Source organism: Episyrphus balteatus, chromosome 2 (genome assembly GCF_945859705.1).
Source record: "Episyrphus balteatus chromosome 2, idEpiBalt1.1, whole genome shotgun sequence".
NCBI classification, from domain to species: Eukaryota; Metazoa; Arthropoda; class Insecta; order Diptera; family Syrphidae; genus Episyrphus; species Episyrphus balteatus.
In genome coordinates, this window is record NC_079135.1 from 111,393,682 (window position 1) to 111,537,860 (window position 144,179).

The 144,179-nt window shown below is 33.2% G+C and overlaps 6 protein-coding genes across 41 annotated transcripts; 3 read left to right on the forward strand and 3 right to left on the reverse strand.

Moving 5' to 3' along the window:
• The first annotated feature begins 207 nt into the window (after nucleotides 1–207).
• On the forward strand, nucleotides 208–79,639 carry LOC129911921 (uncharacterized). Of its 11 annotated transcripts, XM_055989935.1 has the most exons (10): nucleotides 212–327; nucleotides 1,108–1,365; nucleotides 53,937–54,391; nucleotides 69,247–70,459; nucleotides 71,856–72,033; nucleotides 72,099–72,276; nucleotides 74,604–74,728; nucleotides 74,831–76,184; nucleotides 76,251–76,411; nucleotides 78,515–79,639. In XM_055989935.1, exons 3-10 carry the CDS (start codon nucleotides 53,950–53,952, stop codon nucleotides 78,743–78,745), a joined length of 3,882 nt encoding a protein of 1,293 aa, XP_055845910.1. In that variant the 5' UTR covers nucleotides 212–327; nucleotides 1,108–1,365; nucleotides 53,937–53,949; the 3' UTR covers nucleotides 78,746–79,639. The 11 variants fall into 11 exon arrangements, with proteins under 11 accessions (XP_055845908.1, XP_055845916.1, XP_055845910.1 ...); XM_055989933.1 differs by having other exon boundaries at nucleotides 208–1,365; XM_055989941.1 differs by having other exon boundaries at nucleotides 211–1,365; nucleotides 69,970–70,459.
• A 13,822-nt stretch (nucleotides 79,640–93,461) lies between these two features.
• Nucleotides 93,462–98,145, forward strand: LOC129910499 (synaptonemal complex protein 1). Its single transcript, XM_055987902.1, has 3 exons — nucleotides 93,462–93,649; nucleotides 93,711–94,509; nucleotides 97,092–98,145. Exons 1-3 carry the CDS (start codon nucleotides 93,588–93,590, stop codon nucleotides 98,085–98,087), a joined length of 1,857 nt encoding a protein of 618 aa, XP_055843877.1. The 5' UTR covers nucleotides 93,462–93,587; the 3' UTR covers nucleotides 98,088–98,145.
• A 232-nt stretch (nucleotides 98,146–98,377) lies between these two features.
• On the reverse strand, nucleotides 98,378–102,828 carry LOC129910500 (mannose-1-phosphate guanyltransferase beta). The gene is made up of 3 exons (XM_055987903.1): nucleotides 102,499–102,828; nucleotides 101,903–102,440; nucleotides 98,378–98,952 (listed from the first exon to the last, which is right to left on the reverse strand). Exons 1-3 carry the CDS (start codon nucleotides 102,667–102,669, stop codon nucleotides 98,552–98,554), a joined length of 1,110 nt encoding a protein of 369 aa, XP_055843878.1. The 5' UTR covers nucleotides 102,670–102,828; the 3' UTR covers nucleotides 98,378–98,551.
• A 1,582-nt stretch (nucleotides 102,829–104,410) lies between these two features.
• Nucleotides 104,411–126,455, reverse strand: LOC129908492 (cytoplasmic dynein 1 intermediate chain). 26 transcript variants are annotated; one of them, XM_055984988.1, is made up of 15 exons: nucleotides 126,327–126,455; nucleotides 122,647–122,886; nucleotides 122,428–122,574; nucleotides 122,237–122,364; nucleotides 119,436–119,498; nucleotides 118,993–119,013; nucleotides 115,206–115,277; nucleotides 109,993–110,169; nucleotides 109,631–109,926; nucleotides 109,108–109,573; nucleotides 108,889–109,049; nucleotides 107,552–108,827; nucleotides 106,782–107,492; nucleotides 105,271–105,361; nucleotides 104,411–105,211 (listed from the first exon to the last, which is right to left on the reverse strand). In XM_055984988.1, the coding sequence occupies exons 2-12, from the start codon at nucleotides 122,799–122,801 to the stop codon at nucleotides 108,480–108,482; spliced, it is 2,034 nt and encodes a 677-aa protein (XP_055840963.1). In that variant the 5' UTR covers nucleotides 122,802–122,886; nucleotides 126,327–126,455; the 3' UTR covers nucleotides 104,411–105,211; nucleotides 105,271–105,361; nucleotides 106,782–107,492; nucleotides 107,552–108,479. The 26 variants fall into 26 exon arrangements, with proteins under 26 accessions (XP_055840963.1, XP_055840964.1, XP_055840977.1 ...); XM_055984989.1 differs by having other exon boundaries at nucleotides 106,782–107,103; nucleotides 107,350–108,827; XM_055985002.1 differs by having other exon boundaries at nucleotides 106,782–108,827; nucleotides 109,993–110,145; nucleotides 115,206–115,253; nucleotides 119,436–119,468.
• A 170-nt stretch (nucleotides 126,456–126,625) lies between these two features.
• Nucleotides 126,626–141,472, forward strand: LOC129908491 (dynein axonemal intermediate chain 3). Its single transcript, XM_055984986.1, has 9 exons — nucleotides 126,626–126,760; nucleotides 135,545–135,691; nucleotides 135,964–136,643; nucleotides 136,761–136,941; nucleotides 138,000–138,190; nucleotides 138,249–139,370; nucleotides 139,432–139,607; nucleotides 139,667–139,863; nucleotides 140,750–141,472. Exons 1-9 carry the CDS (start codon nucleotides 126,720–126,722, stop codon nucleotides 141,405–141,407), a joined length of 3,393 nt encoding a protein of 1,130 aa, XP_055840961.1. The 5' UTR covers nucleotides 126,626–126,719; the 3' UTR covers nucleotides 141,408–141,472.
• An 876-nt stretch (nucleotides 141,473–142,348) lies between these two features.
• On the reverse strand, nucleotides 142,349–143,225 carry LOC129908790 (uncharacterized). The gene is made up of 5 exons (XM_055985550.1): nucleotides 143,060–143,225; nucleotides 142,879–143,001; nucleotides 142,703–142,810; nucleotides 142,554–142,633; nucleotides 142,349–142,478 (listed from the first exon to the last, which is right to left on the reverse strand). Exons 1-5 carry the CDS (start codon nucleotides 143,117–143,119, stop codon nucleotides 142,460–142,462), a joined length of 390 nt encoding a protein of 129 aa, XP_055841525.1. The 5' UTR covers nucleotides 143,120–143,225; the 3' UTR covers nucleotides 142,349–142,459.
• Between the last annotated feature and the right edge of the window lie 954 nt (nucleotides 143,226–144,179).

Consider the following 144,179-nt stretch of genomic DNA (forward strand, 5'->3'; position numbering starts at 1 on the left):
CTCTTTCTATAAAAAAGCTTCCAATTTCTCTTAAGTCTTTTCTTTGTTTATAAATTTTAATAATGTATTGAAAATACACTTCAGCAACACCTTTTGTATATGAATATGGAATCCATATACTGCTACAAGTGCAATACAATCACAAAATATAAAACAATCGAAATATCCGCAGTGTTGGTTTTGGTTGGGATTGAGTGTTCGTTCTCCAAGTCAAGTTGTAAATAATTGTAAAATAAATTGCATAAAGCGCTTGGCGTTGTTGGCAGTCTGTGAGGTTGCAAGTTGTTTTCGCACGATTCACGAAGATTTTTAAAATTAAAATTTGCGGTATAGTTTTTATCATCCATTGCATAGGGATTTTCAATAAATATTGTTCATAGTGAGTCTCAGTGCCAAATGAGTAGACTTCTTGCAACACAACTACAACCCAAAAAGTGTGACCAATTTTGTTTAAGCTTTTCCGATTTTGTTTTTAACCAAAATTAAAGTGTTTGGGTGGTCGTTTGTGTGTAAAAAAAAGTATCATTGTGTGATATAAAATTTTGAACAAATAAATTTACTAGCCAAACAGTCATCATTTTCATTGAAGAGAAAAAACAAAAAAAAAAAAAATAAAAGATTTTTTTTCTTGCATTCTTTTTCCCTTATTTTGTTGTGATTTCTCTTGTACTCTCTATATCGGTGTTTAAGATTTAACACATACACAAATATCCCGTCCCGGGTTTTTATTATATCACGTGCTTTTCCTTTATTACATTTTCCTCCAATTCTCATTTTATTGCACTGGCACTCTTGGATTTCGAGTGTTTTTATCGTTCGGTTCGTTGCCCCCTTCGTCCCGCAAACCGAACCAACAACAACAAAGCATTTGAGAATTGAGAAAGTCTGCCTCAATTTACACTGCAAAAAATTTGAATTTTTAGTTCCCGATTCCCCTGAACTGTGAGTGAGAAAATCGCTGGTCGTGGTCGATGTTGGTTCACGAAGTGAGGAAATTACGTGCGAGATTGTTATTTATTTATTTTATTTAATTTTTTTCGAATTTTATTTGAAATTTATTTTGCTGCTACCCGAGAAATATTTGTATGTGAATAATTTTATTTTTAGAAAATACTGTCATACATTGGTTAAATTTTATTGAAAAATAAAATACCTAATTAAAGAGAAAAAAAAAGTTGTTTTGCAAAGAAAGTTTTTTTTTTGTGTAAACGTGCAAAAAATAAGTATTCTCCTTTGGGAACATTTTTTTCGTGTGTTGGAAAAAATACAAGAAGTGACTTTTATCAACTGCCCTCTATCCGGTTGCTGCAATACATAGTTTTCATTTGATAATAATTTTCTCTTCACTTATCAACTACTGAAAAGGTAAGTTTGATTTTCTATGTGACATGATCTTATACATTTTAATAATAAGTTGTGAACATGACTTTTTTTCTCTCTTATTTTTAATGACCTTTTTTTATTTGTCGAAGCTCTAAGGTTCTTGTTTTTTTTTTTCTCTTTTTTAAAAGTCAAGTATTAGATAATTCGCGGTTTATCACCTTATTTGTCAATTCTAATTTAATTTACTAATTAATCAAGTTTGTGGCTACTACTAAATACGACGACATATAGAATATAATTGATATTCTTTGTCTCTATTTTAAGACATACATATGTAATTCCACTGAATGCAATAATTCACTCAATATAAATTGCAATCTGAGTTTATTCGTTTTTGAAATTAGTAAAAAAAAAAAAATATAAAGAAATTAATATGAACAAGCATTTAAGAAAAGAAAAAAAAAAAAAAAAAACAACTAGCACATTGCTCATATTTCTTGTTTCGTCATTTTTGGTATCCTCTTCGTGCTCGTTTGGTGCGTTCAGTTGGGGATTTAATTTATTAAGGGCCCATTGACCGATAATTTAGGGGCGCTCACTTTGTTGTTCTATTGTTGTATTGATAAATTTAACACTAATTAAATTTAAGTTTTGAAAAGTTTTTTTTTTCATCGAACTTATTACAGCTTCGTGAAGCCAGTACTCACTGTGACTTCCAAATTTTTTACCCAAACTTGTCTAATTGACTTTTCACACCAAATCCAAAATGCTTCTACACATCTCCAAAGTATTACCAAAAATAATTAAAAACATAGGTATTTAAATGATATTAAATTGTTTCTTATTTAACAAATACAAAAACAATCAGTAACGCGTGAACAATAAAGAAAATCTTGTGAAATACATAAATTTTTGTGTCTTTTAATATCACGGCCTTTTCTTCCATACGTCATAGTTCTTCCTCTCCGTCTGAAAATATATTCTTGTTTCTTTCTCTTCTTGCAGAAAGAGAAGGAATGACAGATGAATTTTAGTACACCAAAAATGATTTTAGGAAGACCGAAATAAGGAGCTGAAAATGCTTCACTTTTCACTTTTGTTTTACGAAAACCTGTAGCTTAACAAAAATTATGGGAAAACTTGTGTTTTGGATGTGGTTTTGAACTTTTTTTTTTAGCGAAAACCCGGTACGGTGCAAAAGGCTATAATTCGTCTATAATTGTCCACCCTTCAAAAAAAATTTAGAGCAAATTTTTTTTTATGAAGTCTGAAAAATGCAAAATTGTCTTAAACGCTCAAAAAACAAAAAAACGCGTTCAAAACCAATTGCAATCGTTTGTCCATCTCGTGTTCTATATGCATAACAAATATTATCGCTTTTCCAATTTTGTACTGAAAAATTGAAAATTCGCTAAAATCCCCAAAAATTATTTTTTTTTTCATTCAAAAATTCAAATTGCTGTCGTTTATCCACAAAATTTGTGGATCGTTTTTTACAAATATCAAAACTCGTGCGTCGTTTGTCCACCCTACGTTTAGAAGAAATTCAAAAAAACAAATTTTATACTGAAAAATTTTAAGTCCCCTAAAATCCCTAAAAAACTACTTTTTTTCGAAATACCTATTTATTGAAAATGTTGTTCACTTTTTTAAAACATTTCTATAAAAAAAATATTTAAATTTATGAATTTTTTTTTGTTAAAGATTTATGAGTTATGAATTATGATCATTTTAAGTCATTTAGTTTTTTTGCAAAAAAATCGATCAAATAAAACAAAAAACGGTTCGATGGATTGAATCGAAACTTTGTAGGGTTTTTTCTGCGCATATTTAACGGTAAAAAGCACCGTTAACATGACTGTTTTTCTCAATATTTCCAACTTAGCGCCTGATTATCCCAAAAGCACATTTTTCTTTGATTTTTCAAACTAATGCAAAAAATATTTTTTACCAAAAACCATTGCCTGATCCTTCTTCTGTTCAAAGTTCGATATCTCTCTTCATAAGAACTCAAAACAAGGGAGTTTGAGCTTTAAAATCCTCTTCTTAAAATTGCAATTCGACCATTTTTAAGGGGAATAAATTTACTTCTTTTGCCGCTAGTTTAGTAATGGCAGTGCTAAATTTTTTGAATAAGATTTAGTACTAAAATTTTCGGAAAAAATTTGTTTGGGGATTTTATGGGGCTTTGAATTTTTAAGTTTTTTTTTGTTATATCTCCTAAACTTGGGTGGTATACCTATGTAAAGAACTTGAGGTGGACAAACCACAGAAGTTTGAATTTTTGATAAAAAAGTAATTTTAGGGGATTTTAGAGTACTTTGAATGTTTTAAGTACACTGTGGTGTATGCGTAACTTTTGTTGGGAACTTTCAATAGGTACAAAATTTGTTTTTTTTTTTAATATCTCCAAAGCGTAGGGTAAACAAACGACTATTTTTGGTATATGTATGTATGTAAAGAACTCGAGGTGAAAGTGGACAGCATTTTGAATTTTTAGAATAACAAAAATGGATTTTTGGGGATTTTCAATTTTTCAGTACAGTGGGTGAACAAACATACACACGAATTGGACAAGTTTAGTTAAAAAATAACGAGGTTGCAGTTCTAGCTTCACGGAGCTTAATTTTCTCACTAACAAAAACAAATTGAGTTGACAAAAATCAACCAAATTGGTTTTCGAATTTATAACAACCGAGCCTTAAAGCACGTGTTGTTTTATATTTCTATCAATTCACCACTGTATTTTGTTGTTTTTCAATTCAAATTGGGATTATTACTACACTAATATAACAACATACCTATAACGATAACGACATACATTCATATATCTAACTGTGTTTCTCCATAATCAAATCAGCTAGGGTCGCTATCGCTTTATGCATGCACAGGCACATACAGTAAATATCTATAGAAAAAAATTCAAAAAATAAAATTTATTTTTGTATTACTTGATGCATGCACATGGCATACATGTGCGAAAACAAGTGTGTTGTGTTGTATATCCATAGAGCCAGAGCACACAAATTGCAATTGGAAGGAAAGCTGTCTATCTCTTTTACGCTCAAAACAAAATCCTCACTCCATTGCTGTGTGTATTTTTGTGCTTTGTTCGTAAAAACCGAACCGAACTGACGAACAACAACAACGAAAACGACTGCGCGGTGTCGGTGATCTCAAATGATGTCAAAGCTTTGATAAAGAGAACAAATAAAGATTGGCGTATGGCATGTAGAAAACAACCCAACTTCCACATGTTGGCGGCACGGCGGGTGACGGCCTAGCGGGCCCAAAGCAGCTACCAGGCGGCGCGGCGGCGGCATTGGCAATCGCATAGATGAAACAAAACAAAGAAAGAAAATAAAAAACAAAGAACTATTATATTATTTTTTGTTGTTGTTGCTTTGACTTAGGGTAGGCGAAGGCGTACGCGGCTTCACTCTCGCATGCTTGTGAATGCATAACATGCAGTCAGTCAGTAAATTGATTACAAAAATAATAAACATGAGTGTTGCCATGTGGCAGAACTTTTAATAGGTTTACTTTAAAAGCTCAAGTACTATTTTTAAAGAAAATACATAGATATAATAAAAATAATTTAGGTACCACATTGTACTGGAATTTTCATCCGAATTGCCGCGTAGATAAGTTTCAAAATTAAGATCTATCAAAGTCGACTTCTGTGAATAGGGAAATCTCCGAAACGTCAATAGTCAAATAAATGGTTTGTTTAGGTAAATACTGAAATTTGTGAATCTTCTTTCTTTTATTCGACGCTGTTATGATCTCAATGTCGAGGCATAATAAGCCATAACGAGGGATGATATTACTATCTACTAGGGAGGGTCTTTATGAAAAATTATTATTTGTTTTCTCATGCTGTGTAGGTCAGAACGGATATTCTAGCACTGGCGCCATACTTCCAAACTCTAAACTAAAGGATAGGAGGCGCTAGTTTCTTCCACCATTTTTTGGAATAAGTAGTACAGGAAACGGGGTTTGAAGAAAAAGTATTAGGAATTTTTGAAAGTAGTATGAGTTACACAAACACAAATGCATTGAAACAGGGTCGGAGTAAAAATGGATGGTAACTTGCGAGGGAACCAGAAAAAGGTTAATAAATTGCAATTAAGATGTAGTACGCTTTCACAAAAGATTCTCTTTTTGAAACGACTGACTTATTTAAATGCAAAGTGAATATCTAAGAATATTATGCATTGTAATAACGCATTCAAAACTCTGACAGCTTTAAATCGCAGCTTTATATGGTTTTCGTGGGGTTAAACAACGTGAGTTTTCCAATTAATGTGAGTAAGTTGATTTTTTTTATAGCAAATCTCATACAAAATATCATTTTTCCTAAAATCCCCCAAAATTTTTTTTTTTTTTTTTTCAAAAATTCAAACGGCCATCGTTTGTCCACCTCGAGAAATGGATACAAACCAAAAATCATCGTTTGTCCACCCTACGTTTAGGAGATACATATTCAAAAAACAAATTTTCAAAATTCCCAAAAAAAAGTTACGCATACACCACAGTGTACCTACTGAAAATTTCAAAAAATAATTTTTTTTTTTTCAAAAATTCAAACGACAAATGAATACAAACCAATAATCATCGTTTGTCCACCCTATATATAGTTTTGTATTGAAAAATTCAAAGTCCCCAAAAATTAATTATTTTCAAAGATTAAAATTTACTGTCGTTTGTACACCTTGAGGGGTTAACGTTTACGTATAAATATTCCTTTGTCCATCCTACGCTTAGAAGATATTCAAAGAACAAATTTTGTACTGAAAAATTGCAACAAAAGTTACGCATACACCACAGTGTCTCTACTGATAATTTCAAAATCCCCAAAAAATTATTTTTTTTTTTTTCAAAAATTACATTTGACAATTTTGTATTTTGAATAACACCCATATTTAAAAAAAAGGATTGTTTCCAAACCAGTCAGTGATAAGTTAACCAAATTGATAACTCTCATTTGATTTTTGTGTAAAATGACAAGATTCAAGATCAAAGGCATAAGTATATGTGGTACGTGTGATGAACTCGCAAACTCTGGTCAAAACTAGTAAAGCACAGGCAGACTGAATTTTGATTCAGAAAAAAATCTCTAACATAATCTGAATCCAAAATAAATCTCCAAAACAAAATTTAGCTCTGTCAATCCTGAATCATCACCTTCCTAACAAAATGGCAGGATGTATACACGCAGGATTAATTTCCATAGTGCGCATTTACACTACAAAGTGTTAAAACAACAGATAAACATATGGTATTATAATTCTCAAGTAGAAAAGACTCAAAGGCAACATGATACACAATAAGAGCGAGATACAAATAATTATTTTAGTATTTTAACAAAAGAAAATGAAGGAAGAAGAAAAAGCCAATGAAACAATAGACCAGCCGGAGCACAACAGAGTACCTAGTAGCAAGCAGCAACAGCGCCTCTGCTTGGTAGTATGGCATGATGTTAACGTAAAGTCTAACTCTGCACAGAGTCAAGGAAAGTGCAAAAACAAAGAGAGATTATAAAAGCTTTTGCTGCATTTACCTCGTCGGCGTCATCATCATTGTCGTTGTTGTTTTCATCATTCAAACCTGTACCCCTGTGTTGTACGTTAGTTAAAGTATCTTTGTATATATAAGTATAAACTTCCCAGGAGGAGAGAAAGCATGTTAAACGGGACCGCATATTGTGGTTCTGTTTTAACCAGTTCATCCCAGATTTGAATTTAACGCACAAGTGAAACACAACAAAGACCAAATGCTGCTGCTCTGCTTGATGCTTTAACATAGACAAAAACACAAATCCCTGTTTTCTTGTGTTTTTGCACATTCTGTATATTCCCTGGGATTCCCTGCTTCTTTCCAGACATATACACAAAACACAACACTCATATTAGGAAGAGATACTTATCTCTCTGGCCTGGGTATTATTTTTCTATCTCAGGTGGGCTTTTTGCACCGTTGTATTGCAAAGTGTGAAGTGTTTTAGATTAGATTAGAAACATGAAGAGCGAAACAGAAAGAGACAGAGAAAGAGAAGCTAGGTGTGTAGTATTAGTATAGCGTGTTCCATGGTTCCATCCGGGCTAACTTGTTTTTTTCTGTTTTTTTTTTTCGGTTGAATGTACGCGCAAATATCATCGTAACTTCGACGCAAGTTTACTTGTTTTTTTTTTAGTTCCATCCAACTCAACCATCCGTGGCCACACTTTGGGTTTTTTTCTCTCTTGTTTAGATATACCTACATAAATGAACTAAATGATAAGAGTTTGGTTGGTAATCTGCGAATTAGCGTTGTTGTTTTGAGTTTATGTCTTTCCATTAATCGATGGTTATTACTTGAATAGATCTAGACTACTTAAAATGCGTAACTCCAATGCTTGAATTTTAGAGTTGTAAAAGTGTTTCCATACTTCAACCTATTTTAAAATGTCAACACTGTCAAAATTATTTTTATTTCCTGCATAGTCATACAACTTTCATACTTTTGAATTCTCCGAATAACTGTCAATTAGAACAATGTGCTCATAGCCTTAAACGTTGAAGTCCGCTAGACATTGTTTACATTGGACTCAATCCTCCGACTCATTTTGACGTCTCTGTGTTGCTTTCTCACTCGCACCTACAGGTGCAAAAGAGATGGCTCACTTATCTTATGTCGTTTTCGATTGGTTTCACTCAAGGATTCACTCATTCTAAAATCGAATGGAACAGGTCAAATCGCTTCCACTCAATTCTGTTTTTTTTCTGTGTTTGTGTGTTTTTCTTTTAAATTTCAAATGTCAAATATTTATATTAATTTATTTTTTTTTCAAATTAATGTCGTTTTCGATTGGCAGTCCGGAAGCGTCCGGAATCATTCAGAAGCCTTCTGAAAGCGTTTTATTCACACAAAACTGACACACAGAACGCTTCTCAGAAGAGAAATTCTCTTCCTGATTTAAATTCAGAAGCACTAATACATAAACACTTAAATGTCAACAAAAAAATACTCAATCATTCTTTTTTTGTTGTCATTCAAAATTTTTTTGTTTTTGATATTAAAATTAATTAGATAATTAAAATTGGTACCTTAATGCAATGGAATGATTTGTTTACCATTTTCTTCTTCATCGCGGTCTTCAAATTTATAATTTTTATAATTTTTTTGTTTGGAAGAAAAAAACTAAAATCAATATTTGACATTTGAAAAATTTCACAAACACAAAAAAAACAGAATTGAGTGGAAGCGACTTGACCTGTTTCATTGGATTTCAGAATGAGTGGATTCTTGAGTGAAACCAATCGAAAACGACATAAATGTTTTAAATTTTTTTAAAATTGGTAATGTTCAAGAAATTAATAGGGAAGCTGGTTTCCAAAATATTTTAAGTAAGTTTGAAAATGAATTAAAACTATTTTTCGGAAAAAAATTAATTTATTTAAAAAAATAAAAAAAAAATTGATTGAGTGATTAATTTGACTTTTAAATATTCGTGTATTAGTGCTTCTCGAGTGAATTCCGATTTTAAATCGAGAAGAGAATTTCTCTTCTGAAAAGCGTTCTGCCTGTCATATTCGTGAGAATAAAACGCTTTCAGAAGGCTTCTGAATGATTCCGGACGATTTCGGAGAGCCAATCGAAAACGACATTAGTGAAAATTTTAATTTAATTTTAAACACAGAGACGTCAAAATGAGGCGGATGGCTGAATTTAACGAAGGTGTTCACATTTTGACACTTCTGTGTTGCTTTATCACTTTCCCTTTGTTGGTGAGAAAGAGATAGCCAAAAGAGACAGGAAATTTAATACTCATTTGAAATCTTTTGCTGTCAAAATGAGTCGGCAGAGTGCGGCCATTTTGGAGTATGGTTAAAAAAAAAAAACATAAAGGTTTAAACACATGTTAAATCGTTCGGGATGAACTGCCAGGTCTATGAAATGACATAAATGTATGTATGTTATGTACTTTAGGTGACATGATAAAGAAACTTAAATTAAACTATCGATACAATTACTAAACAATGAGACAACATTAGGTTAGGTTAGGTAGCAGTGGTTGTCATGACAACAACATGAGACAACATTACTTGCCATACTATTAGGATATGTCATGTTGTTTATTAGAAAAAAAAATATATTTTTATTTTTTTAACGGTGCTGATTATGTTATTGCTCTTTATTCATGAAATAAGTTGAATTAAGAAATTGGTCTGAAAAATGAGTGATAGGTATTCTACCCTTACGTTTCACCGCCTACTACCTTACGTTGGTATTAGTTTCATTTTAAACTCACCATATCAATCTAAACTTAAAATGTATGCACTGTAAAAACACACATGTATAAACTACGTAGAATGAGATATAGGTTTCCAATTTTCCAAGTGCTTGTTTGACCTTGAACAAAAAAAAAAAAAACGAAACATTTTGAATAAACAACAAATTTAATGGATATTTTTGGCAACAAAACGATCTTGACATGGTTATGATGAGAGTGCGAGAGAGAATTCAACAACTCTCTAGGTTATGGTCAAGGATATTTTTATTTGATTCATCATTTTGAAGTTGTTTGTTTTTTTATTTTTTTTCTTGAAGTCTTTTTGTTGTTGTTGGTTATTGTTTTATTTTTGTTTTGTTGTATTTTTTTTTGTTTTGTTTGATTTGAATTTTATTTTTTTTTAATAAATGAGCTGGAAAGAACAGTTTCTAAGTCAGGTGATTTGAAGTTTCAAGTTCAAATAGATACAACCTGTTCTGTTGCTGCTGTTATGACTTATTTTTAATCTCAAGTGCATTGAAGGTTGAATATTGTTTCTTATACAAATTATGCAAATAGAGACTTTTTGAGTTTTTTTATTTTTGGTTGAAGTTGTTGAAATACAATTATTCTTTTTTTTTCATAATTTTTAACTTTCTTTGTATAAGATATTGTTGCAAAAGTGTTTTTCAACATAAAGACATTTGGTAATTAACGTATCGCCATTATTGAATGCATTAACACACATTTACATTTCTAACCAAGGATTAAGAGGCGCTAAAAACACTATTTGACGTTTAGTTTTGATTTTGACAGCTATTGACGATATTCGCATTGAATTTACTCAGCCGTTGTTTTTTGACAGGAGCCTTCCCACCGTGTTCAGTGTGAATACAACGAATTTTCATAATTAAAAAATAGCAAATGTCAAAAAAGTCCAAGGGCTTTCAAATTTGTATAAAAATACTGCCTCACTTCGCTATTTCTTTCTCAAAATAAATCGGCGGAGTGGGCACATTCAGGAAACGTCAGGGACTAAATATTTAGTCACGTCATTTTCTGAACGGAAATTTAGGTAGACGAGTAAATCGAGTTTAGAGAGATTTTTCTTCATCAATCAGAGACGCGGAGCTTGACTTAATATTTGGTAGAACTAGGTGTGAACACACACTCTTTTAAGAGGTTCTTCTTATTACAGTTCTTAGGTTAGAATATTATGTGTGTTCCTATTTATAAGTACTTCACAAGCGATTCTCACTTTAACACAAAAACAAAGCATATCAGAGGAATGCTGATTCGATCGGCAAGTGTTATTTATTATTTACTAGGTTCTTAATTTAAATGATATTCAATGTTAATGTACAAAAAAGTAAGCTCAAAAAAACAAAAACCGAAGAAAAACAACCAACACATATCAACAAATAAATAAATTATCGTATTTGAATGATAAAATTATTTTGGCAGCTTAGTACTAAAAAAAACCAAAGCCAAACAAAAACCCCAAACGACTACTTACTTATTTTTGGAAATTTTTATCACAAATAAATGCATTTGATATGTTAATAATATTATTCTTATTGTGTATTCATTTTATTTTGTTTGCATATGATTTTTGTTTTTTGATTTAATAAAAGTACAAAACATCAGACAATTGAATATTTTTATGCGCATGAAGAATTCGGGTTTTATTATTATTTTTTTTTTTAATCTTGTTTATTTTTATTTCTGTCCACTTTGTAAAAGATTACTTGTTTTCATTTTATATCAGTTTGCATTTCGAAATTATGATATTGTTTGTTTTTTTTTCGTTCTTTCTTTTTCTCTTCAAAGAATATTATTTATTTTAGTCAATAAAGATATTTGACAGTATATTTTGCCAGACAAAAATAAATTAATTTGATAAACCAATCAGTCATAACTTCATACATATATTACGAGTATGTTGATAGACCTAAGTATGCTTTTATTTTATGTAACCCTGAATTGATAAATCTAAATATTTTGCAGCTCTACAAAATACAACCTTTTACAACCTATTCACGAAACCGTGTAAACTCGGTAAACAAAGTAAAATGCTTTACGAAAAATGAACGAACTCTAGTAAAAAGTTGTTAGCTTTTCCGCATATTTTTGTGTGATAAAGTTCACTGTGGTGTATACGTAACTTTTTTTTATATAATAAACTACTAATCTTTAATTTTAAACTCGACGTGGACAAACGTTTTCAATTGCTTTTATACGTCTATCTCGTAATATTTGAGTGTTTTAGACAAAGTTTTCATTCAGACCTCCTTATAAAAAAATGTAATGTCAAAGTTCTGGATTCACGGAGCTCAATTTTTGGGATTTTAATTTAAATTTTCCACAAGCACAAAATTACTGCATTTTAATAACTCTCCTATAACCTATGTATAACACTCCTATAACCGCATAAATGGCCCAAATTTCGATTAAGTGTGTTTTTGAAACAGTTCAGTATACAAATCAACTTGGAAGTATACCTGTTTTATATACCATTTATTTTTTTTTTTCGTAATCATTTAACTCTTAAAAGAATGTTGGATATAGTTCTCAATGTTCTAATGTACCTATCCCGAAATCCAAAAAAAAGTAAAACACTTGTACTTTTTGTTGTGTCTTTATCTACCTAACGATTGGAGAAGTGTTTTCAATTTAAAAGTTCATTTAAAAAAAATATATACAATGTATCCATGTATCTACACTCCTCGATAAGTGAAAAAAAAATTAAAAAAAAAAAACAAAGTGCATTTCAAACTAAAAATAGAGAGGGTGGCGTATGCGCAACCTTTTTTTATTTTTCTCCAAACATTCCACTCTGTTTGTTACCTGATTAAATTTAAAAAAAAAATGAAAAAAAAACAGAAATCGCTTAAAAAATATTTGTCAACAGATGACACATTTCTCTATAATATCCATCGACAAATTTAAAATGTAAAAAAAAATATACATACATACATATGTAACAAAACCGCGTAAACAAAAAAGCTCTTTCTCTCTACAATGTGCTTCTGCTAATGGATGAGGTTTTGGGAGGTGTATCAGTGCAAATATATGTACATCGAACATAATCTGATTCAGACACACAATTGTTGTGTTCAAAATTCACAATCAATTATATTGTCCATATGCAGATATGTACGTGTATATGAAAGCATGGATATTGGTTTTGCTTGAGTAGTAGTAGTAATCTCACATGCCATGTGTATGCCCTCTGTAAATAAAGAGAAGAAGAAAAAAAAGCACATGTTCGATGCTATTGTTTATACTCTTGCAACGGGCAAACCAGGAGCGGTGTAGGGTATTTTTGCGCCCTAAGTTCCTGTTTTAATGATTGTGTGCGCCTTTGAAATAATTTACATTTTTTTCTTACATACAAAAAGCAAAATGACTAGTTGCGTTGGAATTAGGGAACGAATCAAAATGGAGTAAAAAAAACGCATGTGTGCACCTGGCCTTAAGATCGATTTCAGTTAAATGAACTCGTCTTTTTTATGCGATCCAATAATAGGTCTGTTTGGGTACTGCCTAAACAGAGTACGAGTGCGAGTGAGAAATCAACACAGACACGTCAAAATGAGTCGTAGAACTGAGTTCAATGTGAATACTGTCATTAAATCGAGTTAGTTCTGTTTGTTTCACCACTTTTTTTCATCCAATCCATCCCTGGAAAAGACAATTTAAATGTGAATGTAGTAGATAAATGAAATGGACAATTTAACGTAAGTGAATGCAGCTTTTGACGTAAAGCTCACATCATTGGTGTCGTACAATGGCAATAGGGATGTTTTGGAGTGAGGGGTATATTTAAATTGCACATTACAGTTTTATGACAACAAACAAGTTATTTAACCACATTAAATGAAAAAAAAGAAAAAAAAAATTATCAAAATGGTGTTATTTACTTCTTGATCTCATTTCAATAATTGCGACTTAGCTTTCTGGGTTCGTTCAAAAATTTCTTAAACTTGGAAGAGATTTTTTTTCTGAGTTTATATTTTTTTTTAATTTTTGAAAAGCGCATACTCAAAAAATTATTAAGAAATGTCATATCTATATGTCAGAAGATGAATGCGAATGTTTATATGTAGAAGGTATGTACATTGTGTTTTGTGGGTGGGTAGGTATAATTATTGTTGTCTTGCTTTTATTTTTTTTGTCATGATGTGAAATAAAGAAAGAACAAAGACTTTTGTATCTATGTGTAGTTTGGTTGCTCCCGGGGATGGCAACGAGGACGAGTAAAATGACCTATGTGTCAGTTAAATGTCATCTAAAACTGTGACATTGTTACCAACACTGTTCGAAATTAAAAAGAAAAAAATGTATATTTTTCTGTATGATTGTGTATTGGGATGTGACCATTTTTAAATAAATAAAATGACTCGTAGACACGAAGAAGAATAAGAACAGAAAAAGAAGAATAAGGAGTGCAAAGAAAAAACTATTTTATTTGCTAAAAACAAATTGAATAATTGTTAGATGGCATGTCAAACTCTCCACGATGTACACCACTACTTGACCACTGCTGTCATCGCACGCTGCCCGATAGATGATAACGACAATTTAATGTTGCTTGTATTTAGATGTAACTAACGTTTTGCTTTGTTGGTTTGAGAGCTATATTCTCTCACTCTCTCGCCATGTCCATAGTTACATCGATTATGGCGTTCATGTATGTACGTGGTTTCTTCAAAGAGACGACGACAGATAATGCCGGTTCTGCTCCTGATTTAGTAGATTTTGTGAGATTTAAGAAAAACTTCTAAAAGCAAAATATAGCATGGGAGAGAAGGTATAGGTATATAAAGAGTGTGGAGCATGCTTACAACAAGTCAAAAAAGAACAGAGAAAAAAACGTGTAGGTATATGTAATTATTCTTATGATTTACAAAAGCTATGTTGACGTGGAGTCCTAAGGTTTATTTTGATTATCTTCATAGCTTTTGTGTATTTTTTTTTAATTCTCGTTTGGGAAAGTGCCGGTAGAAAAAATCATACCTACAAACGTACGGATACAAAATAGGTATACAGATATTTAAATTCAACTGTTGGGCTAATGCCCGCATACAAAAGGCCTATACATTCTATACCAGGTATAGAAAAATGAATAAATAGTTGCTAGGTGTTTTTATTTTGGAGAGTTGAAAAGTTACTGACCTTTTTTAATGATTTGTGTGAAATGTTCGAAGGTGTATACGAAAAAAAGATGGTTTTGCCAATTTTGAAGACTTTGTATTGAAAATCACCTTTTTAGTTGAGTGAACGTGTGTATGAAGCGTGTTTGCAAAAAAAAAGAAGAAGAATAAAAACAGTTAAATTAAACCTATACCTAAGTTAAAAATGGACATTCCCGGTTTATTTAAATAACTTGTCATATTTTTGTTCACGTTTGGAGAAGACTTTTTTTAGTGAGGATTTATGAACTCTTAAAATGTAGAAGTCTGACGTTTTTCAAATGTAAAATCAATATGAAAAGTAGTTCCATTTGAAATTCGACTTATAATCTATTACAAAAAATCATTTTCTGAACTGTTGTAGAAAGCCACATTTTACAGTAATGACAACAGTTTAGAAGAGAAACATATTGTCGGTTTATTTTCCAAACACTTGTGTTCGAAAAAAGTAACTGAACAGAACTGCTGTTAATTTAGGTGTCACTGTCAAAGATATTAATAAATACATGTGTTCGTTGCCTGGACTTTGAATCCAAAAAGCAATGTTTTTCTCTCTCAAACGTCAAAGATTTATAAATCTGAAATCTTTGACTCTTTGGAATAAGGACGGGAACTTTGTGAACTATCGGGAAGTTGATTGTCGGGTTGTTAATAAAGTCGTTAGAAAATTTGAATGATTGATAATTTTGTCGCTGTCAATTTCAACAAAATTCTGTTTGTCATATTTGACTTTGACGGATTCGGAAATTTTCATATTTGAACGGATAAATCGTTTGAACTTGGTTCAAACTGAAGTTAATATTTATTTTTAATTATTGAATACTATTTCTTTTGAGTTTCGAGTGTGCTTTGAATATTAATTTGTAATAATATCCAAAGCGCAGTTGGCTGGGTTTGTATTTCAATTCGATTTAAAAATCGTAAAATAAAGTAAAAACCTCCTTTGGAAGTAAGCCAAAATGAGAACACTGGTATATTAGTTGTCAGTTTTCGTTTGTCACTCAGATTTGAAAATGAAAATCAAAATTAGTATTGGACGTGTTTCACAAAACGAGATTATTGAAGTTGAACCGAAAACGTCAACTCTGAGCTTCGTTTTTCAGGCGATTTTAGAGACGGTGATTTCTGACACAAAACGTAGGCAAAGTAAGCAGTCACTTGCACATTCACCTGTCATTTTGACACTAGCTCATGTAAGCTCATGCCTATTATAGTTAGCGCTTTAAGAAGTCTTTTAGGAAAATTAAAGAAGTTTATCCTTTTCAAACATTCATAGAACTTTTATGATGACGTGATACTTGGTTAAGCTAAGATAGCTTTTTTTCATATGAACCTATTAAATATTTGTGTTCCCGCTTTATTATTCCGATCACGAAGACGGTCAACTATGATAAAAATACATACTTAATATCTCACTTATTCAACTTCAAACTATCAAAACATAAGCTATTAACGGTTGAGTGCTTGCATATAGATACTGACGGCATGTTATGTTTATTACACTTAACAATTTGCCAACAAATTCATTATAATAGCTTTTAATAAAAAAAATATATTGGTCGCTAGGTAGTTGTTGCTATACGAGTAGGCATAATATAAAAAGATTTCAATTTCATAAACAATGTTTCCAACGCCATTGTCAGTTTTGCACAGAAAGGTGACTTTCTCTCAGCAGCCAGCGTCGTCGTCGGTTGTTGGATTGGATCGACAACGACGCAGCATTTGCCAAAAACAAAACGCAAAACAAAACACCACCGCGCACCGCATTCAACTTTATATACCATCAACCTACATAATATAAATCGTAAATTGACCTCTATAACCATTTTCATTTCCATCATGCCATACTTTTGTAAAGCTTGTTGTTGTAGCTGTGCCTATTTAAGTGAAGGCACACCATTTGTTTTACTTCTCATTGCTTTGTTTTCTGTCATTCAAGATCCACAACCCACGCAAATTGCTCTGTTCAGATTTTATATCGTCAAAACAATACTTATTTCTCAATTTATTACTCAAATTAAAGTGTGCAGCTTTAATATAGATATACCTAGTATGTATTTATCTATTTACTACTACTATAAAATTCGTCTATGAATGACTAGGTATATGCTTTTATTTCCTCGCCAAAAGATGATGTGGTGGAAGTGGAGTAAATTACGTCCGAAAAAAAGATTTGAAGAAAAACAAAAAAACACAAAAAAGAACTCCGGACATTCACTTTGTCTTCATTTGCTTATTTCTGTACGAAAGAAAAATACCAAATAAAAAAGGAATAACAAATGTGCTATTTGGAAATAAACAACAGGGAAAGGGTTCGGATTAGGAATAAAGATCATAAAATTGATTCATTATCATTGTTAAATTAACATTCTTGAACAATTAACTGGGTCTATTTTTAAATATCCCTTTCAAAATACTGGTAACAAATTACTTCTTTAAAAGCTCTTAAAAAAGTAAAAGACAATATAAAGTATTGAAACTTAACCAACAAAGTTGACAGCACTGACATTTGGGTATACCTATTTGATATCCTGAAAAGCTATACTTTTTAAAAGCCATATCTGTCAAAAAAATTTTATCAAATCTGGCTGAAACTCTCGAAATCAAATTCAGAGCATTTTTCTTAATTCTAATGAAATACGAATAAATCTCAATAACCATTTATTGTTGAAGCAAAGATTTAAACCGTGGTTCAAAGTGTAAAGAAAAATCGTAAATCAAACTAACCCAAGCGTTTTTTTTTTACATTTAAGTCAGCTAATTTTCTTTTGATAATCATTCTGTGAGGCGCGTACTATTACACGATGCCTCTTGAGTCCAGGACTCAAATTTGACATTTCTCTTTTGATTTAAAATTTGTTGTTGTTGTATTGCACCAAGAAGCAAAAAGAAATGAGAGGGAATGTTGAAAAAAGAAAAAGTAGAAAAAGAAACGTCAAAAAAGAGTCTCGGACTCACGACCCACGACTCGGTCGGATAATTTTTTCTTTCATCTTTTTTCTCTTTTGCACTCATTATGTTTAAAAAGAGTCGCCTCTTGAGGCTTCATGTAATAGCTGACTAACTGATCAAAAGTTTTGTTTGTATTGAATTTCGATTTATGAATCATCGGATCTGTTCGTTTTCGATTTTTCGAAAAGAAACTACAAAAATATGACTTCCAAAGTTTAAGTTTGACTTTTTACAATTACAAAATCCGAACCCTATTTGAAGACCTTTATTATTATTTTATTTTACCTTTGCTCGTTTAGCTACTTTTTATTTTTTGTAAAAAATAGAATCGCGCATGAATTAAAATAAAAAATCCCGCGTGCTAGTAGAAATAAATAAATAAATAAAAAAAAAAAAAAAAAACAGATAAAGACAAAAACAAAATAACAGTTTGTGTAACATTTTTGTCTTTGTTTCCTTTATTTTTTTTTTTCATTTCGACTATATGTATTGGAACGTTGCTGTGGTGAATGCTAAAATGTTTTGTATGCACCGTTACACATGAGTAAATTTTTTGGGCAAACCTATAATGGAAGTTGGGTTTTTTTGTTCTGTTGTTTTTGTAGTTAAAAACGAGCAAACGAAAGAATAGATTAAAGTTTAAATTCAACGTTATATTGACAGTAACAACGTTGGCAGTAAAATATTTTAAGTGTTTGAAATTGTAACAGATTTCAGTTTATTTTATTCGAAAAAAATAAAAACACTTAAATCACACCCATAACATGTCCTCTTTTTTTTTATTTCAAAGTTTAAAAATATCGTTAAATTCATTATAAAGTTCAACTGTCAGACATAAAATAAACCAACAAAAAAGGATACAAAAAAATGCAAAAGTGCAAGAGTAATTGAAAAATGATGTACTTAATCCCTTAATGGAAAAATGAACAAAACTGTGTGTGTAGTGAAAGATGATTTTGCTATTTAAAATACTGTATACTCTGACAGCTGACGATGATTTCTCAACCGGGATTGTCTAATTAGCAGAAGCGCCCTCTAGAGGGCGTACAAATTTTGTTATAAGAAAACACCGCAACCTCCCAAAGTTGAGGAAATTCCTCTTGCCTCTTTGCCTCTTAAAATTCTCAAATGTCAAATATCAATGGCAAAATAACAACGTGAATCTTTAATTTCTACATCTATCTACCTACTATTACTTTTTCATCGAGATTATTTAGCGGTTAATATTCGCCTTCCTTTGGAGGTGGTAGACTACTCATCTTCTGCTCGAGTAGATAGATTGTGTGGTTGGTAGTACTAGATTTCTGCTCATGAATAGGCTATCACTTTCAAAGAAACGCACCTAACAGTGAATTTTTGCTTGCTACATCCACCTACCTTCTATAATTACTTTTCCATCTAGACTATTTAGCAAGAAATATTAGCCGCGTTTCTAGATCTGGTACTTCATTTAGCACATTTTTGCTCGAGTTATGATGTGTTATTGGTAGTACTAGATTTTTACTCATGAATATTCTACAACCTTCAAAAGAACACAATCTTTGGCAACTTAAATGTCCCTTATCCGTCTATGAATCTGGCGCTTAACATTTTCAAAGGAATATTTTAAACCATTTTGCGAGACTAATTGGCTGCGTTCAAATACATGAACCAAAATTCATTTTTGACATGTAAAATTTTAAAAGATCCAACTTCTACTTGGAAGTAATGTGTGAATTACATAACGTAGTGGTTTTCAATAACTTTGGGAGGTTTCAAATTTCTACCAGTAGATTACTACCGGTTTTAAATGATATACACTTTCAAAAAATCAATGCAATTCCCATCAAATTTGGCAGAAGAGCATAGTTCTTGCAGTAAATGTACTAGATCATCTACTCATGAGTAAACACTAGCACCTCCAAATTATATTAAAAACAAAAACCAAAAGTCGGGATTGTGTGGAAAAATTTGGACGTCGGGAAGGTATTTTAACTTTATTCTTCCCGAGTTTGACAAGGCAGTCCCAACACTCGAAACCTTCATCTTCATAATAATGTGGTTTTTATAACTTCTGAAGTTCTTACTGTCACTTTGACAGTTCTGTTTCATTTAACATGACATCAAATAATTCATCCCAGAGACAAAATCAGGAATTGATTCAAAGCCTTAAAGTTTCATATTTTCAAAGAATTAATGAAAAACACGCGCATCTGTGCAAAAATACCAAAAAAAAAAAAAGAAAAGTTAACAGCTTTGGATGACATTCCAAAACAGACAAAGCAATACACATTCTGACAACACAAAATTCCGAGTTCAAATTTTATTCTTGATCTACATAAATCAAAAGGATTTTTGAAACTTTTTTTTTATTGTTGTTTTCAAAAAGAATTTTATCATACATTTGTTGTTGGTGGTAGTAGAGTAGCAGTCATATGTTGTTATTTACGTTCTTTCCCCAATGTAGCAAACATATCTCCGCGTTCGTATGAAAGAAGAATACAATGTCATATAGTAGATATGTCTACATGTGTATGTTGTTTATATGTATCAACTCATTGTGCACACAGTGAACGCATTCCATTGCTTTTTTTGTTTTTTTTTTTTGAATTTATTTGCAAAATCGTTGCAGCGGATACAAAAATAGATCCAAGCAATTGGTAAATATTGATGTTTTTTTTTTGTTCAGTTGTTATTGTTTTGTGCGAAAACTGAATTCCTGTTTTGTAGAGGTATCTCTCTCTGTCGTTGGTCGTCGTCATGGCACTGGACATGTTGTTCGATGACTTTGGCTTCTTGCTTGGCTTGTTTTGTTGCGTTCGCTTACAACTAAACTATATACAAAGTCGAATCGAAAAGTCGTTATACAACTTTTTTTTTATTTTTTTATTATTTCTTATTCACCTTCGCAATCAACAGAAATTAATGTTTTTCCAGACCATGCTGCTTCGCGATACAAATACAACTTTAAGGCATACAAGTGGGTGTTGTAGTATATGACAAGGAGGGAAAAATAACCAAAGAAAAGATATACACACAGTTGGTATATGTGAATGCAACGAGAATAGGCGAAACTGTATGAGAGTGAAAAAAAAGAAATCGACCTCCAAATGAACTCTCAACTTTGTTGGTTGCACAGCATTACCATTATATAAATTTTTTTTGTCAGATAGCTAAGATTTATTAGAAAAGAATCGAGACACCCTTATTGCGATTTGCAACTATCAATCAATAATAATAAATTGATAAAAAATAAATTTCGATATCGTTTTACTTAATTCACAAAAGTTTTGAAAGCAGAGTGTGCTTTCCGTTTGCTTGTAAATTTCATTAAAAAGTTGACCAGTTTTCTCACAAATAAGGTTTTAAAACACCAAATTTCAAAATTTATTTTCTTTGAATTGATAGTTGACAATCGCAATACGGGTGATAAAAAAAAAAAAAAAAACAAAGCTAAATATAATAGGAAATATAAGTAAAAAAGGATCCCACAAACTATTCCTTCGAATTCCTATTCAAAAAGTTCGTTGAACATGGGTTTTCCTAGCGAGTTAATACCAAAATTCTCTCCAGGTTGCATGCTGGGGACATAAAGTATTTCCCATATCAGGAATACCAAAAACTACTCCATCGAGTTCAAGCGACTCTATGGACCCAGGATCTCTTAGCGAGTTCTGACCATACTTCTTTATTCATTGGCATGCCGAGGACATAAGGTATTTTCCATATTAGGAATCCCACAGGCTATTCCTTAGAGTTCCTCTTCAACTGACTTTTTAGACAAAGGTTCTCACAAATTTTTGACAGCTGAAAATTTATCTTTTCATCTCAACAGTGTCAAAAAAATATTTAACCCAATTCACACATGGCCTTTATTTATGAGCTTCTAAAGAATACCGATTTTAACTAAATCTAGACTTAAACGTCAAGTCCTAAACTCGTACAGAGAAAATAAAAGCAAATTTTTCAACACAAAGCGATCTATTTTTTGACACTTCAGTGTTACAACAACTTCACGGATTCTCAGGATTTTAACTCTCTTTCCGGGTCGAATTTGTTTTAAAGTTTTGACAGCGAAATGGCAGTTGAATTTCAAAATTCAAAATCTACAATGACACGTTCAAACTTGGTCAACATTCAAAGTGTGGTCAACAACTCCGTGAATTCAAAACTGTGACCTCAAAATTTTTGAGCTAAACTTGTCTAATTCGTTTGTGCACCGTTTGTCCACCAAAAATTTTCGTTTGTCTATCCTTCAAACAAAATTTTAGAGTGTTGTTTGTCCACCTCAAGTTTTTTATATATACCAATAATCATCGTTTGTCCACCTTCCGTTTAGTAGATATTAAAAAAAAAAAACAATTTTTTATACAAAATATATTTTTTTCTAGTAATGATTTTGTATTTTTCAAAAATTCAAACGGCCATCGTTTGTCCACCTCGAAAAATGGATTCAAACCAAAAATCAACGTTTGTCCACCTTGAGTTTAGGAGATATTAAAAAAACAAATTTTAAAAATTCCCATAAAATATTACGCATACACCACAGTGTACCTACTGAAAATTTCACAATCCCCAAAAATAACTCTTTTTCAAAAATTCAAACTGTAATCGTTTGTCCACTTCAACAAAACGATACGAACAAAAAATCGACGTTTGTCCACCCTACGTTTAGGAGATATTTAACAAACAAAATTTGTACTGAAAATTCAAAGTCCCCTAAAATCCCCAAAAAATACCCCGTAACATTGGAGGTGGTAATTTACTCATGAGTAGATCTAGTACTACAATAATAATTATACATGATCTCCTACTCGAGGACATGGAACGGGGCTATACAAAAAAACAGTGTTGATCAACATAATGTGAACGCAGCTTAATGGTTCAAAACTCGTAAGGTGCTAGCAAGTTGGCCTGCAAGTGGCCTGTCACCTGAGTCACATCAAATTTATAAATATAAATTTGAATGATAATACATCTGTATAGACTACTTACATGCCAAGGCCCCTATTCCGGTTCTATGATAATACAAAATGATAACTTTATCATCAGTTAATTTAAATGTGAAAAGTTTTTTATCTAACATATCACAGAACTAGAAAAGCCCGCTAGAACTTGCACGTGCTACCGAAGGCTTGAGTAATCCTTTAAGAATTTGCTAACTAACCTATATCATAAGAAATGTGAAAAACCAGCGACCTGCTTTCAAATTTCACTTGAACCCACCTAGGTTCTTAGTTGTTTTTCTGTCGAAATTGAATGCAATTTCACTGACGACGTGCAATTTGTCAAGTGGGTAGGTAATTGATAAATAATTGGGTGATACAATAGCATTTTTATTTAGATATCTAAACAATTAAGAACCTGTTTACACGTCAGCAAAATAGAAATAGGTAAGTCTACCTAGGTACCTTTTTTGCTAGACAAGTTGTTATTTCTCGCAAAAAAACATTGTTATCTATCGTTAAACATTCTTGTTTGCTTATTTCTGAACTAAAAAAAATTATTCATGAAGCGCATTATTTTGTATTCGTCATAGGTTTTTTTTTTTATTTAACAAACGCTTGGTCACCCTTCACCCACCATCATCGTCATCAAAGCCCATTCCGACCATTTAAAACTTAACCTAACCTCTTATGTTTTTTTCGTTCTTTATTTATGTTTCGTATAGTTTTTCTTTTGGCTTCGTATAACTTGAGTTTCACAACTCTCGCGCAATATTTGGAATGAACATGAGCAATTAGTCATTCTTCTTTTTCTTTTTCTTTGTTTTTGTTTTTTTATTTTCTTGTTAAACCGTTTTGTCGATTTTTCATATCCATACACTCATGACACAAAACGGATGACGTGTATTATTTTTTGTATGGTGATTCCTGCTTCCATCTCAAATTACTTCTTATAGAAAAGTCACCTTATACCACCATCTAACTCTAACACTCATCGAATGAATTCTTCTACTACCTACCTTTATTTCTTTTGATGATTCAAAGACAGAGCTTAGCAACACCGCTATTAGTTAGTAGTTTTTTTTTCTTTTATTTTTTCATTTACTTTTTGCGAAAGTAGAAACTTACCTCTATCTATCTTAAGCTTTACGAATACTACTTACCAATGCACACTGCAAAACAACATACTTGTACATTATTTTTTTTTTGTTTTTCATTTAAAGCAACGTGGTGCACTCTTTATTTTTGTGTGTTGCTGTTGTTGCCATTGCCATTTTGTCTATTCCTTGTTGTTCCACTTCTGTTGCCATTGAACACACAAAGTCAATGCACGATGGCAATAAGGGTGCAATGCAACACAACAACACATCAAAAAAAAAGAACAAGAAAAAGTGAAGAGGGGGGGGGGGGCTTGGATAAAAATACGATCCAGTAAAAAATAATATTATGCGATGAGTAAACAACAAAGATTGGAAGAAAGAGAAAATGAAATAAACAAGTATTGCCCACATTTGTGTTTAACACTGAAAAGAGATGTATAAAAGCTTATACAAGTTATTCAAGTTTTAGATACAAATCTGTCAAAATAACTGTCAGTGTCATTTTTCGGAATAATCTTGGTTTAATTCGTTTCAGAACTAACTTCATAGAAATCTGTGCAACAACTACACATTCCTAGATAATGTGTTAATTCTTGTACTAGATCTACTCATGAGTAAACTACCACTGGAACGGGGCTTTTATGGAACTATATTGGTTACAAGACTTAGGAGGTCCAGTGCTTTCAAAAATTTAAGCAAAACGACCATTCAATCCCCCCAAAAATCAAGAGCATGTGGCATAATTCAACAAGTGTTTAGTAGATCTAGTACAACAATCAGCAATAGATCTTCTTGTCGATGTGGCTGTACTAGATTTCTAGTCATGAGTAGTTTACACTTCCAAGGGAATGCAGCTATCAGCACCGTTCCTTTGGAGGTATGTAGTAGTTAACTCATAAGTAGATGATCTAGTACATTTACTACTAGAACTTCTTATGTTCTTCTGCCCTGGTAGATGGAAATTGCATTGATTCCTTTAAAAGTGGAAAACCACTAGGAAGCTACTAATAGTACTTTTTCACCTCTCAAAGGAACAGGGCTATTAATAACTCTTATATTCAGAAATATTCGTTATAGTTGACTCTTCAAAATCGTAAAAGTTTAAAATTTCTTCCCTTATTCCTAATCTGAAATCCCCTGTCAATTTGACATTTCCCACAATTCATTTACGAACAAAAATGCAACTACTTGGCAACTCTATTCCATTGCATACTGATACTTTATCCATTAACTCTGCACCCTCACACTTGCATGACATACCCATTGCCACTATCTTGAAAACACTTTATCGCATTCACATATCGCATGCAATGTTTGCAATCCCCCCAGAAATACGACAAAAAAAAAGAAGCAATACTCGTTGTGTGTTTTGTTGTTTTACTCGTACCTCTCGTACCTACCAAAATCGAAACAACAACACAACCTATATGTAATTTAGAAAAAAACATCAAAACAGAATTGATAGAAAAGATACAACATGAACTTTACTTATCTATAGAAAATATACGATAGATGATGAAGAAAATGAAGAAGAAGAAGGAAGAAATAATAACAAGAAATGAAAATAAATAAATTGTCTGGGACTGCCTCTTATTGTGTGTTGCCCCGATGTATTCATTTTTCTTTGTTTGTATGTTACTTACTTAACTATACTATACTACCCTCAGATTTACATTGCTGTGCAAAATAATTAATGTACACAAATTGCAAGACTCCGAAGAACAATAATTTGATTTTATTAACCCATAATGTCGACTTTTCACGAGTCGATTTTTGCAGTGCAGCGAAGCTTTTCGACTCGTGTGAACGTAAGCCGCAGGTGATAAAGTGACAATCCCCATAGAAAAATCCTAGTCGACTTTAGCCGTGCGACATATCGTGCGGCTAAAATCGACTCGTGAAAAGTCGGCATAATAGGGATTTTTAGCATATTCCTCTCAAGTGTCAAAATCATTTACTTTGATGAATCTGACATTTGTTTAATACCACTGCGTTTAATTGACTTTAAAATTTTGCATCTGTCAGTTCATTTAATAGTTGTCACTTTCAAAGATTCAGAAATTTTCATATTTGAATGACTTTTTATTTTGCTTAGTCATCGTTGACACATGAAGAAACAAGTACGGTATTCACATAGGCCTCAATAGGCCGTCTCATTTTGACAGTTCTGTGAGTCCAATGATTTTAAATGACGGTGTTCACATTGGCCTTATTCCACCGGGTCGTTTTTACAGTGATGTTAACCCAAAGATTTGAAATGTTTTTTTAATTTTCTAATTTCGTTAGTCAAATGTCAAAATAAGAATAAAAGGTATGTTCTGATGACAAATTGACAAGGAATTAAGCCGTGTTCCTTTTAAGGTAAAAAAAGAACTAATGAATAATATGAAAGTCATAATTATGTATATCCTGTCAGGTGGGTGCAGATGAGAGTTTAATTGATAATCTATTCAATTTCGTTCAGTTCTCTTTTCATACATTATTACCTAACATTGACAGTTGACTATATTTCAGGTATCGGGTAAAATCTAAAGGAGGAATATGTGGTTTTTGAGCGGTATGTACTATGTTCATGAGTTCCATCGTAACTCCTAAAATACTTATCGTAAATTGACAAATGAGGTATCGTTGGATGGCTCCTGCTTGACTGCTGGTTATAAGACATCACTTTAAATTGAATATGGCGTCGTCTTGATATAAAAGTCATGAACTAATAATGAACAAATAATTTATGACGAAATTATTGTTTTATACGTTTTCATACGTTTCATAGAATATGATTTTAGAGTAGTTTTTTGAACTTGTTTTTTTTTCACATAACTGTAACAGTGTGTTCACATCAGAGATACCCAAAGGAGATGGGAAACTTTCGTACGTTTTACCCCCCAAAACCCATTTGTTTATTTCGTGTTGTTGTAATCTCTTTTGTATTCGTGAATAAATGTGAAAAACACACATAGTGTAGCCACGGTGTTTTTACGCACACCTAAGCAAAAATGTATAATTTTTCACGCATACTTAGCCAAAAATGTATATTTTTTCACGCATACTTATCCAAAAATGTCTAAAGCAGCTTGTAGGCAAACCCGTATGACGTCAGAAGTTTCTCATCTCTTTTGGGTATCTCTGGTTCACATATTCCTCGTTCTTCTTTCTGCTTTTTACTACCTACTTTTTTCCTCTGCTTCTTCGATTTTCGTTTTCGTATGTTCGTTCAACGTTCAGAGCAAAACTCTGAGGCTTTGTTCGTTCCCCTCAGTTATCGCAATTTTCATTTGTGTATTAGTACCCCGTGATGACTGTTGTATATCGTTCAACAATTTTTTAAATAGATACAGCGATACAATACGTGACCGTAAAGCAACAGACCGGAGAGTTGAAAAAGTGTGATTAAGGAGAAAAAAAAATTAATTCGTCACTTACTTTGTATTATAATCTTTTCTTCTTCTTTTATTTTTTCTTGTATTTCGGGAGTGATTTTTATATCTTTCAAGAAAAAAAGGTATTTTACATAAAAAAAAGAAAAAAAAAATATAAATTTTTCCACCGCATCAACGTTTTCGCCTTTCTCTACCTACCTTACCTATTACCTACCTACATATATTTATTTCAACAGATATTTTCAAATAAAATCAAATTATTATACAAAAAAGTGTTTCTCGTGAGAGTGTATTTCTGGAGAAATTAATTTTTAAAAAATATAAAAAAAAAATCTTTTTCTAAATTTGAATGGGAAATTGTGCATAATTCATGTATCTAGATAAATTCCTCCTTTTGAAGAGAGTCAGAGGAGTGAAGAAAAGCGCACGCAGTCCAATCTCAAGTACAAAAGAGTCGTTGTCATCATCATCATCGTCGTTGTCGTCGTTGTGAACACCTTGGTTAAACAAAGCAGCAGCAGTAGCAGAAAAAAAAAAAAACAAGTGACACAGGTATGAAGCAAAAAAAAAGAAAAAAAAGTGAGAGCGTTAAGTGGTTATAAGATCATCAGCAGTTTTTTTTTTTTTCATTCTTTCCCAATTACAGTTAGTCTAACTAGATTTTTAATGCTAGGTAGGTAAATCACGTCTTTTTTAGACAGTTCTTAAAATGCAATAATTGAAAGTCAAACATCTGCTAGCTACATATATCTGAAAAGCTATATAAAATTTCTCTTTTCACACCGCAGAATGTTGTGTAATGTCATTTGTGACAGAAGAAATAATAAAATTATGAGGAAAACAAAGAATGTCAAGCATAAAAAAAATGTTAAAAAAAATAATTTTCTTTGTCGTAGAAATTTCTTCTTTTTAGAAAAATTTAAAAAAAAAATTGTTTTTTTATTCATTGTTTTTATAGATACACAAAAAACTGCATACACAAATTCTAAGATAAAGTTATAAAGGTATGTGCTTTTGCATTGTTCACCAGTCCAGTGATGTTATTTGTGTAGGATTTTTACTTGTATTGTACTAGAATTTCAAGTTAAATATTATGTTTTTGACATTTGAGGAGACAAAACCCTATTACCTAAGCATTAATTAGTTGCTTTTTTGTAGTTCCCGTTCTATTACTTATTAATCACTGCAGGTGTTTAGGTTTAATTGGTGTTGGTTGCTTATCGTCACGTACACCATTTTTAATGATCATGCAAACAGGTTCAAATTTGTATCGAACTCCTGTCAATTATATTTTTAACCTGAAATTTGATTGTGTGATGGTTCAAGAACCAATCTTCAAAATGTACGCACATGTCAAAAGGTTCAAGGCGGACTGTCAGATCGTGCAATTTTGTCCTAAAAACGTTTGAGTATTTTACACACAATTTTTCTTTCTCTGAGAGGATTTCATCCCCACTTTTAAAATTTGACAGATTTCATATTTTTCCTTCAATTTTTTTCGAAATATCTTCATGCTTTCCAAATATTGCCTTTCGAAATGAATGGGTTGGTTAAGTTAGCCCTGTACTGGCATCTCAAGTCTCTCAGACGTCGACTTTTAGCAAGCTTTTAGGGAAGGTAATGTTTTGAGATAAGTTCTTCCCTACTTTCTTATCAGATTGCAAGCAAGCCACATCCCTGGAACTTAAACTTCACTCGTAACAAACGAACTGTCTTTTCTAATACAAATTTTGACAGTTGTTAACTTTATAACCAATTTACTCAGTTGCATGAGTAGGGTTGCCAACTTTTTTAACAAGGAATAGAGTATATTTGGTTTCAGAGACGAAAAAAAAAGAGTACATTTGAAAAAAGAAGAGTACCATTTATTTCAAGTCTTGAAAATGTATTTTTTTTTTTTTTGCTTCTTACAGTACATAACAATTTTTTGTTGTTTTTAAAATATGTGTATGACTAAACGTTCAAATTCAAAATTCATATACATTAAGAGCTCATTTTTGATCAATTTCAACAAAGCCCTATTCCTCTCCTCTCGCCACTTCATATTCAAGACCTAAAATACTCTCTCAGTGAATGCTGAAGTGGCAAGAACAGATAGAATATGGCTTACAATTTTTGCAGTTATCAATATAATTCATCGAAATAAAAATATATAAGAAGGTTAACTCAATTTTAAATACCTTGATATTTTACAAGAAAAAATCTAATATTTTCAGGTCTTAAACAAAGCAAAGTAAAATAGAGAACAAAATTTGAATTAAACAAATAGGTCGTACTAAAACAACGACAAAAATTATAGTGTTTTGTACTCTCTAAATTACAATTGTTCAAATTTAGAAATATATTTTAAGCCTCGTTCTTTTTTTCATTCAATTCTATCTTTAGAAATATGAAAGTTATCCACCAATTTGTAAACGTTAAAATGCTTATGTTTATGTGGTGGTACACTCAGCCTTAAGTAAAAAAAAAGGAGTATTTTGACGTACTCTATCAGAGTTATAGATTATAGAGTACACATACATACGTGAAAAAGAGTACAATACTCTTTTTTAGAGTACGGTTGGCAACCCTATGCATGAGTAGCCTTATACTTTTCTTTTTTTTTTACTGGGATCAAAGAATTTAGGTGAGAAATCATCCTTATCTCATCAAACTGGTCTTAGCTACATTTGTTTTGCTGTTGTATAACATCACTGGTGACAACCTACTCTCGTAGTGGATTTTTGTGTATTTTCTTCATCAGGCCACCACTACACTAATAAGAATGTACTTTACTCACCCAGCACCAGCAGCAGCCAGCCATAGCCATAGCCATATAGTCAGAGCCAAACTACTTACTTGCGATTAAGTATACATTAAATTTTCTATCTATCTCTCTCTGTCCTACATAGAAATTATGGCAAAAAACTAACTTAACTCTTTAAACTCTCAGTAATGTGGCCTGGCCTGGTGTGTTCGAGTGAGGATAGGATGGATCGAAAGAAAAAAGAACGAAAAAAAAAAAAACAAAACCAATGGCATCATCGTTATTTTATCAAAATAGAAATGGAAAATATATAAAAATTGTTGCATGCGCTATTTTAAAGTTTCATTAAAAATCAACACACATACATACACAAATACTAGAAAAAACATAGTAGTATAAAACTTGGCGGGTTTGGTTGGTTTTTGTACTGTGCGTCGGATGTGTCCATGATGTCGACGACGACGATGTACAAAGACTTGCCGTTTTTATCGCATCATGTTTTGATATCGTCCGACGACGGACGATGAACGACGACGTTCGTCGGTGGTTAGGTTGTTGTTGTGTGTTGTTTTGTGTTTACCATTACCATTTCTCTCTTCTTCTTCTTTGATGTTGTGTGTTTTTTCTTGTGTTGTTGCTTACCATCATCATCGTCATCATCATCCACCGTCCTCAGATAATTGCCATAACATGTGAGCAGTGAAAATTTATTTTTTAATGGTTAATGGGAAGAAACTCAAGGGAAAGAAAACAATGGAACTAGGAGTTTTATTTTTATATATTCCGGTTGTATGGGTCTATAAATTGTTGAAGAAAATAGAAAAAGCAACATGAAGTGTACCTGAAGGAGAATTTGTTGTTTTTTTTTTTTTTTGTCTTCTTTTTTTAAAATTTCATTGTTTGTAAACTTATGTCTTGGTAGTTGAAAAAAAGTGATGCAGTGTTTTGTTTATTTGTTTATTTAAAAACAAAAATGAATTCCAATTTATTTTTAAAAAGGATAAGAATAGATACTTAATGAGGAGGGAAATTGTTATAAGAAAATGTTTATTTTGTTTATTTATAATTTTTAATCATCTTTAAGTGTACTTGTACATGAACGTTGTTTTAATTTGAAACAAGAGTTACATAACTGTTTTTAATAACTTTGCCTTCGTTGTGTTGTCGTCTTAAAGACACATTTCAGAAATATTTACGAAATTTGAAGAAAATGAAAAGAACACGACTAATGTTTTTCTTTGACCGCTTGATACATGCAATCTAACACGCCCATTGTTTGAAATAGGTTTGTTTGAGTCCATCTCGGAAGTGTCAAATTAGTTTTATGTAAATCAAATTTAAGACCCTAAATTTTAAAAACAATTGTTTCTGCTCAGAAGAACAAATTAAGCAGCTATATTTTTGATAGTATCTAATGAAAAGCAATTCAATTTCAATTCGATTTTGGTTTATTGAACTTGCTATTTACAATTGACTTAAAATACATAACTTATTTCTAAGATACATTGATAGATACAAAATTTTTTTGGCACAATGACAAAGTTATAAAATATAAACAAATATAATACATGGATAAACTTAATTTAAAAAGTCTGCTGTCTAGGTTGTCCTCGGGGTGTTCAGACCCGGATGTCCAGTTGTTGGGTTGGTTTGGTTGGTTTGGTTGGCGTTTAGCCGCGGTAGTATGCCGAGTGGGTGTCGTGCTTCTTCGTTGTCCATTGAAATTATGTGCTCATCCAGTATATCCAAAGCGCAAAGGTACCTAGGTTCGGGATGTCGTTGTTGGGCTGTCATTCTTCTCATCAGCTGATTGGGGTTTTTTTGCTTCCTCGTAGAGTCGCTTGTTGCTATAGTATTTCTGCCGCTGTCGGGCGAAGATAAGTCCGGTGCATATCCTCAGTAATTTTCTCTCGAACATTTGTAGTTCCTTCATGGCTGTTTTGGAGATGGCGTACTATACCGGAAAGCTATAGGCAATGACTGGTCACAGAAGCTGCTTGTAGAGCAAGAGTTTCGTTGGTTGACTTAATCCTGTTCTTCTTTTCATCAGAGGGTGAAGGCGATTGAAGGAAAAGTTGGTTTTTTTTGAGGAACAAACGGGAGTGAAATCTGAGGAGCTCGTTTCTAATGAAAAGCATGCTTTATTGCATGTAGTACTTATAAAAGTTATTTCGATGGACTGTCATCTTAGAGGTCCTGGGTTCAAATCCAGCCTTCACTTCTTAGATTTTTTTTCAGGGGCAGTGCAGAATTAAGAAAGTCTCCAAGCCGTTGGGATACGGAAGTTTATTAGAAGCACTAGAATAAAGCAGTGAACTTAAGAACCGTTATGACTTGGCAAATGTCCGGTTGTTCAAAAAGATGAAATAGTCTTCTACAATTTTCACAAAGAGATGACAGTTAAAATTTCCAACAGCGCCATATTGAGAATTACTTATCATCGAAAATTGTCATTAAAATTTGTTTCTAGCTTTTGGCTAATACTTCAAGATATTCGTTTCTGTTGGCATTCTTGGCCTACCTAAAGAATAATCGCTATTTTCTTTCCAATTAAGCTGATGTACCTATTTCACAAAATTTCGGTAAATATCCGATTCAGTAAATCACCGATAACGAATAATTTTTGAAACGAACAGTTCTAAAAAATATATCGAACAGTTTTTAGAAAACAAATTAGGAGTGTTCATGTTCATGTTGTTGAATCAGACAACCCTGTATTTTTAGTTTTTATGGCGTATTTGAATTAAGGATACTTAAACTCCGAACAATAACCAAAAACTGTTTATAAATGAGTATAAAGACTTTCATTATGATAATCGCTACTTTTTTATTTCATGCAATGATTTGGTGCTTTTTACCACAATGTGCTTTGTTTGTGTAGCAGAATACAAGAAACAGCTAATGAGCATTCCCAATTGTCAAAACCAAAACCAAAAACAGCCGCGCATGAAATCAAAACAAAAGAGCAATCTCTCAACACACTATAACTAATCCACCAAATTAAGTTCTAATCCCAATGAAATATATGAAGTTGCGTCACCCAATTCAGAATATACGATAATTTGCCAACAGTTTTATAAATCTTTCATTTACATTACAATCAATTATCTACCAAGAATCTCTTCCCCTTTAGAAGAGAGGGAACCCAGAAACCTTCATATTACACACCCCTGACACCCCACACACATCCAAGTGGTGGGCTCTTATCTCAATTTTCACCGCATCATCATCAAAATCCCATTCGAAAATTGATTTCCTTGTAAATGCCATACTGTTTCCGTTAACGAACTCTCTCCTGATAGAACGCCTTTCTCTCCTCAATTTCTCTTCTCGATTCCCTGGGCCATGTTCCGACTATTGCAAAAAAAATAAAAATCGTGTGGAATTATAGTACCTAGTACCTACTATACTTGAAAAGGAAGAAAAATCGATGGAAACGAAATTACACCCGCATGACATTTGCATATAGCACTCTTTACTGTGTGGACTATACAACACAACATCACATTAGGTGTATACCTAGATGTGACGATACATTTACAGCAACCCCTTAATTCTTTTTTTTTTTTGTGAATAAGACTGTGTTTTGTTGGTGGCGACAGGGGGCGCGTTACAAAACCCTCCGTTAGCAGCCCCCAAACGGAAAAATAAAGTAGTTCTCTGTGTCTTCTTGTGCTGATGTGTTTGCCTTTGTGTTTTGGCTCTAAATCGGATTATCAGAACGAGGTGACGATGATTGGGAATGTCTCGAAATGAACAGAAAATAAATTCCCCTGTTGTGGATTACAAACTGACAGTACCTCGTTTGTCACAATGGTGCGGGTACTGATATAATACTCGTAGCTACACCACTAATGTGTGCCACTTTGTCAACGGCCCCATTTGACATTTTCTACATCATTTTTTCTAATGAGAATGAAAAAGTATATATTTTTTTCTCTCTCGATTCTTCCTTGTTTAAGAGTTCTAAGAATTTGACAATGTTGTTATATTTTTTTTTTTCATTTCCTTGATGCTTGAAAACTTTGTTGTGTAAATAACAAATCAGAGAAATGGAATAGGTACCTAAAAGAAGACAAGTCCGACGACAAACTTTGTTACACGTTCTTTTCTTTTGTATATTTTTTTCATTTTTTTTATAATCATCAAAAGGGATGTCGTTAAGCAAAAAAAAAAAGATACTCCAATTGTGTGTACATTTTAAATCATCATTTTATTTTATTCCTCTGGCAGGACTATCTGCATTTCCAGGGACACGAAACCCACTTTCAACGTTGATTTTTCTGTGTCACAAACTCACAATACAAAATGTTGGATGAATAAAAAAATGGCGCACTCAAAATTGCACAGTGTACTCGTACACTGGTGAAAAAGTCAAAGCCTGTCAGTTGATAAACGTCGTTGGTCGTATCCACACAATCAATTTCAATTGCACTTCCACTTAATGTACATCGTACAGTGTACATTTTATGCTGCTGTCCGATAAGACGACAAATAATGACTTTATATGAGTTATTTTATGTGCGATTATGTATATACTTAAATTAAAATTGAAAGAATTTTTTTTATTATACATATATACTTACAGTACATACAAATGTACATAAAAAACCAATACAAACGTCCGTATATCACATAATGGCAGAGATTGAATGACTTATATGTAAAAATTGATTAAAAAAAAAAAAAACATCATTAAGGGATGTGTTCAGTAGACTGGCTTTTTAGAACAAATCTTTAAAAAAAAAAGAGAACAATAGCCTAAAAAGGTATAATGAGGGCAAGGAATGATGAATATGCATGAACTTATTGTTTTTAATACTGTTCTCAGTATTTCTTTTTAGTTTAGATAGAAGCAAAAAATGTAGGTAACAATTTGAAAGTTTTTGTTTTAATTTGGGATTGTATTTAGTTTGTGTAAGGGCAAAGTATGTGGGTTCAATTTTGTTTTTAAATATGTGGGGTGTATGTATTTGTAAAGACAGTGATAATAATACATAAAACATTCTGCATAAACCCTTCTAACATAACCCAACTCGGAACGAAAGAAAAGAAAAACAAACAAAATATGATTTTGTTCCAAAAATAACTCCTTTTTATGCAAAATTATAATATCTGGTGAGCTTTGAGTATACTCATAGTATGAAATAATATGACTCAAACTAGTTAGCATTTGACATTTTAACCAATTCTATTGTTAAGACCCGACCTTTTAAAATCACCAAACGCAAACGATTTTCAAATCAAACATACCCACATTTGCTGGATCACTGAACGGAAAAATTTTTGTTGACGTTTATGATTTGACTTTTATTAATAAACTTAAAGAGGTTAACACAATAGGTCTGTTTTGGTACTGCCTAAAACAGAAATATTTCAACTTTTTTCAACATTTTTAGCCCAACTTCTGTTTGGGTACTCTAAAATGGTGTACCTAGTTTCGTACATTATTTTTGACAACAGCAGAAATATTTCTGTTTTAGGCAGTACCCAAACAGACCTAATGACGGTCATTCCATTGGCCTTATTTCGGCGATTCATATTGACAGTTCTGTGTTGCAGTCTCAATTGCACTTCATGGTGAGAAAGAGATAGCCAAAAGAGGCAGGACATGAAAAAAACAATAATCGTCAAACTCTTCGCACCGATGAGGTTGAACAAAATTGAATAGCGACTCGCTTCAGACATTTAAAAATTCAAGCTATCCTTGACAACGAAATTATATTGTTTGGAATCCGGCTCTTCTATCGAGAATGCGTGCTTTTAGTATCAATAGATGCCTTCTTTGTTAAGTAAGTAACTATCTTTCTAATAGTTCACTTCAAGTTGTGTTGGATGGTTTCTGATTTTTCTGTCTCCAAAGCTATTTCTTATATTCATAAATGATCTTTTATCCAAGACTTCGAATCCACTTAATTGTTTTGTATGATTAGTTCACATATGCATACTTTATATTTAAAGAAATGACGCAAACTAACATGGATTGTGAATGTGTATATATCATTGACGTTTAAAAAAGAATACGCTAAACTTCAGTCTGGTGTGACAACGTTACGTCAACTGTCAACATGCCACAATTCACACACAATTTCAAAGCAACACATCAAACAAACATAACAAATGTGCATGCATAGCTTAAACAATGTTACGATACCTCACGCAGACCGTAACGTGTCGGTTGTGTCATATGTCTGCTATCCGCCAGATAATCCCAGAATTTGTATCGATAAATACGATGAATTCTACTTTTTTTCTCTTGTTTGCTTGCTATTTTTTTTTTTGACGCTGATGACCTTCTTTTTTTTCGCATCGCAACTGAACTAGAACAAAGAATCAACACAAAATGTAGATACGTTACGTTTACGTACCATATACGCGTCAGTATCTCTCTACAGAAACCTATGTCAAAATCTACTCTTTTTGTGTAGAGATATAAAACAGCGTGAAACATAGCTATCCTATCTCGGGATGTTTTGTTCAGTTGTATGTGTTCTTATGTGCAAAAACAAGAAAGAGAGAGCGAATACGGTCAAATAAAACATGCATTAAAGCACGTAACAAAAAGGGATTATAAAACCTTCATCGACTTTGTAGTTTTATACGAGTATACTCTTAAACTTAAAACACACCGAATCCAACCACCCACAAAAAAAAAACCTGAGGACATGGTTCAACACAACAACAACAAAAAAGCCTTGGTTGCACATTTTCATTTACATATATAATAAACGCAGCAGCAGCAACAACAACACCCGGCGCTCGTCGTCCTCGTTCGTTGTTTTGGTTTCAGCTACACCACCACTGCACCAGCATCACACGACCGACTAGGTCGCGTTCTTTTTATGTTCACCTTTTTCCGATTGCATTTCCTATTTCGCTGGTGCGAATTCTGCGCGAAGCGCACACCGACACGAAGCTTGAATTGGGTTTTGTTGGGTGGGGGTAGGTGTATTACGTGCGGTACAATACAACACCGTGGATTACTTCCTTTCCATTCATACCTATATAACGTTTACGTATACAGACACTATCGTTCCAACAAACTCATCCCTGGTATCAACATGTTGCTACGCGGGCTGGTGCTGCTGCCGCCACCGCACCGCGAAAAATGAATGACAAATAATGATGGCGAAAACAATGATTTTTAAGTGCACAATTGCGTCGTACATATTTAATCAAAACGGGTTCATCATACTACAAGTAGTATGCCTTTGTATAAAAAAAAAAAAAATGAGAATACCTATGTATATAAAATAAACATAATTTACAGTAGATAATAAAAAAGCATTTTGTTGGAGAATATTCATTTTTGTTTTTAATGCAAAAATTATCAATAAAACACCACGGGATGAATACATATAAAATCAATAAAAGTACTTTGATGAGCAAATCTAAGAACATTGAACGTTTATCATACAATAAGCCATTTTTAATGAATGCATTCTAAAACAAGCCACACACATGTGCAATAAAGTTGCTGCAAAATATTGCCTGAAACCAAATTTGCATGTATGAACACTAAACACAAAGCATTCAACCGTTTTGTTCGCCCTTTTACACTTGCAAATTTGCGCGTAACATATCGAACTTAATAATTTCGGAAGTGGTGTTTACGTTATTGGTTCATGGAAGTAAAAGCTGTCCCACACCAATAACGACCGACGACAAAAAACGCCCCGCCAGCGTTTTTGTTCGAAAAAAATTCCACACCTGAACGTCAGCGTTCCGGTGTTCAATATTTTTTTATACAAAAACGCAGTTGTCGGCGTTTTTGGTCGTCGGTTGTGGGACAGCCTTAATACTATATACAGAGCTGGTTTGGAAACTATAATTATCTGTCTTTGACGTAATTCATATTGTCGTGTCGGTCGTCGGTATGGGACATCCTTAATGCTACAAAGTTGGTTCGGAAACTATCTATAATTATTCTGTCTTTGACGGTGTTCATATTGACCTCACTCCGCAGACTCATTTTGACATGGAAGAGACGAGGAAGAGATAGCCAAAAGAGGCAGGAAATTTTAAACTCATTTTAAATCTTTGGAATCCCAGAAATGTCAAATGAGTGAGGGCAATGTGAACACCGCCTTAGATGTGAACAAATTGACAACTGATTTGAAAAGATATAAACACACATAAGTGCGTTCTTAGTAATTTGTCAATTTGAGAGGAAGGGAAGCTACATTTGGCTGGCATTTTTGACGTTTATGCTTATACGTCAATTTTTTATTTCAATGTTTTCTACTCATTTTTAAAATTGATTATGTCAAAACGGGAAAGAGATGTAATCAATAAATCCAATACATGGGACTTTATGAAAGACAACAACAATATACCTACCTTGAATTTTGTATTTGTTTGGCAAGTACACCAGGAGTTTTATAGCAATAATGTCTTTTTCATTAAACGAGAATTGAGCCTGTACATTTGCATCAGTGATATAAATTACAAATGTAAAAGAATTTATACGTCAATTTTTTTTGGCCAGAACTAAAGCGGAGTTTAAATTTATATTGTGTGTGTAAATACAAAAGTAGCTATTTTATTCATCGTTTTTGTTCAAATTAAATAAAATTGAAGGACACGAGTAACAAAAAATATTAAATGACATTAAAGTAATGGCATTAGTGTAGGCTTATCTCTACAAAATTCTAGTTATTATATCCTGAAACTGACAGGCAGACAAGTTGATGAATTTTTAATGAAACCATAATGTAGATATATATGTTGTTTGGTTTAGTTGGTTGGTTGATTTTGTGACTGAAGTAAGATTGGATATAATGTACATAATTGTTTTTAAATGACATTATGACTTTGTGCTCTTTTGCTATATAGACTGGAAATTGGTATTATCTTATATACAATGCAAACAGATTCAATTCAAATTTAGTTTTAGATAAATCGATAAGGATATTAAACATGAGTTTTGTAGGTAAGGTTAGGTTGAAATGGCTGCCAGTGTCTGTTGGATAGTCACAATTTTTGTTTTAATTTTTTTTATCAACAACAACAAATTAATGACAGCACTGCTTTCAATAAAAAGTAGGACACTTTAATCTTTTTTTTTTAATTTGCAGGCTACTCATGAGTACTTTACCAACGATTTTAAAAGAATGCACATTCAAAGAAATGAATGCGTTTCCCATCTACTCATAATTGATCATTTACTCTTGAGCAATGAGTAGTCTACAATGGATTCTAAGAAAAGCAACAACATATGTATGTCTCTCAAACGTCAAACTCTGTACCGGTTGTCACTTTAGCAAAATAGTTCAGAATTGACGGCTTAACGAATGTTGAACGAACGACGCAAGTTCGCATTATAGCCAGCGTTATGGGATTGTGTGTTTTCGATCACTCGCACATTCCATTTTGACATTAGCCCATGTAACCTTACATAAACTAGCTCATGTCTACTTGCAGTAACATTGACAAACTTTCAGCATTATGTAGGTACACCGTGATTTTAGGATCCGAACTTAGTTCTCGTTAAAAAAAAAAACAAATTTCAAAAATGAAAAATGGCTTTCCTAGTGATCTGTCTTTTTTTTTTATATTGCACTGAACCAAATCCTTACGTAAATACAACGAAAAAATTCGTTGAGCCAACGACAATTTAATTAATTTTCAGCCGGTGAAAAATTTAATTGGCTCAACGAAATGGCTTTCATACGTTAATGAAGAACTTCATCAATTAACGAAAACTTTCGTATTTTAATGAAATTTTTCATAAAAAATTTTGATCGAGAATTAATGAATTTTTACATCACTTTACGAAATTTTTTCATCAATTAACGTAAAATTTAATTAAAACTTTCGTAAACTAACGAAGTTTTTCGTAAATTTTATGAATATTTTAATTAAATTACGAAAAAATATTCGTTAGCTAACGAAACTTTTCGTTGTATTAATTATTTTTTTAGTAGATTATTTTTACATTCTTTTCGTAGAATTACGAATTTTTTCGTTAACCTACGAATTTTTTCATTCATTTTTATTTTTATAAATATTTAATTGGACCTGTTAAATCATTGATTCAATAGTCCAAACCAAAAATTGGCGTTTCGACCCGGTGGAGCTCACTTAAGTCAACTGATGAGTCCGACTTATCGTGAGACACCTTGTCAATACGCAAATATTTTTTATATTCAGCTCAGCTTACATAGATTTTTAAACAAAAACCTAATGTGAACTATATAAAGCAAGATTCAATTTTTAATCATTAAAACAGAAATGCACCCAAGTCTACGTTTTTTTTTTGTAAGGCAACGATTTTTTTCGTTAACTGATGTATTTTTTCATAAGCCAAAGTAATATTTCATTAGTATATGAAGAATTTTCATAAGCTTATGAAGATTTTCGTTAGTTAATGTTGAATTTCATAGGTTAATGAATTTTTTCGTTACTTAATTAAAACTTTAATAAAGTAAGGAAAAAATTCTTATTTTTATTCTTTAAAATGAGTATGAAATTTTTCGTTAATTGATGAATCTTTTCATTGAATTGGATTTTTTGGCACTAAAAAGGGAGAAAAAGTGTATGAAACGTTTTCATTAATTGATGAAGGTTTTCATATTATGAAAAATTACATATTTTCGTTGAGCCAACACATAGAGAAAAATATGACCCGCTAAAATCTAACAGATTGCCATATTGTTTTACCGTCCATACATTTCATAAGGAAATCTTATTAAAATCAACGATTAATAAGGTTTTTTTAAGGAGATTTCTTATTATTTTTATAGAGAAAATCTTATTAAAATTTGACTGAAAAGTTGATTTTTTTTGCAACTTAGCACTAGAACAAAAATCGCGATCAATATTTTCATGGCAGGTTGGTTCAGGTGGTAAGGTGGGCGACTAATGATTTGAAGTCTCCAGTTCGATTCCCAGCCTGGTCATCGTTTTTCTATTTTTTTGCAGATTTTAAAACAATAAGGAAAACCCGATTGTTTTAATAAGGTTTCCTTCTTGGATGAAAACCATAGAGAAATCTTATTGTTTTTGTTCTATTTTATGTGGTCTATTTTTCTCTGTGAACGAAAGTTTCGTTGGGCCAACGAAAATGTAGTGTATGAAACGATTTTCGTAATTTTACGAAATTTATTATTTTCAGTGTGGACAGCCCGTCGCGGAACTCATTCTTCGGCAATCTTGGAAAAAGATTTTTTTTGAGAAGGCATTTTAGTATTTTTTTTTATAACATATCTCTGTCACATGTGATCTCCGACATCTAGGATAAAACAAATTCTAGTACTCTCAACGAATTTCATACTTAAAAATTTTTGCTAGGAATTTAGAAGAAAAAAAGAGAAAATTGTCAGCTAAAATTTATGTTTTACACCCAAAAAATTTATTTAAAAAATACCTATCCTATAAGTTATTCTATCAAAAGAAACGAATACATACAACTCATTAAAGTGGTCCATTTTTAACAGTTTATAACCAAGAAGAAATTCTATTAAAAGGCTCCTTTTCAAACGAAGGTTTTTCGCAAAAAAAAAAGAAGATTAATGACTGCCTCGAAAATGCACTCTTTTTTATTTGAGAATCCTTAAAATTTTTATTTTATGGCTTCATACATAAAATATACATAGTAGTTGTGCAGTTTATACTTTCGACAACAAGCGCAGAAGTCAACTTGCTGCACAAAATTTTCCCAGTACCTAAGGTACCATACCAACTAGCTCACCTCGTACCTATTTTTTTTTTGTTTCATACATTATCCATCTTGTCCTTTTATTATAATACAAACAAAAATAAAAGGAAGCTTCTCTATATGTATAAACATACTTACAGTTGTGTTCAAAATAATAGTAGTGGCTGCATCAAAAAAACATTTTTTATAATTACGGTGCTTCTACGGTTAAAAATTTAGTTTCTTTGATGTCAAAGTTTGTAACGGTCAATTACTGATAAATGTATCATAGTTTCAAAATGAAAAAGAAGGTTCCAAATAATTTTTCATTGACTTTTGGTTGTTCTTTCTAATTTGACCTGTTCAAAATAATAGTAGTTAAAGTTATTTTTGAAGAATTTAAAAGCGGTTTATAATAAAGAATATTTATTTTTGGTTTAAAAGTAAGTACTCATATAATATGAACAATTTAAAAAAAAAAAAACGATTTGTTTCGGTTTTAATCTATTTAAAGTTCGAAGAGCAAAACACTGCAGTTCGGATAACGGAAACTTTTACGAAAGCTGCTTGAAGAAGGGAAAACCTACTTGGAAATTCAAGGTTATATAAGGATGCTCCCCTACAATGGTAGCCAATGCAATAAACTCAACGAAAAACCCGAAACGTGCGGTAGAAAAAGAAAAAAGACCGTCGTAGATGACAGGCGTATTGTCCAGATGAGCAAAGTTGAGCCTTCTGCATCGTCGTTTCAAATCCAGAAGGCTTTAAGCCTGGATTGCAGTGCAGTGAACATTCGGAGGCGACTGTTAGAGACTAATTTGTACGCTTGAAGTTCACATAAAGTACCGCTGTTAACAAAGAAATATGTTAAAATACTAAAATTTTCGACCCTCCATGTTTAACTTTTTCCGTCGTATACTTTGGAACATATTCCGTATTGGGTGGACGTCGGACGTATTCTGGAGATCCAGTACCACCAAAGAGGACAAATTTGCTCGCATCAGTAAACAATATGTTACGCTATTACTTCGCTGGCCAGTTTATGTAATCTTTTACAAACTGGATACGCTTTTTAACATGTTTCACAGAACTTTTCGTGGACTTCAAGCGTACAAATTAGTCTCTAACAGTCGCCTCCGAATGTTCACTGCACTGCAATCCAGGCTTAAAGCCTTCTGGATTCGAAACGACGATGCTGAAGGCTCAGCTTTGCTCATCTGGACAGTACGCCTGTCATCTACGACGGTCTTTTTTCTTTTTCTACCGCGCGTTTGGGGTTTTTCGTTGAGTTTATTGCATTGGCTACCATTGCAGGGGAGCATCCTCATAAAACCTTGAATTTCCAAGTAGGTTTTCCCTTCTTCAAGCAGCTTTCGTAAAAGTTTCCGCTATCCGAACTGCAGTGTTTTGCACTTCGAACTTTAAATAGATTAAAACCGAAACAAATCGTTTTTTGTTGAAAAATTGTTCCTATTATATGAGTACTTACTTTTAAACCAAAAATAAATATTCTATGTTATAAACCGCTTTTATATTTCTTCAAAAATAACTTTAACTACTATTATTTTGAACAGGTCAAATTAGAAAGAACAACCAAAAGTCAATGAAAAATTATTTGGAACCTTCTTTTTCATTTTAAAACTATGATACATTTATTAGTAATTGACCGTTACAAACTTTGACATCAAAGAAACTAAATTTTTAACCGTAGAAGCACCGTAATTATAAAAAATGTTATTTGATGCAGGCACTACTATTATTTTGAACACAGCTGTATATGTATGAAATTTTCTTTAATACCGTCGCCGGTTACACAAAAACACATATCAAAAACAATACCTTACCTACCTACTTTCCTACCCTGCTGTCATATGCATACAAAAGAAAAAAAAAACCCTGGATTCATTAAATTGAAGTAGTAGGTACAACACCATACCCAATTTGCTACACTGCTTACCATAATTCCCGGGACATAACCAAATACTATTCAAACAAAAGACAGATATCCAAGAGAGCGAGTAGGTATAACGTGATCCAAACATAGAGTCGGAGTGTATGTATATGATGCTGCTCCTGCTTATGCTGATGAAAATCTCTCCTTTTATACCAGGTCATGCAGCAGGCACAGAGACACATGACTTTTCCTTCTTCTTCTCCAAAACGACCCACGACGACAGAGATATACCCACACCCACAACCAACCACATTGTGTGTTATGCTGCTGCTGTCAAGCTGCCCGGCAAAAATTTCCTTTGGTTTGCATCTTCATTGCTATATGCTTCTTATTGCTCTGTACTTTGCTACCATGCCACCCGCCTTATCAACTATCTACTTCCGCCATAGCTTTCAACACAGAGAGCGAGCACATTTCACCCTGTTTGTCTACTTTCATCTTTTTTTGCTTAGCACCTTCTTCTTTTTCTTCTACTTATCCGGAACCGGATGTTAAACATTAAATGGAGATAAAGAAAGAAATTTCCCCCAAAATAAAATAAAAACATCGTGTGATGTGATAAATACTTGCAAAAAGCGTTATAGGAGCAAAAAGGAGCAACGAACAATGCGAAAAAGGACGAAAGAAAACGTGGAAAGTATATCCATTACCGACAATTGCATTATGTATAATTCTCCGTTTATCCTATAAAGCACACAAAAAAAAACCCATCACCACCCACACCAACACAAAATAGCGCACCAAAATAGACAACCCATATTTTTCAACACATCTTATCAAAAAAGCAAAAAAAAAAAAAAAAAAAAATGTCCACTAAAATATTAAGGTGTATTGGCAAATCCTTGAGATCTACAAGTCTTATATGTGTGCTTCTTGTCGTTGCCGCCTAACTCGCGTGCTCGTAGCGCTGCTTGAACGAAAGAAACCTAAGAATAAAACGCGTCCGCGAAGAGAGGATTTGTGTGTTGTTGTTGAAAAGCCCGTGGGTTTGTTCAACATGTTCATCGTCGGGAGGAAAAAGTGCTCTCGTGAGTTCAAATTTATACAAAGCCTTTTTTGTTGTTGTTGGTATGTTTTTGTTTTCTTACGGAGTGGCTGGGATGACATGGTTAAAGGTCGACTCTCCCTTTGTTTGGATTTCGTTTTGGAGCAAAGTGAATTGATTATGTTTTGGTTTTATTATAGTTTTTTTTTTTTAGCTCATGTTTTGGGGAGGATTCTGCGCGTGGAATTTCTTTGTGTCGTATTTTTGCCAATTCCCTTTTGATGTTTGTGTATTTTGGTTTTGCTCTCTGTTCCATTTCTTTTTCTTTGTGCAAACAAACACATGGTGACGTCGTCGTTTTTTGTCATGTTTGGTGCTAGTTTTTTTCCATGGAACCTTCTCTCCCTCTCTGTCTCTCTGTGGTTCTCTGTTTTACCTGAAAAGTTAAAAATTTACTGAATGGGGGCTTCTTCAATGTTCAACTTTTCTATTTTATAGTAGCAAGGAAATTATTAGGTTCATGATGTGTTTGTCTTTGTGTTTTCTGTGTGTGGTTGTGTGGTAGAAATCCATTTGAAAAAGGTTAAAAATAGCAAACGACCAACGAACGAACCGAACAACCGACCAACCAGCAGATATTCAAAACCTTTGTTGCTGAAGCAGAACCAGAACAAAAGAAAAAATAGAATGAAGGATTTCGACCAAACCCAAGGCAAATAATAATAATTTTTTTTTTTTTTGTATCTTTCGTCGTCTTCATTACGGAATCTGGGTTCCTGGAATTTCTAATATTAAGTGGCTAAGTTTTACTTAGAACATGCTTCTAATTGAGTATATACTTGCAGAAGTTTTAAGGTTACTTTAAATTAAAAAATGCTACAATCGGAGAATTGTTACTTCAAGTAAGATATCTACTGAATGTTACCAATCAATAATAACTCTAAAATTCTAATCGTAATTTCATTTTCAACCTGAACGGGAATATTTATTTCCTTTCTATTTTTGATAGCTTTGAATTGCAAAAACATCAAGACCCGGTGCAAACATGAGTTTTTTAACGCTATTTGATTCTACAGGAATCAAATGGCTTATAAGCGTCAAATTAAAAGCAAGACAAGATATTACTATCTGGGCTTAGCAGGTCACTGTGTATTCAAAAACATTAAACGCTTTCGGACTCTTAACTTTGGTTATCTAGAGTCGTTGTCCAATTAGAAAATCATGAAATGTATTTTTTCCGCCTGAACACCACCATTTAAAATTCAGCTTATAGACGTCAGATTTGACGTTCCTATCGAAATTGAGTTTGACGTTGTTCACATTAGCCTCACTCCGCCGACTCATTTTGACAGCTAAGTGTGTTCAAAGATTTCAATTGAATATAATTTTCTGCCTCTTTTGGCTATCTCTTTCTCAAAAGCAACACAGAAACGTCAAAATGAGTGGGCGGAGTGAAGCCAATGTGATCACCGTCTTTGGTAGCACATTTGTATGTGCAATTCATGCGTCACTTCTAGTACCTAGACATCTAGTGCGTATAGGCTGCTGAGTTGCCAGAACTTGCTCCTGTAGCCGCACGATAAAAACTATAGTTTCCTATTTCAGACTTGACGTTTCGATTCGGTTTTGTATTATCTCTAAGCATTAACCAAACGCCCACAAATGCAAGTTTTGGCAACCAAATTGCAATTCGTACAAATGACGTTTTTCTTACGTCACGTCAAATAGAGTGCTAGATAGATAGTATAGACTGCTTGGTTGCCAGAATTTACTCATGTAGCGGCATGATAACAACCGAAAGTTTTCTGAACTAACCCTGGGGTCACACGTGCAGGTTTTGGTTAGTATTTATTTATTTTTTGTTTAATTTTTTATTTGTGTTGTTTGATGTGACAAAGACGGGATGCCACTTGCAGGGTATGTTGTTTCTTGAATGATAACAAATTACCTAGTTGGTGAAGAACTGCATAACAGTTCACTTGCAAGGTACAATAAAAATTATTGCAAATGTTCAAAGTTAATTTGCAACAAGCAGGCCGCTTTATATTAATCCATACGAAAATAGCTGATGTTGCATTAAACCTGTAAAATGATTAGCATCGTTCTTGGGTCCCGTTTCCTACAAAAAACTATGTTTATTTTAGGCATCGCTATGGTAAACAATTTATCAATAATTTATAACTTGAGTAAACATTTAATCTTTTCCAGTTGTTAGGTACAAATTGCAAGATAACCGTTCTTGTTTTCAAGCCCGTCATTTAGAAACACCCAAACCATTTTAAGAGAAAATCTCTGACAGCCAGCTGTTTAAACATTTTGTCAGCTATTTTGTACTTAAACGAAGAAAATTTCTCTCAAATTGAAAAATGTCATAATTTGACAGAAAAGTTGACATTAAAAGTCAACCATTAATTCTTCTTCAAGGAGACTCACTATAATTCCTCCCAACTATACAACAAGGAATGTCACTTAATTATATAGAAATAAATGCATACTAGGAGGGTGGCATTTAAAACTCAATTCAACTATGTACATAACTTTCTACTTCTCATTAATTTTGACCGTTTCTGTTAAAAGCTTAATTGTGGTTCTTTCCACAGAAGAAGGGGAATAGAAAAGGAATTTATTTTCGCTTTTAAATAACAAGAACCAAGACGAATGGTATTACACAATTAAAATTTCTGTGTAAAATTTTTTGAGTCAATAATTAGTTAAAGAGCATTATGGATAATTTTATTTAAATTGTTTTGAATTGACATTTGTTTGGTGTGAAGACACCCTTAAAAATAGAGGATTTCTTTGTTTTATTTTTTTTTTTAAATACAACTCCTTTCTTTTGAAAAGTTGGATAGCCTTGGATCCAGTTTTATTGACGTTTTATAGAATTCTATCAATGACAACTCTGGATTCCATATTATCACACTCTCAAATGTCAATGATGAATCTGACACTGGGTTACATCTTTTGAAACAACTATGGAAAGACAACTTATTAGTTAATAAATTTGGAAGAAAATTGGTTTTATAAGAGTGCACTATCTTGCAATTATCAATTTCTTTCAGTTTCATTAAAATAATGCTATCTATCACTTTTGAATTTTACAGACTCAAAAATATTCGCTATATTTGAAAATACATCGTTTTCAAAATGGGAAACTGACATTTCGCACTTACAATTTTATCACCAGGGATGTTTAATGTCAGAAGTTGTTAATCATGTTTTTATAGAAGCTTTATAGAAGCTCCTTAGGGGGAACGGTTTTTTTTTTTTAATTTTTAGGTCTTGTCATTAACAAGAGTGTGAAAAGAATCGTGATGGATAAATTTATACATTCTTTTCACAGATTATATCGTTTTTAATTGATAGATACTCGTGTCAACGTTTACCACAATATTATCCTATACATAAGTTCAAATCGTTAAACCACACTCAGATATCTTCCTAATGAGGTATTCAGAACATAATGCCTGTAATCTTTTCTCGGAAACAAAGTAAGAAAAACCCCTGTTTTTTTCTATGAATTTTAAAAAACCCATACATGCATTCCATTTTGTCTTCCTTAAAGTCCCTTCCATACCTACATATGTACATAAAAAAAAACCTAAAAGTGATTGATCAAAATCAATCACATTTGGTTGTACACAAGCTACATTGTCATCAACCGGATGTATAAAGTTACCCAATTTTTCAAACCATTGCACACTAACCCCTTTTCTTCAAACCAATATTCAAAAAGACGTTGAATATTTTTGAAAATGAAAAAGAAAAAAAAAACATAATTAGTAACTTTCATTCACGGTTGATTTCACCATTATCAAGTTTTTTGTACGTAAAATTTTAACGAAGCATTTGTAGTAGAGAAAAAATGGCGCCCAACAAAGGATTTTTTTTTTTTCAATATACTCGTATCTTTTGCAAACGTGGTCCTGAATTTTCTATAGACGAACAAAAAAATACATTGCAACTTCTATTTCTGGGACGCAATTCAACTTTGCCACCTACGCGTCCATAAACACACAACCAGAACAACAACAAAAACAACAACAAAAAAAGTACACACGAAAATGAAGTTCTTGCGCTCTCGATAGATGGTTTCATTCTCTCTTTCATTATCATTTCTATTTCTATTCCAATGTTCTCAACACATTTTTTTTCTACACCAGAGCTCTCCTGCTCAAATATAAATACCAAGGATGAGGGGATTTACAAAAAAAAAAAAAAAAAACTAAGCGAGCCGGCTGGTAAGGTGGCAGCATGGTTGGTGTTCCATCCATCCGCCCCCTCGAGCTGAACTCGGATACACAATGTAATGAAAAAAGAAAATACCAAACAAAAAAAAAAAACCGGAATTGAAACATAAACATAACATTGTATAATCATTCATACACATCTGGATGAGCGCAAGCATGCTTCTGCTTTTGCTACTGCTCTATACTTCCATGTTCCATATTGCCACCCTCTCTGGGTTTCAGTGGCTTGTATTAGAGCTCTATAAGAAGACATCGTCATATACCCCGTTTGTATGGCGATTTGAATCCGAATTGAATCAGGATTTAGGTCTATATATACCTGAATCGAATTGAATCCGGATTTGTCGATCCGATCCGACTCGGGGAGCTGAATCGAATCGAAAATATGCATATATACCTAACGAATTGAATACTCGAGATATAATTTATGATGGAAATTGTGTGTGACTGTCTTTTTATTTGCAAATTCACTGTATGTATGTCTAATGATATCTAGTTTTACTTGCACTTTGTTTTTGGTTAGATTTTTCTTTTTTATTGCAAATATATTAAAAAGAGAAATTGTATTTTCGATTCTATTTCAATTCGATTCCTCGATCTGGTACTTCCATATACCTGGATCGAAATTTCGATTCAGTTTCAATTCGATCTTTAAATCGGTCATACAAACGGGGTAATAGTCATACTACATTCAATGACTGAGTGAGTGTATAGAAAGATTTTATTTACATCGAAGCGCAAACTCCCACGGCATTCGTTTCGGTTTTCCGTTCTCTCGTCATCCATCGTCGTCACGGACAAAAGAAGGACGCGAAGCAGTAAAAGCCTGCAGTGTTGGCTTCAATATACTACAAGACCTGACAACTAGGAGAGCTCTGCTCTGGGTCTTTTAATGTTCTCCTGACGACCGACGTTATTCAGTCGTTCTTCCTCGTAAATAGTTAGTGTGTTTGGTTTTGCTGTTTTGCTCGTAGCTCGTAGTTCGTTTGTTCTTGTTCTCGTTGATTGAAAAAGATAGAAGACCCGGATAGAAAAAAAAACGCTTGAAAAGACACGACGACGCGTTCGATCATCAGCGGTGGTGGTATTTGGCACATGACACAACAAGGCGCAGCAGTTTAAAACAGCAAGAAAAAAACGAAAAAATAAAACAACAAAACAAATAGGTACAACACGGTACCACCATCCGAGACAGGGTGAAGGCATTTGCTTTGCAGAGCATGCTAGTCAGTTCACAATGTGACCGTGGCTCGTTCATATTCACATTTTTTTTCATACAGATGTTTCATGTTTTATATGACTGGCACCAGCCAATAAAATTGAAAGAAAAACACTTGTTTCTTTAAAAATGTTCTCTCAAAAATACATAAAATAATGAAAAGCATTATTACCGTTAATTAAGCTGCTAAATTTTTGCAATTGTGAACGATTTTCGTCGGTTCGGTGGTTCATTATTCCATTCAAAGTGGTTGTGTATAGTGTTTGTTTTTTTTTTTTCGTCGGAAGTTGACGGAAATAAGAACAACAAAAAAAAAAACGGAAAAAGTTTCGCAGACATTGTTGCGTATAAAAAGTGAAATTGTGTCCGTAAATTAACAGAAAGGAAAGAACAAACAAGCAACTACAAAAAAAAAAAAGTAAAAAGAATACAAGTTTGTCCTCTTTTCTATGTTTCAAGTACTGCAAAATTTTGTTTTATTAAAAAAGTTTCCACTCAAGTCTCAAGTGGTGGTGTGGGAAAACAGTAAGTTTTCTATAGAATTTTCTTTCATTTTTTTATGAATGAACACATTGCACCTACAATTCTCAACGACGATGAAAATGATGAAAATGATGATGTTGATGACTACGACGTAGGTGGTGGTGTGTTCATTGCATCCCCCAGAGCAGGTTTTTTTCATTTGACAAAAGAAAATTGAAAAAAAAAAAAAAATAAATAAAAACCGTTACCCTCTTACCGCACTGCATTGCATTTTTTATGTATGAACTTTTTTTTCTCTCACCGTCATATAGCTCTTCTCACCCTTAAACCACCTCTCTATTTTACTTATTCATTTTTCCACCACCCCATCAACGTCGTTGTCGTGTCGTCGTGTTGTGTGTTGTAAGGTGAATTTACTTTTCACAGAGAGTTGTACGTGCCTTTTAACATTTTCATTTAGATTTTCGAGTAGATATACCAGAGAGGTACATAAATATATATATACAATTTTTTCGTTATTTAGCTGCGTATTTAGAAGATATTATTTCATTCCCATGTGACATTAGATGATTAAATAGAACGAACATACAAAATCAGAAGAAGAAAAAAACGCAAAAACAAAAAAATCAAGAAAAAATCAAATCCCTTCCCTTCCTCCATGAAAATGCTAATTTCTTAGCTTGATTAGAGCTTGGAGGAGTGAAGTGTGGATGAAGTGAACAAGTAAAATTTATCAGACTATGATAAATTTGACACAAAGGAAGAAAAAAAAGGAGAAAAAGGAAGAGGAAATTTTTTTTAATAATGTGGCTTTATTTTACTGGATGTAATTAGATATACCAATTAAATTTTATTCGTTTCTCTTGGTTGATTTACATTTACATTTTTTTTTTAAGTCTTTTCTTTATTCGTTGTCATTATAATAGCATATAATTTAAAAGCAGCCATCTAATTAATCATAAATGTCAAAATTTTACATTTTATGTATCTACTTTTTTAATGAAAAAAATTATGTATATTAAAATTAAAATTAGCACAGTTGGTAACACTAAAAGGTGATGTATTATCTTTGTTCGACCATCGTGCACTATGTTTTGGTCAGGTGTCAATAACTTGTGTATATCTATCTCATTTACTCCTTCTAAAGAGTTAGTTTCATGAGTTTTTTTTTTCTCCAAACATCAGTAATGTCATAAGCTGATTGGAGGTATGTTTGATTCTATTGTGTTTTTCAGCCATTACTTTTCATATTAGAAAATAAGAAATTCTTGAGTATACAGATAAAATTAACCAAATATAAAAGAAAATATAATTTATGTTGCCTAGATGCGCAGTGGAAATGAAAATTGATGAAAATGAGGAAAAAATGTCAAGCATGACATAGCAAGACAATTTTATTTTATATTTTACTTTCGACTACTGTCTGGTGGTTAAAACCAATTGCAGTAGATATTCTATTAAAATATATAAGGTTCTTTTTTTATGTTTGTCAAGTGTTATTTCAACATTTTTCTTTACGGAACGGAACAAAAAAAAAAAACATCGAAAGTGTGTGAAATGTTCTGTGACCGTTTAAATTATTACCTACTTTAATTAACACAGGATTAATGTCCTACTTTAGGCGTTTTCCGTTTTTTTGTTTGAAATGCCAATTGAGTTGTAGTGTTCCGAATTTTTTTTTATTCAAATGCGTTGATCCGACAAATTTAAATTAGAAGATTGAGAATAGAAAACGATCACACAATATGTCACATTGCCAGAAGAAGTTTTAAGAAAAGCATGCAAAAAAATTACAGATGATACTTCTGAATGGTTCTTAAGCAAAGAAGAATACAAATATTAAATTAAAAGAGCAGAATACTTATTGTTCTTATATAGCTTAGCCAAGCTTGTTATTTTTCCGTGCTTCTAACTAAGAAGAAATACGTTTAGAATTGATAGAATTTTATCATGAACCCATATAGTCAACTTGAGACATGAGTCAATAAACCTTGAAGGCTAGTGTAGAAATTTAAAAATTTGTGTAAATTTGAATAAAGTAAATTTGAGTAAAGTGAAATCACAAATACATATGTGAACAAGCCTATTAGGTGCGTTCGATTTAGCTACTTTGACGTACTTCGAACTATGTCTACTTAAGCGGTGTTCCTTGGAAATTATAAACTACTCATGAGTTTTTTACAGGCGATTTTCAATGGAACGGAGTTTCAACGAAATCAATACATACAGGTATTCATGAATTGGTGTAAACTCTGTTTAAACCTAGTAAAATGGTAAATGTGGCAAACGAACTCTCAAACTCAAACAAAATTTTTAATTTTCTCAACTTTTTTTTTTTCTACACACACTTGACAGATAGAATTTTTGTTGTAAAATGTCAGTTTGGTATTTTTGTTTATCCCTACTTTTCTTAATAACTAAACTGATGAAGATTTCATCCCCTCGATTGAATTTATCTCTAAAGAGGGAGAAGCTTTTTTTTTTGGGGTGTGCATCTTGATGACAGGACTAAGGGATAAGCTCCATGTAATTGAACAATCTTTTCCAACTTCTTTATTACATTACCCTTAAACGTTTTATTTGTTTTCTGTATTTTTTTTTTCCTGTTGTCGTGTAAGTAGGTATATGTATTTGAAAAATAATTTTTCCATCCCCCTAATGTATGCGCACACACATGGTGATGTATCTAAAATAAATTCAACGCATCAAATACAAAAAAAAAAAAAAAAACTGGTGGCATGCTTGACGCATTGGATTTTTATTATTTTTTGTTTGGTCTACTCTTCTGTTCAATTGACCATGATGATCACGTTGGACTTAAGTGCTTCAACTTAATTTGACGTCTATACACAACATGACATGGGGGCAACTACGTGAGATGTTTGCTTTCTTTTTTGTGTGTGTTTCGAATTTGGTTCAGTTATTGCTATTTTGTTCCAGTTATCCAGTTATTGATAATATGGGTTTTGTGGTTATCATTTTTTTTGAGTTAGGTACTTCTCAATATCTCGAAACTTTAATTTAAGAAAAAGTTTTCCTGTTATAATAATTGATACTTGCATTTGAAGAGTAAATGTCATATTGGTTTTGGGCATTGAACATGGCATGGTTTAAATACTTAAAGTACTGAATCTCAAACGTCAAAATGGCGCTTCAACCTGTTCTTAACCCATTTCACTAAAAAATACATGCATAAGACTGTGTTCACACTGGACTCAATTTGACTAATTTTGACATTTCTTTTAGTTCATAGATTTCAAATTAGTTTAAGTACTCCTACCTCTTTTGGCTATCTATTTCTCACCATGAAGTGCAAGTGAGAAATCAACACAGTAATGTCAAAACCAGTCGGAAGAGTGAGGCCAATGTGAAAAAAGTTCAAGATTTATTTTAAGAATATGTCATCTCTTCTGTCATAGAAAACTCTAACGTCAATTAAATAGTAAAGTCAATATTATTATGCTTAATTACATATATTTCATTAACACTCTACACAGTTGTTTTATAGAAATATTTTTTCTTCTTTTTCAGTTAATACCAAACGATGTCGTTGGACACACTTTTAAAAGCTGCTCAGTATATTGAGTTGCAGGAACAAAGTCGGTCATTAGAACTATCACCAATTCCATCTCACGGTGAACGTTACCATCGATCTCAACCGCATCAGCAGCAGCATTTTTATGACAGTGTCAGCCGAAACAATGCACGCCATCATCAAGTGTCATCGTCATCTTCGCCTTCGTCGTCTTCGTCATCATCACCGTCTTCATCTTCATCATCATCTTCACCGCCAGCAACTGCTTACGTACTGTCAAATGGCCAAATTATGCATAATAATATCAACCTAAGTAGTAGTAGCAACAACAACAACAATGTCAGCAGTCAATTAATTCAAAATGATTTTGACTATGGTGTTGAAGCGGTGACAAATGCAGTAGCTGCGACCGCAGTTAATGGCAGAACTACTGAAGGTCGCAGTATTACGGGTAAGTTTTTATTTGTAGTCGTTTAATAAATGTTTTTTTTTCTTTTTGTTGTTTTCTATTCTATTTTCTATATTGTGCTTTGGCTTAAATATGTGGTGGTAAAGGATGTTATATGGTTAAATAAAATAAAACTGGAAATATAGGTTGAAATAATGGTATGGTGGGTTCATCTTAAAACAAATCACAATCACGGGTCCCCAAATTCAGCCACAATATTTTATAAAGTCACCAATTCATGTGTTTTAACAATTCCCCATGATCAATGTCTAATCCGTGAATTATCACTTGTTCGTATTTTATATATTTCGTAAAAATGAATGATGAAACCGTTATCATTAGCCTTGTTTTTTTGACAGCTGACTATAGAAACTTGCACTCTTTTTAATAAAATATTGTTCATTGAACACACCCATTTACTACCGCTTGGTTTTAGGTTTGTTCATTGACCAAGAAGACGTCCCTGGTTAACGTTACCCAATTTGACATAAAGAAAGCTCGAAAGCCAAAATCCTGCAAACTTATGAAAAGAAAAACTTTGACATTTCACTTGTATCAATAACTTGCAAATGTAGGCCGAGAAATTCCACAATATCTGATTTAAAAATAAATTTTTACTTTCAAAATCAAATGTTTACAAAAATCTTTAATGCGCTTACAGGACAAGCTTAAAGGATATAACAATCGTTACGATCTGTCCAGTAAGTCTGTTTCTTTCCAAAAAAAATATTGATGGGTGTTAAGGCGAACATATTCCATAATATGAATTGAATAGTTATGACAGAAATGTTAAATTTTCTTTAATTTGAAAGAACGATAGCTACAGAAAATTTGACAGTTTGCTAAAATAAGAGTTTTGATGGAAAAGGCTTTGAACTCGGAAATTATCGGTCCAACGGAGAGCCTCCCATTTACTTTCTCAATGTGAATGCTATTATGTATGACAGCAAATATAAAGTTCCAACAGCGCGTCAGCCATAAAGTACGAAAATTTTGACATTTAAACGTCATTGATAAAGATTTAATTTAAACGTGTTCATTTTTTGCAATGCAACTCTTGAAGTAAACTGAGTCTAAAAGTTGAATTGTAACTTTGCTGCTGTCATTTTTTTTTGTCAATATGTGGATTTCTTCTTTTAAACACAAACAAAACTTCATTTAAGCATGTGGTTTGACCTTGTTTACAGAATTCCCTTATTTGACTTGTTTTCGTTTAATAAATATTGAAAATCACCTCCACATATGTATGTAAAACAAAAAAAAAAAATAAATAAATCTATAGATGAAAAAAAAAAAACAAGACACGCATACACGTGACACATAATCAACTCCAAATGACATTGGAAAAAGTTAAAATAAAATAAAGAAAAAAAATATAAAACAAACAAATGATTCATCGCCAAGAACGACAACCAATGAAATGATTCTCTTACCCGACGACCGCACTAACTAAACACATCAACCAACATCCATGTCATGAGTATATTCAAAAAGAGGTGCGCGCGGTATGGAAAGATTCGCTACTCTGTTGCACGCTGCGTCGTTGTTGTTTTTATGGCTGGCTTGACTGTTTGTCATGGGGTTTTCTGATTAAGCATGTGACATGTGTATAAGTGTAAGTTAACGCATACGAAACAAAATCCCACCGAATAGCTTTTAATTGACAATAAAAAACAACCAAAGAAAACCCAGGTTTTGTAGTGTTGTTTGTGCAAGTTGCAATGTGTACGAAAAACCCGGTCGGCCTATTTGCTTTGCTTTCGTTAATAAGCATACAACAACAACAACAATAACTACTACACCACCAAATTGGGTTCTAAAAGTCACACTTCATATCACATGGTGATAGAGAATACAAAATACGATGCTTTACAACAAATACTATAAGCAGAGCGATACCACCCCGCCTTAATGTCTCATTGTGCTTTGCTGGGTTGTAATTACATTCTTTATATTTAAGTCACACTGCTGGCATTGGGATTGGGGAGTAATATAATAAGCTTTTATGATTGTGCTCTCATTTGCTTGATATGATTGTGTTGGTTTTTGTTGTATATGGATATGGAAACAGTGTGTTAAAGCCTTAGAAACTATATAGACGTAAGCAACAGAGAGATTATGAAAAATTTAATCTCTCTTTATTTTCTAAATTAAGATATTTCTGTGTTTAGGGAGCACATTGATAAATATGTCATTCTTCAAATTATTTAATTAAAATTTATTAAATTACGTAATAATAATGACCAGTAAATGCAATTAGGAATTAAATGTCATCTTGCGACTTTGATAAAATATGACATTAGGTACTTTGACTTATGGTTCTGCTTTTATTCAGTCTTTGTAAAAATTTTTTGTATAGAACAGATCTAACAACAGCTACAGATTTGGTGTAAAAGGTTCCAGAATTGCACACCTGAACACGCCTTATCTGTCAAGCATTATTCCTGTTTGAACAGATGATTCATTAGGCGCGTTCCCTTTAAAGTACAAAGTAGACTACTTATGAGTACTGTGGCAACGATTTTCAATGAAAAGCACATTCTAGGAAATCGATGCAATTCCCATCTTCTCATGCAAAAGAAAAGGAGATGTGCATGACTCCTCCAAAAGACGTGTTCATTTACTCGCTGACCTTATCATCCCATCTTAAAATCGAAATTTTGGTTTCACGCTCAAATTAAAATCCTGTCATGAATGATGGCCCAAAAGGTTTGATAAAGAGAAAGAAAAGCATTTAATGTAGTCAAAATCTGAATGAAAGGAACCAATAACAGATGGGCAAATAATATCAAAGAAAAAAGGAAGAACTGACAAATTTTCAAAGCGCTTGCATTAGTTCTGTTTGTTTTGCATCACTAGTTCAAATTTATTTAATGAAACACTAATTTTCCCTCACCATACCTTCTTGTATGTTTTTATATCGTAAATAAAACTTACTTATTGACGTTTCCCTTTATCAGACCATGTGTTATTGGATTCCACACTATTTTTGTATTGATCGATCGCAGCGACCAGACCGAAAGATTATTTGTGTGAATTGCCATTTGTCAAGAGAAAAGAATCAAACAAAAAAAAATAGAGGCGGCAAATTCATGTAGCCGCAATATACGCACTACAACCAATACTCACACTCACACTTAACACGCGGTCTTATAACAGCAAAACGCAAACAGAAAACAACACTTAACATAAAAAAAAACTAGCAAAGAAGCAAACACCGTAAATGTCAATGAACTCTCTCAAGTGTGACATTTTTATGTTATTCGGTCTGTTTTGTTTTATGCTATTTTTTTTTTTTTTTATTTTGTGTTGCAGTATTCCCCACATGGTATGTGGTGGGCTGCTAATGCTGATGAAATAAAAAAAAAATAAATCAAACCAATGAGTATTTTTCGTCTAGTAGGTATTTTGCTTATCGCATTTGTTACTTTTGTGGTGGTGGGTCGCTGTCACCTTAATAATCATTAGGAAACTACCGACGCGTTGCGGTACGCGGTCTTACGTAGGTATTATAGCAGACACACGCAGTAGATATACATTTGAAGTTGCGGTTTTCTCTTGTATGATTTATTTGTGATGTTTCAGCAAGTATCTACTACAAAGCAGGTTCAATGAGCTTTCACGTTTATAACATATTTTTCGACCTCAGAAGATGTAGGTTATCGCGATATCAATATATCAATTACTTAGATGAAAAACAAAACTGTTCTCCTGGGAGTTGTTTAGGCATATGAATAGCTTAACCGAAATGGTTTCAAAATAACGGTACATACAGAATGTAAATATTTGTTTAGAATGATATAAAAAGGGTTAGGATTGAAGTACTTTTGTATGTTTATTTGACAAAGATAAAGGTTTCACGATAAGTAAATGGCATCTGGTGGTTGCTTCTTGCTTTTTAAATTAAAAATTATGTTGATAGTGACAGCTGTCAAAAGCAATATTATATAGCTTCTACAAAAGAATCACATAATTGGATATAAGTTCGCTTGAAAATGAAATTTCAATTGACAGGAATTTTAAAAAGGTGAGGAAATTACATATTTCAATTTAAGCAATAAGTTCTGTTTCCTGTCTAAATGCCAAAAAGACGATGACACCTGTAACCTGTCAAAAAATTTCGACATAGTTTGAAAGCTCTTGATGGCAGCTTCAAAATAGCGCTTTCACTTTTTTTTCGTATATCATCACGTTGCACTAGCTTTCAAAATGACAGAAAAACGCCGTGTTCCCGAACTGCGAATATCTGCAACTTTAAACGTTACAATCATACAACTTGAATTACACCTATTTACAAGAAATTCGCAATATCGTCGCTCATTTTTGTTAAATCAAAGTTTGTGATTTTTTCTGTATACCTAACTCATAATTGCTAAATTTTGACATATATGACACTTTGCTTCTGAAGCAACGATATGTTTGACAAATCTAAGTTTTGACAGCTGTTTGAAAACAAACTTGCATGCAGGTAGCGAACATGCAGGCAAACTTGCATGTAAAAAAAACTTCTTTAAATGCAAATTTGCATCTATCCAAGCATGCCTGCAGGCTCAAACTCTCGAAAGAATTTGTTTGATTTGATAGGAACTGTCATAATACCTGCTTCTCTACTTGGAAAAATAAGCATGCAAATTGAGAAGCAAGATTGCGTGAGTTTAAGACTGTTTGCTGGGCAAAACTTGGACGTGTGGCTGCGGGGCTAGTTAGTATCATTTTGAAGTCTACAAAGTTACATAGATGCTTAACAAATTACAACTATCGCGCACAACCAGGAAAAGTAATAAATTCAAAAACTTAAAATAAAAGAAAATGTTATAATTCAATTATGTAAACTTGTAAAACAAAAAAATTAATGAACATTTTTTAAAAATCACGTTGAATAATCATGACATGAATAATTATTACGTATGTATGTATGTACCTCGTAGTGAAGCAAAAAAAATCCTTTATCCAACGTTGGGCGCCATTTTTCTCCCCCTTTAATACAAAAATATACCTCACTTTATGTACATAGCTAAGCTATATAATTTCTTTGACAGAGGTAGGCAAGCACTTTTCTCCTAACCATGTCACGTGGTTGTGTCAAATCCTTTGTTTCTTTTCCTTTGTTAAAATAACGTGCTTTTCTTTTTGTTTTCTCTTTCTTGGTTTCATTCTTTATGAAATGCGTTGAAAACAAACAATTTGCAAAGCGTTCTCATAAGCTAAACTATATGTGAATTATATCAAACACCCTGTATGGAAGTAAACTTGTAGAAATTAGATTCCACTTACGTCCGTTTCCGCTAACCACCTCATTCATGTCTGTCAGTCAAGTCAAGATGAGATTATTTCGCGAAAGAAATGCTTTTTTTTATACATCTCCTCTTACAACTGAATTAAGCTTGTCGTCCCTCTCTATATGATGTTGTTGTTTTTTTGTTTCTTCTCATTTCTATATCTTGCCACTCTTTTATGTAAATTTAAACAATAATCGACTTGTCACACACAGAGCTAAGCTGTGAAGGAGGTGGTGAGCGTAGCAGAAAGGAGCATTTTAATTTTGACTGGCATTTTGTACACTCGTACAAGTTTTCTTCTTTTGTATTGCCATTCGCAAATTCCGTATAGTTTTTCTTTATTATTATTGTCGTGCACCGATGACGTTGACGTTGGTGGCGGCGGCGGGCGAAAGCGAAGACGAACAGACGGACGGTCGATTATTTTGCTGCTATTCACATCACAATGGTGCATTGTTGAAGGTGGAATGCTCTAGGTGCAATCATTCGCATCGTACAAGCGAACGAGTAGGGATCGGATCGGTTCCGTGTTTAGTTGTCGGAGAATTGTGTGCTTTCAATTGTGTCGTCGTCGTTGTTGGTTGATGTTTATATTTATACCTTTACCTTTGATAAAGTGTGTTTCTTCCTTCTTTGCTCTTTTGTTCGCCTGGCCGCTGCGCTACTACCGCCGCCGCTGCGCTGCTACCGCCGCCGCCCGCAGCGCCACCATTTTTCTGACCTTTTGCTTAGACGTGTTGTTTTTAACATATTCCCTCTGTATTGTTGTGTGGTTTGACTTGTTTTGTTTTGAATCTTCTTTGATTGTAGAGCAGAGCGTTATAAAATGCAAAACAACAACTTAACAAAGAAACCGCGATCGAAAATTGCAATCCGTGAAATAATGGCTGACGGTGGATTATTACCGTCGGCATCGTTGTCGGCAACACTACCAGCATCATCAGTACAAACTTCATCGTCTTCATTGCCAACAAAAGTTGTATGGCCACGAATTGAATCACGGCCATTGACAGTAGACGCATCATCATCATCACAACAAGTAGTGATGCCTGTTGTTCCAGTAACAACCACATCAATTGGTACTGCCGCCGCCGCCGCAGCAGCAGCAGTGCCAATGGACTTGTTGGCAGATATTTTTCTGCGTTTAAATACATCTCTAATGAGTTCGAATCGGTTATTTAGTGCAAATGAAATCTTTCCACATACAGGTGGAGGTGCTAGTTATGATGATGGGGGTAAAAATGAACACGACCATCAGGTTGTTCGAACGTTGCTGCCAGTTCAACATAATTATAGTAAAAGTTATTTCTCGGCTAAAACTGAAGGCCGTAAGCGTACATTGACGCCTATGGCATCGAATGAAGAGTGTGAAGATGAGATAAAAATGGATACAGCAGTTTTAGCACCGCCGCCAAAAAAGAAATGGATACGTCATTATTTAAGGGGTAATTGCAACAGTTTTGTAATTAAAAAAAATCCTTTCCTCATTTTTACTGAAAAGTGCATTAAAACTTTTTTTTTTTGTAAAATTATTAAGAAAACGAACAGTTCCCTTAAACTAGTGAATTTGCAGAAGCCTCATATCATGCTTGAGCACAGATACTGCTCCTCTAAATCATGCACTGATTAGATCACTTTATCACCAACATAGAGAATAAATTTCAAAAGGAAAAATAGTTTTTCGGAATCAATTCCCAAGTTTTAAAATTACATAAATAAGTCTCAATCTCAATAGGCTTTTACAGATTTTTAAAAAAGTGAACGAACAGAACTATTGCTTGTGGCTCTAATCAATGTTTACAGCAAAGGTTTTTTGTGTCAAAATAATTCGGACATGCCTTAATGTCATTTTAGACCGGTTCATATTATTGAAATCACCCAATTCTGAAAAAATAATATAAATATTAACGGTTAGTACAAAATGCCCCACTAAGACTATGTTTTCATTGGTTCTAATTCTGATCTATTTTTACTTGATTTCAACTAAAGAAAATACTAATTTGTTCTACATGAAGATTGAATTAATGACATTTCATTCTCAACCTGAATTTTGTTCTTACAAAATCCAATCTTATTTCAAAACTTTTCATAAAATGCATGATAAATAATAAAATTTAAAATTAGAGTATGCAATTAAGATGCTTATTTTATTTGTGATTATTTTTTGTATAAATCATTTCTTTAAGTAGCAGGTTAAATGCGCGCGCATGTTATTACTCGATCTGTCAGATATATGAGGCACGTGTGTTTGTACAAAAATGCATATTTAATTCATTTTGTATGTAGGTTGTTATAAAAACAAACTATAAATAGATTTTAATATTAATTTGAGTAGGTGCTGCATACGAGGTACATATTTCATATTGTGTGGTATTTTTTAATTGATTAAAATAAATAACAAATTTATTAAGACTAGTACCACACTACCAGCGATTTAAGAGAATAAACTTGGACACAAAATAAAAAATTTAAATGTACAATTCTTATTCAAATAATTTAATTGAAAGGGTTTTTATCAATTATTCATAAATGTCAAATTCTTTACTTTGATGAATCTGTCATTTATTTACCTCATTGTAAGGAAATAACAAAATTGAGTAAATTATGTTTCTTTTGCAAATTTTGCAATTTTGTTTCTGTCAGTTTCATTAAAGTAATGGCTGTAACTTTTGACTTTGTCAGATTTTTTTTATAAATCTCATGGTAACTTTTTTAACTTACCTGTCATTTTCATTTGGATTTTTCTATATCTCTCTCATAGTAACTTTGCGACTGTTACTGAGGTTGAGATTGAGAGCGATTAAATTCTTGTAAAGGCTTAAAACCTGTTCGCCCGTGTTTATCTTATGAAATCGTCTTTAAAGCTAAGGTTTTGCTCCAGTTCATTATTCCTATATTCTAAAATAGGCAAGTACATGCTTCAACCAGAGTTGAACCACAGCTTATCGGTCAAAGTTAGTCTTGGTTGAAGTCACCGATTTTGAAGGAGTTGATGTGGTTAAACTCTGGTTCAAACATTTTAATGGAAAATTTTAATGTAACATGGACAATGAACCAGAGTTTAACCTCAAATATACCGTTGATTTCAGAAGATTGAAATTGCTGTGCCAGTAACTTTTATTTAAATATTTGTACAACTGGTCATTACACAAAATTTAGACGTGTTCACATAAAAACTTGATTATGTTTCGGTGCAAGCGTACTAAAACTAATGAAGTCTTTTAAATATAAAACTAAGAATCTTAAGGTTAAAAAAGTGCTTAGGGGCAACCTAAACTGGCAAATGGAAAATGACATTATTTAAGATCTGTTTGACTTTGTCTTCTGTCAAAATTTAGACGTGTTCACATAAAAATTAGCTGTCATCGATTTTTTTTTATTTCATTTCTTCTGACAGTTCCATTACTCACAGCAACAATTGAAGTGACAGATATCATTTCGTTCAATTGATACTCATTGGTTCAGATTTAATAAACATTTTCTACAGGTCCACGTGTTCAGCAACAAAGTATACACAGACAGCTTGACTGGACTTTTCTTTTTTTCTATTTTTTTCTTCTAAACATCATTATCTATTATTTTTCTTTACGTAAGCACTCAACTACATATTTTAGCTTTGTCTACTTCACAAAAGCATATATATAGCTCCAGTAATAAAAATATGGTTCCCCAGTTCTTCTTCACACTTAAGCTCACCCAACCCACCACCTCCTAATAAAAACAACATCTCTCTCTTCTTTGTTCCATCCAGTACAAGAGGGGCAGGTTGCACTATTTTGTAATAACAATGTTCATGTTTATTTGAGGGCAACCGCACAAGCAACCTATATAATATAAACTAGGTGTATATGTACATATTAAAAGAGACAACGACAACGTTGAAAACACATGTTTTTTGCTTAGCAAACAAATTCAGTGTAAATAATTTTCGACCAATGCTCTGATTACATTGTATGAGTACAATCCTGGGCACATGGTATTTTTTTTTCTTTTCTGTTTTTTTTTTTTTTTTCAAAATCTTACAATCGTTAAATTGTGAGAGTGTGTATGTGTGTGCGCTTTGAGCTGACGCAAATGAACATGATTCACGTGGGAAATGAATGACGTTTTAGAAAATAAACACGAAAATGAGAGAGAGTCAGAGAGAAAGCTAGTTAAAGTTTTGTATTTACGAATATCTATGAGTATGTATAGGTATTTTCAAAAAGTGCAATACTAAAAAAAGCTTATTTTCAATTGAATATTACAGCTTTCATCATTATTTTTCTTAACAAGTGGGTGGTTTGATATGTAAAAATATATAGAAACATTCTTTTTCTTTTATTTAAATGTGGCATGTGCATGTTTGCATTTATTTTTACCTAAGTATGAGAATGAAATTAAATATTAAGTTACAATATATTCCAATAAATAGTAACGAATTTTCTACTGACAACTGCACATACATACATAGCTTTCTAATCGATATTGGGCTGACAGTTTCAATATCCTACAATGTAACGCTGTGACGCAGTTGTCTAAAAATGGCTTTTTCGTGATTATTTAAGAATATTGGATTACAAATCTGCTTTGCTCTTTAGAAAAACAAATATGTATATTACTCAACTAAATCAAGAACGAGCATTTTCAAACATTTAGTGGTCTCGGCTCTCAAATTCCAGTTTCTTAGCTGAGAACTACCAGTCTCGACTTGACTTACATTTAAATACCAGCAATTTGCCAGCTTTAAACCGCCAAAGCGAACGTGAACAAGTCTAGACTGAAGGCCTTGGACCTTGAGAATATTAATAGACTATGACTTAGGCCCGGTCCACACTTGCGTTTTTGACGTTCGATGACGCTTGGAACCTTGTTTTATTATGTTATGGCTTACTTTATCAATCTGTTAATATTTCCCATTCGTCAGTTTTTTTTCTAGTTTCGGACTGAAATCAATTAGTCCTGGTAAAGGCCTTGGACCTTGAGAATAATAATAGGCTATGACTTAGGACCGGTCCACACTTGCGTTTTTGACGTTCGATGACGCTTGGAACCTTGTTTTATTATGTTATGGCTTCCTTAATCATTCTGTTAATATTACCCAATCGTCAGTTTTTTTTCTAGTTTCGGACTGAAATCAATTAGTCGGGGTTGACATTTACCATTTTCGGTTAAAATTTTTGGGTTTCTCACCTGTGTTGCAAGTAAGAAAGCAACACAGAAATGTCAAAATTAATCGACCGAGTGTGAACACCGTCGTATGAAAGTCATTTTGAAATACATGAATTTGAAAGTGAGATGGTTTTCAAACAATTTTAATTTTTACATGTGTTTATACTTTGTTTTAATAGTTTCATACTAAATACATATAAACACTTGTCGATAACTAGAAACAAAAAAAGAAGTATCTGTTACACATGTACATACACGCGCTTGAAGTTATAATTAATTCTCAACCACAGAAATTCACTTAGTAGGTTCACAGTAAAACAAACAAAACTGTTTTACATTTATGGCAACTAGATCACTAGATGGTGCTAAGATCACTAGTTAATCCTTTTGACATTCTTGTCAATAAGTAATTTTTCACCATTCAATTCAAACGCCGGAAAAGAAGTATAACTTCAAAAATGGGTTAATGGGGAAGTTGAATATGAATGCTTATTGTATGTGTTTTAAAATTTAGCAGTTTCATACAATAATAAAGCACATGTAGCAGTTGGGTAAAATGTACATGTACCATAATGTCAAGAAGTAAATGTTTGCTCTGATCTCTGATGATAAAGAATTACATTTTCAAAAAAATTACTAAACACATAAAATTATTAGTAAGATGGAATCCCAATTTAGTTTATTTAGGTGACTTCCATTAGAGCTTGGAGCATTCCACAACTCCTTTTTCTTTGGAAAAGATGTACTTTGCAATGTACAAACAAAACATACCTTTTGTTAGATGAGTTCATATTTACGAAAATGACATATGGAATAAGTGTGTTCAGCACAAAAGGGTATGTTTGATTTGAAAATAAAACTATTGTTAAAACAAAGAAAACGAACACTTTCTGTAAAAATAAATTGAAATAAATTCTGAAAGGCTTCATCTTCTAACATCTATTGATGTATGCGTGTTCACTAATAACACTTTTAATGAAACTACTTAATATTATTTTAAACATTATTTACCTAATCTATAATCATTTGCTTTTGCCGGTAGGTACATCAAAAAGTGGTGTGCGCGTTCAACGTGCTCGCAAAATGCGAGCTTTTCTTCTTTATTTTTGTTTCTTTTTTTTTATTTATTCATGTTTACTATAAACGCTATTGAGAGTCTATTTTAATTAAATATTTACTCGTGATTTTCCAAAGTGCGCATGATTAGAACTTAAATAAAAGAAAACACTACCAACACCACTATCGCCAGTATGGCATCTTTGTGTTTTGATTCACAAAATTTCCTCAACTTTTCCTATAATTCTATAGTTTGGTGGTAGGCACATGTACTGTGTGATATTGTACACTTTTTTTGCTGAGTAAAATTGATTGCCATTTAAATAGCAAAAATAGTGTAAAATTATACAGTTCGTATTATTAATTTTTTTTGTAATTAACATCTCAGTTTATATAAATATAAATATTATATATCAATAATTGAAAATAATTACACGAATAATATAAAATTTAGTTGCCTTTCCGGTAACATGACAATATAAAGAAGTTAGTATAGAGTGTCTACGTGTGTACATAGAGAAATGTATACAAGTATTTTGGTTGGGCGTAGTTTTGTTATTCCCCGTATAAAATCTGTCGAAAAATAACGGATGTTGATGATAATTTATTCAAAAAAAAAAGTAGATAAGTGTGGGAGTTTGTTTTTACAATCTAATTAACATCATCTTCCATCCCATCGCGCCCGACTCTACTCGAATCGACTGCTATATAGGTATACAGCTGAGTCTGGTGATATTGCATAATTTTATATAGTGTGCATGCAGCCATGTTTTTTTAAGTTGTTACAAACTTGTCATTGTGAAAAGGAAAGAAAGAAAAACAATAAAACAAAAAAAAAACGTGATTCATAATAATGATATTGATATTATTGAAGTAAAGAAATGACAGATTAACGAATGCCGTTATTCATTATAATATCATCATGGCCGGCCATTTGTTTCGTATATTTTTTTTTGTATTCATAAAAACAACAAAAGTGTGGTAATAGAGAAAAGGCGTTATATTTATTCTTTTGTATACGTGCACTATAAAAATGTGTGTAGGAAGTGTACATATGTATGGATAAATGTTCATCTTTTAACTAAAACGTAGTTGACTTTCTTTTTTTCTTATATTAAGTTTATAGCGTTTTACTTTTTCAATAGAGTCTTCAGGGATCAATAATTTTTATTGTGTTCATCGCCAATATAACCCTATAAGAATAAACCGTCATTATAATTATGACCCTATCTATTAGGGAAAAAGGCGTTGGACTGTAAGGAGTTTCTACCGAATACAGTTTTCATTTTCCGCCAAACTGGTTTTCAGTTTGCTCGCAATTAAGTGAAAAAGTAATTTGGAGATTTTCCAAAAATAAAAATTTTCGTATTCGCAAAATAGTATAGATAGGCTCACGAATATTTTGGAGTCAAACAGAACCAAATGCATGAACGAAATTTAAACAAATCAAACATATGAACAAAGCTGAATGTATTGGCTGCGTTCATTTGGAGGTGGTAGACACCTCATGAGCAAAAATCTAGTACAACAATTGCACACTCGTATCCTATTTCCTCTTGCAGAAGATCATGTGTTGATTGTAGTACTAGATCTACTAATTATCTACTCATTATATTCTACTATCTTCAATGGAACGCGGTTATTGTTGTGCTTCAAAATAAATTATTGAGTATCATTTCTTGCCAATCATTTCTTCGGAATAATGGCCTTTTAACACCAAACGATAATCAAGAATTTCGGGTACTAGATTACGAAATCTCGTTCAGAGATATTGCTTTTCATCAGGATCACGATTCGTGATCTAGTACATTTACTATTAGAATTTTCTTGAGCCCACTTCCCACTATAGGTGACAATAACCGTGATTTCATTTAACGTTCGTTCAAACATCGTTCAGCATAAAAACCGTGCGCTCTGAACCGCACGGCATGTGAAAATTTCTCAGAATTTAATGAAAACAACATGGATGCAAGGGGGATGGTAGAAAACTTTAAATTTCACTTAATAAAATGATTAATAACCGAAATGTGAATTAAAGAAAAACTTTTTTAAAAGTATGTTTGTGTAATTAAATGTAATAGATTTCGGTTTTTGGTACTTTATCTGACACAAGAGCACTGTTACTCAAAAAGCCAAAATATAGCTGTGTTCCTTTGGGCTCCAGTACCAGTATCTACTGTTGAGTACTTCTGATTATATTCAACACCTTTTTTACTATTGAATTCTTCTTCTTTGAATGTCAGAATCAGAGATCAGAAGTACTAAGGAGTACTTTGCAGTAGATGCTGGAGTCCAAAAGAACTCAACTTATAATAGACAGTATCTCGCACGAGCTTATGTCAAAATTGAGCGACCTGCTGCGTCATATTTATGAAAATATGAAGTGTTACCAACTTCTTAAACTGTTGAATTTTTCAAGGTTTTGGTTTTCTTTTCTCATTTTCCGATAAAATTTTTCCTATTTGTTGAAGTAACTGATGCGCAACAACATTTAAGGTTGTTTTCGTGACTTCTTACCGAAGTTAGTTCCTGCAACTAAAATAATTTTGTATGTACTTCAACCTTGTTATAAATTAAAAAAAAAAAGACTTTTTTGGCTTAGCCAGCACAGTGACCCCAATCGCTTTGTTACCTATTTAAACTTGTTAATTTGCCTTAAGATGTTAATTATTAAAAAAAAAAACAATTATCTACTTCTGTTTTTCTTTCTTATTTTGTTGTTTATTCAAGGCAAATTAAATTGTGTATTCCTCACGCACAAAAAAAATCTCATTTAATCTGCAAATTATTTTTCCGCCAAAAACAGGTTGTTGTTGGGTCATCATAGTTTAATTGGAATCGAACCAAAATTATCATTTAAGTTTGGCTTTTTTTTTTTTGGTTTAAAAACACGTCATAATGTTTCCAGTTTTCATAAATTTTTTATTATTATCTTGACTTTGCAGTCTACAACAGTTAAGTCATAAAAAAAACATACGCAAAAGCCATTTTATTCCCCAGGCCACATGTCAATGGATGACGAATCTTTAGACAATGACAATGGTTCAATTTTGTTGATTTTTTCTTTGTTTGTGCTGTTGAACTGGTTTCTTGTTTCCGATGTGTTTTTATATATGCAACAAAACCATGCCATCAATTTACCACTCAGATAACCTTCAAAACATCTTTGAATAAAAATAAATGTTTTCCTTTCCTATACTGCTATGCGCATACCCATGTCAAGTTGCCTTCGCATTTTTCTTGTCTTAATTCTGCTTTTTTGATTGTTGTGTTGTTTTGGGTATTTTGTATTTAAATGTTTTTTTTTTGTTTTGTTTCCTTTCATATTTGACCATAGTCTTATTATTTTTTCCTTTTATTTTTTTTTTGCAGAGGAGCCATACTCCAATGGTCACTCATCCCCTTCCTCCTTTATAATGATTAAAACACCAACACCATCTACCACTATCACAACAAACAAACACCAACAACAACAACAACTGCATCAACAACAAGGATTACAACAACAATCACAAGAACAGCAATCATTTTCCAATAACAATTTGAATTGTTCACCAAAAACTGAAATGCTAACTTCTTTGTTCTCAAATAACAACAACAATAATACAACAATAACCGTTGTTGATAAAAATAAAAATCCCATATTCACCACCACCACGAATCATGGTAATAATAGTAAAATTAGTAATACCAGTACGCTGCCGGCGACGACATTTTTAAATGGTGGTGTTAATTTGGCAGCATTGTCTGCAGCTGCTGCAGCAGCAACAACCCAACCGATTGTCATTAATGTCAGCAATACTCGTACTGCAGCAAATACATTTAGTGCCAATAATAATAATGTAATAATTCCCCACACCACCATACCAATACCAACAACAACAACAAATTATAATACTAATTCAAATTTAAGAAATTCACCACCAATGGGGGTAGCGTCAGCTGTTGCAGCTGGTGGAACTGCTTCACCAAATAGTTCTTGTTCGGTGTTTCGCAAGAAATGCATTCCCTTAACCCCACCGCCAATGTCAAATAGAAAGTTTATTGAATCATCAAGAATTCGTAGTTACTCACTTTCTTCCAATAAAATTACAGCCAACAGTTTGGTTGGAAGCAATGGATTTGTAACCACCAACAACACCAATAATAGTAGTAGCAACAACATCAACAACAACACCAGTAATATCAATAACAACACACCCGCCATCTTGCATAACCATCATATTCATCAAGTTTTGGCCGCAGCAGCTGAAGATTCATCACAGTCCAGTTTGAATTTATCATCGTCTGGCTATTTGAGTGGTGGCAGTATTAATTCGAATGTCGGAAGCATAAATTTGTCGTCTACATCAACAACAACGTCTACTGGTGGTGTCCCAATGAATGGTGTTAGTATGATGAACGGATCACCACCTAGAGGAGGAAGTTTATTGGTTTCCGGTGGACATTTGGAACACCAGTCGTCGTCGTCGTCGATGTCGTGTGTTGCATCATCGGCGCCAACATCTAGTGGAGTACATCAACTACATGGTGGTTCGATTGGTGGTGGCAGCAGGCGAAGAACGATAAGTTCCAATAGCAATGGGTGAGTGATAATTTTATTAAAAAAATCATATATGTATATATGTTTTTTTTTTTTTGTTTTTCTTTTTTTCAATATATCAATTTTTATTGAAACAAAATTTGCATATATTTCATTTTATGGTGATGAAAAAAAATAATGGGTAAATGGGTAAAAAAAAATCGGTCACTATGGTGTATACGTACTTTTTTTTCTTAAAATTTAAATTTATTGCTATGACTTATCTTATAGCATTCCATTGAGACATTTTTGTATTTTGATTGCTTTTTTAATACTCGTGTGAACATGCCTTTTAGAATTTAGTACGTTCGCACCATAATAGCTCTTTTGGTTACTGCCTAAAACAAATATTTCTAATTTTTAACACAATTCCTGTTTAGGTACTCTGGAATTGTGTAGTTTTGTACATTACTTTTGACAAAAGTAGAAATATTTCTGTTTAAGGCAGTATCCAAACAGACCTAATAATTTTTAGGCTAGTTAATATAAATAAATGTCACTTTGACGTATGTCAAAAAAAAATTTCCATCCTGATACAAATGCTGGAGAATAGCTCTGTTTGGGTTCTTTTTGGACAAAAATGTGAAATCTGTACAATTTTAAAGCAAGACAAGACCAAATAAAGACACCTAATTATGTATAACTTAATAAATCCGTAGAACAAAATGAAGCAGAGATACCGCATTTATTCTTATAATGTCCATTCTTGTACTTATTTTTCTAAGACCGATCCATAGGTATCAGGTATATCCGAAGAGAGTTCATTAAAAACTCTGTTTGATGTTTTATTTTGCACATCAAGAAAATGATTTTTTTTTTTTATTGTAAAACAAAATGCACTTCAACCAACCGACAATATTTTGCAGACCACATTCTTATTGCATTTTAATTTCCGAATCCCCAAAATACCAATAAATGAAACTGGATAGCAAAAATATCAAAGCTAGCGCAAATAAAGTGTTTTTAAAGAAAATAAAACTGGTCACTATGACGTATACGTAATTTTTTTTTATTCAAAAGTCTTATTTTTATACATTTTTGTTTTTTACTAATTGCTCCATAGTGCAAATTAGAAAAGTTTTATTCATTTACTTTGAGCTAACTATGGATAAATGTATTCTGTGATGATCATTTTCTCTTAACAAAGACTAGGTAGGGAGCCAAAATTTTGAAGTATTTCTTAGAATTTTTTTTCTCTTTAAGAAACAGTTAATTTTCAAACTACATACATAACAAGTTTGAATTATTCGCATTTATTAACTTATTTATTTGTTTTATCTGACTTGAAATTGCATGTTTTAAGAGATATAAAACGAGGAAATAGTAGTTTGTGTAACAAAAACATAAAAAAAAAATCAATACAAAACAACATTATTAAATAAAAAAAATCCAAAATCAGTTCCTCATGTACTTCCAGAGCGGGCACTCGAGAAGTCCATAATAAACTGGAAAAACATCGCAGAGCTCAACTTAAAGAATGTTTTGAACAGTTAAAAAGCCAATTACAACTTAAAGACGAGGAACGAAAGAAAACATCAAATCTATCAATCCTTGGAGCTGCTCTTAAACATGTTATGGTAAGTTTTAGTTGCAATTACAATTTCTTTTTAAGTTGATCTACTTATTTTGTTTTTCTTAATAGGCACTCAAAATAAAAGAACAAGAACTTGAACAGCAAGTTGAACTTTTGGCAAAAGAAAAAATCAATGCACAAAAGAAAATTGTTAATCTTAAGCGTGAACTTGGCCCAAAAGTTGAAAATATTGATTTTTCCAGTATTATTTCTGACATTGAACTTGGCAGCATTCCGATCGAACGAGGTAAGTGTTCTTTCATTTTTAGTTTTATAAATTTTTTAAATTAATATTTTTGTCCAAAAATAACCTAAAATAAATAAAAACAGTAGTTCTAAAGACATCTTTCCTCAAAGAAGAACAAGACGTGTTATTTGTTTTTTTATATAACAATAAACACTCGCTAATAAATAAAAGACACTATACTCAGACTCATCTGGTGTTTTAAGTTCAAAGAACTTATACGAAAATGTTATCATTACTTTAAAACTTAATTTTAACTTTACTTTAATTTTTGCTTCCGAACCTATTAAAATATGATCTAACTCTCATTTATAAATAAGAACAACTAACAATTTGCAAGGTAAACTCATGTAAAGTGTTATTAATCAAAAATAAAGTATGTTCACTATGGCGTATGCGTACTATTTTCTTTAAATATAAAACATTTTTTAAGGGATTCACATTTACATTCTGAAAAATAGTTATAGTAGTTATATCGTCTTGGTTTTATGAGCTTCAGCCTCAAAACTGTTTGTAATTTAACACTTGAATGACCTCAGTAACATCATAATGTTAGGGTTACACTGTCAACGAAATCGTTTAACGCGTTGAATTTCTGAGTATGAATCAGATTCATCTTACATCCAAAAGGGTAAGGGACACTAAACATATATTTCGAATTAATTCCAGGTGACTTATCTTAAATCCTATTATTGTTTATAAAATCTATAGTACTCTGATAAAGACAATCGAGCATGGCGACACCTACTACGCTACATATATCAAAATTCATAATTTCGCATGCGGAAATTTCTAAATAATGGGATTATGGAATGCATAGTGATTTAAACCTGTGTAGCGAAGCTTATTGCTTTTCATCAGAATATCCTAGATTATACATAATGTATGTATACATACAATGCCATTATTAAGACTTTGTCTTCAAGCCGCAGCTTTGTAGGGGTCGCCATGCTCGATTGTCCCTTTGAATGTACTAAAGACTAAGTCCCTCAGTTCTAAAACAAAAGTCATGGTGGTGTAACTTCTACAGGAAGGATTCTGGTTTCTTTCAAAACTTCACATTAGATCCATTAAAACAAATAAATTATTCAAGTTTTACGTATTGTTCACCTAATATCCCGAAAAAAATTGATTTTTGATACTTATCTTATCGCCACACATGCAAGTTCTGGCACGCAAGTAGCCTAAATGTATTATCTTTGAAATTCATATCTGTATTTGATATGACGTAGGTGGCACAAGCCACTTGCAAGCCCCCTTGAAAGCCATTCAAAAGCAAAAATGCTTACAGATTCAAATTTTCGTTTCTTTTTTGTTTGATTTGATAGAAGCTTTTACAAGTCATATTCCTTCTTTTTCTCAACTGGCTTTCAAACCTACATGCCAGTTAACAAGCAGGTAGTAAAAGTTTTAATATGAAAGTAAAAACGTTTGAATATATTGAAATTAGCTTTCCTGAATATGCACGTGTGTCGAAATATGAATTACATAAATTTTTCATCCCACATTCATTTTGTCATCTCTTTTTATTTTGTGTGAAGTATCGGGTTTTTTTTTTTTTTTGTGACAGCAAATCATGAATTCGTTTTCAAATAAAATTGAGTCTGAAACTTTACAGAATAAATAAAAACTTTACGCAACATGAACATGTACCGCCTCCATGTTATATAATTGAGTAGTATTTCTAGGAATACATCACACAGCACGTTCGAAATATAAATAAAAATGCTAGCTTACTTTCATAGAATTCATAGAATTTAAAATAATCTTGGTTTCGTTTCTCTAAAATCAAATCTAATTAAATCAACAGAGACAATTTTATTAGAAAAACATTGATTTATTTCAGATGAAAATATTTCGATTTAGCATGTTTATTTCGAAAATGTTCAAATGCGATGTGCCGACACCTCTTATCCTTGGCAATAATAAAATATATATGTTCTTGTATTATTTATTTCTAAATTTGAATATTTGAATTCCATACTTGAACTAGTTTTTCGAAATCAGTTTAGAAATTTGAATAAAAATTCAATCATTTCTCGAGGGGTAGGAGGATATGGTCCAAATTGGAATTTACAATTTCACACTAATATGAAGTGGTTGTGGTTTTAAATTACTTTTGAATTAAAAAATAAATGTTTACCATACATTCTGAGATATTGATGTAAATCTGATGATAGGGTTCGCATTGGGCGCCAAATTAGAATATGCATGATTACAAGTATGTGAATATAAATATCAACAGATCGTTGAGTGAATTTTATTTCTTTATTATCCTCTGCCCATTTTAAAACATTCTTAAATTAAAACAAAATTTTTTCTATTTTCAGTTACTGAAGGCCTCAATGATTCGATCTCTCTGTCATCTGGACGAGGTAGTATGTTGTATAGCTCATCAAGCTCTTTATCGAGTGGCAGTGGCGGCAATACAATGTCCTCACCACTAGGCGCAGGAGTAAGTTACCTTTGGGCAGTGTCTCTTTAACGAGACGACACAATCGAGCTCAAAAGTCTCTACTCTCTCTCTCTCTCTTTCTCTGCTTCTCAACTTTCGCAGATGCAAACTTCAATGCCAACTGCATTGTCACCTGTGATATCACAATCAACAACAACAACGTCCTCCTTCTCCGCCTCTTCTTCTAGTAATAATAGTTCACCGATATCACCGATTATATTGATGAAATCATCATCGCCATTATCTCAGTCTACATCTGCAACTTCATCATCATTAGTGGTAACCAATATATCTACTATTAATAATGCAAATGGTGGTTGTTCCTCATCAGCAACATCGGTAACAATGCCGTTATCTTTAACGGCTAAAAACATATCGGCCACATCAATGACTCGAGGTTCGCCGACTCCATCGACGCCCTCACCATCGCCGTCCTCATCCAGTGGTGTATCTTCATCGTCCTCAATTCATTCATCATCACCGCCAATTGGTGGCGTTAAAATTGTTCCAAACATTCCAACGACGAGTTGTGTCAAGTTTGGTACTGTGACCAATGTCTCGGCCAATGGTAATACATTTGTTTCATCTCCCGTTATAAATATAACACACAGTGAAAATAATGGAGGTATTTCGTCGTCGTCGTCAAATAGCGTCTATAACGCTACTGCCTCCGGTATGCCACTTAACATGAATGTAGCCGTTGTATCATCCAGCTCAGCTACTACTTTTCCTTCCTTTTTTTCATCATCGTCCTTGCCATCAGCAGCGACTATTACAACATCAGTCAGCCATGGCAAAGAATCTAATGGAAGAAACGGTCTTACTCGAAAAACTCCATCATCTAGCGATGGCCACAACAATAACATTGATAGTTACTTTAATAACAATCAACATCACTATCAGCACCAACAACAACAACAACAACTCCTAGATGAAGGTGAACAACCAGCAAAGGTTTTTAAGGTCTTCAATGGTTTGGCATTGGGTCAAATGGATAAGGATAATAAATTGGGCCTTGCTGCTACACCTTTGCAACTATCTCAAGTTGTTGGAGGTGGCAGTTTGGTTGTCAGTCCATTTCTGAGCTCATCTCAGAATGGTGGTAGTCTTCGATTAGTTGGAGCAAATAGCTTGGCAACAATCGAATTGAGTTCTGGACCATCGTCTAATCAATCCAGATGCAGTGGTAGTCTTCTTGGTCAGTCGTTATCGCCACCGAATTCCGGAGGAGGTGCTCAGTTACACAAGTTATTGATGAGTGCTGTTAGTGCCGGTGGTGGTGCAACAAATACTATATCGAACGGTAATACCTCGACCTATGTGTCGGCCGGTGAAGTTGGCCGATTGCCTGGAGGTGCCGAACTCAATATCCTTCCCACCGCAACAAATGCTACAGCCTCATTGTATAGAGGTAATGGAAAGTTGTCTATAATGAATAATGGAATTTCAATTAAAGGTTAGTATTTTGTTTAATTAATGTGTTTTTTTTTTTTTTCTAATTGTGTAATTATTTTTATTTAAGGAGCTGTAAATGATACAAATTCAACACGTGGTGGTGTTCATGTTTTGAACACACAAGTTCTTCAATCAGCTAATGGACTTTCATCAATTGGTGTTTCCCAAGCACAGCAAAATAATAACTTTGCTCAATTGATTGCCACTACACCTCAGATGGCCGGAAAGGTATGTATTTATAAAAAAAAATAAATAGTTAAATTGTGTAGGGAATTAAGTATATGCTAGATTTTACATATGTAAATTTAAGCTTTACTTTTAGTAAATTGTAGAAAGAGCTTCACCTTTTTTGAGAATGTCGTAAATTGCTTTCTTGATTGAGTGATCTTTCTCCTCTCGTGGGCCTAGAGAGCACAATTTTCGTTTGCTAGTACAGTAAAAATTTGGTTCATATCATACATATCCAAGGTTTGTTGTTGATTCACAACTAGAAATATTACTTCTATATATTGGGCAATTATCTTATCTAATCTCGTTAACCCCAAAAACGAGAGCTCGACTTAACCGCTCCTTATAAACTTGTACTCAGAACATGCGGAAATGTGAAAATAAACCTGCCCACTTGAGTTATGCTTAACCCATAGAAGTTCTGATGTTGAAATCATTGTTTAGTGACACCTTTGAAGTTTATTATATTTTTAATAATCATCTCCAAGGACATAGTTCTGGTTCTTCAAGATATTACTTTTCAAATATCGTCAATTTCATCGAACTCAATTTTTTTTTTAGTATTAGTTTCAGGACATGTAGCCTGGCCAATCGAAAAGAATTTCGCCTTTAAATAGTGACTTTGTTCAATAAACGATGATTTCAATTCAGTATAAAAATTCCGAAATTTCCTGTATATAATACTACCACTAAATTTCTCAGGCTTATTTGAACTTATTACAGATTCTACTTCCTCCTTGAAAAAAAAATACCCTTTCATCAATAATTTTTTTTTAAGTCTCTTTATTCTTGCTTTCTTAACCAAATCTAACGTTATCACCATATTTCATTAGGGAGGCCCATAATTTCTCTTTTTTTCAATAAAAAAATAAACAGCCTTTAGTAAAGTTCGTAACGTAACATTTATACCTTTGTTTTTACTTATCGAATATTCCTTATTTAAAAAAAAAAACACCCTTTCACCTAAAATATTTTTATAGACTGCTTTCTTGGTTATGAAACATTTTTATAAGTTTTTATTGCGGTATCATTTTTTTTTGTTCATATTCTGAATTTCATCATTAAAAAAACACCCTTTAACTCAAGATAATTTTGCAGGCTCTTATGTCGAATTTCTTTTTTTAAAAATCGAATCAAAATCGATTTTTTCTTCTGTCAAACAAAGCTCGAAACATTTTTGACGACACGTAAAACGCATTGAGATCGATTTTTATTCGATTTTTTTTGTTCAAAGGAATTCGATATTAGATTCTTAATTTTTAGCATACGAACTATTTCACTAAATTTAAGGAATAAACAAAATGTATGTCAGCTTTTATGATAACTTTCTCACACACATCTCAACCTCTCAAAAAAACATCCTTTCAGCAAAAATATATACTCTTCTGATCATTCGTCCTTGCTGCGAAAGTAATTTTGTTGCCATGTTGTATGAGAGTAACAATTTTTTTCTTTTTAAATGCTTCCTCGTGTTTATAAAAACAAACCTGCAACTGTCCTGCAAAATATAACTTCTATTTATTCCAATACTGTCTGTTAAGAAATGTATCCGACTTTTTAGAACTATTGGTCTTTGTTTCTAAGAACGAGTACTAAACTAGTTAGAATTTAATGCTTTTATGAACTCGAGGTTTATTTTACATGTACGAATACGTCCTCATGGTATTTGAAAATAAATAAAATTTTAAAATATAAAAATTAAAAATGACATTGTCTAGTTGAAGTACATGCTTAAAAACGATCTCAAAGTCGAGAACTTGTTGAAAAAAAAGTCTAAATACAAAAATTATGATCGGTTGGAAATTGAAGAGGCAAGAAATTTTGTCAATTGTGAAAGGCCCTAATAATCGTTTTTTTTTCGTTACCCTAAATCCAGTTTTTGGAACTATTTTGAAAAAAAAAACAAAATATGTTATTTACCTATGTTCAATAGGCTATACAATAAACGAACTAGGTCTCGAGAAAGGTGTTTTTAAATTAAGTTTTTTTTTTGTTGCACAGTGTTATTATTAAATTTAAAATAAATTTAAATATAAAAATAAAAACTCATCATTTAATACGGATTTAATTAATTAAATATGAAAAGTTCTCGCATTCTTTTAGATAAATCTCTCAGTGGGTGGTGGACAAAGCAGCAGCCTACCATTAATTGGCACCCAATACCTCGGTTCAATGAAGCCAATGGTTGTGGCTGTTTCCAATAATAATACAAATAATAATAGTAATTCAAATCAACCCACCTTATCGTCATTGTCATCTGTTGTTGTTCCGCCTACATCACTGACGACATCGACCGCTATTGTAACAGGAACCACCAATGGCAACGCTTTATAAATCTTTACCAATTTTACATTTTGTAATCTATATAAATCTAAGTAGTAGTGAGTTGTTTTTTTTTCTTTTCTTTTTTTTTTTTTTCATTTAAAATATATATGATTTGTTATTATTTTTTTCTATTATATATGATAAATATATATATATTGTATAGTGATATATAATGTGCTAAACAAAAGAAAAAAAAAGAAAAATCTTTATATAAATAAACAAAAAATGTTCGCAACAAAACCACTTTTCACACCACAAACTCACACCATCGATTGACCACACCACTACCACCACCACTTTTCCTGTTTCATATATACATAAATATATCTATCTCAAAACTTTATTTCAAAATATGCATTTCTTATATTTTTTCCCCCCCATAATCATCATGGTAACATCTCTTCTCTGTGTTTTATTTTTTTAAACTAACTAAAATAAACCAACAAATTCATATAAACAAAAATCTATATTCTATATATTTACAAAAAAAAAAATAAATCTATAACAAAAAAAGAGAGCCATCATCAATTTTACATTGTACAAGAAACGAAAAAAAAAAATTAAAAATATGTATAAAAAAAAATTAAACAAAAACACTAACTAAAAAAAATTAAAAAAAAAAAATATGAAAAGAAATTAATGAACAATCGTTGTTGTAAACACACAAATTATATAAATGTATGTGTATATATAAATTGAAATGTATTTTCTCAAAACAAAACAAACAAAAAAAAAAAACAACTTATTTTTAAGAACAAAAAAAAATTAATCATTGTGAGTTTTAAGATAGGAACAAAAAGATAAATAATGTTAAGAATCAAATTAGTGGATAGAGAATTAATTTTAGATTGTCTAAACAAAAAACAAAAATGTATTACAAAAACAAAAAAAAAATAAACAAAACACACTTTTCCTTTTTGATGTCAATTATAAAGAAAAGGAAAAGTGTTTGTTTCTTGTAAATATTAAAAGTTATAATCTAAAAAAAAAAAAAAAACTATTTAAAAATTTTATTTAATTAAAGCAAAAAAACAAAAAAAAAATGATCCGGTGTAAGATAAAATGTTTTAAACATTTTTTTAAAATATCATTGAGTTTTTAAAATGAGAAACAATATGTTTTTCACAAAACTCAGTGCAAAAAAAAAAAACAAAAAAAAATTGTACACATTTAGTTGTTATTATTGTTATAATAATATTATTATTATTTTTTTTTTTAGATTTTATTAATGTAAATGTATTTATTTTTACCTAAGACGTAAAATTGAAATTAAGTTGCGCCTTAAGAAATTGTTTTTTTAAGAACAAAATTCATGTTGATACTTTTTATTAAAACAAACAAACAAAAAAAAATGTGTAACTTTTTGTTTATATTTTTTTTAATTTATTTCTTTTTTGTTAAAAATAAAACTTTTTTTTTCTTAAATTAAACTATATTAAGTGGGTAAAATTCAAAATTTGTTAAAACTATTTAAATTGTGTATAGAGAAAGTGAACAAAAACAAAAAAGTAATGTATAAAACCGGAGTAATTATCTATTTTTAAAATAATTAAAAAAAAAAAAAAACAACAAGTGAAAAATGAAACGAAATTAGGGAATCATTTATTATTGTAATAAAAAAAATCATAATAATAAAAAAAAAATATGTATGTTTTTTGCCGATAGATTGTATATTAAAAAAAAAAAATGTGAATAAGAAGGGTTTTGCAGATTGATGGATGATGGACTAAAGAAATTATTTCAGATCAATAAAAACTTTATCTGGAAGTGATGGTAAGTTTAACTTAAGAAATAAAAATTGAACTAAAATATTTTCCAAAGTATTTATCGTGAATCTCTAGGGAAATTTCGTTTCCTCGGAATTTTTTTCCCCCAGAGTATATTTTACGGTCATGAATCTCCTTTTATTTTCAGGGAACAAAAAATAGAAATGATAGCTTAATTTTCCTGGAAAATTAATTTCTGATACTAATAAATTTCGAGAGAAATTTTTGATGTCATTTTCGTTCTCATGTTTGAAACAAGGGAAATAATTATTCACGATAGTGATAGCCCCAAAAATCCTTAACGATAACAAAGGAACAAATGCTGCTTTGGAATAGCGGGTGCGAACAACCTAGATGGGCAATTCCATTTTCTCTATTACGGATTACGGGTGAAAAGTTATTAACGTGTGCGCTTCTTAGCCGAGTCGAACGCTCAACTCACGAGTCATGATAGTGCCCTAGCCTAATTTGAGCTATTTGTAATTTAATTGGAAGGAATTTTTCATTTTCATGATCATTGTTGATTTTACTAGAGAAATCTACTAGTTAAGTGGAGATTAACTTACAGAAATGTTTTAAATGGCCAGTTGTAGCTATCATTGAAATCCGCCATTAAACATTTTTATCTCCGTTTTTAAGAGAGTCAATTGGTAAAAGGGGGAAACAACATGAAGGTAATAATAAGTCATAGAATATTTCCACTAAAAGAGAAACTTCGATTTGGCTAAGCCTTTTCTTATAATTCAATTTTATCATTTCAATGATCAGTGCAATGATAAAATAGTTAAAATATCCTCTTTCTTATTACTCACTATAACCGTTATTGTTTGCTTAATTTTCTTAAAAACGGAAACAAAATTCAATGATGTTTTTCAATGAAAGCTTTAGCTACGCCCTAGACGGTCAATTCTGGTATTAAGGCTCTCCAAAGAAAAAAACTACGACTGACGACAAAGTTTGCTTAATTTGTGCGAACTGTAAATTGAAAAGTGAATAGGTATTCAACTCACAGATAGTGATTGTGATTTGTTATTCACAGGTTAAAAATGATAGATCGTAATTTTTTGCTAATCTCTAGCAAATAAAACAACAGAATAAAGGAATGAGCTACCGGAAAGGTATGCGGTAGCGGTCAAGTAATGAAATAAGTTCGGTTTGGAATTTTTTTCATACAAGTACCCGTATTGCATACCTTTCTGATTTCTAGCTTCCCAAAAGAGGTATGAAATATCATTATTGGAATTGCACGATATATTAATCATATTTGTGATTAAAATTTATTATTTTGTTAGGATAAGGAAACTTAATTGTTAACACATGATAGCAGTTTTGACTTCTACTGGAAATGGAGTGGCAACCCTATGACTTTTTTTAAATTTATTACTTAAGTTACCACCTTATTTTTAGGTTTTAAGACATGAGCTATTGCTTTTTATTGCATAGCGTTTTTTATTAAAAAAAAAAAACATGTTAACGGGGTTTGAAAAATACCCTTTATTTAACTTAAGTCCACATCTCCATTTTGAAATTTTTAACGCCTCTTTGTTTAAATGGAACTCGGAAACCCTGGCTTAGCTGCGAGTAATAAAATTAAATAAAAAAAAAAATAAATTTAAAGAAATTAATGTGTAACAAAATAACGATATTCTCCCTCCTCTAAATCAAATAAAATGTGAACAAAAATGTAATTTTCTATTTTGCATTTGCTTCTTTCGTACAAAACGTGGCTTATAAATACAATTTTATAAAAAAAAAATAGCTACAAAAAAAATTTAAAAAAAAATCTGTGCAATGTATATTTTCTTATAAGAAAAAAAATATCGAAAAAATTAAAAATATATCCATACATACTTTATAACAATGAATTATAAAACAAGAAAAAGAAAAATATTCTACTATTCATTATATAAATGTTTGTAGATGTAAATGATGTGTATAAAATCATAGATGCATTATGTTGTATATATAAAAATACATACAAAAATATAAGTAAATGTGTTTCAATTTTCATCAGAACTCAACTGATATTGTTACCTATAACAAAAAAAAAAAAAAAACAAAAAGAAAGACTTCAGCAAATATTTTGCAAAGTTTATATATACACACACACACAACACAGATGCAAACACTGAATATTTAAATTAGGAAAAAACAAGAAAAAAAAAAATGTAAAAAAGTAAGATCTTTTTAATTATTTTTTGTTTTGTTTTTCATCTTAATTTAATTTTTGCTTTCTTAAGAAATTAAGGTGAAGAAAGTGGAAGCAAATACATAAGAAACAAGTAAAACAGTACTAAAAATGTTTATATTACTATACTTTATGCATATAAATAGTTACAATATACAAGATAGACTTTTATTTTTAAAAAAATAAACAAAAAAAAAATATTTATTTACGAAAAAATTAAAGTTGGTGTTTTATTTAATTTTAAGGCATAGGCAGCAGTTACCTAACCACAGTTTTTTTTTTGGAGAGGGTTAGGGTTAACTTCGAGTTATCTCACCAAGATCTCAACAACAACAACTTTAAAAAAGTAGCCAACATCTTTCATGTTGAAATTATGCTAGATAAACAACACTGTAATGTAAAAGTAAACCAAGCACTAAGATATGGTGTTAAATTAGGATCAATTAAATTTTCATTGTTAAATTACCAAATTTTATAACTTTCATAAATTATCATACCAATTCTACCAAGCTTCAAGATTTTACTTTATTCAGTAGTATTCTATAATATTTGATAATAATTCATTGAAAGCAGGCAATTACCACGCCTCATGGGAAAAAATCTTATGTTTTAAAATTTTTCCCCTGTAGGTACTAACTACCAGTTTCAACTTTTCTACCAAATTCAAATTTCAAGATTTTACGATAATCAGAAGTTCTTTTGATGAAAATTCATCTAAAATGAGTTGCTACAACGTTTCCCGAATGTAAAATATCTAATTTACCTTTACATTCACCACAAAACCTATTCAGAAAATACCTCAAAACGATGATATCTCATTTGATTGAGAATGCAATAAAAATGGTTCACTGTGGCGTATACGTCTTTTTTCCTTTTTTTTATAAAAACATAAAAATTAAATTTAGACTATTGTATATTATAATATACTTTATTCCAATCTCAAATAACTTTATGACAGCATATTTATGTTTTTGATCTATTAATCTTAAAGCGTATACGTTAACGAACGTATGCCGTAGTTCGACCCTAGGTAAAGTTTAGATACTATATTGTAATGTTTTATTCCGGGTTCACAATAAAACTTATTTCGTTTATTTTAACTTCCACTTATCTTTCCGTTCAAATAAGAACACACTTTATTTCAAATCAATTTACTTTTATTATTCGCTCAAACAAACACACTTTTCAATCACTTTATTTACTACTAACAATTTCCAACACTTTATTTCACTTTGTACTGTACTCTTTCACATTCAAGATTCAACTGTCTCCGGTCGGTGTCCACGCTGCCCTTTTATACCTGAAATTCGGAATTCGAGAATGTCTTCGAAGGTTCTCGTCTTTGCTTCTCGAAGCTTCCTTTCCAAGAGGGGGCGCTTCATACTTCCAGTCCAGTGGGATATTTTGGGATATTCAGCAGTCGAGGGAATTTCTTTGGATGCGTTCAGAGGGTAGTTTCTTAATTACTAAAGGTCCGTTCACATTTCTACCTTTACTGTAGCAGGTAGTGTGTTCAGACTTTTATCTTAAAAGTAGTTCGGTAATTCATCGTTACATTGCCCCCCTCTTAGGATTGTTCGTCCCGAACAACTCCATTGCTACTTTCACCATTATAACGATGTAAACGGTCACAATGAACTACCTTTAATTTGCCTCTTACCCCTCTCTGTATACGGTAAACCACGTCGTTGATTCTGGTTATTACTGTGTAAGGGCCTTCCCAGTTTTGTTGTAGCTTCGGTGATAGTCCCTTTTGTCGGTGGGGATTGTAAAACCACACAAGTTCTCCTTCTTGAAACCCTGTTGCTGTCGCTCGCGCGTCATATCTTGTTTTCATCCTGTCACTAGACGCTTTTATATTTGTCCTTGTCCGTTGGTGAATGTCAGCCAGTGTTTCTTTCAGGTTATCAACATACTCATCTATTTCCTGTGGCTCATTTGGAACACATCCGAATTTTATCTCACTTGGCAGCCGTATTGTAGAACCAAAAAGGACTTCCGATGGTGTATGTCCAGTGGAACTATGTGTTGCACTTCTATAAGCCATCAAGAATAATGGAATATGTCGATCCCAGTCTCGTTGATTATCGTTGACTACTTTTGACAGGTGTTCTTTAAGTGTCCTGTTAAATCGCTCAACCATCCCATCAGATTGTGGATGAAGCGGTGTTGTTCGCGTCTTCTTGATGCCAAGGAGTGAGCAAACCTCTTGAAAAATCTTAGATTCGAAGTTCCTTCCTTGGTCGGAATGAAGTTCCATGGGTACTCCGAACCTGCTCACCCAATGAAAGACAATCTTATCCACAACTGTTTTGGTTTCCTGGTTTGGGATGGCAAATGCCTCAGGCCACTTGCTGAAGTAATCCATCACTACGAGGATATACCGGTTTCCTTTGTTGGTTTCGGGAAAAGGACCTGCCACGTCTATTGCAATCCTCTCAAAAGGTGTGCCCACATTGTACTGATGCATCTTGCTTTGCATTTTTCTAGCTGGTCCTTTGCTAGCGGCACAAGTATCACATTTTCGGCACCACTTTTCAACGTCTTCTCTCATACGTAACCAGTAGAATTGCTGGCGTACCTTTTCCAGCGTCTTGTTGATGCCTAAATGGCCTCCAGAAGTTCCCTCGTGCATCTCTCGGAGAACATCATTAACCTTTGACTGAGGTACGATTAGTTGCATTACATAAGATTTACCATCTGCGGATTCCCACTTACGCCTGAGTAACCCTTCTTGCACATGAAGTGAGTCCCATTGTGCCCAATATGCTTTGAGATTGGGGCTTCGGTCGGAGATGTCGGCCCATTCTGGTTTCTCTTCATGTTCCTTCCATGCAAGGATGGGTTCGATGTCCGAATCTTCCTGTTGGGCCATCCTGAGTTCTTCATTACTCCAGCCGCAAATGGGATCAGCTCTCGTTCTTCTTACAGCGACAACTTCCTTTTCCTCTAGCCGTGTGCAATGCTTGCAGTCTTGCTTGCACGGGCGCCGAGATAATGCGTCTGCATTTGAATGTAGCTTTCCTCTTCGATGTTGAATCTGACATTGATACGTCTGGAGTATCTCGATCCATCTTGCTACTTGACCCTCTGGATTTTTGAAGTTCAAAAGCCAATTTAGTGCACCATGATCTGTGCGAAGAAGGAACTTCTGTCCATAGATGTACTTATGGAAGTGCTTTGTTGCCAATACCAGAGCTAGAAGTTCCCTTCTGGTCACGCAATAGTTTCTTTCTTGTTTCGAGAGTACCTTGCTGAAATAGGCAACGACCTTTTCTTCTCCGTCATGAACTTGCGATAAAACAGCACCAACTCCAACATTACTTGCATCTGCGTCAATGATGAATTGTTTGCCTGGAGTCGGATAGGCCAACACAGGAGCTTCACATAACCGTAGCTTCAGTTCCTGAAAGCTTTTCTCACACTCACCTGACCATTTAAAGGGTTTACCCTTCTCCGTAAGCTGGTGCAAGCTTTTGGCGATTCTCGCAAAATCCTTCACGAACCGTCGATAGTACGTTGCCAGACCGAGGAAACTCCGAAGTTGATGCTTGTCCTGAGGGGTTGGCCAATTCTTCACAGTGTCAACTTTTTCTGGATCAGTCATTACTCCTTGGGATGAGATGATATGCCCCAAATATTTAACCTCGGTCTTGAAAAGTGCACATTTCTTTGGATTTAACTTAAGATGTGCTTCTCGTAGCCTCTGGAATACAGCCTTTAGGTTTTCACAATGGTCATCAAATGTTTTCCCGTAAACGATGACATCATCCAAATAGACTAGGCAAGATTTCCAGGTTAATCCATTTAAAACGCACTCCATTAAGCGCTCAAAAGTAGCTGGGGCATTACATAGCCCAAACGGCATGACATTGAACTGCCACAGACCATTTCCTGTGGAGAAAGCCGTCTTTTCTCGATCTTCTGGATGGATTTCTACCTGCCAGTAGCCACTCTTCAAATCCAAAGTCGAAAACCATTGTGCTCCTTCCATTGCATCTAGAGTATCGCTGATTCTTGGCAGTGGGTAGCTGTCTTTCTTCGTCACATCATTCAGCCTGCGGTAGTCGACACAAAATCGAGTGCTTCCATCCTTCTTTTTGACGAGAACTACCGGTGATGCCCAAGGCTTTTGGAATTTTCGATCAGCCCGTCTTTCTTCATTGTCGATATCATTTCTTCAACTTCACTTTGTTTGGCCAAGGGGAGACGTCTTGCTGGTTGACGAATCGGCCTAGCGTCTCCTGTATCGATTCGATGCTGCACCAGTTGTGTTCGGCCGTATTGCCCGCTGGGTGAAGAGAAGATATCAGCATATTCATGAAGAAGCCTTCCAGCAACATTAAGCTGATGTTGACTCAAGTTGTCTGATTTGAGAATTTGAGTCTTTAGTTTCTCAGAGTTCATAGTCATCTGTGTGTCCATCTCGTTGATCTTAGTTATTGCGGACACAGATTCACATTGCCCAACAACTTCTCCTTTCTTAAGCTTGATTGGGTACGGTTTGATGTTAAGTATCCGTACAGGTACCATGTTGTTCTTTGGTGCCACAAGAGTCTTCCCGATGATGATGTTTTCGGAACTTTGCTCAACTTCTGGTTCGACCATGAGGTATCGATGGTTTCCACAGTTCCCCTTTAACTTCGTCCACACAAAAACTTCTGAAGAAGGAGGCAGGCACATGTCTTCTTTGATGACAGTTCTAATTGTTGTTGAGTTTTCGCTGCCATAGACCATTGGAATCTCTACATTTCTGTATTTCAGGACTTGATTACCGATATCCAAAATGATTCCATGCTCCTTCATAAAGTCGATTCCAATGATGCACTCGTCACATATATCTGCCACCAAAAACACATGTAAAAACTTTAGTTCTGCTATACGGATCTCAAGACGAACTTCTCCGTACACTCTTGCTGCTTCTCCTGTGGCGGTCTTCAGACGATAGCTGTTGATGTTATGTAGCCACGTCATCTTTACCAAGTCTCTTCGTACAATAGAGGCGGTGGCACCGGTGTCAATTGTAGCCACGTGTTGGTTATTGTTTATGGTTGCCTCTACTGTCAGACTTTTGTTGTCTCGTTTAGTTTGTGAGACTTGAATTGTGGTTCTGGGGCCATCGATACCAGAAACCAGCTTCTGCCCCTCGAAGTTGGTTCTTACTCGTTTCCCGAATGGGAATCAAGTTGAGGATGAGTGTTGGTTGTATCGCTTACCTGTTGTTGGGCAATATTCCTGTTTCCACAGTGCTGGCAAGCACTTCTTCTTGGTGGCAATCTGCACTGCCGCTGGAGATGTCCTGTCTTGTTACAGTTCCAGCATCGAGCAGCTCCGTCTCGCTGGTTTCTTTGGAATGCGAGTTTTTGACAAGAGCATTCCTCCACTGTAACTTCTCTTACCCGATGAACGCCTTGAGAAGCCTGTTCTGCTGCTTCCATAGTGAGTGCAAACGCTAATGCTTCAGGAAGGGAACGTTTTCCAGCTGTTCGAATTGCTCGCTGAAGATTTATATCAGATACAGCACGTACAAAGGCTTCTGTCGCAAACTGATTGATAATGTCGTCTCCTGCTGTCGGATATGCCAGATGAGCTAACCTTTCAATATCTGCTTGGAGTTGTTGCAGAGTTTCTCCTCTTTTCTGGACTCTTGTATTGAGTTGGACGCGGAAGACTTCCTGCATATGGCCATCTCCAAAGCGTTTTTCAATGACCTGGACAAGAGCGTTAAAGTTACCATTCTTTTCTGGTGGTAAAGTTTGTAACAACTCAGCAGCAGGACCTCTAAGAGCAAGAGTCAGCGCTATACATTTGTCTTCGTTATCCCAGCCATTTGTTGTGGCAGCTGCCTCAAACTGTTTCTTGTAGATCGACCAAGAACTTTGTCCATCAAAGGTTGGTGGATGCATTTCCTTCTTCTTTGAATACTCACCAGAACTTTCTCGGGCCTTAATTTTTCGAACCTTGTCCAACTCTTTAGTAATGTCTTGGAATTTCTCTTCGAACTTTGTGTGCATTGCCAACAGCTTTTCTTTGTTTTCTTCAACACGCTCGTCAAGAGCAGTGAACTTCTTCTCGAAATCACCAAGCTTTCCCTCTAAAAGATTTTTCTGTTCTTCTAGAAGATTCTTTTGCTCATCGCGATGTTCTTCTAGATGTTTCTCCATTTTTTCGAGAAGATTCTGTTGTTCACTCTTTTGCTCGGTACGTTGTTTCTCAATTTTTTCGAGAAGATTCTGTTGTTCACTCTTTTGCTCTGTTCGTTGTTGTTCCATTTGTTCTCTTTGTTCATTGCGTTGTGTCTCAATTTGTTCAAGAAGATTTTTCTGTTCATCCTTTTGTTCTTTACGTTGCTGTTCCATTTGATCTTTCTGTTCTTCAAATTTTGCAAGGAGAACAGCCATCATGGATGACATATCGGAACTAGTACTTACTCGTTCTTCTACCATTTCAACTTCGAATTGAAATGTATCCAAATCTTCGTTTTTCTGGGTTAAATAATCCTGCAGGCGAATAATGAGGTCATTTTTCGATCCAGCAGTAGGAAGACCTCGTTTAGTTAATTCCGCCTTCAGCTCAGTCAAACTTAACTGATTCAATGCCTTACCCATTTTAACTTTTCAAAACGCGAGCACTCTTACTTATTTCAAAATGTTTTACACTTTGTTTATTGTTAAAACACACGCGCACTTTTTATTTTATTCGCGAAATTATCTGATTCGCACAAATAAATAAGTTTTATTCCACTTTTCTGACACCAATGTAATGTTTTATTCCGGGTTCACAATAAAACTTATTTCGTTTATTTTAACTTCCACTTATCTTTCCGTTCAAATAAGAACACACTTTATTTCAAATCAATTTACTTTTATTATTCGCTCAAACAAACACACTTTTCAATCACTTTATTTACTACTAACAATTTCCAACACTTTATTTCACTTTGTACTGTACTCTTTCACATTCAAGATTCAACTGTCTCCGGTCGGTGTCCACGCTGCCCTTTTATACCTGAAATTCGGAATTCGAGAATGTCTTCGAAGGTTCTCGTCTTTGCTTCTCGAAGCTTCCTTTCCAAGAGGGGGCGCTTCATACTTCCAGTCCAGTGGGATATTTTGGGATATTCAGCAGTCGAGGGAATTTCTTTGGATGCGTTCAGAGGGTAGTTTCTTAATTACTAAAGGTCCGTTCACATTTCTACCTTTACTGTAGCAGGTAGTGTGTTCAGACTTTTATCTTAAAAGTAGTTCGGTAATTCATCGTTACAATATGAATCTGGTAAATGTGGAAAACTTTTGATGTTTGATTTTGATGATAAAATAAACTAAAATGACTGCAAGAGGTGTGAATATATTTACAAAAATGTAATGAAATAGAAAATAAATTATAATTTTTGAACAACAAATAATTTTAAATACTTTTTTTAGTTTCTAGCTACAAATAAATCGATGTCAACCGCATTTACCGCATTTTGATTTTAGGGGCGTTCATGAAATGTTTTTGGTGAACTTTTCCAGTATGCGATGTGGTAAAGTTTTCCAGGTTGCATGAATACTCCTATTATATTTTTAAAAAACTATTCCTCTTTTACCATGTATTTTTGAAAATCACTAAAAATGTTCGACTGCTATACCCTTTCCCCGCATGCGATGTACACTGACTAAATTGTATTTCTTCATAATTTCAATTTTATGAAGAGGCTAAGCAACTTACATGTGAAATGCAACAAATACTTAATATTAAAGGACCTAGCTTAATACTCACCAACATAATTTTACCGGTTCTTTACGTTTCAAGCATTTAAAGAAAAACTCACCTTATTACTTTGACATTATGTAAGTATTTAAATTAGTTTGATTCAAAATACATAATACTAAAATGTAATAGAATGTTATATAATGATTTCAGAATTCAGACTAAAGCCTAGTACGCTGAGGTGCGTTCTTTTTCTAACAATAGTTAACTATTGTTAACTATCGTTAACTTTTGTCGTTCCTAAACTACAAAATAGTTACGATTTGTAACTATTTGACAGATGAACATCGTTCCTAAACTCGTTTTGAAGTGTCAAATAGTTACAAATCGTAACTATTTCCAACTCACCTCCATGATATGAGTTAAACACTCATGAGATTGTTGATGTGTCAAAGTGGATGTTTTGTTTACAAAATCAACTTAAGGATTTTTTTCTTTTGGAAATAAGCGGAATAAAATGAAAATAAATACAGAGTTTTGCAATTTTATGATGCAAGAGAATTTATTTTGACTAAAAAAACATTATTTTGTTATAATTATGCAAATAAAAATATTCTCAAAACAATTTTTTTTTTGTGTTTGACAGCTTAACAATCAGCCCTATTCTGCTATCCATCGGGGGGAAAAATCGCTAAATATTCACCAATTACCATTCTGCTATTCATCGGGGGGAATCCAAACTCACGTCGGTAATATCGGTAATGTTGTTCAGTATTCCACTAATCACGTGAATGAACTTGCTCCATACATTTGCAATCCGCATAAAAAATGTTGCGGATCTGTCACTTTTGTTTGTAAAAATAAATTCACCATCGTTGAAATTAAGCAAAATGCCACTTTTCATAAATGTTTAATTATTTCTTAACATTTAATCGGCTGCTTTTATTTTTTCTATGCAAATAAACACAAACAAAAAATTTTTTGTTCCTTTCAATTTACTTCGTCGCCATTTTTTTTTTAATTTGACGTTCACCTGGACGTCAAATTGAGGGATGATAATGCAGTTTACCCGATGGATAGCAGGATGGCAAGGTAGAGTTAAAGTGAACCGAATGTGTGAATCGGATCTGAGATTCACGGGAACAGCAGAATAGGGCTGAATATCTAACAATAAATCGTTCCTAAATGATTTGTAAAAATCCCAACAATTTCTAACAATGACACATCAACAATATTTTTTGACATAACAACGATAGTTGACTATTGTTAGAAAAAGAACGCACCTCTGCTGAAGCGAAACGAAATTTTCCATACAAAATTTCGTTAACGAAATCTTGAACGAAAAATTTCGTTTTGCTTTTCGTTTTTCAGTACGCAGCTTTAGCAAAAAATTGGAGAGTTTTCACTCATTTGTCACTTACTTTTTACTGTCCTGTGCATTTTTCTTGACTCCAAGAGCAGTGTTGACGGTTTTTTCACTTTTAATTCATTTTCTTGCTTTATAAATTATTTTCTGTTGATTTTTCTTGATTTTAAATTAATTTTTTATTTTGACTTTGATAGAATACTCGATGATTTTTTTCGTTAGCATTTTCGTTGTCGACCTTGGAGACTTGAACATTTTTCGTTTCGCATCAGCAGCGTACAAGGCTTTAAACAATAAATACAAATCTTTTGAAATAAATTATTTCTCTCTTTTAATTTTAAGGCCTTTTCTTCCATTCGTCAATGTTCTTTTTCTCCGTCTGCAAATCTATTCTTGTTTCTTTCTGTTCTTGAAGAAAGAGAATGACAAAGATAATTTTAGTACAAAGTCAAAGTTCTTTTTCTCCGTCTGCAAATCTATTCTTGTTTCTTTCTCTTCTTGAAAAAAGTGAATGACAAAGATAGTTTTAGTACACCCAAAATGGTTTTTAGTACACCGAAGTAAAAAGCTGAATTTTTTCACTTATCATGTTTTAAGTGATTTTATGGAAAACCTGTAGCTTAACAAAAATGTATGGGAAAACTTGTGTTTTGGATGGACTTTTTTTTGTTGCGAAAACCCGGTTTTGGTTCGGAGTGAAAAGGCTATAATGGTGTTTTCGTTTGGAAAAAAAAATCAATTTATTTTTTGATCTAAATCTGTCAAAAAATTGTTGTTGTGACTACTTAATTGTAGTTGAACTATTCAAAAATTGTTTTTTGACAGATTTTGATTTTTTTACCAAACGAAAAAACACTATAAGTCAATTATAGCCAAGGCTTTAAGGCTTGGCCACACCGGAAAGGTGTGCCTTAGCGGTACGGGTAATTGTATGAAAAAAGTTTCACCCATGAAAGGAATTTTGAAGTTCCACCTTTGAATTGTTTTAATATAGTTAAGGCTTGGCCACACCGGAGGGTATGCGGTAGCGGTACGGGTAGCGGTAACGATATTTGTATGAAAAAAATTCCACATCTGAACGTTGATATGTCAGTTTGGAATTTTTTTCATACAAGTACCGTTACCTCTACCCATACCGCTACCGCATACCCTCCGGTGTGGCCAAGCCTTTAAGCCTTTACCACACCGAAGGGTATACGCGGTAGCGGTACGGGTAATTGTATGAAAAATATTCCACTCCTAAACGTTGTTGTTCCAGTTTGAAATTTTTTTCATACAACTACCCGTACCGCTACAGAATATACCCGGTACGAGTATGTCAAGCCTTTATAAAAAAATATTCTAATCTAAAGCCTTAACTACATACACCACTTTTTGAAAAAGTACAAAAGTGAAAATTATTTTTTTTCTGGCTTGCGCAATTGTTTTGTGAAAAAGAGCATACAAATTGTTTTTTAGGCCAAAAAATAAGCTTTCTGCATCATTTGTTTTAATTTTCCAGCCCGAAAAACTATACAAAAATGCGTTTGAAAAGTTTCACTTTTGTACTTTTTCACTTTTTGAGCCAATGTAGTTAAGGCTTAATACTTAAAACTGTAATACTCTCTGAACACAGCTTTTAACAACCCCAGTGTAAGCGTGGTGTAAGGTTTTTGCATGTACCTCCGTGGCGGCTAAGAGCTAAAAGCTCCCGCCATCCTCTTACTCAAATGTCAAATCGAACAAACCTACTACTGTCAAAATAATTTGAATTTTATAATTTCAAAAAAGATTTTAAAATTTTAATAATTTCGTTGTAATATCTCATGTAAATTAAATAATTTAATAAAATAAAATAAAATGCAAAGACCACGACGAACTACAGAATATGAAACTCCATCAGAAAAAGCACGTCAATCAAGGTAAATTTATTAAACAAACACCTACAAACTTTTATCGAATTTATTATAAACAAATTTTCAGACCAAGTCGCCTCCAACAACCTATGCGTCGTCCATCAATACGCGATGGTTCCTTAACTAGAAGCTCCTCTGCCGAACCACTTAACTCACAAATCCCTGCTACAAACAACCATCTTGCCATACCAACTTCAACAAAACGACAAAGAAGCAACAGTGTAACTAGCGCCCGCACACCTCAACGAACTCCAACTCACATAACTCCATCAAAAGGATCACAATTCACCGGAGAACAACAACGTGCTGCTATCAATGACAAACGTTGGATACAAGAACAAGTCACTCGAATCACTGACTACCTTAAAACAGTTGATTGCGGGATAAATACTGAATTCCTTAGTCGTGGTGGATTAAAAACCATGTCGATGAAACAATTCATTGGTCTTGTCGATTACTTTTTAAAATTCATTGCAGGAAACAAGTTCAAAGTTGGTTCCAATCATGTCGAGTCTATATTAAAGATTCTAAATCAAATTGATTATCCATACACTGTGAATAAGTCATGGTTAAAGACTCCAACAGCTCCGCATGCTTTTGGCAATGCTGTGATGCTTTTTTCATTTTTCATGGAATTCATTCCTCCCCCAGATAATATAGAATTGTTTAAAAAGAATCATTTAATTGTTAGCGAAGAATTCCCAGATATGGACTTTGCTTTTAAACTGTCCAACATGGCTGAAGAGGGTTTTTCTTTGTGGAACAATCAGAAAAACGAAGAGTTTGAGAAGCTCCAAAAGTTCGCTGTCGACGAGTTAATTTGCAAAAAGACATCAATTCCCAGTTCGGATGCAATGGACGATGAGGTAATTGTTAGATTTTTTTTTTTTTAGATTAGATTGATTTTTATTGTTTCATTTAAAATAAATAACATATCGTCGGCTTAGAGTGTAAACCTGCTAACTCCACTTTTGGGCAAATTTGAGTTAGGAATGCGGTTTTAAAGTTCTAAGGGAGGCATTGTCTGACATAAATTTTGTTGTTCAATTCTACTTCTATGTTGGTCAAATGGCGTGATGAGTAAAACAGTTAGTTAGTAAGAGTGACCAGCGCCGTAAGGTGGCTAGAATACGCTGTGGATTTGGCCTCAACCAACAAGCTTTCCCAGCAAGCTCTATCCTTAACTCCCTGCTTTCAGTTTCGCACGCCAAGTTGATGGAGGTCCCCTTTCACTTGGTTGAGCCACCTCAGACGAGGTCGTCCTCTACTGCGCCGTCCCTCTGGGTTGGAGTCGAAAAATTTCCAGGCCGGAGTATTGTTTTCTGGGATAATAAGGGACACCTTAGTTGCTCGAGAGAGGGCTCTGCTGGACAATTGGCTTCTCAAACCAAAGTAGCAGCGGTTGGCAAGTGTAATTCTCTGTTTGATTTCAGCGCTGATGTTATTGTCTGTGTATATAGCGCAGCCTAGGTGGACGAAGTCTTTTACTACCTCGAAGTTATGGCTGTAGATGGTGACGTTTTGTCCGATGCGTCGATGTTGTGTGTCCTTTTTTGACGAAAGCATATACTTGGTTTTGTCCTCAAATAATTCCTGCTAACTCCACCAGAACGTCTTAAAACCACAGTTATCTCATATTAATAAATATGAAAAAAGAGTGTTTTCTAACCATTTAGAGCAACTGCATTCTTAATTGCATGGTTGATCATCACTTGAAGTTAACATGAGGCTTAGAGGGGTGATGAGAAAAACATAATGCAATATAATTTCGTCTGAATTAGAACCTTATTATGTACCTAATAAAATTCTGTTTTTGACACTGATACGTGTTAGATTGAGTCAGGCATTATTATTTAAGACTTTTCTTGGTGCCCTTTTGAGAGTTTCACATGGAAATTTTACCACCCGGAATATTTTTGTTGATTTTTATAAAAGCTGTTGCTAGTTTCACTAGAAGGGAATTAACATTTTTCGCTAAAGTATTTTTCGTTCTTTGATGAACCTAAAGTGAGAAAAGAGCTGTCTCGAGCTGTTAAGAAACATTTCAATTCTATTACCTTAAGGAACTTACAGGTAGAGCTATCCCCCATCGACAAGGGGTGCTTCAGACATAATAAGAAAAACTCACACGTCAGTTTACAGGCTTTTTTTTCAAATTAAGTCAATTTTCTAACAAATTGACCCCCTTCTCCCATACTATAATTATTTTTTTTGGCACATTGCTCCTGAATCTCCGTATATTTACAAGAAAATCAATAATTCTTTTGGTAAACAATTTATAACAATGTTTTTATATTTTTTGGGAAAACCTGCTAAATCCAATATTTTTTTGCATTGCTAACAGAAGAAAACATGCAAAAAGATACCATACTACGCACCTTTTTAAATTTGCTTTCATAAATGAAATGAAGAGTACCATTCAAACCACAAAATGGTAATTTGGATTTTTTCTTTAAACAAGACCCATTTAACTTTAATGGAGTTAGCAGGTTTATATATACAATAATTACAAAAAATCTATAAAGCATGGCTTTGCCGTCTGCATGATTGATAATGTTAATATTTAAAAATTAAAGTTTTTGATTATATTAGTATCAAATAGTTATAATTATATATTAAAAATCACAATTAAGTATTCTGTTTCTATATGGCAAGAGCAATTTTACAAAATTTAAACAATTTATCTACTTTAATTTCATTCAAAATAATTTTTACTTCAAGTAAGGTATTCTTTCCAAAAACAATTCTTCTAAATTCCATTAAAATAGAACATTGACCAACGTTCATTGCAATTACACCAACCCCCTAAAATTGGTGGGTCTTCCCTGTTTGGTATGTAATTAAGACTCAGTTGTTCACCTCGCAAACGAAACGTCATCATTAATATTTACTACTTTACATTCGTTACTGAAATATTTTCCTTGATTAAGGGAGTGATTCAGCCGCATAAAAAAGCACAGACTCAGCCACTGCCTCAAACACCCAATATTTACTGCTGTGCGCTATGTGCTTATTGTTCAAGCAAGACTTCCAAGCAACGTTTACTGCTGTTTTGTCTTTCTTGAGCATTTCCTTTAAATGCCGTTCCATGGACATATTTTTGGCAATATACACTCCAAGATTCAATAATGTCACCATTGTAAAAATACATTTCGTTTGCACAAGATCTACCCTACCCCCACCTTTCTTAACTATCATTACTTTCAAATTTTTCAAGGTTCACCACAAGATTGTTAAAAGATTATTTAATTGGAAGTCCAATAGGTTCTAGAAATAAAACTTATCTTGATTTAGAAGAACTTGAATGAACAACAGTTTTTATTAAGAATAAAAATATAAGCTGAAAATATTTAATATTTTCTCTTTGATTTTTTAATACAGAAATATGATTACAAAGACTACAGTGATTTTGAGCAAAGTAATAACATTAAACAAATATTTTCAACAGGTAAACCGTCTGAATGATGAACTCGATGCTATTTCGGCCAAAACATCAGACATTCAAGATGAAGAGGAATACTTTCGATTGGACAAAGAAGTGAAGACAAATCAGAGAAAGATCGAAAAAGTTCGCAGTTTGATGCAGGAGAATCAAAAGCGAATTGATAAACTAAAGTCCCAGGTTAACTGCCAACGAGAAATGAATGAGAAGCTTACTTTGAGGGTTGAGGAGTTGCTTAATATTGTAAACAACCAAGAGGTTTCGGTTGAGGAGAGAAACCAGCTGATTGAAGAAGTTGGTCAGATGCAACACGTAGTACGAACAAAGAAACAAGCTGTTTGTGATCTCCAGGAGCTGGACAATCAGTCACAAGTCCAGCTCTCGAGGATGATTAAGCAGTTGACCGAAAAGATTGCCCACTTTAACAGTTACATCCGACAGATTATGATTGATTTTAAAGATCTCGATGTGGATATTGAGTCTCTGTGCTTGCATCAGAACTCTGAGCTAGAAACCAAGATACAACAAGTTCATGGGTTTTTGAAGAAACTTCAACGACACATATCCAATCGAATTGAAGATCTAACTAAAAATATTGATGCTTTTGAAAAACAAATCAAATTAATTTCCTATGAAATATCCAATTGGATTGAACCCAAATCCAAAGAGAATATGCAAATTATCAAAGAGAAACAAATAAAATTGGATGATTTGGATAGGGAAATAATTGGTGTGAAAAATTTCACAACAAATCGATTGAATGAGTTGCATCAGAAATATAAGGAATCAGAAATTGTTTTAAATTCGTTGAAAGATTCAATAGAGAAGAAACGTGAGGAGATTCCAAAGACAACAGAAGAAAATAAAGCTATGATGAAATTGGTGGAGGAAAGATTTGATGAATATTTTACAAATAAAGATGCACTTTTAAATCAATTTCATGAAGCATGCCAGAGGCTTAAGAAGAAAATTGCTGAAGCTGAGGTTATTATGAAAATATGAATTGGTGAGGATTAAATGTTTTAAGATCTTTTTTTAAGTTATTACATATTTTTAAAATAAAAAAAAAAATATTTTTAAAATAAACAAGGGGCTCTTTCTTTGTGGATCCTTGTTGGCAGGACTTGACTCCTTGTTTAAATGAAGTCATCTCCTGCTGCGGTGATGCAGCCTTTTGTCCCAGGTGTTTCGATAAGTGGACTTGGGATTGGATTTATGTGCTGGCCTGAAAATGGGTTCAAGAAACCACATGATTTCTACTAGCATACAAAACGTTCATTAAAACAAAAAAGTTATAATTTTTTAATATGAATGTATTATTGCTAAAAATTTTAAAGAAAAAAAAATGCAGGGTAAAAATATATTGCATGGTAAATAATAAGCCTGATCATAGTAAAAACAACATCACATTACTACATTCAATGTATAAAAAGTAATAGTAGCTGCAGTTGATTTTTATATAGACTTTACATAATAATTTGTGGCTCAGGAACGCTTGAAGCTATACTTTTGTGTGGCAAAACTTGGCCGCCATTAATGTAAATTTCATCTTTTACAATCACATCTTCACCCAGAACAGTTGTCCCCTCCAGTCGCACCCATCTACCGACTATCGAACGCCATCCAACAATACACGAATCCAACCATGAATGCGATTTTACAATAGCACCTTTCAAAATTGTTGATCGTTTTATACAAACACCATCTTCTATTTCTACATCTGGTCCAATTGTGACATTCGGTCCGATACGGCATCCTGAACCGATTTTAGCTGATGGATCAATTAAAACATTACCAACTATCGCTGGTCCAGTATAGAGTGCATTTGGTTGTTTTTGACGTAGTGACGCCAAAAATAAGCACATTCCTGTGGATAAAAAAAGACGTTATGAATTAATAAATAGCTTGTAGCTTGTCGCTAATTTAAAGTGTGTAACCAGTTCCAGTTAGATCGAACTACTTGTTGAACACCTTATATGAGCTATTGTGACGTATTCAGAGCACAGGTCTATAAAGATAAGATCACATCTAGGCAAATAACATCAAGGTGAGCCTAGTGTTTAAGACATCTATTAAAATCTAAGAGTTTTGCATAAAACGTGCATACTATTCCTTGAGTTTGGTGCATTAAAATTTCGAACATTATGAAAATACTTGCTAATACGAACGGCAGAACTGCTGTTAAATACAATACGCTAACGGGTTCCGGGGGCTAGCAAAGTAATGCAAGGCATAAAGAAAATTTAGATCCGCAAGATGAAACGTTGAAAGCATGATCGAGATGCTGAAGAGAAAGCTAGTGAACAACTTGTGCGTCCAAAATGGTGAAACACTGGAAACTGAGTCCGTTTCTTGGACGTGAAGGCAAAAGAATAAAAGATTTTCTATTACGAGACCGACAAGGTAGAAATGGAATTGGTGTTATCCTTGCGGGAAAGCTACAGTTTGATGTCCCTAAAACTGGTGATTCAAGGAAACGTGTGGAATATAGTCAGTGGATACGGATGTGAGAAGTTGGAAAAAGATGCATTTTGGCTAGAATTTCACAACAAATTCTAAGCATCTGCAGAAGTGCAGATCACATGGTCTTATAGTGGTAAATACCAGCTTCATCACAGAAAGCCGACATCTTGGGTCGTATGCAAAAAGAATGAGCTTAAGCTCAATCTCACATTTTAGTACATTTTCTTGAGATCTATCTCAAGAAAATGAGATAGATCTTAAGAAAATGTACTAAAAAGTGAGATAAGAGCTTAAGCTCATTTTTATTGCATACTACCCTTTATCAATTATAGCAGCGGTGGAAATGAAACTCAGATCGATTACCATCTGCATTTGGTATCTAGTTTCATGAAACCGCTAGCGAAAGATTGCAAAGTGATATTGCGCGCAGCGATCGCCCAACAACACTGTCTCGTGCTGACAGAATTTTTTAAGGTGAGAGTACATAGAGCATGTTTAGTGAGCTCGATGAAAAATCTGATCCGCCTTTTAATGCAAACCAGGCTTTTTTTTGGTGTCGCACACACCAACATGAACAAATGTGCAGCTATATTCAAAAGAAGAAGAAATGCTCAAGAAATTCGCTCACCAAAGTTTATTAACGATGCTCAAGGCCTACTTCTTGTGGATGACGACAAAATTCTTCACAGGAGACGACAGTATTGTGAAGAGCTGTTAAATGAGTAGTTTCATAAAAAATATATGTACTTTCCAACAGCCGAACTTTATTTAGAAGAAGTACCCGACCAAGAAAGAAAAAGTGTTTGATCCACCAGGGAAGTGTGTGCACCAGAGAAGCGTCTTTAGTGCATTGTTCTTTATCGCAGTCTTTTACTTTCAGCTTGTGGGTAAAGTGACGGATCGGAAATTGAATCACAGTTATACTTTGCTGATGATGAAAAATCCAACATCAAACGAGCACTTGATATACATACGAGTAGATATTATGAAAGGAAGTGAATACCGCATTAGAGCAAAAAAGACAGAATATCTATGCTGTAAGGAAAATTGACAGAAGCTGAGATGAAGATGCTTCACATGATACCAGATACAAAGCTTGATCGCATTAGAAGCAAAAAATACCGTCTTGCTTAATATATAGCACAACTGACTACTGTCATGTTAAAATGAAAAAAACCCTGAGAACCTATTTCAAAAGGCGATAATGTACGATATACGACACTTACCAACACAATCACGAAGAAGAGACAGGTCCAAAAAATAATGGAGTAAACAAATGCAATGACAATTGCATTCAGTTGGCCTCAGACATTGGACAATTCAAAATCGCCACAGTTTCTTGAAGTCAAAACGACAAACCCCACATGTAGAGCTATGATTTGAAGCATTAAATTGGGGGAGTTGTGGTCCCATCTCAGATCATGATTATCATCGATAAAGGACCTTTAGCAAACTTAGCTAAATAAACAAAGTCACTCTACACTGCGTACCTGGACACGTTGGTGTCCAGGGGAATGAAGAGGCGGAATCTTTAGCAAAAGCGGAAGCAATGTCCCCTTTAATGGGATCAAAACCGTATTGTGGAATAGGAGAAAACGGTATTTAAAATCAAATGAAAAAAAAACTAGTAGGCCAGTAGAGCACAACACGGGGCAGAACTACCAATACTGAGACAGGCCAAAATACTTCCCGGTAAACACAACCAAGAGCGTTTCAAATCCTATATCAGTAGTAGTATACAGTAAGAACAACCTTAAAATAGTCTCCTCAGGGACCACTGTAAGCTAAAAGACACCTAAACATTTTGGGCTTAGTAAATAGTACAAAATGTAGATTCTGTAATAAACAAAAAGAAACACCAGATCACATTCTGGGCAGTTGCAATGCACTAATACACCAAAGATTCAAGTACTTGGGTTGCTACCAAGCTGAAGAGGAACAAATACACAACATTATAGAATTAAGTTAGAGGAGGACCTGTAACATGAGGAACCAACTCCACCAGCTTACACCCCAAATTTCAATCAATCATCTATCAATTGATAATGGAGAAGAACAATGTTCCCGAAATTCTTCCACAATGTAATAGAATAAAACAAATTGAGGTTCTTTCGCCAGTTAATCTTGACCCCCAAAAAATTCCACATCAACAATTTTTCAAAACCAAAGTACCTAATTTGTTTACTTTGTTTTTCTTAAGTTCTAAATATGCTTTGGTGGCTCAATTGATTTTCTTATCTCTATTCTACTATGACGCATCAACATCACTTCGATAAAGATGACAAATATATAAATAGCCAAATACAATTTTCTCATCTTTGTTACAAAAATTATACAACAAAATTTTAAATTACCTGAAAGGAAATCTTTCGGCTGTCCTATATCCATCCAAAATCCAGCCAACTCCATTGCATACAATTGCTTCTCTGCCGCCATAACTGGAAACACTTCTTTCTCAATTGAAGTTGGTTTAATTTCAATTCGATCCAATATAGATGGATTGAATATATAAATTCCAGCATTAATTTTATTGCTAACAAATTCTTGAGGTTTCTCAATGAAATTTGTAATGCGACCACATTGTTGATTATACAAAACCACTCCATATTTGGAGGGTTCTTCAACTTTGGTAACAACAATTGTACCCTCTTTGCCGTGGGCACGATGGAATGCTTCGAGTTGTTTAAATGGAAAATCACAAATTACATCGGAATTTAGAACAAAAAATGGATCATCACTGGCATTTAAAGTGTCTTTGGCTAAAGCTAGTGGACCAGCTGTACCCAAGGGTTCGGATTCGTGGGAGAATTTCAAATCGATACCTAATTTTTCGGCTTCTTGTCTTAATTCTAATTCCATTTGTTCAGCACGATAAGAAACTGCTAATATAACCTAAAGCGATAGTTTTTTAGCTAATTTGTTTATTAAATAATTCTAATAAGACTCTTACTTGTGTTACACCAGCACTAACTAAAGCTTCTAGTTGGTGCAAAAGTATCGGCTTATTGGCAAATTCAACTAAGGGCTTTGGTGTGCTAAGGGTCAAGGGTCTCAGTCGGGTGCCATAGCCACCGACTAGAATTAGAGCTCGGGTGCCTTTCTTTTTATTTGCTTCACTCATATTTTAGTTGAAAATTTTATTAGTACAATTAAATGGAAAGAAATAAAACTATGCCACGACTTCAAAATTAATATCAGAAAATAGAAAAAAAAAACTTTTTTTGTTTGACTTTTCTGATAAACACAACAAGACAACTGATAAACACACAAAAAAAACTATTGAATGGCCATTTGTGATTTGTGAACGTCAGTGCGGCATAAAAAGTGACAAATAGGGTCTCTTTACGGTTGCGAGAAAGAGAAAGCACTATATCAACCTCTTAAATGTCAAATTAGATCTGTTCAATGAAGAGCAAAATTTAAATCCACACATTGGATTGTCGTTAAGGTAGTGTTGCAAGGCAAGTAGAAATTTTATATCCGTACTAGCTGACCCGACAAACTTCGTACCGTCGCAGAATTGAGAAATTCATATAATTTATGTATGAGTAGGTTTTAAAGTGAACAATTTCTTACATTGAGATGGTAAAATTTTCCACACAAAATTGTGCTGTATTTTGGTAAAGTTTTTTCATCATATTTTGACAGCCCGTTTACCACATTTACCACGTTTAAGCTTGGTACACTATCGAGCATACGAGTTATCGATAATTTGTATGGGATAGTTTTTAGCTCCGCTTATTTGTTCGGTAATTTATATGGGAGCTAAAATTCAACTGGATCTGCGTACCGGACTTTACGCGGTTTCAAGTATTCGACGTCACAGTCGAAGAAGTTAGGTTAAGTACTCCAAAAAAAAGAGGGAAAAGCTGTTGGGGCAGACGAATTTCCCTCAGTTTTGGAAAAAGATGGGAGGTCTCATGATTCTCATGAGAAAAGGGAAAGGGTATACGCGAAACTGGGTGCTACTACGTAATACGAAACGAGCGGCATGTAAACGATAGCCACGTTAAGTTTAAAGACATAGCAACAACGAGTACTTTTTGAAAAAAGTCAAAAAGTTAAACATTTCAAACTCATTTTGTGATACTTTTTCCCACTGCTTATTTTTTGGTTTGAAAAACAATTTTTATACATTTTTTTATTCAAAAACAAAACGCACTAGAAAGTAAAATCTTTTTACTTTTGTAAATTTTCCACTTTTATCAAAAAGTTACGATTGTAGTAATACCTTAACGAGCATCGTTGAAATAAAACAATTATCTACGTAATCGCATTTGAATAATATCGAAGTAGTTTAAACGATAATCGTTTTACATAAAAGGACCCCTGTGATAAGTGCTTCATATGGTATGATAGCATCTAACTGATAAGCCCACTATCATGGTATAAAAAGAGAAGGTATGATCATTAGAAAAAACTCAGTATCGGGAACTGTCAAAACTTATGGCTACTTAAGGTTTTGAGAGCCCAGCCCATTGAAATTGTTGTTGTAAACAAATTCGTCTTGGAAATTGTTGTTGCTTTTGACTTTGCCAAATGCCAAACGTCAAAACCTTATTACCCCATTTTGTAAGATGGCGGCTCTAATGATCATACCTTGTCTTTTTATACCATGCCCACTATGTCATCGTCATGTGGAAACGCATATTAGAGTAGAGAGTACACAAAAAAGTTCTATTCACTTTTTACTTCGCATGAAAAAAATTATTACTTTTTCAAAATAAACGATTCTATTGTACCGTGTATTATATGCTCAACAAGTCATACATTGCCTAACCGCTCACCGTCACCACAAATTCAAAATATATCTTCCATTCCATAATCATATAGATTCAAATACAAAAAACCGGTGCGGGTAATATGCAGTTATTTTTAGCTTTTATTTTGAAAAATAGCATACAAGGTTTACAATTTTCTGTAATATTACAGCTCTAATAACGGTATTCAATTAATAAAACGTTAAATTCCATATTTCAAACCAGAGTTTTTTTAGAACTTGATAGTAGAATTCTTCCAAATCATTATAATTAAAGAATATTTGTTGATCTACATATAGTACACTGGAAAAGTATGCGGTAGCAGTAAGGTTAATTGTATGAACAAAATTCCAAACCGGAACTTCAACGTTCAGGTGTAGAATGTTATTCATACAATTACCCGTATTGTAACGGCATACCTTTTCGGTAGTCATCCCTTAAATTATAATAGCGAAGTTTTGAAAAACAAAATTTTATAATTTATCGATAATGATAATAACAAGGTCTATGAATTGTAAATGATTGTATTTTAGACTTTCTTCAAAAAAATAAAAAAAAAAATTAAATCAAATCACTATCAAAATTTATTGCCTTTCTATTTTTGTTGATTTTTGCATTAATAAAATTTGAGGCAAAAAGTCTATGTTTGTAAAAAAAAAACTATATTTGGGTAATCAAATCACCATTAGAGCAAATTGTTTTGTTTGTATACTAAACAAAACTGCTGCTATGTTTAGAAATGAAGATGACCAAATTCCATTAGATTTTTTAAACGATTCGTTAAAAAACTCGGTTCTCCAATGTGAGGATTTTTAAGGGCCAATATTCGTTTTGAGATAATTGCTTGTTGATTTGCATCGTGATAGGTTTTCGCCGATATTTTTGGTGCTAGCTCCTTAGGAACTGCAAGATTACAAAAATAATTTAAATAGGAACTTATGTATGAACTTGTAATTTTATACCAAATTTTAAGGATCTCAAATTTTCCATAGAATCCTTGTGAAAACAAGAAAACAATTGCTCGGACACGATATGAGCTTGGTTTGAGATTGACTGAAAATTAAACTTATACATTAGGGTGGGTCAAAAAAATCCAAAAATTTTTTTTTGATTTGGTACTCCGAAAAATCGATTGCTAGACCCCTCTAGAATATACACACCAAATATGAGCTCTTTATATTAATGGGAAGGTCCTCCGCTTTGCAATTTTCCATTTTTACATCAAGCTTCTACTAAAAAAAAATAATTTTTTATTAATTGACTTTTTAGCAAATTTCTTTTCATATTCTTGTAGGAAATTGAACGCTCTACAAAAAAGGCCTTATACACTTTTTTCGTTTATCTAACCGTTGAATAGATATTTGAGGTCCAAAAATCGAGAAAATCTTTAAAAATTCGTTTTTTGTTCTTAATTTTGTAACAAATTGAAAAATTATAATGATCAAACGCGCAAGACATATTCTTGTTGGAAATTGATTGTTCCACAAAAAAGGTCTTATTAACTTTTTTCATTAATCTAACCATTCTAAAGATATTCGAGGGCAAAGTTAAAAAAAAATATAAAAACATTTTATATTTTTAAAAAATTTCTAATTCACTGAAACTTCATTATTTTCAAATTAGCAAGATATATTCTTGTAGGGGCTTAAACGTTCTACAAAAAATTCCTTGGAATGAAATTGATTACTTTAACCGTTTAGAAGATATTCGTATCCAAATCGCAATGCATACGGGTCATAAGAAAACTATTGAAATCAGTGAGCATTGGTTTGGATACGAATATCTTCTAAACGGTTAAAGCAATCAATTTCATTCCAAGGAATTTTTTGTAGAACGTTTAAGCCCCTACAAGAATATATCTTGCTAATTTGAAAATAATGAAGTTTCAGTGAATTGGAAATTTTTTAAAAATATAAAATGTTTTTATATTTTTTTTTAACTTTGCCCTCGAATATCTTTAGAATGGTTAGATTAATGAAAAAAGTTAATAAGACCTTTTTTGTGGAACAATCAATTTCCAACAAGAATATGTCTTGCGCGTTTGATCATTATAATTTTTCAATTTGCTGCAAAATTAAGAACAAAAAACGAATTTTTAAAGATTTTCTCGATATTTGGACCTCAAATATCTATTCAACGGTTAGATAAACGAAAAAAGTGTATAAGGCCTTTTTTGTAGAGCGTTCAATTTCCTACAAGAATATGAAAAGAAATTAGCTAAAAAGTCAATTAATAAAAAAAATTATTTTTTTTTAGTAGAAGCTTGATGTAAAAATGGAAAATTGCAAAGCGGAGGACCTTCCCATTAATATAAAGAGCTCATATTTGGTGTGTATATTCTAGAGGGGTCTAGCAATCGATTTTTCGGAGTACCAATTCAAAAAAAAAAATTTCTATTTTTTTGACCCACCCTATTATACATATTTAGTTTGGAGATTAAATTAAAAAATTATGAATAACACTTTCAACATACCCGATGTTTTAAACTGATTTCAGTAATTTTTTGAATGCTATTCAAAATGGTTGAAAATCTTACAAACATTTTTGTTTCGAAGAAAGCCAAAAATATAAAAGGAAATTACTGCCGAAATATGAAATTTGACGCAAATTGATTGAAATTATATTTTCAATTTCTCAAATTTTTTGCTTAATCTAAAAAATTTTAGATTAAATTCACGGCAAAGTGATTTTTTTAAATTTTACAATCGTTTTTTTTTTTTAAGGTTTTCTGTCTTCAAGAAATTTCAGCTTTTCTTAAAAATCAGATTCGAATAAACATTATTTGTCTTCTTCGTCTAAAATGAATACAAGAACTTATTTTTTTTTCAGGAGCATGGTCAACGAAAAATTTGTTAAGCTTAAAACAAATCGAGATTTTGGCCATATTTTGCATTGTTTTTTCTACAACTCATAACTTACACATTTTTCGTTTTAAACGCAAAACAAAAACAAATTACACAAGTGCATTTGTTGTTTTTATTTTGCGTACAAAATTAAAAAAAGTAACTACTCAGTTGTAGGAAAACTGTGCTTATTATAACCTTCTGAAAAGCCGATGTTCCTCTGTTCTTTTTCATTTGTAGACCTCATTAGCAGCTCTGATCCTTCTCTTGAAATCGAGTTCAAAGTAAATAAGTCCCAGGAAAAGATAATTAATGAAAGTAAATCAAAAATAAAGTTTTCACTGAAAATGAAATAAAAAACCAATAATTTTCAGTATATTGTTTCTTTTAATACCATTACTTCAATTATCTGATTTTTAATACATTAATAAATATTTTTTTTGTTTTATAATTTATAATAATAATTTTGCTCAAACACATTTCTTTTCCTTCTATCTCTATTCTCAAAATCCAAATTAGTTTTAGTACAAAAAAAAAACTTAATTTGCACTAAGTAATGTATAATAAAAATTTTCTTCCTTAAAAGTGTTATTTGTAACGTTTTCTAATAGCTCTCTTCAAAAACGTACATTGTTAATACTTAGAGAAAACATTGTTATCTATTTTACTGGTTTCTTCAAAATAATAAAATAAAATTTGACACATAATAAATTCTTGAGAGAAAACAACTTTGAAATTTGTTTTTGATAAAAAAGCAAATATAAAATAACTAAACTAAAAGGTCTTAAGCTTGATATTTAACTCAATTTACCACAGAATCTAACTTAACCGGAATGAATCTTGTAAAATCTTACCACAATTTTTTTTAATTAAATAAAGAAACTGTGTTTTTCAAAATTCATAGGAAATTCTGTAATAGAATCAATATAAAACTGCTCATGGACGAAAATATGGTAGAAACAAAAGAACACATTAAAATAATTTCATTTAATTTTGTTATGTTTGACTTTTTCATTAAATGAATTAAAGCAATAATTTTAATTTTTTAAATAATAATAAAAAAGAATACAATAATAAATGTTTTTAAGTTTTTGGAAGAATTATTTGATAAAAAAAAAAAAAATAATAATAAAAGCAATAAGTAAATTAATTTAAGTCTTTGTGTACAAAGATTTTGAGTTTTTTTTTTTTGTTTTGCTTTTGTTTGTGGCGGTTGCTATTTGTAAGCGCATATAAAAAATCCAAAGACCTTAATTATCTCAATAAACGCTTTTCCCTCACACAATTTTTATCTTTTTTACTTCAATAATTTAATTTGCTTAAAATCTCTAATCATTGTGATTCATTTTGAGTTCATTCAAAGTTCCACTAAATCTCGACCATTCATCCCGTGTCGGTTGTGCAACATGTTCAGCAACATCGTAAACATAAAGTTTACCTGAATCATCACCAATTGTTAAATGGAGCCCAGATGGGGTCCATGAAACACGATTCAGAGCTGGAGCACCATCAACAATCACCGATGCCGAGGGCACTTCGGTATCCTGATTTAAATTCCATAAATCAAGGCGACCACTGCCGTCGACAGAAGCGAACAAGGCGGGATGAATTGGAGACCATGCAACATCCATAACATAATCTGAATTGTCTTCAAATGAATATAATGGTTTTGTGTCCTAAAAGTAAACAAAAAATGTTATACACATTGAACGTTATAATAGAGATATTAAAATTCACCTTAAGACTCCATAGCTTAATTGTCCAATCAATGGACGATGTAAGGAACAAATCACCAAAATCTGGTGTAGATTGATTTGGATGAGTTGATATTCCCGTCACTGGACCCAAATGCTTCTCATAGACTTCAGATACACCCGAACGTATTCCATGTCGATAAGCTTTTAGAAATAACAATTTTGTTTAAACAAACTGAGAATATATCATAACAACTCCTACCAGAATAAACATTGCCATCTTCACTACCCATAACCAGATTGTTAATCTCATTCGATGGAAAGGACATGCAAGTGATAGCAATTGGCTTCGATTGCCGTTGCTGCAATTCCAGTGTATCTTGCGGCATCGACAACATATCCAAACTCCAAGAGCACAACTTGCCATCGGATGAGATCGATATCACATTGTGTGCATTCTGTGTGCCAACCATTTGCAAACAGTACACTGGATGCGTATGTGCAGTTGCACTTAGCGGTGTCCTCTGGATGGGTGTGCGCTTTTGCACTCGATTATCCCAAAGTACAATCTGACCGGAATATGTTCCACCGAGTATAAGATTCTGATTGAATTTAGCAAAGCATGTTGACATAACGGCACTCTGACAATGGAATACATCTTCGGGTGTTTGTTTTTTATATTTTGTGTTCCAGACCATAACAACACCATCTGGTTCATTGGGACTCTCCTTAAAGTGTGATTTAGTGGGTTTTAGATAGAATCGTAGAAAAATACAAATACAAACCTCATTATTATGATATGAAGCAACAACCAGTTCAGGAAAATGTGTTGACCAATCCATTGAAGTTATGCATCGATTCTTAGACCATCGGTCTTCGTAGAAAGCTCGATTCAATGACAATCGAGCATGTGTCCTCTCATCGTTTGACTCTTCATTATCGCCACCTCCAATGTAGTCTGTGTAGATGTCCACATTCTCAGATAGAGCCCTCTCGATAACACGTCCAGCGCGTAGAACAAACCTCTGAAAGTCCTCCGACAAGATGATCATCTGTTTTTGTTCTTCCGATAGTTCCTTAACTGAAAACACAAAGTTTTGTATGTAAAGAGAGGATTTAAAGAAAGGAGAGAAAAAATTCTTCTTACTCTCTTTCTTCTCTTCATGTTCTTTTTTGTGTTCGAGTGGTGTTATGGCTGGTGCAACTTCCTTCACAGTGGGCAGACCATGTGGTAGAATTCCGGGTGGTAGTTTGGAATGGAAACCATGATCGATGTGTGGCAGCGAGCTCTCTTCGTCATCTCCTTGGGCATCATAGGTAAGCACTGTTTAAGGTATAAAACTAACACAGCTAGAGGAACATGACAATCGACAAAACAGGAACAATTCTACGATTTTGTTTTGTTTGTTTCTTTCTTTCTCTTACTTTCTTTAGAGTTTTTTTTCTATTATTGATTTATTTATTTAAATAGATTCACAAACAATTATTATTTTATTTACTACTCTTCTTTTGATTTGTATTCGATTTTTTTTAAATAGCAGATATTAAAAATTAGTACGCGGTGAAGTGCAATTTTAAAGATATCAAATAAAAAAGTTAAACTTTCTAGCTGAAAAATTAAAAAATGCAAAATGATAATGGTTTAACTTTTATGGAAACAGTGAACGTTATACAATTACGAGCGTTAGAAAAAAACCAAAAATGTTTGTAGAAGAAAGTGCGTTACGAACATAGTACTGACATTTTTGAAGAAGTTAATGCATTCAAACACATGTATTTTTAAAAGGTTTTAAACCAGTTTAAACATGAATTGAATTGAAATGCGATTACTCTTGATTCAATTAAGTTTTCCAATCTGGATCAGACCTTTAGATGCAGGCCTTTTTTGAAGACCAGCAAGAGAAAAATCACTACTGTCATTGAAAGACTAAAATCAAAGTGCCGGTTCTAGTGATAACCGATTTGGTGGAAAACCACAAAATTAAGTTAATCATTGTAAAATACAAATATTTGGAAACAAACCTTTCTTAGTGCGCCACTCCCATATCTAAGTAGCTTTGAATCGAAGAATTCTTTTTGTAGTTTAATTAAACTGTAACGTTTAAGTTTAACAAAACCAATGTTTTCGTGAGAACTAAGAAAAGTAAAACAAAAACGCTACGAAACCAATCTGATTTTGAAGTTTTAGATTCATGCTGCCTGAGTTTCAAAGTCTAAAGGAAACAGGCAAAATAATATATAAATTGACTGTGCCACAGTGAAGTTTCTAAAATGTTCACCATCTGCAGGCTGATGCGAAAGAGCTCTGTAAGCCTACAGCAATATAATTCTAGTCTATAATAAGGGGTTCTCGTCTAAGGAGGCGCACGTAAGTGAAGAGGACCACAATCAATTTGGCGTGCAAAACTGGAAGAAGCAAATTTCGGGTGTGAGAGTTACCATAAAATTACTGGTATCTTTCTTTAACACTGCAATTTTCTTTCTTCCACGATGCTATAAAGTTGAATGATCGCATGAATGTAGATGGTGAAGTTGCACTCTGACCAATGAGGTTTATTGCCCACTTTAAGATAATTAAAGACGTATTACTTGTTTCTAGAAGATGCACTAAAAAAAACGCAAACTTTAAATGCATAATGCGGCAAGCTTAATCCATATAAACATCAAAAACGATGAAACGGAAGACGATGAATTTTGTACTCCTCCATGGTGGTGAATATCAATCCGACACTACTTTAAGGGCCCTGTTAAGACTCACGAATCGCAAGTAAATATTGGCGAGTGTGATTTTTGGCGTTGTTATAGAAACTTGTTGCCAGAAAAATGTTTATTCCACAATTATTGCAGTTTTGATCCAATCTTTTTTCTTGCGCTTTCACATTGCAGGAAAATATGTAGAACAAAGCAGCTATTTTGACTTTAATGGAAAGTAGGTTTGACAACTTCAAAGAAGTGAAAAAAAGCTGCAAAAGAATTCGACTTTTTTTCTACAATAGGCTTTTCAAACACTTTAAAAATGATTCAAACTAAATTTAAGTCAGATCTAAGCTTACAAAGCTTCTTCTACTACTTTGAAACTAATGATAAAAAATTAAATCAACTAAAAATATGAACTAAAAATCATCATTTAGCCTAATTAAATTGTCGATGAAAAGTCTATTCTTAATATGCCATGCAAAGTATTTAATTATTTAAACATTAAAATCTGTACAGAAAAAAAAAATCGGAAATTAGTTTGCAATAGTAAAAAAAAAAAATTAAAATAAACAATTATGAGCAAAAAACACGAAAAACGATTTAGCGAAAAGTTAAAAGAAAAATGTTAAAAAAATGCAATTTATGAACGTTTATGGTGAATTAAAAAGTTAGTTACCTTTGAGCTTTATGTGCGAATTATTATATAATTGAGTTTCTTTGCCTATTTAAAAGCGGTGTATTTACTTTTTTATTTTGTAAATTAGATATACATTATGTACGCATGTATTTTGTCATTAGAATGGAAATATTATTGGTCATGAAATTAAACAAACAATATATTTATTACTTTTAATATGTATATCCACACACGCACACAGATTCGTGAGCTTGATGTATTTATAGGTTTTAATGCAGTAGTTATCACTTGTATAAGATACAAAAATGTCATTATGAAAGAAAATATTAATACATAGTTGTTTTATACATTAAACTTTGTTGCTGTTTTTGTTCTTTACCGTGTACACAAATTAAAAAAAAAATTAAATGTGAGAAAGCTTGGTTGTTTTTCCTTTTTTTTACAAAACAAAAGAAGAAGAATACAAATTAATAAATTAATTAATAATAAAAAAAAAAACATAAAATTAAACAATAATATAGTAAACAAAAATTATATATTAATATAAACATTATCTTAAATTTAAAAAAAAATACAAGAACGTGTGTATTTGTCAATTATTATTATTGTTTTTGTATATTTCTCCACCCAATTTCATTACATTCTATTTTAGTTTTATGTTGAATTTGTAAAAAAAACATTCTTTGCTGATTAAAAATTGTTTTTTTTTTTTTTTACTGCAAAGATTTTTCATTTTTATGATTGGCCATACATAAGCATCACCGACATTTTTATTACATGAACTCAAAATAGGTAAAATTATTTATGTTAGATTTATTTAATTTTAATTGTGAAAACATAAAAAATTAAATAAAAAAAAAAACATTAAAAAAATCAAAAGTTTAATGTTTACATCAAAGCTTCACAACTTAAAACAAGTGACAAGAAAAATAACCAAAAAATATTAAAAGAAAAAAAGTTTCCTTAGCCAATGTAGTTCTAGTTTTGTATTAAAAACATTGTTGGTGGCAAGTAAGAGAATAAAAAGCTACTAAATTGACTTATAGAAATATGTAATTTTTAAATTTACAACTTGGGAACATTAGTATTGAAGAGTTCAGTATAACGGTTCAAATTGAACCGTTATGTTATTAAGGAGCCGGTTATAGCTATCAGGAAAATGCATCAGGAAAAAAGAAACAGTATAAAATTGAATATTTTTTCCTGATGATTGTTTATAGCGATCAGGAAAATGTATGTCAGTTGACACATACAAAAACTCCCTACTTTTATTTTTCTTGATTTAAATACACACGAAAAGTTTATCGTTTGGAGTGGAACAGGACAAATTTGAAACACTTCAGAGGAACGATTCGTTTAATTTTGTTCTCAATAAAAAAAAAAAAAAATAAACGCTCTGTTTGGAAAGCATTTAATCCCTTTTTATTCAATTCGTTTGTTCGAAAAAATATATGTATATGAGGAGGAGATTCATCGCGTGAAAGAGATTCCCAAAACTGGGAAAATTGGGGTTTGCGTCGATATTTTGTGTTAAGAATGGTTTTGTTTTTACGGTTTGTGCAGTTAACTGTGCAACAATCAAAATGATTTTGTTAATTGCTCATGTCTGTAATAACAATTCGCGCAGTTATATTGTATCGTGAATGGCAGGCCTAGTGAAACAAGAACATTCAATTGCTTTATATTTCACCTTAAAAAATATATCAGAATAATTATGGAAGTTATAAGTTATAACAAATTTTCACGCGTAGTTCAGAAAAAGGAAAAACCCACCTTGTTTATGTGGAATTCACAATAAAATTGGCGGGGAGAAATTTTAAACACATACATATGCGATGCTTATCTACATGTCGAATCTCATAAAATTTAAGACATTTTTTCAATGCCTTGGCAAAAGCTTTTGTTTTTTTTTTTTTTTTTTTTTGCAGAAATAATTTGGTGTTTGCGGATACGAAAAAAGGCACTTTGAAATCTATAAAAATACAAATTCTCAAAACTTCACCTTTTTTTGCCCCAAATGACTTTACTATTGCACCTCTATTAGGGCAATCAATATTGATAGCTGGTAAATTTAAAATTTCTTCCCTACAATCTCAATCAATCAATTTTATTACAATTTATCATGTAATGACCATTCTCATATTTAATGACCAAAACTTGTATAAACTGAGTTTTAAAATATTGAATTTCAACTGCCAATTGATAGTTGATAACTGATATAGAGGTTTTGGACTTGTAATAGGTAATTTTTTGGTTTAAATTATATTCCTTCACAAATAAAGTATGGAAGTCTCTTTTGGAAGCCTGACGCGAAAGTACTACTATGTTGATGTTTTAGTATTTATGTTAATGACGCTTGAAAATATTTTTTGATTAAAATTGATGAAAAGATATGAAACCACCTACCACCAAAAGATAAAAAATGCTTTATACAGTTACCGTTAATTATTGTGTTCAATATATTTTGTATTAATGATTTTATTTATATTTTGGAATAATGTACCAACAAAACTACAATTTTCTTTCCCAAAGACATTTGATTCTTGAAATGAGCTGTGAACAATTTTATTGTTAAGGCACATGATCTAAAGCCAAAAATGAATGAAATTATTTTTTGATTATTTATTTTGTTTAATTATGTTAGCAAATACAGAGAGAAGCATGCAATAGAATACAATAATAATTGTTTACATAATTTAAGATAGATTTTAGAATTATTTGCTATAAGTCTAAAACAAAAAATATATAAAACTGAGAAACACAAATCAGGCAACGATTATACAATACAATACAAAAAATAGAGTCTACATACAAAGATAACACTCTTAGGTATATTTTTACCTCAAATGTTTTTTTTTTTTGTTAAAATATTTAAATTTAGTTTAAATTTTAAAGCTTTTGTTTATCTGTAGAATTTCAATGAATTTATTTTATTTTAAATTAAAACGCGATTTTTAATAAATTCAAGTTCCTATTTTGCTTCATGTCGATCCTATTCACTGTCGATATAACTCACAGATACCTACCTGTGAACTCATCCTCCCACTCTAAACCTGGATTAAGATTGTATTCATCTTGAAGTAGAAGAGAATTTGTTTCTTTTTTGTTCACGTTTTTATCATACAATTAAAAAAAAAAATAAATAGAATAATATATCGATTTAAGTTTCTAATTCTTATTTTGATTTATAAATATTTTTTTTTTTAATTAATATTTATGTTGGCCAATTTCTAGGAGTTTGGGAAACTTAAGAAAAAATAATAAAAAAAAAGCAAAATAAAATAACTAAACGAGGTTTTATCGATTTTTGAGAATACGCCTCAAACCAAGCTTGAGAATCGAGTTCATGCACATAAAAATAATGAAATTTGATAAAACGCTCGACTCTTTTATTCCGTTTTTGATAAGGAGCACAAATTGGTTACACAACAAAAACATTATTAACCTCTCTCCAAAGATTAAAAAATAATTACATAAGTAAAAATAAGATTTAAAACTATATATAAAAACATACTTAAGAAAATAATGAAAATGGGAATAATGCAGCCATGTATGAACCAATAATTTAATGAAACTTCTTTATGTGTAAAGCTATTTCAATTAGGAGACTAATAATGGAACCAAGTTTATCAGTTTTCGTTCAATGCGTACTTGAGTTTTACTTGATTTGTATATAAATTTATATATATATGTACATAATGTGCTTACATTTGAAATGATAATTACTTGTTTTTTATTTTACTTTTCCGAAAAAATTATAAAATTCTATAGATTTGTATATGAAATGATTATACTCTGCTTTAAAAGAAGTGAGAATAAAAACAATCTACTCAGAGTGAAGCAGACCAGGAGCAAATTCAAACCAATGATAATGTAGAGATAGGTTAGGTTAGGTTATATGTGCTGACAGTTGATTTTGTTACCGTCACACTTAGATCGATGCAGATCCCTTGTGATACCCTGAAGTATTGTAACTTCATGAAAAAGTGTTAACCTATGAATGCTATGGTTGTTCGAGCCATTTGGAGGACTTGACAAAGTTCAGTAGGCTATTGCCTGAGAGTTCCGATAGTTCTTCTAATTCATTAAAGAAGTAGTTTCCTAAGAATTTTTTCCTAGTGCGACAGAGTGCTGAACAGTGACAGAGGAAGTGAACAGTGTTTTCCTGTTCGTCCTCATTGCCGCAGCCTCTGCATAGATCATCCGTACTAAGCCCCATTTTCTTTTTGTGGTATCCTAGTAGGTTATGTCCCGTTAAGACGCCTATTAGGGATCTTAAGGAAGGTTTACTAAGTAGTAAGATCTTATTTGATTTTTCTCGTCGAAGTTCGGCCATAGTTTCCTGGTGTGACCGCAGGTTTCTAGGAGGTTCCATCTTTCATTGGTTTTTTGTAAAATATTGTTGACGATATTTCGCTTTATTTCACATTGTGGGATTCTGATGTTATGGTCTATGAGAGAGGGATCAAGAACTGAGCCTTCCCTTGCAAGCTCATCCGCTTTTTCGTTGCCGAACACATCACTGTGGCCGGGAACCCAGCAGAGTCTTACATTATGCTGTATACCAAGAACCCTAAGCTCTTCGCGACAGCAAGAAACAAGCTTTGACTTGATTAAGGTGGCAGAAATCGTTTTTATTGCCGCTAGCTATCAATGAAAAAGGTGATGTCAGCAGGTGATAATGTAGAGATGCTTAAGCAGAAAATAAATACACTTATGTTTGCTTCACCTCCACCATGTCAGAAAGTATCATGGGTATACTTGAGGGTGTTGATAACAAAAGTAAGTGGCAAGAATTCTAAATGATTTTGAGATATGCAAAATATGGTCAGGACGGAATCACTTCCACCGCTTTATCAGGTTGGAGTAATAACCTACTCTTCTTTTCTTTTTACAAATGAAGCTGAACTTGTCTCCAAAGTCCCTAAAATGTTGCGAAATTTCTTCACCACGTCTAATCCACGAGTACACTTGTGACCTATTTTTTCCAAGTTGTTTGAAGACAGCATTTAGGGCCAATAAAAGTATTATTCAAAGTGACACTTTCAAAGACACCCTCGTAAGAATTACATACGAGCTCATTGGTGATAGCTTCAATGCAAAACATCAATTGTGAATAAAAAAAATAAAAAGGATTAGTATCCAAAACTCAGGTGCCTGCGTCGTGCTTGAGCGCGGAGTTCTTGATTGCTTAAATCTGGTTTAGACCAGCAATGCAACTTTAAGTCACGACGAAGTGCTTGCCTCGCCTCCACGTAGTGTTCCATGTGGCACATATGACACAATATATTCTATATACATACATAGGTTACGAAGGTTAACGTGGTAAAATCTCATGAAAACGAAACTATCGTGCGTCGGATAGGAATTGGCCATACGTTGACAACTTTTGACCATTGTATCCCTAAAATGATTGGTTTCTGGAATGTAAGGAAAACAAAAAAAAAAGTAATTCACTTTTGGTTCTTTCATTATACATATCAACCGATTTTACCGAGAACGGCTTCAGCGTGAGTTTTTCTGAATAACTTTTTATCTAATTCAATTACTTCCAGAAATTTGAAACTTTATTTGCACCACAGATTCCAGTGACTGAAATGCTCTACACCAAATAGTTCATTTAGGTTATTGCTGCTCCCCAACTAAAAATTTTTTTTCCCTTAAGGCTCTCCCAATAGATGATACAGTTTCGAAAAAATTCACCAAGAGAATCAACGGTAGTGCCACTAGTTCCAGATAGGTCTAACTTCTTATGTATGAGCTATTCCTATGAGTCATTAAAGGCTACGATCCCCTTGTTAGGGATCAATGAAAATAAATAAATAAATTAAATAAATAAAAAACATGAATAAATTATCGTTTTTGGTCAAACAATGCTTCGTAAGCAATCTAATAGATTGGAATACTTTCCTTTAAAGTATACTTCAAATAATTATGCATATCTGATAAAATTCAAAAGAGAAATCTACTACAAACGAAGAAATTTATACGACCTTAAACCACACAGTATTATTTGAAAATATTGTGAACATTTTTATAGAATTATTTATCCTTGAACCGAGTGACGTTGAAATTTCGTTTTCCTGGACTATTTGAATTAAAAGCTACTGTTGGACAGGTTCCATCTTGAAGTTCACAAAACGGATCCAAGGCCCTGCACATCTATCTATCGATTTATGCACGTCTAAAGAAAAGAACAAATCATCACTTGGTTAATACAACGTGTTGTACAGCAGCGCTCCTATAAAGTGGTTAGTACATGAAAAGCGACAAAGAAGATTCCAAAAATGCGACGATCATTCAAATACAATCCTATTTCAAAGACCAAAAATGTATTAATCTTTAGATAACGTATTTAACGTTATCCATTCCATTGAACGAAAAACAAACATACACATTGACAATGTTCCATAATTAGTCCCTTAAATTATAAGTTTATAGTATCGTGATATTCATGAACATAAAATTGTCTTCCACAAAGACAACAATTAATAATAAAAATAAACTATTCATTTTTGTTTACTAATAAATTATATAAGAATAACAAATAAATTAAAAAAAACATGGGTGGAGAAATAAAATTGTCAAACCGAATATATAACTCCTGAAAAAATTAAAATTAATTTATTCTACAAAACATACAAATTTCTTAATTTCTACCAACAAAGAATATAAATTACGCAACTCCATAAAATATATATTTTTTTTCAAATTTTGAAATATATAATGCAACTTTGTACTATACCATACCTTACATTAAAAAAAGAAAAATACAAAACAAAAAAACAAAATACATTTAACAACTCAACTCACCGTAATAATCCGATGCGTGAGCTAAAATTAAAACAAGAAAATTAAAAAGACAAACATTAGCTATCTAATCACAAATAAAATTCATATTACAACATTGGCACTTTTTTTCTTAAATTTTAAAGGTATTATAAATATTTTATAAGAATTATTGTTAAAAAATTCTAAGGAATAAACCTCGGTTGTTATATACAAAGGCATAGATAGTATTAGTCTCTATTACTTTCAATCAATCACACTCGTATGGATTTTTTCTAAAATTAATGAATTTTACTAAAAAAATACGTAACAAAATTATGCTATCCGATACAATGATTCACAACAACCGAGATAAATTGTTATTATTTTAGTATTTTACTATAAATACAAATAAATTTCTTTTTTTTTTTTCTTATTTTGTGTGAGATGTGAGTAAATAAATGAATTTTTTAATTTAAAGAAAATACCTTTGCGGGGTCTCCACCAATCCTCCATATATCCTGACAAAGGTGAGGAATGGCAAGAAAGAACTGTATTTGTTATTTAATTTCACTACGAATTGCTATTTGGGATTTATTTTAAATACATTTTGTAACTGGAATATTCATTTTTTTCAATTCAAGTTAATTAAATGCAAAGAAATGTGAAGCAAGAGTTAATAAATGTTTTGAGCTACAAAATGTTACAATTAAATTTTGTGGGTACTTGCGTTTTGGAATAAGCGAATCGTGTGTTTATAAGGAAACGTGCAGTGAATTTGTTTTTTTGATTTGTAAAACTGAAACAAAATAACATGCTACTGTTGTTGACAAGGCGTGATTTGATAAAAACATAATATTTTTGTAATAAATTAAAGGGTGCATTTTAAGTTAAAATCTTATTATCCTAGCGAATCGATTGTAAAATTTTAAGCTCCTGAATTCCTAGCAATTAAAAGCGTGTTCATTACTCTTAGATATTTGAAAAAGTCTTTAGTGCTTTATTAATTTGTACAAAAAATTAAACCTGCGAATATCTAACAAAAAATTAACAGGATTAAAAATATAACTAGATCCTTCGTCCAGTTATGTGAAGCCATCTAAATTATTTTGCCTTTTCTATTTAATGTGTTTTCGTTCTTAAAAAAAAAAAACTACTAAAAACACCGGTGTACAAAGATGGCACCATTTCAATTGTAACATTTTTCTATAGGAGTCAAATTTTTGCACTTTATCATTTCTCTACTGGCCTTTTACCGCAGATTTAAAGGGCGTAAGCTTCAACAGAGTTTGAATGAGCGTTGTTCAACTCGATTCCACTAATGTTATCATGAAAAAGTTGATAAATCATTTTTAAACTACTATTTTAAGCTCTCGGATTTTCTTTAGATCTCAATTTATTAGGAACTTAGATGTCGTTTTAAGTTCTCGAAGTTCTAGCAAATTCTTACGTTTTCGAGTCACAAATAAATGAACGTAAAAGGGAATGTTTTAATTCCTACAGACTGCAAAAGCCAAATATTTACGCTATTTATAGCATGTATTTATGCAGATAAGCTTAGTTTGATAATTAAATTAATCATGAATCTAAGACAGAAAATGCTCCGAACAGACTTTTTGGAATGTTGTTTGGATAGATATTGGGAGTATAACTTAATTTTAGTTTTTTGAAAATGAAGGTTTATTTGATAAATCTATACATTTGTTTATGTTTAATGTATTGTTCATAGCTAGCTTATACTTCCATCCCTTTCAAATCAAAATCACCGCTTTTGAAAAGTCGAGACCTCCACCAATAAACGATGACTTAATTTATTTCACTTTCTGCAAATGAAGCTTTTTTTGGGATGAACTTGGAAATATTCGACGCAATAAAAGTCGGTTTTATTATGATGAAGAAATGAAATCATATTTAAACCGAGTTCTAACGAGCTAGTCCTAAAAAGGTTGAGGGTCTAAAATATAACAAAGTTCTCGCTCAGACAAAGTTCTAATTTCGAGTTTTAAGGCAATAGAACTTGGTGAAGAGATGAAACTGAAATAAATTTAGTTTTAATTTTTTCTTAAACCGAGTTTCGAGAGCTAGAAATTTGGCAAGTTATCTACCGTAAGAGTAAATTCCTTTAAATCTATTCGAACTTATTTTTACATTTTTCTATTTTCCGACAATTCATTAATTTTTTTATACTCAATTCAAACTCAACAATGAGTTACAACATTTTGTAAAACATTTGGTATGAGCTAAAACCGAGTGCAATCTGCGTTCTATGCTTTTCAACTAAAAAATCGATGGTCAGCTTACGATCCGAGAAATCTTGTTTGAAAATTCGACTTTATACTTGTCAAACGTCCTAGTTCGAATAGAAAAGTAGTAATTGTTATTTTCGGCGAGCTTTTACTGCGTCAAAAAACAAGAAATCAAGAGGCTTTTTAATGCTATTTCAAGGCAAAGTGTGTTAAGGTTAAGGAAAACTTTGACTTTCTTGTTCTGAATTTTATAATATTTTATTATAATGAACAAATTAATTCTTATCTTGTCTTGTTAGAAACCGATGAAAAATGATAGGTAGACTAAAGTCTGAAATCAATAATTTTTTTATTGTTAACGGTCAAAGTGTTTTGCCTATTTACACTCTATTTCAATTACGAAAACGAATCAAATATTTTAAAAGTAAAAAAAAAATATTTCCAAATTTAGCTCACATTTTGTTTCAGTCAAAATTAATATAAATATTATAACAAATTCCAAATGAATACAACCAAACTCCATTTGGATACATAAAAAACACTATGATTTTGTTTAAAACTACCTCTTTAGTTCCTTATTATTGCTTTGAATGAAAAAAAATTCTAATAAAATAAAAAAAGGAAAATACTCATTCATATGTTTTGAATGGTTTAAACTGGAATGTAATTCGTAACTTTTGAAGTAATCAATGTGAAATAGTATTATGACAGTAATAAAAATTAAAGTTTTTTAATGCTATTACTAATTATGATTTTGGAATGTGTATATTATATTTTATTTAATTTGATATATTTATGAGGTTTTAAAAGGATTATTTTTATACAATCTTTTAAGCTATAGTTTAGGTTATCAACTTATAAAATTTTAAAACTTTAATTTCTAGAATGAAAGCTCACTCTAAAAAACTAATGAAGTTTAATACAAGCATTTAATCATAATTAGTATGTAGTTTAATTAAAATATACAGGGAACAAAACATGAAAGCTAAACATAAAATTTAAACAAAACCAACATTAGAAAAACCACACAAGAAACTACATACCATCACGTTCGTGTCCTCCAGAACTGTTTGTTTGCGTTTGTTTTGTGTAGACCAGAGTTTCCTTTGGTGGAATGTTTGTTGCCTGTACAGTTACAACGCTCAAATTTAATGGTTTTTTACGACCAGCTCTAGAAATACAAATTATTATTTTATAACAAAAGTAAAAAAGAAAAAAAAAGATTTCAACATACACTTGGCCATTAACACTTGGCTGCAAACTTGCATCTGGAGTTATGTTATTAGAGTTATCTGATGTAACAGAGTTTACAGATGAAAGCGAGGATAATACTTCAGATACTGGGGCAACGCCCAATGATGACAACATTTCATCCAAATCCCTAAAAGAATAGTAAATGGTATACATTTCTAAATGATATGGTTTTAATTCAGGAAGTAAGGAAAAAACATACTTTCTTTGATCCTTATCAATGCCAACTCCACCACCTATTCGTCCAGTAGCCTCTTCGATGTCTTTCATTTCCTTTTCACGACGTCTGCGGTCCTTTTCTTCTCGCAAAGCAGCCAACTTGGCTTTTTTGCGTTCCAATTCCGCTTTACGATCCATTGTTTCGTTTTTTTTTTTCTGAGCTTTTTTAGTTAATGATTAAAGGAAAAATAGTATTTTGATGGAGATTCTCCGTTGTTTTGAGCTGAAATAAAAAAATAATTATATATAATTACTAATTTTTTGTTAAACTAATAAATTAAAAAAAAACATTTAGACATAATAAGGATAATAGCATTGCTATGAACTATTTATTTAATTAATACTATCTTAAATGATTTTTGACTCCGAAATATAATTTTGCTATATAGCAGAGGATGTCCATGAATCTAACTAAATTTAATTTTTTTAGCATTTAAGATTAAAAGTATTAAACATTCTTTTTGAACTTTTTTAATTATTTTTAAACCAAGCAATTTTAACTTTTAAAACTATTGGAACCGCTCCTGGTTTACAAAAAAAAAAAGTACAATAACCCTCTGAATAAAATAGTGTAGCTGTGGCTGTAGCTTGTAGCGCAAGTTGAAGAATTCTCAACTTTTTGCTCAGCTGCCGCCACCTTTTGTTGTTATTTCCCTCAGTAAAATTTTGACAGTACCACAAGCTACAGCCACAGCTACGCCACTGTATTCAACCAGTTAAGCAGAGAACAAAGTTTCCAAAGATCTAAAGTAAAATTTACGAAAACCTTTTTTTTTTGAAGATAGAAGACGAAACACCTCTAATGTTGCATTTTGTGCACGATAACAATCCCAACCAGCGATTGTTAAAATCGTGGTTATAAATTTGTTTTTGAAAGCAATGAAATGACTTGCAGAACCGTTAACGTAGGTGGTCCCTCACAGCATATTGGGTGATATGTTAAAAAATAGTAAATGCTTTTACTTGAAAAATTGTAAAGTATGAACTTCGCTATCCATATTTTGTGCATACATATATCAAACCTTATTAATTTTGTATGGCAAGAATTTAATATTTTTTATGCATACGGGCCATTTTGGCCAAAAACTATAATATCATTATTTACATAATGTAACAATAACCCATAATAGCATATAAGTCAATTTTCATTACTTTTCAGCAGAAGCATTTGAAGCCTTTACTGTTTTCAAACGCTTTTAGACAAAAAGAATTAACAAAAGTTAAAATATAAAGATGCAAAGCGACGTAAAATATTTTTTCTATTTTTTTCGAAAAAAAGTGTAACTTGACTTATGTCTGCAAAATCTCGAACGGCTGAATTGAAATAATAACATAATTGGTCTCTATTCTGAAGGCTTTTATTCTGAAAGTTAAATTTTTGTAACGGCTTATAGAAATAACAAACAATTAACAGGGTATATTGTTTAAAAAATAGGGAGTAAAATTGCATTATCAACTCAATTTGAGCATAAGTCGATTTATGCTGGAATGGGTTTTTTTCCAAGGACCCAAAAATCTACTTTTTTCCCTTGCAACAAACTAAAAGCTTGTCAAAAAAACAATACAATACAGCCATATACAAGATAACACCTAACAAATGATACATACATATAAAGTTTTAAGACGTATGGATCATGGAAATCTCGAGAGAATCGTTTAACGAATCCTATTATTCGATTAGCTTTATTGATAACACTGGTCAACAAGGTTTTTGCCACAAGAACTCGAATCTGAAGTCAGAAAATTTTTATTGGCCTCCGTTTTTGAAATATTACCGTTAGAAAATGCCGAAAAACGTAATTTTGGCTGTTTTCGAAGTTATGTTTTTATGTGGGGTAATTCCTTATGAAAAAAATTGTAAAGGTGCCTATAAGAACTGGTTTTATTCTTCCAAAAAATGTTTTAATCTTTCCGACATCTTTTTTAATGCCCGAGATATTTAAAATGTAAGGATTGGTCATTGACTCAGAAACAGCACTGGCCAACCAAATTAAACTTTTTTTTGCCACAAGAACAAATATATAATTTTCTACAGGTTTTTGGGTTGCTGAACTCGAATCCATAATCAGAAAAATTCTATTGGCCTCCGTTCTTGAAATATTACCGTTATAAAATGCAGAAAAAGGTTTTTTTTTTATAACGGTTATGTTTCAAGAACGGAAGATTTTAGAATTTTTTCGATTGCGGATTCGAGTTTAGCGACCCAATAACCTCTAGAAAATTATATTTTGATTCTTGTGGCAAAAATTTTATGACCAGGGACTTAAACTTTAGATTAAATTTAGTTTCTCTTTGGCTAACTAACTGAAAATTAAGATATCTCAAGCAATTAAAGAGATATCGGGAAAAGTTAAACATGTTTTTCACTTGTCAACATTTAAAATAAATCATTAACCTATTTGTATTTTCGTTGCAGCATTCTCTAAAGTCCTTCTTGAAGTTTTAGACAGTTATTATATCGTCGAAATAAATTTGAGCATTATAATCTGGAATTATAATCATAATTTGTACCTTTGTGCAAATGCAAATATGTAATGTTTAATTTACTTATTATTATCCATTTAAAAAATAGTGGCCGGATAGTGATGACTACCCGGGTACACCTACTCTATCACCACATGGCTTCATTCATGGATATCATTCAAGTAGCTAGTACGTGCAATAAAGCAGTTTCTATTTCCCATTTACAACTTAATTGACTCACCTTCAAATGATTCTCGAATTGACAGATACACTTTTAAAAATATTTTTCAAACCATCGTCCCCACATGTTTCCTTCCTATTTAGACTATGTTTGCATGTTCCCTATCTAACTGCTGCTAGACTTCAGAGTCGTGTCTAAGTTAAGGTATTTTCCAACTCTTGTTTGTCGCGACTTGAATGAATAATTAGTTCATTGGACACAAAATGACGATACTAAATTTAATAATGTGCGCAAATACTCAACCAACAACAATCTACTGACATCTTCATATGTTTTCTTTATAATCAAGATACCCCCAAATAATCCATGAAAGATTTTTTCTTATTATAGAAAAAAAAGTAAACATACGCTAAAAAAACAATGCAGACAAGAAGATGAAAGGTTAAGTCCCAAAAGAACCGCAACAACAACAACACAACATAATACGAATCCAAGTCACTTATTGAAGAAGAAACAAAAAATGCAACGCAAAAATCTCATCCCACTTTGCAGAGAACAACACAAAAAAATCGATATCCCAAACCAAAATGAAAACAAAGAAAAATCCCGGAATGGGTTGAAAAAGTATTGATGTTGGCTTTTCGCCGAAGCTCCACCTCGAAAAAAAGGTTCATCTTAAATGGAAACGACAAATGCATTGGGCCAAGTTAGGAATGTGATGATGTCACCGATGAGTGTTGGCTATTTTGTTAAATAATTATTCTTAACTTTAAACCATTTTATATTTTAATGAAATCAAAAAGAAATATATATTTTTTGCATATCAAAAAGAACAAACAAAAATTTTAGGAAAGAAAATGCAAGAAAATTCATCATCTCATGCAGAATCAAATAAAAAGAAAATCAATAATGGAGGTGAAAACTTGCAAGTTTTCATCAGACAATGAGAGAAAATTGTTTTTTCAACCTTAAATAACGGTTTAATACACAAATTTAATTGACAAAAACAAATTTAATACCTTAATGTACAATTTGTTGCAATTATTTTTAAAATTTCTTCAATTTTTATCCAATTAATTTAACATTTTTATAAGAAACAAAATTTGATCGAACCACTAATCACGAAAATGCAAAAAATTCTAATAAGATTTCTCTCTCAATTCTCTTTAGTTTATGTTGCGCCATCTGCGGGGGATTTTAAATTTTGACAGATTAAAAAGATAAATGAGTGCATTCAGTTAATGAGCAAAATGATAAGGTAGTTTGATAATTTGGCATTTTGAATTCTCTGTTGGCATGGAAATTTGAATTTGTTTATTTTCAGAAATTTGTGAATTTTTAATAAAACAAGAAAACAAATATAGAAATTTGTGATAAGAAATTTTTAAAAGAATTTAGAATTTATCAAAGAAATGGACGTGACAACAAGAATTGAAGAAGAAAATCGAGTTGTGTAAGGAATTGTTCAAATTAAATATATTATTAGCCGCGTTTCTTTGGAAGTGGAAGACTTCTCATGAGTAAATGATTTGTAGATCTAGTACTTTAATTTACGCATGATCTTCCGCTCGACTAGATAGGTAGGTATAGTTGTATGAGAAATGTTGTCCAGCGTTTTTTTTTTTATGTGGAAATTGCCATTAAAATATTAATATTTTAATACCGTACCACCATTTTTAAAAGTTTTTCACTAATATTTTAATACTGCGTTACAACCTAGCCTAAATCCGAGATTTAGCTAAAGCATAAAACTCGGGATTTTTTTTCTAAATCCCGGATTGAAAGTAGGTGAAAATCTTAGATTTAGGGTAGCTGAGCCCAAATCCGAAATTTAGCGAAGTAGATTTAAAATAAATCTCGAGATTTATCCTAAATCTACTTAGCTAAATCTCGGATTTAGCGTGTGTGAAGCATAGTAGGGGTATTCACGATTTGATGCAAATGGTCTTGTATCGTTGTAAAAGTGCAAAAGTGTAACATTTTCTTAAACTAAAATAACGAAATATACTTTGATTTTTTTACAATTTTACACTTTTGCAATATCCTAACCCTATTGCAAAAATAAAATACAATGGTGCAAAATTTGTTTTTTGTAGTTGCAGTAGTCGAAAAATGAAATGTAGTAATTTTACACCTTTTTGTTGCACCGGATCGTGAATACCCCTAGTATAACCTTTTAAATGGAGAAAATAGAAACCATAAAAAACCCTAATGAAAGACAAATAGGAATAATGTCGTATCTCCACAGTTCTTGTTCATTTGTATCACTGTAAACCAAATAAACGAAGAAGTTTTAACTTCTTATTCTTATATATATAATTCTCCTGTGCGTTTGTTTGTGACCCTACTCCTTCTAAACGACTTGATAGATTTTTCTGAAATTTGGTGGGGGTGATAAGGTCCATCCGAGACAGGTTTTGTTTTATAATTGGACCCAGTAGGTGGCGCTGTTGTCAAGTTATATGCAAATTCCGTATTTGGGGTCGAATGACTGAACAGATTTTTGTGAAATTTTGTAAGGTCCATCCGAGACAGGTTTTGTGTTATAATTGGACCCGGTAGGTGGCGCTGTTGTCAAGTTATGTATATGCAAATTCCGTATTTGGGGTCGAATGACTGAACAGATTTTTGTGAAATTTTGTGTATGCGATAAGGTCTATCCGAGACAGGTTTTGTGTTATAATTGGACCCGGTAGGTGGCGCTGTTGTCAAATTATGTATATGCAAATTCCGTATTTGGGGTCGAAAGACTGAATATTTTTTGTGAAATTTTGTGTGTGTGATAAGGTTTGCCCCAGACAGGTTTTGTGTTATAATTGGACCCTGTAGGTTGCGCTGTAGTCAATTTATTTGTGCTCCACATATCAACCGAACCGAGTGAACCGGAAAAAGTTTAACACATTACAGGGCTAAAATTTGAAAACAAATACTTGGAAAGGCGGAACGAAGTCCGCCGGGTCAGCTAGTAATATATAAAATACTACAATATAATTCAATATTGTAATGTTTTATTCCGGGTTCACAATAAAACTTATTTAATTTCCACTTATATTTCCGTTCAAATAAGAACACACTTTATTTCAACTCAATTTACTTTTATTATTCGCTCAAACAAACACACTTTTAAATCACTTTATTTACTACCAACAATTCGCAACACTTTATTTCACTTTGTACTGTACTCTTTCACTTTCAAGATTAAACTGTATCCGGTCGGTGTTTACGCTGCCCTTTTATACCGGAATTTCGAGATTCGAGAATGTCTTCGAAGGTTCTCGTCTTTGCTTCTCGAGACTTCCTTTCCAAGAGGGGGCGCTTCATACTTCCAGTCTAGTTGGATATTTTGGGATGTGTTCAGAGGGTAGGTAGTTTCTTGATTATTAAAGGTCCGTTCACATTTCTACCTTTGCAGTAGTAGGTAGTGTGTTCAGACTTTTATCTTAAAAGTAGTTCAGTAATTCATCGTTACAATATACATAATTTCAAGTGACCTCAACTCCAAAAATTTATAAAGCGTTTTTATTTTTGTTATTTTTTTCTTCGTTATTATAAAATACTACTTTTAAATAAAGTGTCATATCGCTAGATTAAATGAACACACAATTTCCAACTTGATCAACTGTCTTTTCTTCCCCCACTCTTTCAAATACATAATAAAAAAAAAAAAATACAAAAAAAAGAACACGTATACGCCACAGACCATGTGGACAACATGTACATAAATAATTTTAATTACAACTTTGGGTTATCATCAAAATCGAAATTAAATAACACTTGCAGCACTTAATCCTTGCACAAAATCTGCATATTCTTTGTCATATTCATATTCGTCATCATTAACAGTAATACTATGTTTCCACCTACGCTAAATCCGAGATTTCGGTTAAGAAGATTATACTAAATCTTCTTAGCTAAATCTCGGATTGAGCGTAGGTGGAAACATAGTATTAGTATAAATCTCGAGATTAATTTTAAATCTATTTCGCTAAATCTCGGATTTGGGTTCAGCTACCCTAAATCTATGATTTTTATCTATTTTCAATCCGAGATTTAGAATAAAACTCGAGATTTGTGCTAAACGTACTTAGCTAAATCTCGGATTTAGAGTAGGTGGAAACGAAGACGCGTTTCAGACGCGTTTTGGACGCGTTTCAGACGCGTTTCAGACGCGTTTCAGACGCGTTTTGGACGCGTTTCAGACGCGTTTTAGACGCGTTTCAGACGCGTTTCAGACGCGTTCTAGACGCGTTTCAGACGCTTTTCAGAGGCGTTTTGGATGCGTTTCAGACGCGTTTTGGACGCGTTTTAGACGCGTTTTAGACGCGTTTTAGACGCGTTTCGGACGCGTTTTAGACGCGTTTCGGACGCGTTTTAGACGCGTTTCGGACGCGTTTTGGACTCGTTTCAGACGTTTTGGACGCGTTTCAGATGCGTTTTGGACGCGTTTTAGACGCATTTCAGACGCGTTTTAGACGTGTTTTGGACGCGTTTCAGAAGCGTTTTAGACGCGTTTCGGACGCGTTTTGGACGCGTTTCAGAAGCGTTTTAGACGCGTTTCAGACGCGTTTTAGACGTGTTTCAGACGCTTTTCAGAGGCGTTTTGGATGCGTTTCAGACTCGTTTTGGACGCGTTTTGGACGCGTTTCAGACGCGTTTTAGACGCGTTTCAGACGCGTTTTAGACGCGTTTTGGACGCGTTTCAGACGCGTTTTAGACGCGTTTTAGACGCTTTTCAGACGCGTTTTGGACGCGTTTCAGACGCGTTTCAGAAGCGTTTTAGACGCGTTTCAGACGCGTTTTAGACGTGTTTCAGACGCTTTTCAGAGGCGTTTTGGATGCGTTTCAGACTCGTTTTGGACGCGTTTTGGAAGCGTTTCAGACGCGTTTTAGACGCGTTTCAGACGCGTTTTAGACGCGTTTTGGACGCGTTTCAGACGCGTTTCAGACGCGTTTCAGACGCTTTTCAGAGGCGTTTTGGATGCGTTTCAGACGCGTTTTGGACGCGTTTCAGACGCGTTTAAGACGCGTTTTAGACGCGTTTTAGACGCGTTTTGGACGCGTTTCAGATGTGTTTTGGACGCGTTTTAGACGCGTTTTAGACGCGTTTTAGACGCTTTTCAGAGGCGTTTTGGATGCGTTTCAGACGCGTTTTGGACGCTTTTCAGACGCGTTTTGGACGCGTTTCAGACGCGTTTTAGACGCGTTTTAGACGCGTTTCAGACGCGTTTCAGACGCTTTTCAGAGGCGTTTTGGATGCGTTTCAGACGCGTTTTGGGCGCGTTTTAGACGCGTTTTAGACGCTTTTCAGAGGCGTTTTGGATGCATTTCAGACGCGTTTTGGACGCGTTTCAGACGCGTTTTAGACGCGTTTTAGACGCTTTTCAGACGCGTTTTGGACGCGTTTTAGACGCGTTTCAGACGCGTTTTGGACGCTTTTCAGACGTTTTGGACGCGTTTCAGATGCGTTTTGGACGCGTTTTAGACGCGTTTTAGACGCTTTTCAGAGGCGTTTTGGATGCGTTTCAGACGCGTTTTGGACGCGTTTCAGACGCGTTTTAGACGCGTTTTAGACGCTTTTCAGACGCGTTTTGGACGCGTTTCAGACGCGTTTTAGACGCGTTTTAGACGCGTTTCAGACGCGTTTCAGACGCTTTTCAGAGGCGTTTTGGATGCGTTTCAGACGCGTTTTGGACGCGTTTTAGACGCGTTTCAGACGCGTTTTAGACGCGTTTTAGACGCGTTTTAGACGCGTTTTAGACGCGTTTTGGACGCGTTTCAGACGTTTTGGACGCGTTTCAGATGTGTTTTGGACGCGTTTTAGACGCGTTTTAGACGCGTTTTAGACGCGTTTCAGACGCGTTTTAGACGCGTTTTGGACGCGTTTCAGACGCTTTTCAGAGGCGTTTTAGACGTTTTAGACGCGTTTTAGACGCGTTTCAGACGCGTTTTAGACGCGTTCTAGACGCGTTTTAGACGCGTTTTAGACGCGTTTTAGACTTGTTTTGGACGCGTTTCGGACGTTTTTCAGAGGCGTTTTGGATGCGTTTCAGACGCGTTTCAGACGCGTTTTAGACGCGTTTTAGACGCGTTTTAGACGCGTTTTAGACGCGTTTTAGACGCGTTTTGGACGCGTTTCAGACGCGTTTTAGACGCGTTCTAGACGCGTTTTGGACGCGTTTTGGACGCGTTTTGGACGCGTTTCAGACGCGTTTTAGACGCGTTCTAGACGCGTTTTAGACGCGTTTCAGACGCGTTTTGGACGCGTTTCAGACGCGTTTTAGACGTGTTTTAGACGCGTTTCAGACGCGTTTCAGACGCGTTTTAGACGCGTTTTGGACGCGTTTCAGACGCGTTTTAGACGTGTTTTAGACGCGTTTTAGACGCGTTTCAGACGCGTTTTGGACGCGTTTCAGACGCGTTTTAGACGTGTTTCAGACGCGTTTCAGAAGCGTTTTGGACGCGTTTTGGACGCGTTTTGGACGCGTTTTGGACGCGTTTTAGACGTGTTTTAGACGCGTTTTAGACGCGTTTTAGACGTTTTTTAGACGCGTTTCAGAAGCGTTTTGGACGCGTTTTGGACGCGTTTTGGACGCGTTTTGGACGCGTTTTAGACGTGTTTTAGACGCGTTTTAGACGCGTTTTAGACGCGTTTCAGACGCGTTTTGGACGCGTTTCAGACGCGTTTTAGACGCGTTCTAGACGCGTTTTGGACGCGTTTTGGACGCGTTTTGGACGCGTTTTGGACGCGTTTCAGACGCGTTTTAGACGCGTTCTAGACGCGTTTTAGACGCGTTTCAGACGCGTTTTGGACGCGTTTCAGACGCGTTTTAGACGTGTTTTAGACGCGTTTCAGACGCGTTTTAGACGCGTTTTGGACGCGTTTCAGACGCGTTTTAGACGTGTTTTAGACGCGTTTTAGACGCGTTTCAGGCGCGTTTTGGACGCGTTTCAGACGCGTTTTAGACGCGTTTTAGACGCGTTTCAGACGCGTTTCAGACGCTTTTCAGAGGCGTTTTGGATGCGTTTCAGACGCGTTTTGGACGCGTTTCAGACGCGTTTTAGACGCGTTTTAGACGCGTTTTAGACGCGTTTTGGACGCGTTTCAGATGTGTTTTGGACGCGTTTTAGACGCGTTTTAGACGCGTTTTAGACGCGTTTTAGACGCTTTTCAGAGGCGTTTTGGATGCGTTTCAGACGCGTTTTGGACGCTTTTCAGACGCGTTTTGGACGCGTTTCAGACGCGTTTTAGACGCGTTTTAGACGCGTTTCAGACGCGTTTCAGACGCTTTTCAGAGGCGTTTTGGATGCGTTTCAGACGCGTTTTGGACGCGTTTTAGACGCGTTTTAGACGCTTTTCAGAGGCGTTTTGGATGCGTTTCAGACGCGTTTTGGACGCGTTTCAGACGCGTTTTAGACGCGTTTTAGACGCTTTTCAGACGCGTTTTGGACGCGTTTTAGACGCGTTTCAGACGCGTTTTGGACGCTTTTCAGACGTTTTGGACGCGTTTCAGATGCGTTTTGGACGCGTTTTAGACGCGTTTTAGACGCTTTTCAGAGGCGTTTTGGATGCGTTTCAGACGCGTTTTGGACGCGTTTCAGACGCGTTTCAGACGTTTTGGACGCGTTTCAGATGTGTTTTGGACGCGTTTTAGACGCGTTTTAGACGCGTTTTAGACGCGTTTTAGACGCGTTTCAGACGCGTTTTAGACGCGTTTTGGACGCGTTTCAGACGCGTTTCAGACGTTTTGGACGCGTTTCAGATGCGTTTTGGACGCGTTTCAGACGTTTTAGACGCGTTTTAGACGCTTTTCAGAGGCGTTTTGGATGCGTTTCAGACGCGTTTTGGACGCGTTTCAGACGCGTTTTAGACGCGTTTTAGACGCTTTTCAGACGCGTTTTGGACGCGTTTCAGACGCGTTTTAGACGCGTTTTAGACGCGTTTCAGACGCGTTTCAGACGCGTTCTAGACGCGTTTCAGACGCTTTTCAGAGGCGTTTTAGACGTTTTAGACGCGTTTTAGACGCGTTTCAGACGCGTTTTAGACGCGTTCTAGACGCGTTTTAGACGCGTTTTGGACGCGTTTCGGACGTTTTTCAGAGGCGTTTTGGACGCGTTTCAGACGCGTTTCAGACGCGTTTTAGACGTGTTTTAGACGCGTTTTAGACGCTTTTCAGACTCGTTTTGGACGCGTTTCAGACGCGTGTTAGACGCGTTTTGGACGCGTTTCAGACGCGTTTCAGACGCGTTCTAGACGCGTTTTGGACGCGTTTCAGACGCGTTTTAGACGCGTTTTAGACGCGTTTTAGACGCGTTTTGGACGCGTTTCGGACGTTTTTCAGAGGCGTTTTGGATGCGTTTCAGACGCGTTTCAGACGCGTTTTAGACGCGTTTTGGACGCGTTTCAGACGCGTTTTAGACGTGTTTTAGACGCGTTTCAGACGCGTTTCAGACGCGTTTTGGGCGCGTTTCAGACGCGTTTTAGACGTGTTTTAGACGCGTTTCAGACGCGTTTTGATCGCGTTTCAGACGCGTTTTAGACGCGTTTTAGACGCGTTTCAGACGCGTTTTGGACGCGTTTCAGACGCGTTTTAGACGTGTTTTAGACGCGTTTCAGACGCGTTTCAGACGCGTTTTGGACGCGTTTCAGACGCGTTTTAGACGTGTTTTAGACGCGTTTCAGACGCGTTTTGGACGCGTTCTAGACGCGTTTTAGACGCGTTTCAGACGCGTTTTGGACGCGTTTCAGACGCGTTTTAGACGTGTTTTAGATGCGTTTCAGACGCGTTTTAGACGCGTTTTGGACGCGTTTCAGACGCGTTTTAGACGTGTTTTAGACGCGTTTTAGACGCGTTTCAGACGCGTTTTAGACGTGTTTTAGACGCGTTTCAGACGCGTTTTGGACGCGTTTTGGACGCGTTTTGGACTTGTTTCAGACGCGTTTTAGACGTGTTTTAGACGCGTTTTGGACGCGTTTCAGACGTGTTTTGGACGCGTTTCAGACGCGTTTTAGACGTGTTTTAGACGCGTTTCAGACGCGTTTCAGACGTGTTTAAGACGCGTTTCAGACGTCTTTAAGACGCGTTTCAGACGCGTTTTGGACGCGTTTTGGACGCGTTTCAGACGCGTTTTAGACGTGTTTTAGACGCGTTTTGGACGCGTTTCAGACGTGTTTTAGACGCGTTTCAGACGCGTTTTAGACGCGTTTCAGACGCGTTTTAGACGCGTTTTGGACGCGTTTAAGACGCGTTTTGGACGCGTTTCAGACGCGTTTTAGACGCGTTTTGGACGCGTTTTAGACGCGTTTCAGACGCGTTTTGGACGCGTTTCAGACGCGTTTTAGACGCGTTTTAGACGCGTTTTAGACGCGTTTCAGACGCGTTTTGGACGCGTTTCAGACGCGTTTTAGACGCGTTTTAGACGCGTTTTAGACGCGTTTTAGACGCGTTTCAGACGCGTTTTGGACGCGTTTCAGACGCGTTTTAGACGCGTTCTAGACGCGTTTTGGACGCGTTTTGGACGCGTTTTGGACGCGTTTTGGACGCGTTTCAGACGCGTTTTAGACGCGTTCTAGACGCGTTTTAGACGCGTTTCAGACGCGTTTTGGACGCGTTTCAGACGCGTTTTAGACGTGTTTTAGACGCGTTTCAGACGCGTTTCAGACGCGTTTTAGACGCGTTTTGAACGCGTTTCAGACGCGTTTTAGACGTGTTTTAGACGCGTTTTAGACGCGTTTCAGACGCGTTTTGGACGCGTTTCAGACGCGTTTTAGACGTGTTTTAGACGCGTTTCAGAAGCGTTTTGGACGCGTTTTGGACGCGTTTTGGACGCGTTTTGGACGCGTTTTGGACGCGTTTCAGAAGCGTTTTGGACGCGTTTTGGACGCGTTTTGGACGCGTTTTAGACGCGTTTTAGACGCGTTTCAGACGCGTTTTGGACGCGTTTCAGACGCGTTTTAGACGTGTTTTGGACGCGTTTCAGACGCGTTTTAGACGTGTTTTAGACGCGTTTCAGACGCGTTTTGGACGCGTTTTGGACGCGTTTTGGACGCGTTTCAGACGTGTTTTAGACGCGTTTCAGACGCGTTTTGGACGCGTTTTAGATGCATTTCAGACGCTTTTCAGACCTGTTGTGGATGTTTTGTACGCGTTTTGGATTATATGTATATATTTATGTAGATTTTAAAATTTCAATTAAAATAAAACTTCGCCTAAGCCTAATGAAAATCTTATTTTTCTAGACCTACAGAGTTAAAACATGAAATACTACCAACTCTTTCTGATGTTGACTCAACAGATGATGAACTGGAAGGTCTTAATACCTTTAGTATGGATGCAGCTAAAACGGATATCTACGAATTACAAGGATGTCACAAGATAATGCTAAAGTAGGTATTAAATCAAAAATCTTATTATAGGTTCATTTGATGTTGACTAACTACGGCAAAGTAAAAAACAGAGTTATGTCTGACGATATGAATGTTTTTTCACCTGTTCCATCATAACTTCTAAACTACTGCTTTTAAATTGACCAATGAGATATATTTAAAAGCGTCGATCACTCTTATGTTATTTATACTTTTATACAGAATCCTAACCCAAATATGGTGGTTTAAATAAACGAAGCATTTAAAAGTTGCTTTCGGTTTCTTTAATTCAGATTGAAAGTTCAAAAGCAACTCGGTCTCGAAGTTGGCATCAATGTGAGCCAAGAGTTTCCCTGGAAGCGCATCAAATTCAGCCTATTAAGCCAACATCTATTTGACGAAATCGATAATGGTGAAATGCTTCAAGAATTCTTTGTCAACTATAACCCAGATGATAAAGTTCTACTTGGTTATGCTCCATCATTCATGCAACAAGAACAAAAAAAAGAAGGTACTACCCAAGTAGTCGATGGTGATGAGGATCCTTTTGTTATTTACGTCTCTGAAGATGATGCACGTTCAGCTGCAGCAATCATAAAAAACATTGAAACCTATGAACGTTTTATGATGAATAAGAAATTAATCAAACGACCACGTAAATGGATTAGCAAAGGAAGTGAATATGAAGTTAATTTGGGCATTCCACCACAAAAATCTGAAGTTGCCGACGTGGAAATTCAAACAGTCTATCCAATGAGACAGTCAAGGGTAAAATTTGAAATGCGACTTACATCCGATGTTCGTGATGGTTATGCTGAACTGATTGCTGGCGATGCTAGATTTCAAAATGTAACACAGCAAAGGGTAAATGTTGGTGTACAATCTGCCCCAGCAACTGTGACACTGGAACAGCAAACTGATCCAACATTTCCATCGAATGCATGGTCTCAGTATCTGTATGAAATTAAAGAAGGTAAGGTAGTTTGATTTGTGTGAACAAAAAGAATCGATAAGTAGATTGAGCTTCTAAATACATTTCACCTTTTTTCGAATTCCTCGGAGAACTTATTTTTCTATTTTTCGAACTTAGAACAAGATGGCTTAGACGAGTCATCCGAGGAAGAACAAGAAAAAGGAAAATCTGCTGCAACTAGTAAGACTGTAACTCCATCAACAGAGGCTGAAAAAGAACCTAAACCGCCACCGGAAATGTCCGAGCAGATAAAGTATCTGTTAAGTGTACTAGAATTTAACCAAATTGATATGTACAGGCAAGTCAAATATTTCTAATTTTGAAAGATAGCTAATTCACAACATATGCGTCAAATTTCCTTAAAATAATCGTAAATCAGTGCACATTTTGAGGGCAGTTTCACAGACAATACTTTAATGTTAAAATGAAGAAGAAGTGCATATTTAACAATTTATGGCCCGGTTTCAAAGTCAAGAAACTTATAAAACATGTAAACTACCTTACCGACTCTATTTTAAAGTGTTGACTGTAATATTGAAACTACCTTTTCTATATGATACACTTTAGGTAAGTTTTCACATGTTGAGTGTTGGTAAGGTAGCGTACATAATTATGTTTGAATTCATAAACGCATCACTGTTTTCGCATCACAATATCTTGTATGGAAAGAATACACTATTTTACCTGCAAAGCATCACGTAGTTTGCACGTTTTGAAGCAAAAGCATCCCTGCGTTATACCCCATTTACACGACTGGTAACTTTCCAGTTATTTTGTCACACAACTGTCAAATGCCTTTGTCATAATATTGGGTTCATTCTTTTATGGCAACTTGCCATTATTTAAAAAAAAAATTACGGATCGTTTATAGAACGAAAATAAAAATGGTAGCAAAATGGCAAAAATACTGGCAAGTTGCCAGTCGTGTAGATGCGGCATTAATGAATTCAGTCTATATGTTTAATGGCTGGTTTCACAATTAATATTGAGGTTGAGTCGGTAATGTCATCCATGTCATTGAAGCAGGTATTCTTTAAGCGCTCATAACTTCACGCGTATACTTCATTTACCCGATTGTAAAACTGCCCTTAAATTATGTAATGAGATGTTAAAGCAGTTTTATTTAGGGAAATTATACAAAACAGACACTTCTCATGCGCAAATGTGAACTATCATCCCTAAACTTAAATGTTGACTGTTTAACTGGCGCCCAATCTTAAACCTCTGGTATTGGTCCATAAAATCCTTAATGGACAATTTAGTCCCATGTTGGGCGCCATTTATGAAAACCTAACTTTCTTTACAATTACAGAATGACTGTTTTAGTACCTACCAAAAATTTTATATTTCTTTCAGAAACGACTATCCAAAAATATCAACAGCTCCAATTCAAATATTTACCAACCCTTACCTTGAAGAGATATTTTGTTTTGCTAACATTTCTAAAAGCCATCAACGATATGTATCCGCAGTTGATTGGTATCCCCATTTGACTGGAATAGTTGTTTCAAGTTACACTTTCACAACTAGAGTAACTCAAAATAAAGGTAAATTTAAAACAAATCAAGAAAGCATACAACCTTATCCTAATAATTTTGGAAATAGTTCAACCTAAAGAAAAAATCGATCCCGTCCAAAGATCAATTCTTCAACCCAACCCAGTTTTAATGTGGAGTTTTACCGACAGTTTAAATTTCAAATTAGAATTTGAAGCACCTCGTGAAATAACTGCTCTATCATTTTGTCCATATGACAAAAATATTCTTATTGGTGGAACAATTAATGGACAAATAATCATTTGGGATTTGCAAGATCGCACAAAAAATCTTGAAGCTGAAGAGCATCTCACAATTCAGGAAGCAAGCAATCGTGAACATATCAGTGAGTTTCTAGCTTGGACCATTCAATATGATGAAGGATCATGGGTATTTCCAGCTGCTGTCAGTGCTCTTGATGGTTCACAAACTGATGCTGTCACTGAAATTAAATGGTTAAGTCGTAATCATTATATTTCTTCAAATGGCAGAATTCATGAAAACTATTTAAAAACAAAAAGTCGATATTTTTCCACACTTTCATTGGATGGCTCTGTAGCATATTGGAATTTAGATTATGATATGGGTAATATTGCCAAAGCAGCTAGTAGCAAGAGACAGCTCCCTCTAGCGTTAACACAAAATGAATCGGTTTATAAGAAATTGGACAAATGCATAAAACCTATTTTCGTGGCGACATATTCTGAAGCCTTGACATCAATTGTTTGTGATGTTGCTAACTTCACGTACACTCCTCAGATAGTTGATAGCCATCCTACCAATTTCGAGGGTAAAACTTTCCTAATAGATGTCACCGAGGCAGATGATCAAAGTGCAGTCCGGAACACTTTTATTGTTGGATCTTTTTTTGGACGAATCGATTGTTTAACCTTTGAAGGAAATGAACCCGGTTCAGAGATCAATAAGGAGAATATAACATCTCCAACATACAGTTTTGCAAGGGTTCATGACGGCCCCATAGTTGCTTTGAAGAAAAATCCATATTATCCAGAGATATTTGTATCGATTGGCAGACATGTTATGGCCATATGGCGGGAAGATTTTCATTTTACTCCAATTTTATGGCGAGTTAGACCGAAAATCCTAACAGCTGTTGAATGGAGTACTGATAGGCCAGCTGTTTTGTATTTAACTCGAAGTGATGGAAGTTTTGAAGCTTGGGATTTATTAGGTTATTAGATTCCTTATTGTATTTATTCAACTTTGTGACTAAAATTTTTCTTAACTTTCAGCTAGAGATGATGATGCATGTTTAGTTGAAGTATTAGGTGGTGGTATTATAACAGCTTTATCGGAGCATCGATCTGCAATTCCGAAAAAAGTTATAAGCATTGGAGATTATGATAGCAGTTTTAGAATGGTGGCTTTACCTGAAAGTTTTTATAAGCCAGTTCCTAACGAGTTGGAGGTGAGTACTTTATTTTCTTATTTATGGTTTTAGTTGAATAAACTGTTAAAAATTTTAAGCAACTACAAAATTTTGTCGAAAAAGAAGTATCTCGGAAGAAAGCAATTCAAAGTTGGCAACAAAACTGGTGCACCCAAAATGCTGATATAATAGAGGAGAAGAAAAAAATGAAGGCGGCTGCAGCAAAAGATCTAGAACGTTTACGTTTGGAGGCTGAAGATGCGAAGAAGTTAGCTCAAACTCCCGAAGACAAAAAGTAAGAATGCCAGAGTTCATACAAATTTTGTAGGAATTACTTTGCATCACTGTTTTTCGAAGACTTGCAACACTACCTTACCTTAATTTCTTTAGATTTTTTAGGATTAGTTTCACAGTCGACACTTCGGTCTAGTGATGGTAAGGTAGTGCATATATTTTTACATCGAAAATTAAACATATGGTTAGTTTTACAGTCAACCCTTAACTCAATTGATGATAATGTAGTTTACATTTTTACATGGGAATTATAACTTAAGTTTCTAACACCGGCCACTTAAATGGCACTTACTTGACTGTGAATCCAGCAATAAATGATAATAAGGTAGGTGAGAGGATTGTAAACATAATTGATATTACGCTTATAAAAATTGCAACTGCCTTATCATCCCTAAACTTAAGGATTGTATTTTAAACTCTTTTTCTTGGGGCCAGTTTCGCAGGAATGATAAGGTAGTTCACTCTTTGACATGACGTGTATCACTAAGGTTTCTAGTATCAGTCACTTAAGTGTCACTCACTCGACTATGAAACTAGTCCCAAGTGATGGAAAGTCGAAGCGCACTACCTTACCTTACTTGTTTCAAATCTGGGAAGCGCGTTTTACAGACAAAAGTTATGCTCAGAGATGATAATGTAGTTCGAATGTTTGTAAACTTAAGTATTACTTCCCTTATAACAATGAGAACTACCTTACCATCCATAAACTTAAAGGTTTACTTTGAAATTCGTCTTCTTGGTGCCAGTTTCAAAGCCCAAGCTTAAGTTTAAAGATGGTAAGGTAGTTCACAATACTCGAATGTGAAACTAAGCCTCCATTTTTTGTGATGCAAAGTAGAATTGTATTGAGAAAATCACATTATTTCATAACATATTTTTCCTAATAGGGAACAAACCATCACAAAATCAGCCACTCATTATGATTTTGAAGAAAAACTTGACAAGAAATGGGATGAACTTAACCTCAAACGTCTGATTCGTAATTTAATGGCTCGAAAAATGGTTGATCCGGAAAAACTTGATCGCGAAACAGCTTTGGAAAAAGAACGTCTTCGTTATGAGGAACGAAAAAAGGCTTCTATTAATGAAGCTATATCAAAAGTTAGCGAAGAAATTGCTGTAATACGTGCAAGACTTCTTCCAATCGAAAAAGAAGACATTCAACTTTCGGATACAATTGCAGCTTCTCTTAAGAACATTTTTGAAATTGCTCCAAGTTATGCTGATGTAGAATCAGAAGCAAAAACGTTTCTTGATGAAACTCCACCGATTCCAGTAATATCTTATGACACTATCATGGCTCGATGCAGAGAAAGACGTCAGCTTTTGAATAAGGTTTTAGGTGTACCATTTGATCGTACCTATCACTGTGAACAAGAACAAAAATCAGGAGGTTTTAAAGAATGGAATCATGGTTATGATGAATTTATTCGAACTTTAGAAGAAGAAAAAAGGAAGAATACAAAACCTAGTGATTCTTCTTTACCTCAGGCGTCATACAGTGATTTAGACTTGATTCCTCAGAGAGATTTGGAAGTATTATAATTTCTTTGTTTTTTATTTACTGCAGATCTAATAAATTACTATATCACGTAATCGATATTAATTTATCGCCATTGTTTGTATGATTTCTTTGAATTCAATATGTGGGACATGTGCATTGACAGGTTCATTTTATTGGTATGGATATTTTTGTGATCAAAAACGTGGACAATTTGACAAATTGTGCATTGAAATTATCTGATATTATACTTTAGAAAGAAACGTGTAAGGAATATATTAAATTTTTGATGGGGTCTAAAAAATCAACAACTGTTTTGTGCATAACAAAAAACACTTGAAAGAGTTTAAAAATGTTCGAGAAAAAGTGTTATAAAAAAGTTCAATAACTGGATTGGAAAATAAATATCTACGTTTTAAAAGACGTAAAAGAAAGGTAGGTAGATGCTTAAAAAAGTTAAAATGGGGAATTAATGGATGGAATACAAAGTACTTAGTTATTGTATTTTGTTGTTAAACAAAATTTAGTGTAACAGGGTGTTTTAAAGAACGCTTAATGTTTTTGAGTTTGTTGTGAATGGGATAGCAGAATGAGCCTATTTAGTTTTATGAAAGATTGTAATAATGCGAAGATCTTTATTTCAAACTAATAGATGTTGGTTGTTTAGAAATTAATAAAACTATCATTTTTCCCTTTTTAAATCAATGGGTTTGTGCTACAGTGTACATATTTTAGAGCTAAAGTCATATTATTTATTTTTATAATTTTACTATAAAATCCAATTTCATTAAATTTTTCATATTTAATTACATAAATATATTTTATGTACCTATACACTTTATTTGTATATTATTTATTACGAATCAAGGATAATAAAATTCGGTTCAAGAATTTTTGACTTCTTTTAACTTATATTTACTCCACTTTTGTATTTATGTATAATAATAAATACATTTATGATATCGCTTCTTATATAATTTAAAAGATTTAATTTACAATTTTTTTTATTATATTTTATATATTTATCGACACAAATGTTATACAAAAAATTTAATATAAAATTTAATAATGTGGAAGTTGTGGCTTCGTTAAAAGTCTATATGTTATATGAATGACTGAAATGAAAAAAAAAAAAATTAAAAAAAGCGGTTTAAAAATTATAAGAACAAAACAAAAAAGATTCAACAAACCTTTTATCGATATTTCCTCGAAAGAACTGGAACGGTAGAATATTGTCAGCATTGTTTGGAGTTTCCTGTTCTAAGGGTTTCTAAATAGGTAAACAAGGAAAAAACTTACTTTAACTTTTATTTTATTGTATTAAAAAAAAATAACTTACATAATAAAACATTTTGTAGTTCATCCTCCAAGTTTCTCTCTTCCTTTCAATATCAACTTTCCTGGATAGAGGATCGATTTCTGATGGAAGCCTAACTTTTAAAGTTCCCTGCACGGAAAAAAAAATCCGAATAAAAATACTAATTTATATAATCAGAGCTAGAGAGATTTACTTACAAAATATAATATCTTTTCGTGTTTCCTCCACAATTCGGCCTTACATTTTTCAGTTTCCGACTTCTGTTTCTCAAATAATACTTCTCTCCCAGATTTGGTTCCGGTCAGTACATTTCTAGCAAACTAAAAATAAAAATTAACTTAAAATATTGCATTTGTAATAAAATGGATTTGAGCTTACATTTTTGTAACATGTTTTTACAACGAAATCAATATTTTTTCTTAAAGTGATCATTTTCATAAAATAGGTACAAAAAAAAAAAACAATTCGGAAAGGAAAGGAATAAACAAAATTATTTATATTTTAAGATCTCAAGGATATTTTTTAGTCAAAAAATGAGAAAGCGAATATATAAGATTTGGGTTTCTCAGTTTTTGACAGGCAAAAATTTCTAAATTTTGAAGAATCCTTTCTAGGCTGCTGAGATTAATAAGCGCCTTGAAATTGTTAAATCCTATTCAGCACTTAAAGATTTATTTACTTTGTACTTGCTCGATGTCTTCACAATGAAATCACAATATTATCTGATGAATATTTTGTATTTTTTGGACTTTAAGAGCATTTACACTTATCTCGGTAACAATTTTCATCCCTATTCTACCTAGAAATATAATTAAACAGATGTGCATGGGAACTAAAATTATTTATTGCTCAATTTCTTAAAACTATTCTACACATAATTTATCATTAGGTACAAATGGTATTGACGAAACAAATGCTCCTAATCCATCATATACCTAACTTGCATGCTATGTAAATACTCGGTTTTCAGGTAAGCCTACATAATTGAGATTGGAATTTGTGTATCCCTTTGTTAATAGAAAGGATGACTCCTCTTTCAATCTCTGTAAATTTTGCAATGTTGTATTGGAATTTCAGGTAAACAATTTTACTGCTTCGATATTATTTCTACTCATACATTATTCATCGTGACATTTTGTCCTCTTCGATGATATTGAACTCTCGATGACATTAATAAATAAACCCTAAATTTCAATGCTAGCAATTGAAATACTGACACCTTGCGTTGTTTTAGTGATGATGTCAATATCATTAACATGAGGAAGGATTTTTATTGTATTGTTGCAAAGTTATATTACTGTTTTTGATTTATGGGTTGTCCTTAGGCCGTTTACATTTAGATAAATAGATCAATAGTTGGTGTAGCTGCTTTGATTCAGGAAGGGCATTGTCATATGTTGTGGAAAAGGGTGAGAATGTTTTATTTGTTTCCTATTTTGAAACTCATGAACAATGATTCCGTTTGGCCAAAAAGATTTTGAGTTGAGAAGATGGAACA

Bases quoted from the DNA above. Each gene is read 5' to 3' on its own strand.
- LOC129910500 (XM_055987903.1), bottom strand. From the start codon at position 102,669: ATGAGTGAAGCAAATAAAAAGAAAGGCACCCGAGCTCTAATTCTAGTC. The intron at 102,441-102,498 runs GTAAGAGTCTTA...CTATCGCTTTAG, and splicing joins TTAGTGCTGGTGTAACACAA to GTTATATTAGCAGTTTCTTA. The intron at 98,953-101,902 runs GTAATTTAAAAT...TTTTATCCACAG, and splicing joins GCCGAAAGATTTCCTTTCAG to GAATGTGCTTATTTTTGGCG.
- LOC129908491 (XM_055984986.1), top strand. From the start codon at position 126,720: ATGGACGTGACAACAAGAATTGAAGAAGAAAATCGAGTTGT. The intron at 135,692-135,963 runs GTAGGTATTAAA...TCTTTAATTCAG, and splicing joins TGTCACAAGATAATGCTAAA to ATTGAAAGTTCAAAAGCAAC. The intron at 139,371-139,431 runs GTTATTAGATTC...CTTAACTTTCAG, and splicing joins TGAAGCTTGGGATTTATTAG to CTAGAGATGATGATGCATGT.
- LOC129908492 (XM_055984988.1), bottom strand. From the start codon at position 122,801: ATGGATCGTAAAGCGGAATTGGAACGCAAAAAAGCCAAGTTGGCTGCT. The intron at 110,170-115,205 runs GTAGGTATCTGT...TACCTTAAACAG, and splicing joins GTGGGAGGATGAGTTCACAG to TGCTTACCTATGATGCCCAA. The intron at 109,050-109,107 runs GTAGGAGTTGTT...TATTTCTAAAAG, and splicing joins AGATGGCAATGTTTATTCTG to CTTATCGACATGGAATACGT.
- LOC129908790 (XM_055985550.1), bottom strand. From the start codon at position 143,119: ATGAAAATGATCACTTTAAGAAAAAATATTGATTTCGTTGTAAAAACA. The intron at 143,002-143,059 runs GTAAGCTCAAAT...TTTTATTTTTAG, and splicing joins TAAAAACATGTTACAAAAAT to TTTGCTAGAAATGTACTGAC. The intron at 142,634-142,702 runs GTAAGTTATTTT...TTACCTATTTAG, and splicing joins ACTACAAAATGTTTTATTAT to AAACCCTTAGAACAGGAAAC.
- LOC129910499 (XM_055987902.1), top strand. From the start codon at position 93,588: ATGCAAAGACCACGACGAACTACAGAATATGAAACTCCATCAGAAAAA. The intron at 93,650-93,710 runs GTAAATTTATTA...ACAAATTTTCAG, and splicing joins GAAAAAGCACGTCAATCAAG to ACCAAGTCGCCTCCAACAAC. The intron at 94,510-97,091 runs GTAATTGTTAGA...TATTTTCAACAG, and splicing joins CGGATGCAATGGACGATGAG to GTAAACCGTCTGAATGATGA.
- LOC129911921 (XM_055989931.1), top strand. From the start codon at position 60,494: ATGCAAAACAACAACTTAACAAAGAAACCGCGATCGAAAATTGCAATC. The intron at 70,460-71,855 runs GTGAGTGATAAT...ATCCAAAATCAG, and splicing joins ATAAGTTCCAATAGCAATGG to TTCCTCATGTACTTCCAGAG. The intron at 76,412-78,514 runs GTATGTATTTAT...GCATTCTTTTAG, and splicing joins CACCTCAGATGGCCGGAAAG to ATAAATCTCTCAGTGGGTGG.